The sequence below is a fragment of the Mustela erminea genome, chromosome 2, assembly GCF_009829155.1.
Source record: "Mustela erminea isolate mMusErm1 chromosome 2, mMusErm1.Pri, whole genome shotgun sequence".
In the NCBI taxonomy this organism is placed as follows: domain Eukaryota; kingdom Metazoa; phylum Chordata; class Mammalia; order Carnivora; family Mustelidae; genus Mustela; species Mustela erminea.
Window position 1 is genome coordinate 106,182,065 of NC_045615.1, and position 144,179 is coordinate 106,326,243.

Sequence of the window (144,179 nt, forward strand, 5' to 3'; positions counted from 1 at the left end):
TTCACATTCAAAATTTATCAGGATAAAGTAATAGCTAATAACTATATTTAATTACCATACATTTTAGGTATGCATTTAATGGTATATTTAAATTTAGCTTAGAATAACCTTTCTGGAAGATGGATTCAGAATGTATATCAAGATCTCTTAGGAAGTTTATACCATACAATGGTATAAATTTGTTTAATATTAATTTATCATAGAGAAGATCAATTATGCATTTAATTTTTGTTTACAAAGATATGAGAAATGTCCATTATACCTTTTCTATATATCTGAAAAAATAAAACAACCTTATTAGTTGAAGTATATCATTATTTAAATATATCATGGTGTATCTATATGATACTACAGTCAGCCATTAAAGATAATGATTTCTGTACACCTGCAACTAATATTACACTGTATGTTAACTAACTGGAATTAAAATAAAAACTTAAAAAAAGTGATTAAAAATGATTCCCAAGATATATTTAATTTTGAAAAAGATGCTTATGATATGTGAAGTGATAAACACAGAAAACTAAATGTATATATAATATTACACCGTTCTTTCTCTGTCTCTCTTGTCTGTTAAACTATCTATCATCTATCTGTCTATCAACTGATCTGTGTATCTGAGACAAAACTGAAAAGAAAAAGAAACAAATCAAAAAGTTAATTTTAATTGTTCAGTGTGGTAGGATTTTGGTATTTTTCTTTATATTCTCTTTATTTTCAAATTATCTGTAACAAATATAAAATTGAAACCTTGGAGAGAAAACCATGTTTATTGTTATCACACAGTTATATTATTATCGCACTCCGTTTAAAACTGAGAGAGAGTGGAAGAGAGGGAAAATGAAAGTGAAAGAGGAGGAGGAAGGAGGAAGGAAGGTAGTAGGGACACCGGATGTTCTCTATCCTGACATTTTCCATTTTTTGACATATAAACACAAAACTGAACATCGCTAATCAAGAAGGACCTGGTGTTGATCACTGCAGGCACTTAAAACTCATCAGCTCAGAGTCTGCTAACATTTAGGAAAGCAAACATCCAACCGGGGGTTCCAAATAAAAGCACAGGCCAGAAGTCAGCAAAGATCATTATGGCAATCTTCAAAGGCCAGCTCAGACCACACATTTGGGTGGCAGCTCACATGGTCACCATTCAAGAATTCAGAGAGGGAGTAAAAAAGGGCCTGCACCGAAGCAGGGAGGGCGGAAGAGCAGTCCCCTGTGCCAAAACCCTGCAAGCTATAAAGAAGATACATGATGTCACATTGGAAAGAGACTGAAGTAAACATTCTGAATTACCATGAACTGCCAGTAGATTTCTGGTATTTGGAATGAGTCATGTCTCTTCCCCATCAGCTTGAAAAGTTATCTGCACACAGTCCTAGGCAACAGATTTTGATTGCCAGCAGGAAGATGTGTTCAGATAGCATAAGTGAAGCCTGCTTTACCATGAAGACACCACAGAGCCATCTCACAGGTCCAAACCAATGTCCATGTGCCAGGGCCTATACCCTTACTCCTCTTGCCTCTCTCCTAGTTCTCAGCTCTCCTGCTTGGTCTGCAGCTGGCTTTCTCTGTTGCATGCACAGCTTCTCTTCCCCCAAGGCCCTCTCTGCGGCTTTAATTTGGTGTACTGCCAACCCTGCATGCACTCTACATGACTTCTTAGTGCAAACGTCGCCATTCCCATCCACTCATTCTCTCAGTGTCACTATCCTTCCTTGTTTAGGGAAAATTCCACGGATGTCATTGGCCAGGTTGGGCCAGTGTGACCCACAGCACAATCACCAGCAGTATTAAGTTGCATGTGTATTATAGGGAGTCCTCTCCCAAGCCTCTTAACTGTCTACTAAAGTTTGGAATTGGCACACCTGCAGTGCATACTTCTTGCAGAAGAAGAGCTATACTAGCTTGACAAAATACTAGTGTTTGACCATAAGGTATCAAACACAAGGAAGGATTAGGGAGGGACTCGTTATTGAAAACCAGAAATTACATACATGACAGTTCACTTAATTATGTGAGATCCTGGCTTTTTAACACCAATTAACAGTTGCCAAGCATTTCCAACAGAGAACCAGATCTTTTCCTACATGTTGTGTCATTTCATCCTCATACAAATGTTTCATAGTTGACATCATTGCCTATGTCACAAATTCAGGAGTCAGTGAAGGTTCTAGTCACCAATTCTGATTCATGCAAGTGGGAGAGGTTTTCCCCATACCACAGGTCGATTATCAGACACCAGCTAGGAGTCCTACAATTCAACTCAATTTGGACATTCTCTACTTGGAGATAACATCACCCCTCACAGAAGAAGGGCTCCATCCCACAAGACAACCACCATTGCCCTTGTCCCTTCAGATGCAGTTGCAAACTCAGGTTACCACCTGTGCTTCTGACAGACCTGCTATAGATTGAACTCATCCTTGGGTTCATTAATTTGCTACAGAGACTCACAGAACTCAGACAAATAGTTTACCTACTAGATCACTGGTTTATTATAAAAGATATAGCATAGGAACAACCTGATGGCAGACATGTTCAGGGCAAGGGCTGGGGAAAGGGTGCAGGACTACTCTCCCCAAATCATTATTTGATTCCACCTGGAAGCTTTCTATGGGTTTTTATAGAGGCTCCCTTACATAGGAATGATTGATCAAATCACTGACCATTAGCAAACAATTCAACCGCCAGCCTCACCCTTCCCCCCTACCTGGATATGGGGTTTAGAGGCCAGCCCCATCCTTAGCAGCTTTCCTAAAGCCCCCTCATTAACATAACAAAAGAGACACTTACTGCTCTCACACACATTTAAGGAAATTCCAAGGGATTTAGGGAGCTCTCTGGCAGAAAGAATGAAGACCAAATATATATTTCTTGTTTTAAATCACATTAAAGTTAATCTTTGGGATTTTTAACAATTTGTCCAAGTTACATAATTGGAATGAAGTTTCAAAAAAAAAAATAATAAAAACATACACACACCTGTCAGAGGGCATTAGGTAATGCTTCTCTTAAAACCTCAGTTTAGCCTAGAGTCGATCACTGATTCACTGTGCGATCTGGCATAACTCACACAACTCAAGGCTCATATTTCTCATCTCTGAAGTAAAAGGATTCTACATGATATATTGAGGGTCCATCTTAGTTTGAACTTCTATGAAGCTCATGTTTTACTTACTATTTGGTTTGATTATACTTGCCCTCTTTTGGTGTTTGTAGTAATTCTGAGTATGAGCTGTAGAAATATTTATAATAGAAGAAAAGGTGATTTTAATTAAATACTAAAAAGGCAGTTATTTGACATTAATAATTCCATTTTAGATGTATTATATCAAAATTCAGAACATATCACAGATTATGTCAGTAACATTTATCAGATATAAATTAAGTGCCTTCTTTCTTCATGGTCGGCCACTGAAAAAGACACTAAGAATTAGCTGCAGAATGTTCTGTGGAGCAAGTACTTCATGGCTTAGGAACACCAGCAGATGAAGGGATGGAACTCTAGAAAGTGCAAACAATGAGATCACTTCGGAGTTGGGGGAGTTGGAGAATGCTTCCTGAAAGAAGTAGCATTTGAGATGAGTATTGAGCATACCTGCCAAGAATAATTATTAACCCGAATCAATAATAATCACCACAATTTTTAAACAAAACTAGCTGAACCTTTTAACTTGATTTGAAATAACGTGGTTTTCCTTTTTACATTTTTTCCATCAGCACAAGTTCCTGAAGACAGCGGAGTACGTATAAACATCAGCACCGAGAGACGAGAGGTATAGAATTCTGACTCCCGGAGCCAAACCAAGCCAGCTCCTTGGGGGCGAACACCATTCAGAATCTGAGTGCAGCTGTAAGGCTTTTTCCCTTGACTTGTGTGGCACGGAGCTCAGTGTAAAGGATGGGAAGTGATGTGGAACCGGAATTCAGAATGATGCAGGTCCCACTGCAGTAAAAGCCTGCCTGAGAAGCAGCTGAGTACATAAAAGCCCATAAAGAAAACCAAAACAATGATAGCTCCCATTGTGACTGTTTAGTCTTTCTGTAGAGACTCGTGGGGTCCTGGTTATTATCTATTTTTAATATCACTTGACCTGAAAATTTATGCTACCATCTGGAAAAAGAGAGACATTTTTTCCCTCATGTAAAGATGAGTGAAGGAAAAAATGAGGAAAAAGTCACAGAATGTGTCAGTCTCTTAAACCAGATGTCAGTCATTCATTTCTCGACATTGTACAGATAACAACACACATCAGACATTCCGACCAACTGATCAATCAGTTTTTGTGTATCCACTTTAGTCCTTTTTGGGTGCCTCTGAGTTCTCAAATGGGTAAGTACGAAATCAAGATTTCTTTTCATAGATATGATCTTTTATTTCCCCTTTAAAATAAGAAAGGCAGCTGCTCTTTGAAGAGATGTTCGTAATTGTTTCCTCCATTTTCTTAAAACTTATTGTCACTCCCACATCTCTAGTTTGAACGAATCAAACAATTGTGTGCTTCCTCTGGGACTGAACTAAAGATCTCATTGAATTCAACACAATCTTTTCAACTCAATCATTTGATCAAAAGTGCAGTGTAGGGGTCTGATACATGCAGGCTGGATGCCTGGCAGACAGACATAGATAGGCTCTTACCTCTTATCAATACATAAGGGGTCTCAGAGCCTGAAAACCAAAGAAGAATTTAGAATGCAGAGCCATGCATATTCAGGGTACAGAGCACACACCTGGTTCAAGGGTAATTTAGAGCAGTGGGAGAGGAAGTGTCATTGGGCCAGGACAGGACTTAGGGTGAACAATATACAGTGATCACAGTTCCCTTGGAGGAAATAATATTTGTGCAGGAGTTGTAAATATGGACAGTAATTTGCCAAGTGAACAGGGGAGAAAGGTCATGACAACTGAAATTACCAAAACTGACATTTCCTTCTTATGTTTTAATTAAATTGACCATTTACACTCTATTATAGAAGTTAGGATATGACGTGAAAGACTTGATTATCCAGTTGCCAGACAGCAATTAAAAATACCACAAAGCCAGCTTTCACTGAGGATGGTTAGGCCCTCTTCCTCCCCCTGTATTGGGTTGGAAGGAGTCAACTCCTCTTCCGATAATCCCTTCATGTGGAAGGGGTTACCTAGGAACCACCCTCCTGTGCTCTCTAACATGGAGGAAGAGGGAGTGACTGACTACCTATATGGTGATTGCGGAGTGAAAACCTAGGTGTATGTGGCTTACTCCCTCCTACATGCTGCTTTGGAGACCTCTGTCCACTGTCCATCCTCAGAGCATGAGTTCCTATCAGGCCTTCTGCTGGTGGACAGTGAACCTACCTGAAGTGGGGGTTTAGCATGGCAGACTAATTTGCCCACAGAGAGGTCATTTTCTCTTAGATGACCTTTATTATGTATGGAAGTGATATTTCAACAAATGTCCACCTGATTCCTTTCTATTACTTTCCAACAGATTCAGAATGTGTATTTTTTTTTTTTCCCGAACTGGCATAGTTCTGGTCATTTTCCTGTAAAGATAACAAAACAAAAAGAAAAATGTAGTATGTCCTTGGATCTTGAGTCAAATAATGCTGGTGTGAGTTTTTCTTTTACCACCTCTGGTCCAGTACATTTGGAAAGTGGTCCAATATCTTAGAACCTCAGCCTTGTGTTTGATATGGAGATTTAGAAAATGATAAACTCGCCCCTCTTTTAACCAAGAGGACTTCTAACAAAAATCTTCAGTGTTTCTTAACATTCCTGAATTGCTTCAGCCTTACTTTTGTTGGCACAGGACAGTGGTTAAGAGCATGAAGAGATGCTCTTACAGACAGGTCGGGCAGGAGTCCTGGCTCTGTCGTTTACTTAGAGTTATGACGTGGATCAGTTTTCAGACTTCTCTGGATTTACATCACCTCATCTGTAACTTTGAGATAATAAGAATATCTATATCTGAGATTAGTTGGAAGAAAGGGTAAGTTAATAATCATCCCTCCTATATCAAATACATCACACATATTCTGTGTATCTTAGTTAGTGGCCATGACTGCTAGAGGCACAACAAGGAACACTGGTGTAAACTCTGCACTTAAGGAATTCAGTATATGTAAAAATTAAAACATATTAGGTAGGTATTCATTCTTCTCTTCACCTGAGAAGGCAGTTTCTTCAAGATACTCTTGCTCAGCCTTGTCTCCTCATCATCATCAACTACAACTTTGAGATCTCCACTCCAACTCTGTTGTTTGATCAAAGTCTTTCCTTTAGTAATTTATTTAATGGTATGAATAGGTGGTAGGCTCTGATTCTTTTAACAGCTGTAAATATCTTTCCTTTATCAGTGAGTTACAAATATATGAATAACAGTATTATCTCCTCTCTCAACAGTGCTTGTAGATACAATTCCACCATCTTCTGTTTTGCACTTGTTCACCTCAGCTGTCCATTTATCACACAGTTTTCCTCTGTCGCTAAATTTTATGTCTGGTATTTATTCTTTATCCTTGAAATCAGTAAATTTAGTAGGGTATGTCTAGGTATGCATCTTTTTAAAGAAAACATCTCTTCCATTCTGCACATTCTTCCAACTCAAGAAATTTTTTTCATATCATGTATGTGATTATTTCCCGTTCCCCATGTGTTTATTAGATGCCGCATAGAAATCCTATTATTTGCCACTTAGATCCTTCATACCTCTTATCATTTCCTTTTATGACTTCCATATCTTTGGACACTTTTGCCATGTAAGAATCCTGAAATGCTATTCTTGGGTTATTCAAGTTTGGGGCTATTTGCAGATGTTCTTTCTTGTCCTGTTCCTGAACTCCTGGACCAGAGGTTCCTCTCTCTGATAGTTGGATCCCCCCCAAAAGGTGTAATTTTCCTTTGCAGAATTTATTGGGATTTGTTATTGATTCTAAGTATTAGTAATGAAAGGTTCCCATGGCTGGAGTGAGTAGCAGCAGACTAGTCTCCTACTAGGATTCCAAAAGGAAGTCTCCCTGTTCCTCGGGATTCTTCAACTGCCCCAGCCTCAATATAAAGAGGTTCAGCCCACCTAAATAAGCTTCTTCTCCATATCACGAATGACGAAGTATGCTAGCATGAGGCAGATGTTTATTTATTTCATAACATTCCTTGGATCTCTGTGGACCTGGCTCTTCCCAGGATTTTCAGCATTCAAGTCTTGCTCTAGGGCCTTCTACTGCTCCTTGGGCTATATCTACTCTAAGTTTAAAATGTTTTGCTCTGGCTCTCCCCACCAGACTGCCAGCAAACCAAATAATTTACTCATTCCTAGTTACCCCTCGATTCCTTGACTCAGGACAGGCATATAGGTAGGTCGGAATCACAGAAAGTGAAAATCTATTCAGTTCATCATCTTCCAAGGGTCCTTTTTTTCTTAATATTTTATTTATTTATTTGACAGACAGAGATCACAAGTAGGTGGAGAGGCAGGCCGGGGTGGGGGGTGGCGAAGCAGGCTCCCCACTGAGCAGAAAGCCTGATGCAGGGTTCGATCCCAGGACCCTGGGATCATGACCCGAGCCAAAGGCAGAGGCTTTTACCCACTGAGCCACCCAGGTGCTCCCAAGCGTGCTTTTAAAGGTTACATTATACAGAAGGTAATGCCAGGGATGACTTGCTTCTTTCCCACTGTTCCTTTCAGCAACCCAGTTCTAGAAATAGGCACATATTTATGTTTATTACCTGATTTCTCACTCAAGAATGTAAACCCCATGAAGACAGAGGCTTGGCCATCCCCAAACCTGCTCTATCTATAGTTTTTCTCATCTAAGTTGTTGGCAACACTTTATTTTTCAGTTGCTCAGGTTAAAAAAAAACAAAAACAAAAACAAACAGAAAAGCATGATGTCATTGTTAACGACTATCTTTCTCCTTCACTTTTCAACCAGATTTCCATCAGGACATCTATAATGTCTATCTCCAAAAGATATCCATAATCTTGCTACTTCCTCCCCCATTTATATGTGCCCTGTGGTGCTAGACACTATCATTGCCCTTCTTTTTTTTTTTTTTTTTTAAATTTGACTTATTTATTTTTCTGAGAGAAAGAGAGAGAGAGAGGAAGAGCACAAGCAGGGGGAGGGACAAGCAGGGGAGAAGCGGGCTTCCTGCTGAGTAAGGAGACCCATGTGGGACTCGATGCCAAGACCTGGGGACCATGACCTGAGCTGAAGGCAGACTCTTAACTGACTGAGCCACCCAAGTGTCCCTCATCTCCCTTCTAAATTAATAAGTTTGTGTTCTTACTGAACACCAAGATTCAACTCTCAGCCCGCTACACCATTTTCAGAACAACACCTAGCTAGATCTGTCCTTTTATAATATAAGCTAACTTTTCAAGAGAGAAAGGAAGGAAGATAAATCTACTCACAGTGTGATTATTTTATTCAGAATAAGAGCCAACATCATTAGAACAAACTCCTCAAGGTCTCTAACAGATTGTCTGAGCCCCATGACTTTTTTTTAATCTCATCCCCTATTCTCTATTTTTGCTCGCTCCGTTTAGACTCCTTTCCATTCTTCAAGCTCGCCAGACATGTTCCCAACCTCGTGTTTTGCTCTTACTGTTCTCTTTGCCTGGAATGTTCGTCCTCCAGATATTCAAGTAATGAATTCTTTCATTCCACCAGTATGTTGCTCAAATGGCGTCTTCTCAATGAAATCTAGTCTGACTCATTTTGTTTTGTTTTGTTTTCCTGACAGCTTTACAGAGGTCTAACTGACACGTTATAAACTGCATATATTCAAAGTGTACAATTAATGGTCTGAAATATGAATGGGCCTGGTAAGTCATCACTAGAAACAAAATAGCATATCCACCAACCCCTACACTTCCTCATGCCCTTTTCTAACCTCACCCTTGGCTCCTCCCACTCCTCCTTGATCTTCCTTTCTATCTGCAGGCAATGGATTGCTTTAACAATAAATTGATTTGCATTTTCTGGAATTTTATATAAACAAATAATACATTACGTACTCTTTTTTTCTTTAAAGATTTTTTTTTTTTTTAATTTGACAGAGAGAGAGAGAGAGAGATCACAAGCAGGAAGAGCAGTAGGCAGAGAGAAAGGGGGAAGCAGGCTCCCCGCCAAGCAGAGAGCCCGATGCGGGGCTCAATCCCAAGACCATGAGATCATGACCTGAGCCAAGGGCAGAGGCTTAATCCACTGAGCCACCCAGGTGCCCCTCATTATGTACCTTTACTGACTTAATTATTTTGAGATTCTTCCATGTTATTGTCTACCAATCTCCTTATATCGCTGTGGATTATTCCACTCTGTTACTATGCCACAACTTGTTTACCCATTGACCTGTTGATGGACATTTGTGTTCTTTCTAGTTTTCGGCTATTATGAACACAAAAACAAAAACACAAAAAAACTTCTATAAACATTTGTGTGCAAGTCTTTTTTGGACATATGCTTACTTTCCTTTTAGACAAATATCTAGGAGTAGAATGGTAAGTCATATGGAATATGGATGTTTACCTTTTTAAGAAACTGCTAAATTGTTCTTCAAAGTGGTTGTACCATTTCACATTCTAGCATTACCAGAAGTGTATGAGTTCTGGGGCACCTGGGTGGCTCAGTGGGTTAAAGCCTCTGCCTTTGGCTCAGGTCATGATTCCAGGGTCCTGGGATCCAGCCCCACATCTGGATCCCTGCTCAGCAGGGAGCCTGCTTCCTCCTCTTTCTCTCTCTCTCTTTCTCTCTTTCTCTGCCTGCCTCTCTGCCTACTTGTCATCTCTGTCAAATAAATAAATAAAATCTTAAAAAAAATGAAGTATATGAATTCTGTCTTTCCTACATCTTTATCAACATTTGGTATCATTAATCATTTTAATTTTAGCCCTTCTAATAGGTGTATACTATTATCTTATTTTGGGTTTTGTGCACATTTCTCTAATGACTAATGATGCTGAGTATTTTTTCATGTGCTTTTATGTTATTCACATGTCTTTTGTGGTAAAATATTTGGGTTATTTAATATCTTATTATTGAATTTTAAGATTTCATTGTATATTTTGCCTACTAGATATATGAGTTGCAAAATCTTCTCCCAGTCTTGTCTTTTCATTCTCTTTGCAGTTTCTTTTGAAAGATACATTTAAAAAATTTTTTTTGATGAAATCTAATTTATCAGTTTGTTCTTTTTTGGGTTATGCTCTTGATATCATATGTAAGAAATCTTTATTAACTTCAAAGTAACAATCATTTTCTCTTCTTTTGTTAGATAAGGTTTTTATGTTTGTTTGTTTTAAGTTTAGATTTAAGCATATGATGCATTCTAAGGGTTTTTTTTTCCTGAATATGATACAAATACAGATTTTTTTGCACAGAGATAACTAATTCCTCCATCACGATTGGTTGAAAAGATCATCTTTTCTCCATGAAGAGGTCTTTGCATCTATATCAAGAATCAGATGTCCATTTATGTGTGTATATATTTCTGGATCCCATTCCATTATGTATTGTCTATCTTTGTGTCAATACCACATTAACCTGATTACTGTAGCTGTGTGTCTTCAAATCAGGGTGCATTTGTTCATCTTATTTTTCATGGCCACCTTTTTAAATTCATAATCTTAACCACACTCCTTCCTGATCTATTTTTCTTTTATACATTGCACCTACTACTTTTTACATTCTAAATGATTTATACTTACGTGTATTTAATATGTAAAGCCCCCCAAAATATCAGCTTAACGAAAGAAGGGACTTTGTGATTTTTTTTTTTTTAAGAGTTTATTTATTTGAGAGAGCAGACAGAAAGAGGAGAGCAAGCACAAGCAGGGGCAGGTGCTGGGGGAGAGGAAAAAGCAGACTACTCTCTGAGCTGGGAACCTGATGCGGGGCTCAATCCCAAGACCCTGACATCATGACCTGAGCCAAAGACAGACGCTTAACCAACTGGGCCACCCAGGTGCCCCAAGGGACTTTACGAATCTTGTTAGAGTCACTGATAAATCCCAAGTGCTTAGAACTGTACTTAGTACACAAATTTTTAATATCTATTTGTTGAGTGAGTGAATATAGAATCAGACCATTTCATCTATTCTCCATGTAATTATAAATGCATAGAAACAGAGGACTGGAAATTTAAAGTTAGTGCTCACCCATCTACTTGATCAGGGAGTCCTTATCTGATCCCTACAGCTTCCTCTCCAACCCTTACCATTTCTATTCTGGCCTGGCCAAGGTGTCCTCCATCTCATGTCTCTGCATTTTCTCACATGCTGATACTTTATTTGAGAGGCTCTTTCCTTTCCCCCTTTTTTTGTCAACACAAACATCACGTCTACTGGGAGGACTTCCCACACCCCCAAAATCTGCTTTAGATTCTCTACCTCTCAGCCCCAGTGTTCCCAAGTTCAGAGTGTGACCCATAGGTTTACTTATTTTCTATATATAATAATGCTGCCGAGAGTCATGTCTTACATAACTGATTATTCACAATGCCTGGCATAATTCTTAGCATACAGTACATTCAGTTGAATTAATAAATTTCTGTAAGTTTGTCATCTGACTTCCAGGGAGTGATTGAAATCTATCCCTATCCCACACCATATTTATAAGCTAGTCTAATCATTTTGTGTTTATTTGTGTGAATACATGTGTGTTCTTGTCATTGTTGTTGAATTATTTCAAGTTTTATCTAGACTGTTAGATGGTTTCAACATAAATGAAACTGATTTCTCAATATATTTTATTTGTTTTCTTTACCTAACAAATAGCCAACACATGTAAACAATGTCAAGCGTACTCACAGACTTCATGTAGTTACTCATAAAGGTCACATTTACTTTTTAAAAACTGTTTTGAAATATTTTCGTTATCGGAATTAAAATGCAAAATAACCAAATTCAATGTCTAATTTTTCAAAGTTATATTGCACAGGTTGACACAGGATATTTGAAATTATGTTACTTTTTTTTTACATTGAAACTGACTTTTAGAATAACATAAAAGTGCTTTGAGCCCTAACAGTGCACAGGCTCCAGGCAAAACCATCTATCAATTCAGACATCCAGCCCCAGGCAGGTAGTTCATCAGTCAACCAGAATAATAACAGGGCAAGTCCTTGACAAATTCATTAAGAAAGCCATAAAACACCTAGTATTGTAGATTGTCAACCTGACTTTGCATATCAGAGTTCTTAGTCCAGAAATAATTCCTTATCTGTTAGTCATGAAAAAGCTTCCCAATTTTTCCATAAAGTAAAAAAGACATGGAATAATACTGAGGAGCAGTGAAATCCCAATACCACTACCTGCCTGCAAGACCTCAACCAAATTAATTTCTCTGTTCCTCCCTGATTCACTGAACTGAGACGAGATAACAAATAATTTTGTAGGTAAGAATTAGCACAGGTTTTGACTCCTAGATGACATTGAATAACTGTTAGTTCCCTTCTTGCTTCTAGGCTTAAACCAATGTTAACAATGCACAGCAAATGTTCATTCTGACTCCAATCTGTTTCCCTGGTTTAGAATTCGATCCCATTAAAACCTATTGCAACCCTATCATTCTTCTTAAAGCTTTCCTGGATAGCACCATGACCCACTGATAAGCATTTGTGTAATGGATCAAATATATCTAACACCTGGGTCTAAATTAAGAACGTGCAGTCCATAAATCACCACATTAGGGAAACCTGGAGACCTTACTAAAAACTGCAACCCTTAAGCCCCAGCAAAATCCTAGTGAATTCAAGTTTCTGGAGTTAAGACTCAGGGTTATGGATTTTTGAGTTTTCAAGGTATTTCTTAACACACATCATAGTTTATTTTTTTTTATTTTTATTTTTTTTAAAGATTTTATTTATTTATTTGATAGATAGAGATCACAAGTAGGCTGAGAGGCAGGCAGTGAGAGAGAGAAGGAAGCAGGCTCCCTGCTGAGCAGACAGCCCGATGTGGGGCTCGATCCCAGGACCTTGGGATCATGACCGGAGCCGAAGGCAGAGGCTTTAACCCACTGACCCACCCCGGTGCCCCCACACATCATAGTTTAAACAACACTGTTACTTCAGTTAACTTTGATGAGTATTTTTATGACAATATGAATACAGATTTTCATTGAGTTATAATGGGGTTACATCCTGATTAACGCATCATAGTTGAAAATATAATTAATTGAAAATGCACTGCATATCCCCAACCAAACACTATTGTTTTTTATTTTTGTTTTTTTTTAAAGATTTTATTTATTTATTTGACAGAGAGAGATCACAAGTAGGAAGAGAGGCAGGCAGAGAGAGAGAGAGGAGGAAGCAGGCTCCCTGCCGAGCAGAAAGCCCGTTGCGGGACTCGATCCCAGGACCCTGAGATCATGACCTGAGCCGAAGGCAGCAGCCTAACCCACTGAGCCACCCAGGCGCCCCCCAAACACTATTGTTTATCCTAGGATATATTAAATGTGCTCAGAACTCTTACATTAGCCAAAAGTTGGGCAAAATCATCTATCACAAAGCCTATTTTATAATAAAGTGTTGAATATCTCAGGTAATTCATTGAATATTGTACTGAAAGTGAAAAGCAGGATTTTTTTTTTCTTGCTTTAAGTTACGGTTTTAAATTTAAATTCCAGTTAGTTGGGGCACCTGGGTGGCTCAGTGGGTTAAAGCCTCTGCCTTCGGCTCAGGTCATGATCCCAGGGTCCTGGGATCAAGTCCTGCATCGGCTCTCTGCTCGGCCTGCCTCTCTGTCTGCCTGCCTCTCTGACTACTTGTGATCTCTGTCTATCAAATAAATAAATAAAATCTTTAAAAAAATAAATTCCAGTTAGTTAACATACAGTGTACTATTAGTTTCAGGTGTACAATTTAGTGATTCAAAACAAGATGGTTGTGTGGGTGCAGAATCATTGTAAATGTATCCGTTGTTTAACCTTGTGATCACATGGCTGATTGGGAGTTACAGCTCTCTGCTGCTGCCCAGCATCATGAAAAAGGATCATACCGCAGGTCACTATTTTGGGAAAAGATCAAGATTCAAAATTTCAAGTACGGTTTCTAATGAAGGGCTTTACTTTTATACCATCATAATGTTAAAAAATCATAAATCAAACTATCATATTGGGGGCTATTTATGTAAAGCATAGACCCTAACATATAGAAGTTGAGAGTATATTGAAGGAGTGGGTAAGAATGGACAAAATGAAATATGATAGTAAAATCTATAATAGTAAAATGAATCAGGATCTTTCAAAAATCTAGAGGGGCCCAAGGTCATATCTGTGTTGTCTTTGGGGTTATCAATACACTAAAAACTAAAGAAGCTAAATAAAAATCCCCCCAAAAAAAGTAAAGTCACATAACTGTAATATTTATAAAATAAATCCAAGATTTATTAATGTAAATGTAAACATGTAAAGCTAATAATAATCAGTTTGTACTGGAATTGAAATACAATGATAATCTAATGTGATTAATGTCGTTTTTCAATCTTATTGGAGTATTTCTATGATAATATAAAGATATTCATTTAAAGATCATGTCACAAGTCTAAATTTAAACCCGAAGACAAGTGACCCTATAGTCAACACTATACCCCCCCCCAACACATGAGTTAGATTCTTGGATAAACAAAGAAAGATCACAGAACAATTAACCACTGCCATCATTGAAACTGCAGCAGTGCTTCCCAATATATAGAGGAATGTTGGCTGAGAAAAGAATGTTTTACAGAAGAGCACTGGTAGCAAGGAAAGTTTTGAAGCTGCTGCCGTGCTCCCTACCTGCTCCCCACGACTTGCCTCTCTGTTGCCCCTTTACCATAAGACGAAAACAAGGGACAGGGATTCCTACTCAACTATGGTAGATCTCTATGCCAATGGTCCTTGTGGCATCATCTTCAATTCCCTTGGCTCTTCTACCTCACATGGCTTGGAGGGACAGAATAGTGCCCTTCAAAGCAATCCTCTGCTACCTGTATTTTTCTGCTTTTGAATTTTCAATCACTCTATTCCATTTGCACATAACAATTGCATCAGAGTCTTGTCAATAGCTCAATTGACATTTTAGCAACAGATAACAAATCCTGATATGAATATGTACCTGTAGTAAAACTGTATTACAAGTTTCTACCCAGAATGAATTATTTATTAGTCATTTGATTCCATTTTCCAGTGACAACAGAATGATAAAATGTTCTGTGATACAGCCTAAATAATTTCAAAAGATTTTTTTCAATGAAATACAGTTTCATGAGTTTCCTTTATTTGTTTTTTGGTCAACTGAATCTAATAATAAATCGAATGACAGTCAAAAACATTGTCATTAAATGAGAATATTTTAATATAATGAATATATATCACACCTCATTTAAGAAATGGCATTAAGTGGTTCACAAAAATATAAAGCATTTGGTGGGAGGAAAAATAGTTTAAGTGAAATTAAGAAAATTTAAGAGTTAAATGGAAAAATGAGGCAAAAGAGAGCATGAACCGAGATACCTACCCAAAGTTTTTAAAGTTCTTCATAAAAATAAACCGCTGGCTGAAATGATATCCCAGAGCTTCCTCACATCCACATAAGAAGGGCAATGACTGTGCATTATAAAATGCCCATTTTCCATAATATAGAAGTAAGCCAGTTTTGCTTAGAACTACAACTTTTCTAGTTACCAAAGCTGAAAATCTCTAATTTGGAAATTATGGATAATATCATGGATCAGACTCTTGCGTGACGTTGTCACAGTAAACACAGACTTGGGTAGATATTTCTTGCCACAGGTCTCCATGAAAGCAGAAGAAATGGTCCTAATTTGCCAGCACCCTTCCTGGATAGTCCTCCACGTCTTCTTAACATGTGTACTAACTTCCTTGACCCTTAAAACTTGGGAGTCCCCTGGATTTGTCTCCCTTCCTTTGTCCTTCAACCTCCTTCCCTGGAAGATCACAGGCTTTCCAAAGCCCTCCTTATTACCCTAATCTCCATCTTCTATCCAGACCCTGTGCCTGAGCTCCAAAACCCTTTCACCAACAGTTTCCAGTGGCATTTCTGTATGAATTTTTCACCATCCCCTTAAAGTCATTACTTCAAAACCTAGCCATCAATGCCCTTCTAAAGCACTTTGCCATACAGTGCAACATAGCTCAGTAAAGAATCATCCCTCCTGAAAAGCACTCCATTGCTCCACATAGACACATGAGATGCAGTCTTGTCTTTTTTTTCCCCCTCTTTCTTGCTCTCATAGCTAATCAACTGTCAAGTCCTACCAAAGTTACCTCCTGTTAAGAATACAGGTGTGTCTCTCCAGCTTCTCAACTGCTACCTGAGCAACAGCCAGTGACAACCCTTGCCCGGATTATGACGACAGCTCCCACCTGATTTTTCCATTTATGCTTTGACATGGCCACAATCTATTTTCACCCAGTATAGCAAAGCACATCTTAGGGTGCAAATCTGATCATGTCTTCCCCTTACCCCACTGACTTAATATCTCCCACAATAGTTTCCTGTTATATGGTGAATGCGAGATGCATGTTTTTTAGTGCCATTGCTTATGAGGCTTTGGAGACCCTGGACTCCACCTCCTTCCTCAGCTACATCACAAACTCCTACTACCTCTCTGGATTCCAGTGTTGCATTTTAATACTCTAAAGGGTCAAGTGCTTTCTTCATAGAGATGCACGTTTTGCCTAGGTCTTGTTTTCCCCAACCAGACCTCCTTATCCTTAAACCTCTTATACCATTGCTCATCATACCAATTTTGACTCTAATCCATCAAGGGAGAGGTCCCAAAGAAGGTTAGTTTTCCCGGATTGCGCTCCCCTAACACCATGCCCTCTCCCAGCATGGATCTTTCCCACTAGACTTTAAACGTCATTTGAGTAGAGACATAGAGAATTTCTTCACCCCTGTAACTCCCAAGCTTGCCACACTGCCTGGCGTTTTTTTAGGGCTCAAATCCTTGCTTGTTAAATGATGAATGAATAAGTAACTGAGTGAACAAATGAATGGCTATAAGTCTTATTTCAAAAGTCAGAAACGTTAAAGTGATTAGGACTTTTGTTAAAGGAACACTTTGAGGAATTAGAAACTCCAGCTATAAGGAAAGGACACGAAGACCTTCTCTTGCTGGCATTCCCTTCACGTTTCTTCCTTGGTGGTCCACTTGGACTGCAGCCATCCGAGTCCCCGGTGCCAATTTGTCTCACGTTATGAACTGATGTGCTCCATAAACTACCCATAATGTGCTAGAATGTGGCTCCCGGGCTTTCATGTTCGCTGTGAGAACCGCCTGCGCTGCTTACATAGCATCTTTATTATTTACTTACGGTCATGGAGCCCCACAGCAGCAGCAAAAGTTACAAGTTTGCTCTTTAGAGCCAAGTATTTGACTCTATCACTCTTACGTGTCTTTTCTACTTGAGGTATCAGTTTGCCACTGGATTTCTTATCTGAAACCACTAGCAGAGAACTTCCCCTAAATCAATTCAGCAAATATTTATTGAGTGATTCATGTAGACTCAGACTTCTGTAGGCCTATGGAGACTGTTTAGTCAGACTTCCTTATTTTACCAGGAAAATAGCAGAACCCTGGTGGACTCCTGATCTCAAATCCATTAAGCAATTATCTATGCACAAAGGAATATAAAAATGTGTAAGACTCTCTTCCTGTCCTCAAGAGGCTAACATCTTTAGGGGGTGACAAGATCAAATAAGTGAACAGTAAAAATACATTTGGCTATTTAACATAGTGCTTAATATATAGCAAACATACTTTAATTTCTTTTTAAATAAAAGAGTCAATTTTAATTTCCTTTTACTTATTTTTTTAAGATTTTATTTATTTTTTTTTGACACAGAGAGAGCAATCACAAGTAGGCAGAGAGTCAGGCAGAGAGAGAGGGGAAGCAGTCTCCCTGCTGAGCAGAAAGCCCGATGTCAGGCTAAATCCCAGGACCCTGAGATCATGACCTGAGCTGAGGTAGAGGCTTAATACACTGAGCCACCCAGGTGCCCCTTAATTTCCTTTAAATGAAAGATAATTACATGAATTAATAAATTGATCAATTAAGGAATTTAATATAATATGGTACTTCTAAGAGTTATTCTTTATATTTATGTGACTGTTCATTAATAGCAACTACCCTCCAGATATTGTATTGCTAGTGAGAAGGGACAGTTTCTGTTATTTGCTTACTATTGGATCTCCAATGCCTCACACAATACTTGGAAGAGAAAACAGTTGGTTCTTATTATTCACAGATTCTTCATTTGCAAATTTTCCAATTCACTAAAACTAAATCAATATTAATTCTATTTTCCTAATCAGTAATGGACATGCACAAAGCAGCAAAAAAGTGTGAGCACCTGACACACATGTTCCCAGCTAAGTTCAAACAAGGTGACACCCCCAACCCCGCCTTCTCTCCATAGGGTAACTCTTATACTGTTCCAGCTTTCATACAAGTATCCTTTTCACAGTCTTACCTAATGCTGCATGTTTCCCCATTTTGCATGTTTTACCGATGAATTTCACTCTTTAAATGGCCCCTGAGTGTAGTGCTAAAATGCTGTCTAAAGTTTGTAAGTTTAAGAAGTCTGTGATGTGCTTTACAGAGAATATGCACATATTAGATAAGCTTCATTCAGACATGAGCTGTAGTGCTGTTGGCTCTGAGTTCAATACTAATGCATCAACAATGTATATTAAATAAGATGGCTTTAAATGAAAATGCACATAAAACAAGATTATGTATTGATTGGTTGGTGAAGATGTTATGGCCAGAGGTTGAGGGAAGTTAAATCTGTATTTCCCCTGGGATCAATGGCTCAGTACTGGCTAATTTAGTGTTCATGGTGACTATAGAACATAGCTACTGTGAATATTGAGAATTGACTATATATACAGTGTGGATATTCCTTAAGAAATTAAAAATAGAGCTACTTTATGACCCTGCAATTGCATTACTTGGTATTTACCCCAAAGATACAGATGTAGTGAATAGAAGGGCTACCTGTACCCCAATGTTCATAGCATCACTGGCTGCAGTCACCAAATTGTGGAGAGAACCAAGATGCCCTTCAACAGACGAATGGATGAAGAAGATATGGTCCATTTATACAATGGAGTATTATGCCTTCATCAGAAAGGATGAAGACCCAAGTTTTGTATCAACATGGACAGGACTGGAGGAGATTATGCTGAGTGAAATAAGTCAAGCAGAAAGAGTCAATTATCATACGGTTTAACTTACTTGTGGAGGTTAAGGAATAACACAGAGAACATTAGGAGAAGGAAAGGAAAAGTGAATTGGGGTAAATCATAGGGGGAGATGAACCATGAGAGACTGTCGACTCTGAGAAACAAACTGAGGGTTTTGGAAGGGAAGGGGGTGAAGGGATGGGTGAGTCTGGTGGTGGGTATTAAGGAGGGCAGGTATTGCATGGAGCACTGGGTGGGGTGCATAAACAATGAATCTTAGAACACTGAAAAAATAAAATTAAATTAAAAAAAAAAGAGAGAAAAGTGAAGGTGTTGGAAACATCATAACAACCTTCTGACCAATATCCACCTTTTAGTTACTGCAGAGGTCCAAAACCAAAGCACTGCCCCTAAGAATACAATGTGAAGGTGGAAGCACTGTCCTTGCAGGGGACACACAGGCTGTTAGTCAAACTACCTACTAGCCAACTTCAAAAACAGGCTTTTCCAGAATCTAGCTGTGTGGATTTGGGGGAAACTAGTTAAAGCTCTCCTTGCCCCCTTTTATGTAGAATGGGAATCATTAGAGTGCTTATCCCTCAGGGCTACAGAGAATCTTAAATAATGAAGTAATAAACATAAAACATGCCAAGGACTGGCAGAAAATTAGCATGTAGTAAATATTAGTTATTTCTAATTTTCTTTTATTTGAGTTGATAAAAAAAAAATCAGTGATTGATTATATATTGTAGCTGAAAAATATTTCCCTAAGGGACATTTCCAATTCATCAAATTCGTTCTATATACTAATCCACTTTAGTTTTACAGTATTCCATGAAGCTTTTTTCAAATGTCAACAAGCAGGGGAGCAGCAGGCAGAGGAAGAAGCAGGCTCCCTGCTGAGCAAGGAGCCAGATATGGGGCTTGATCCCAGGACCCTGGGATCTTGACCTGCACCAAAGACAGATGCTTAACTGACTAAGCCACCCAGGTGCCCCATAAAAGTGTGTGTGTGTGTGTGTGTGTGTGTGTTCATTCAAGATTATATTTAAATTTAACATATAGTATGTTACATATAGTTAACATATAGTAAGGTTTTAGTTTCGGGGTAGAGTTTAGTGATACATAAGTTGCATACAACACCCAGTGCTCATTACTTCCAGTGCCTTCCTTAATGCCCATCACTCAGTTAACCCATCCCACCACCTGCCTCACCTCTAGCAATCCTCAGTTTGTTTCCTATAGTTAAGATTCTCTTATGGCTTGCTTCCTTCTCTATTTAATCTTATTTTTCCTTTCCTTCCCCTATGTTCATCTGTTTTGTTTCTTAGATTCCACATACGAGTGAAGTCATATGGTGTTTGTCTTTCTCTGACTAACTTATTTCACTTAGTGTAAAACCTTCTAGTTCCATCCATGTCATTGCAGATGGCAATATTTCAATTTTTTGATGGCTGAGTAATATTCCATTATATATATATATATATATATATATATATATATATATATATATATATATTACATCACCATTTTAAAAACTACTCTCCCGAGGTTTCACAACCACATATAATTTGATATTCAGCTCCCCAAAATATTGGTGGTATATGGCTTCTCTTGATCCTTCTGCTCTTGGAAGACAAGGCCAATTTTAGTGACCATCCTCTTGTGATGACAAGTGGTTCTGCATGGCCAGCAACCATCCCAGAACTTCCTGCCATTTTACTTCAGCCTTGGACTAATGCCTCCACACTATTCATACTGCCTTGACATTATGGAAGTTGTATCCAGTTATTTACAGTCCTATAGAAACCAGATTTTTCTCCAGAGTCAGGGACTTTCAGTCACTGCTACTTTCCCACCTAAAAGCTAGTTCTGATTTCCTGCCTAGTATTCATGACAAACCACATGTTGGACCCAAGATAACTGGGCTTATGTGACAAAAATATCCCATGTTGGGGGACTCTGTACATATCTTGCCCATAGCAGATATTTTTACTTCATGTGGGTTATATCTCTTGAAGCACTGCACATAATCTAGTTTTAGATAATGCATTACTTCTAATTTAAGTAACAATCACTGAGATTATTTCCTTTGTTTCAAACAAGCTCTACTAGAGGATAAGTCAACCACCACTGTTTGGAGGGACACAAATGTATCAAATACTAAGAACTGAACTGCATCACTGAGGATTTAGTTTGCATGTAAGCGTATCTTAAATAAAAGTTAAGGGTTTTGTTGTTGTTGTTGTTGTTTTTAGAAAAAGTAAGTTTAGAAACAGCAAAGACTGGTGCTGATGGCACAACAAAGATAGCATCAGAGACCCAAGCAACTTCTCCCATTTTTCACCATCCTCACCATCCTTAACAAGTGACTTCCATTCTCACCAGTGCTTCATAGTCACAGAATAACCACTGCAACTCCATCTGCTATGTCTGCATTCCAGGCAGCAAGAAGGGGAAAGTATCTCTTGGACAGGGGTCAGTTCCCAGCTAATTCAGTCCTCCTTAAACAACTTGGCCAGAGGTTCTCAATGTATTTTATACATTATCTAACATACCTGGGTATGGTGAATGTGTAGACACAATGTGCTAGCATCACTCAAGGTCAAGCTTTCCTATTACTTTTTCTACCTACACTACTACGAAGCAATCTGCCACTGCACAGGCAGATGGGACATCCCTTTGGAGTCCTCTAGACTCATTGTTAATGTGTTAAAAAGAAGTGCAGCACATACCTGCTTTATTCCATCTCATATCCTATTTCCTCTTTCACCTTCCTTTTTCATAGCAATCAGCTGTGGACAGGTGTGATATGACCACACCTTGCTTCTGTTTTCCTACGTAAGTCTTGTTCCAGAACTGCTAAGCAGCTTTGGCTGACCCCAGAAATAAAATCAGCTGTCCTGATACATCCATCACCTTGGGAGCCTGGAGAACCATCTCCTTGGGAAATTCATCATATAAGCGATTGAGAGCTGGGGATAATGTTAATCAGAGTCCCCAGTGGGATTAGCCCTGTTGCCCAACTGTAATCAATCTGACAACCCACCTTCAAATGGGCTTTTCCCCTCTGTTCTGTACTTCCCAGATTCTTACTCCTTTCCTGGATTTTCTTTATAAGAATAATCCTCTGTATAAAGCTCTTATCTCAATACTTTTTTTTTTTTTTGATAACTCAGGCTAAGATCAGAACCTAGAGAAACATAATAATTTTCTTTTCTCTTTTTAAAAAATATATTATTTATTTGTCAGAGAGAGAGAGAGAACACAAGCAGGGGGAATGACAGGCACTGGGAGAGCAGACTTTCCACTGAGCAGGGAGTACAATATGGGAGTGGATCCCAGGACCCTGGGTTCATGACCTGAGCTAAAGGCAGATGCTTAACCAACTGAGTCAACAAAACATCCAGTAATTTTATTTTCAAGAAAATAACCTAACTGAAAATGTTGGTTTTCTACATAATTCAATTTTTAACATTAGATTATTATTTCACCATTTCTGTTAACATTTCTTTTATAATAGATAAGTCCACGAAAGACAGTGTACCATACAGTAAAGAATATGGACCCCAAATCCAGACAACATGTTGCAGTTCTGGCTCTAATCTAAGCTCACTTAACCTCTCCAAGCTTCAGTTTCTCCATTTGTGAAATGGGAAAATAAACAACATATATCACATTTCAATCAGTTCTAAGACTTACCTTCTAACCAGGGTAATGAAAATACAAGTAAATTGTTCAAGGTCCCAGAAGATTTCAGATCTCCTGACTCCCAATCCAGTCATGTTTCTGCTCCAGCCTAGCAGACATGAAAGAGAGAAGATGAAAAGTCTCCTGTGAACTCCTGTTCAATTCATACCTTGTTAGGAATTCCCCTAAAAAACATGCTAAAGTGAAAATCCTGGGGTAAAAATGGCAATATGAAGGAGGCATTTCCTTTCAAACTAGGCATATGATTATTTCCTCTGTAGTAGTTTGTAATTCTTTAGGGTTTACATTTAGGCATTTTGATACCCATCATCTCATTTCATCAACATATAAACCATGAGAGGAACATAGATGAGGGTTTCTACCTCGATTTAGTAGATTCATCCATTCATCCACTGATTTATTCACTTGCTCCTCTGTTAACTCAGTGTGTGCCCACTGTGTGTCTATCTAATTTTGTGAAGGGCACTGGGAATATATGGATGAACCAATCATAACCCCTGCCCTGAATGTCTTCACAGTGTAGTGGGGAAAATGGGCATGCAATCAAAATGCAACACTTTTGGTCACAAGCAGTTATGAGATGTCCTAAGACACAAAGAATGAAGTAATCTCACATGAGGCTGGGGTAAGCAGGAAAACCTTAAAAGACCTAATGCTTGCTTGGTCATGGGAGGTGAGAGCTTTGTACTATGTAGGTTCTGATGAAGGACACTCTTCATCAAAGTCATAGAGATATGGGAAATCTATTACATGGGAATGGAAAATACTGGGGTATTCCTAAATCATCATGCTTGAGGCAAGGAGGGGGAAAGAGAGGTGGAGGAGAAATTGAAGAGGTGAATAAGAACAGCTCATACTGCTTACTATAATTAGTTAAAAGGAGGCTCTAATATGAATAGAACAGGATTGAGCACTCGACTCTTGACCTACACTGAGGTTTCATTCTCAGAGCCCTGAGTTCAAGCCCCACGTTGGGCTCCATAGTAAACACAGAACTTATTAGTTAATTAATTAATTTAAAAAAAAACCAGAAAAATGCCATGATCTGATTTTCATTTTACAGAGTTCACTGTGGCTGCAATAGGAAAGATGGGCTTTCTGAGGACAATTGGAGGTGAGCAGGCCAGTGAGGAGGCTACCTCTCTGTTGCCCATTACACGTAGAGACTGAGCCAGAAGTGGAGCCTACGGTAACTCCATGCTTAAATCTTGAATGATTGAATGCATGGTATTTGCTTTATACTGGGACTTTAAGATAAGTAACATAATGGAACAAAGATAATAGTAAAAACACAGACATCAGAAGCTTGGATTGTCCATGGAAATGTGCATTCACTATTTTTGAGTTGGTCTATCATTTGGGAGAGTTAAAAACTTGGGTTAGAAATCCAAATTGGTGGTTCATCAGAAAAGACTTTGGATTTTAGACCAGAGTTGAATCTGGAACAAACTGATATATTAGGGTTGTTGGGATGGAATGAATGTATTTTGCATGTGAGCATGACATTAACTTTGGGAGAGAAGGGAAGAATGCTATAGACTAAATATGATCCCCTCTAAAATTTTCATATGTTGAAACTCAAACCCCCAATGTGATGGTATTAGGAGGTGGAGCCTCTGGGAAGTGGTTAGATCCACAGGTCATAGCTGTTGTGAATGAGACTAATACTCTTATGACAGAAACCCTTGGAGAGATCTCTAGGCCCTTCTGCCATGTAAGTACACAGTAAAAGGCTGGCTGTCTATCTATGAACAAGGAAGCAGCCCCTTGCCAGTCATCTAACCTGCCAGTGCCTTGATCTTGGACTTCAGCCTCCAGAACTGTGAAAAATACATCCCTGTTGTTTATAAGCCTCCTAGTGTACAGTATTCTAAGACAAATAAAATAGTTTCTGCACAAAAATTGTGTAATTACACATTTTTATCATTGAGAAAGTGAGTGGTCATTTTGTATAAAAAATCCCAAGATATATCTTGTTGATATTTATGTAACAGTAATTATTATTGTATTCATATTAATAGCAGCTAATATTACTGAACATCTTATATGTGGCAGATGCTGCCTAAGCACTTACATGCATTTTTTAAATTTATGCATTGCAATAACCCTACGTGGGAAATTCATTATTATCCCCATCTTTCAGATGAGAAAATCATGACAGAGATAGATTATAAACAGTACATCATTAATAAGCTGGTACATAGCAGAATCAATTTGAACTCAGAGTTTCCCCTTTTAATCTAATCTTTTAACTTCTTTCTAGAGCAACCCAGGGGCGAAACTGACCACTCCTGAGAGTGAAGAGTTACTATGCACTTGCTCATTGCCAGGTTCATGATCTCAGAATCTTTACTGACATGCTGGTGTTATTATTACTCCTATTGTGTGGATGACACAACTTGTTCAAAAACTTATCTTAGATAAAGAAAAAAAGTAAAAGAGATGGGACACCTGGGTGACTCAGTCAACTGAGCATCCAAATCTTGATTTTGGCTCTGTTCATGATATCAGGGTCATGAGCTTTGGGCTCTGAACTGGATGTGGAGCCTGCTTAAGATTCTCTGTCTCCCTCTCCCCTTTCTCCTCCTCCCACTCTAAAAAAAAAAAAAAAAGACAGTAAAATAGATTTGCCCTACTTCTGTCTTTCAGCTACCCCCCTCCCACTCCATATCAAAAATTATGTGTGTGGAACCTGCAAAAATGGTGCCCCTAAACTTGCCATCACCCTATTACCTACTTCTAGGACATATAGGACAATGTACAGAGGAAGAATTCAAGATGATGGCGGTGAAGAAGAAGAAGCAAGAGAATGAGAGAGAGAGGGAAAGAGAGAGGGAGAAAGAGAGAAGGAGGAAGGAAGAAGAATTCAAGATAAAGACTGCATTAGTAATAGGACCCTCTAGGAGAGTGCTATTCCTGGAGGTAATGTTTTTCTTCTTTCTCTAAGGGGTAAAGTGTGTCTCCCTACTAACATGTCTAGCCTAAAATCTAAATCAAATAAGGGAAGCTTCAGAAAGCCATTTGGGCAACTCAGCATATGCCCTGAGTGACCAAAAGACTGGTATCGGGATCAAGGCTAAAGAAAAACAACATAGCACTCTGAAACAGAAGGTGACTAGATATGCAGGCCTCATAACAGCAGAAGAAAGAGAGAGGTCTCCATTAGATCAGATTTTGTATCATTTTCTAGGTGTGCTTTCCTGTGGGCAGAATTGTTGGCAGAATTCATTTGTTCACATTTGTAGGACAGAGGGACCCAGTCCATTGTGGGCTGTCAACTGTAAAGCACCCTTACCTTCTTGTGATATAGGACTCCCAATTTTGCTCTTTATTTCTCCAAAGTCATCTGCAGAGAAAGTCTCAAGAGTAAGTCTACTAGCAATGAAGGTCTCATATAATGTAACAGTCACAGAAGTGACATTCCATCGCCTTCACTATATTCCACTCATTATAAACAAATCACAGATCCTGTTCACACTCAAGGGGAGAGGTTGATACAAACATGTATAAAAGTCTATAAAGCCAGGAGTCCAACAGATGCTTCATTCTTTCTCCTTCACCTCTTGTCCTTTGAATCTGTTTTCATTACTGTGAGCAAGGACTTCCTGATCAGTAAGTAGGAATTCCTGAAAGATTCCACTAGTGGGTCAGATGTCATAAGTCAGTGTTAATAAGCTCGAAAAAGAGAAGGAAAGAAATAAAGGGAGGGAAGGAGAGAGAAAAGGAGAGAGGGTGGAGGAAAGAAGAGAAGGAGAGGGAAGCAGGAAAGAAGGAAAGAAGGATGCAGGAAGGAAGGAAGGAAGGAAGAAAGAGAAAGAAAGAAAGAAAGAAAGAACAAAAGAAAGACAGACTGAAAGGAAAGAAGAAAGAAAGGAAGGAAGAAAGAAATAGAGAAAGGAAGGAAGGAAGGGGGAGAGAGGGATGGAGGAAGGGAGGATGGAAGATCTCCATGGCAGGAGAGAAAATCTCTTAATTCATTTGTTCTGGTTGCATTTTGGGGAGGCGGGTTCTACTTGCTCTGGACAATGGAGACCCCATCCTGTTGCCTTTAAACAAAGCTTCTGAGGAGCCCTAAAGTATCAACCACCGCCGAGTTGTTTATCTGAAGGCTTAGGTGGGGGCTGAGAAAATAAACACTTGGGATGTGTTTGGTGTTGGGGGGGAAGACGCCGGGTCCCTCTCTTTCGACTTGTGGAGTCCCTGCCACCACCTCGAAGCCTCCGGTATCTTAGAAGGCCTGAACTTAGACCCTGAGTGGATGAGGAAAGTGTGTGGTGTTTGCACAGCTGAAAACAAGATGAAAAACCCCAGGCCCCCTCTCACACCCCATTAGGCCCCGAAGTCCACGGAGTGTTGCACTCAACACATAAACACTCTGCTTGGGGAAGCAGTGGTCAGGGTGTGAGAGGGAGGGACACCGTCTCAGGGAGGAACAATGGCATCTCTGTGAGGAGGCAGGCATCCCCAGTCCTGCGGGTCCTTGGCCGGGGATGCATTAATCATTACTTCCACCTTATGCATTTCATTAAGCCCCAAGGCCTTTTGGGATTGACGATGGGACAGTAGGTAAGAGGATACTCAGTCAGAAGAGAAACACTGCTGGAGCAGGGATCAGCATCCCTCTTTCCTTTCTAGGGTGGCAGAGTGGGAGAAAACAGGAATTTTGAGTCAACAATGTAGGGTCTTCTCACAGCTAGCTGTGGCACCGTGGGCAGTTGATTAAGTTCTCTGGCCTTTCTGCAGCCCTTCACCTTCACCCACACTCCTATATCTACCTGGAACGTTCTCCAAACACACCTGCCTTCTCTGGGGCATTCTTCTATTCATCTCATAGAGGTCCCATGCCTGCTCCTCAGAGAAGCATTCTTATCTCCCAGTCTATGCCTACCTACCCACTCCTTCTGCTGTGCACTCACAACCTGCCATGATCAGCATTGGATAAGTGTTTTTCAAGGTGTATTGGAATTTACAGGCCAGCATTTCCCTTCTGCCTCTCACATGACAGATGCCTCTCAATTTTCTGAGGTAATATGGACTATGAGGCATGAATCCCCCTGGTTTCCTGCCTTCATTTCTGCAGTGGGAGCTCTACACTTGAACCCATTGTGTTTGTTGCTGTTGTAGGTTGAATTATGTCTACCAGAAAGATATGCTGGAATTTTAACTCCTGACTATGACCTTTTTAGATCAGGGGTCTTTGCAGATACAATCAAATTGAGATCAGGTTGTACTAGCTTAGGATAGGCTCTAAATGTTATCCTTTTAAAAAAAATATATTTTTATTTGTTTATTTGACAGACAGAGACCACAAGTAGGCAGAGAGGCAGGCAGAGAGAGAGAGGAGGAAGCAGGCTTCCCACTGAGCAGAGAGCCCAATGCGGGACCCAATCCCAGGACCCCAGGATCATGACCCAAGCAGAAGGCAGAGACCTTAACCCACTGAGCCACCCAGGTGCCCCTAAATTTTATCCTTATAAGGAGAGGGAGATTTGGTGACTCTTATGGACTGAATTGCCCCCTCTCTGACATTCATATGATGAAACTCTAATTTCCAGTGTGATAGTATTTGGAGAGGGGGACTTTGGAAGGTACTTAAGTCATGAGAGTAGGGTTTTCAGGATGAGATCAGTACCCTTACTATACAAGACACCAGAAAGCTTGCTCTGTCTCTCTTCTTATCACACAGAGAACAGAACACATGAGCACACAGCCAAATGGTTGTCACCTACAAGCCCAAGAACCACCTTAATGAAACCTCCCTTGTTGGCATCTTGATCTTAGACTTCCTAGACTCCAGACTGTAAAAGAAAATTTCTATAGCTTAAGCCATTCAGTCTATAGTATTTTGTTATGACAGCTCAGACTACTTACTACAAAATCACAGAGACATACACAGAAGGAAGAAAGTCAGAGGAGGATTGTAGCAGAAATTGGAAAACATTGCCAGCACCACCAGAAGCTAGAAAGAAACAATGAAGGATTATTTTCTAGGGCCTTTAGAAGGAGTATGGCCTTCCCAAGCACACTGATTTTAGTCTTCTAGCCTCCAGAATTCTGAGAGAGTAGTTTTTGTTTTGTTTTGTTTTATTTTGTTTTCTGTTGTTTTAACCAATGCAACTTATGACATTGTTTTAACCAATTCAACTTATGGCAATCATAGGAAACCAACACCAGAGTGAATCCTGCTCCTTTCCTGTTGATTGGGCCAACTTTTCCACCCTTCCTATCTCTCCTCAGATATAGGACTAGAACCTGACTTCACATTTCCCTTTCTATTAGCCCCCTCCCTATGGTCAGTATAATTTCTGGCATCTCACATATTTGAAACAACAGCAGCAATGTCCTTCGAGACTGTCCATCACTGTCTAGATTAAGGAATGACTCCCTCTTTTCCTTCACAGCTCAGTTCCACAGTGTAAGAGTCTACTCTTGCAATCTCCAGTCCTCAAATCCTATTCACTCTTTATCCTACTCCAATTAGGATTTGTCCCCATTTCTACACTGAAGTCACTCTGTAAAAGCATTGAATTGCCAAATTCTATAGTCTTCCCCCCTTTCTCCCTCTCTCTCCCTCTCTCTCTTTTTAGTTTTTACCTTCCATGCCTCACTGGGTAAAATCTACCCGCCTCTATTTTTTGTCTTCTTCTGCTTGGACTGCTAGACCAAAATGTCACAGCCTGAGTGGCTGGCTTATAAACAAATTTATTTCTCACAGTTCTGGAGCTTGGAAGTCTGAGGTCAGGGTGCCAGCATGATTAGGCAAGGGTCCTCTTTAATGTCACAGACTTCTTCTTGTGTCCTCTCATGGGGGAAGTGTTAGGACACTCTGAGTTTTCCTTTATAAGGACACTATGGGGGCTTCACTGTCATGATTTAAGCACTTGCCAAAGGCCCCACCTGTTAATGTCGTCACCATTGGGGGTTAAGATTTCAACGTATGAATTTGGGAGGAAACACAAATACTCAAACAATACCATTTTTTCTTGTATTTTGTGACACCACTTTTACCCCACCTTCTTCTGTGCTCATTTCTCCTTAGTCTCTTCGTGGGCTCTGTTTCTTTTACTTTGCCCACGTTTATTTATGACAGAGCATTCTGACATTAGTTCTCCACACTTTTTACTTTAAATGATTTTCTTAATTAATTTCATCTATCCAATGTCTTCAATGACCTGTTGACTAATCTCCTTAAGAAATGGTCATTTGACCGTTCCTAGACAGGCTTTCTGATTCTTTTCAATATAGATAAGCTGAAACTATTGCACATCTTTCAGCTCTGTTTTCCTTTTGATTAACAACTCCATCTTTAAATCATTTCTCTCTCCTTACACTTTCTATAAACAGGAAGAATCAGACTGCTCCTTCAACACTTGACTCAGATATTTCCTCTGCCAAATATTCAACTTTAGAGTTCTTTAATTTTACCTTCCACAAAATACTGGGACAAGAATTCAGTTCAGCTATGTTCTTGCCACCTTATAACAAGGATTGTCTTTCTTTCATTGTCCAACAACATGTCCCTTGTTTCTGTCTGAGATCTAATCAGAAAGGCATTTTTCTTCCATATTTCTACAACAGTTTGTTCAGGATGAGTTAAGGATTCTCTGAAAAGAGTGAGAATTTCTCTACAGATCTCTTCTTTTCTTCTTAGGTCTTCACCAGAATTATCCTTAACAGTGAATTGACAGCAATGTAGGCTTTTCTATCATGTACCCCCAAAGTCTTAAAACCTCTAGTTTCAAAGCCAAGTGAACATTTTTGGATATCTGTTACAGCAGCATCTCACTGCTTGACATCAATTTCTGTTCAGGCTATGATTTAAAAAATACCCTAAAATGAGTAGCTTATGAGAAACAAAAATTGATTTCTTACAGTTCTATAGTCTGGGAAGACTATAATCAGGAAACCAGCAGATCAGATGTTTGGGTCAGGCCAGCTTTTTTTTTTCTTTTTTTTTTTTTTTTTTTTTTCTCCCCTCTCTCATAAGTAACAGTATTTTCTTGTGCCCTTGAATGCCCAAAGGGACAAAATATCTCTCTGGAATATATTTTTAAATGGGCACTAATTTTATTCATGAAGGTTGAGCTCTCATAAACTGAGTTACCTCCCAGAGACCTCCACTTTCTAATACAATCACATTGAGGGTTAGAATTTCAACATATGAATGGGAGTCCAAAATACCAAAAATATTTTAAGCTCTGTTTGGGAACTATTAAGTGCCTGGAATATAAATACATTAATGACTATTTGGTATTACACAATCTACTGGGGAAAACCAACTCAAGAAGAAAGATCAGTATACTGCAATAAATATTATATAAAATAAAAGCACAGAGAAAAAAGCTATGAGGTGAAAAATAGAAACAAGTACAAAGATGCCTCTATTGCTTATGGATACAATATTCAGTTCTTACATTTGCATCTATTAGCTAAATAGTATCACAGTGGATCATAATACCACATGGTCTTCTAATGGACCATGACTTTGGTCATTATCCATTCCAGTCTTCTCCTCTAGAAGAGAAAAACAACTTGATCTGGAGTAGGCTTGGAAAAGTATCATAGAGGAATTCAAGCTGAGTGACAACCTGATATATGTCTCAGATCAAAATGCACTCCAAGGTGGAAAAAGTAGAAAAATTTCACTCATCAAGAGTTTAAATTCAATAAATAACCCCTACTGTCACTTTATATTTAGTCATATGATTTTTGTAAAGAAAAGCAGATTATAAAACTAAGTCTGGCAATATTAACCAGCATTTTGGGCATTTACCACATGCCCTGGCTGGCATTTTCAAACGTCATCTAGCTTTATTTTGTTTTGTTCTGTTTTGTTTTGTTTTTTAACATTCTTAATATCATAGTACATTAAAATGTGTCAGTATTATAAAACTACATCTACACTACATCAGTAAAAATTATTAAACAAAATGGAAAATGATCAGCTTTATTAGACTTTCAAAAATATGTACTGATTCCCACTAGTAATAAAAATTTGTTTCTAGAATAAGTGGAAACACTGGCAGTTAGATATTTCACTGGGAACAGTAATGTGGATTTCAGTGTTAGCAAGACTGGCACCTTGTGAAGGAGTTCTTCACAGAAAATGAGAACAATTTACCATTGTCCAAAACAATCACTGCCTGAGCTCAAGGGAACTGCCTTCTCTTTGATCACCTCAATAGGAAGATGTTATTCTTTCCTGTCTATATAAGACCAACCTCCTAGATCACAGCATTTCAGCAAACCACTCCAGATCATACAGATGTACTCCTTATCCATAGTATCATCTTCAGTTCATGAGGACCATCCACTAGCCATAGTCAGACTATCACACCCAGTCTCTTCCATTCTAAAAGACAAAAGGCAAACCACTCTAAGCCCAAACCAACTGTGATATCACAGTACCAGACAGGATATTTGAATGGTAATTTCGTTGGTCATGCCAACTCCTTCAATTATACTGGAGGCTTCTTGGAGAACTCTGTGTATCTTCCTACATGTGTTGGAAAGATAAGATCGTATTTCCTTTTAGATCTCTCACAAAAGAACATAATTTTTATAAGGAGATGCTTCAGACATTCATCCAGCACAACTTTGAAATTATTTGACTCAAATATTAGTTTATATTTTGGAGATTGAAGTTCCCATAACTTACAATTATTGTCAGTTATATTCGTTATTTCCTTCCTGGAAAATAATAAAAAAGAGAAAATTAATGCAATTTGGTAATTTGTTTTTGAAACAGTGTATTTTAAAATAGATAACCTTTTTACTCCATAAGGAACAACTGAGACCTGAACAAGGACATTGTGTTGAATATGTCTCTTAATTTTGAACCCATGTGAATTTCCAAGAAAATTCGATCCCTATGTTTCAGAATAATTTTCTCTTCAGTCTACATATTTTGTGAGTATTGTCTTATGTCCAGAAATTTTTCCCACTTAAAAACAAAACAAAACAAAACAAAAATCTTTTGTCTTTGGATCAAAAATTATGCCACTTAAGCACTGTTGAAATGGAATCCAATCTGGTTAAGTTTCTCATGAGCTATGTTGAAGTGTATTATAAACTTGAAAAAAACACATTATCATTTCTGTTAACCAAAACATCAAGAGTACCAGAGTGTGTTCAAAGCTGATTTGAAGGGACGTAAAATAGTCTTTTTAAAAATATTATCTAGGTTGCAGAAAAATAAAACTCTTGCAACAAAACTCTTGAAAGCACACTTGTGTTTAACTGATACCAACAAAAAGGAAGATCATATACAATCTACATGACAGTCCAAACTCAATTGCTTCAATATTTGAAACTAGTTCTTCTTTCAAATAAAGACTCAAGGACATTGAAATGTCCATTTTTTAGGTTTTTTATTTCAATTCCAGTTAGTTAACATACAGTATTCTGTTAGCTTCAGGTGTACAATATAGTAACTCAAACTTTCCATATCACCCTGCACTCATTAAAAAGTGCAGTTCTCAATCCCCATCATGTATTTTATCAATACCCCCTCTCCTCCCTTCCAGTAGCTAGCAGTTCATTCTCTGTACTCAAGAGTCCATTTCTTGTTTTGTCCCTCTCTCTTATTTTTTTTTCCATTTGCTTCTTAGTTTTGTTTGTTATATTCCACATATGAGTACAATCCTATAGAATTCATCATTCTCTGACTGTTTAGCATTATGATCTCTAGCTCCATCCATGGATGGATGCAAATGGCAAGATATTATTCTTCTTGTAGCTGAATAATATTCCATTGTATTGGTTCTTAGTTTTCGTCTCTAGAACATTACTTTTAGCACCCAGCAGGGGTGGATTTAGAAAATCCAGTGACACAAATAGTTGGGGGTCCTGAGCTGGGCGTTCCATTGCAAGGGTAAAGCCAAGCATACCTGAATCCAGCAAATAGGCTTTAGCTTTTCGAAGGAAGTCTTCTGGAGCAAAACGCTACTCTTCTGATATCCTTTCCACTCTAGCTGATTAGTCTAAGCCCTCTTATTCATAACTCACTTAGGGTTAAGACAGTCTAAGCCACTATAGGCAGATGAGCAGAGAAGCTTGTTTGGGGCTTCCGAGAGAGATGCTTTCTGGCTTTTATAAACATAAGCCAGGTTTATTTATTCTCTCCTCCAAGTCATGAATGAGAAAACTGCATCCTGAGCTACTGGCAGGTGTATAATAATCATGGCAGAACTTCCCTTAGGACAGAACTAACAGCTGACCTAACTAATATTGTTAACTGCTGGGCTGATCAGTCGTGAAGCCCACCCACCTCTGAATTCTTTCACATCTGAACTCACATGTTTTCATAATGTTCACATCCATTTGAGTTTAAATTTCTATTACTCACTGCCAAAAGCATCCTAATAGACATACTTTCTGTTCTTCTTACTTTATTTTTACACCAAACCATAAAATGGGAAATGCTGACAAGATTTCAGCCTTCTCAGGAAAATATGGACAAGAATTCTATGCTATTCTCTCCCTGCTTTTGTTCTTCTGTTCTTCGATTATCAAGGTGGATAGTTAGCACCAGTGAGCATCAGGCTTGGAGAGTTCTAGCTCTCTTCTGCAGTGAGAGCGGGAAAAGGAGGCCTCCATTTCCCATGCTGCTGTATGATACTGCTGGGCTGGTGTCTGCTTTTCCCACAGGCAGCTCCCAAGTGCCTGACTGAAGAGTAGATAGAAAAAAGTAGAGCTTTCCAGCTCTACATTCTCCTACTAGCTGACAAATCTTCTCTAGTAATAAAGCTGATACTATAGGTTACAATGTACTCTATGTATGTGAGTCCAGCCACAACTGATTCATATTCTAAGGATATTAATGAACACCTTCAAAACAAGAGTGTTTGTATCTGAGCACTGTGGAGGGGGAGGGCGACTTTGTTGGGTAACTTTTATATAACTGACTGTTCTGAGTACTTTATACCTATTATCTCTAACCTTTGCAAAAATACTAAAACTTTTTTTTTTTAAAGGAAGTAACTTGTTGACAAATCTCAAAGTTCAGATAGAGTCAAAGTTCATCAAATTCTAAGACCATATTTTTTCTTACTCTGATGAAGAAGGTGATTTATCCCTTACTCTTACAGGTTTGCAACCCTTATTTTGTATAGAACAAAACCAAAACAAACTACAATACCTTTTGAGGGTTGGATCTTAATTTATACTAACTTATTCAAAATCCATATACTTTAAGATGGCGCACTGTCTTTGAGACAGGGGCTGTGTAGCTATTTCATGTTCCTTAGACGTTTCCTTCCAATAAAACTTCAATTTTCCTAATACTGAGTAAGCTTATCCCACACAAGGGAGGGAAATTGCCCTGGCAAAGTTTCTGGAAGCTTATCATAAAGGGTGTGATAAAGTCTGTGTATTGAAGGCCTAAGATAAAGGTCTTCCATTCCCTAGTAGACAAGAGTAATCCTCATAGGCAGTAGTGCTGTTGGAATATGTTTCTGTGGATTTCCACATTTTTCATGCAGCCCACGAACTTATCACTGATGTGGTTTGTGTGGTTCAGGATTTGTAGTCAAAACGTTAATGACTGACCTTCTAATCTACCACCAATGGGTGAGCCACTAATCTACCACTAGGGAGAGCCACATATCTTTTTAAATTTCTTCCTCTAAAATACTGATTATGTGAGGTAACAGTCCTAGTTGAAAGGACTGTGGTGAAGATTCTTTAAAATAATGGGTTGCTGGAGGGGAAAGGGATTGGGGGATGGGGTAACTGGGTGATGAACATTAGGGAGGGTATGTGTTAGAATGAGCCCTAGGGGTTATATAAGACTGATGAATCACAGACCTGGACCCCTGAAACAGATAATAAAAATAAATTTAAAAAAAATAATAAAAGAGAGAGAGAGAGACAGGAAAGAAATGGAAGATGAAAAAGAAGGTTCAGCCCAGATGGGCCCCAAGGTAAGATTTATGAAGTAGACAAACAAAAAGAGATAAAAAGACTGATACAAGTATATGACAAGAGAAAAAAATATATATATGCAAATAAAGAAAGAACCTCGTCAAAAAGAACCCCAAGTGTAAAATTTATATGCTATCAGGACAAACACAAAAAATACAGAAACACTGGTGGAAGAAGATGGGAGAGTTCTTATATATTCTCAGTGTGTGCGAGGAAGGTTGTTTTGATTCTTCCTGGATGTATCTTGATATCTTTGTTAAAGGACTCAACTTTCCTAAGATAAAGGGGATTAAAAATTGGTTTACCTATAGGGGTAGTATTGATTGGGGAAAGGGGATTACTTTGAAGTTTAACTCTATATGAATATTAGAGGATAAAAATCAAAAGGAATAAACTAGACTAAACTAAACTAAAATTTAAAAAAAGGAATTCGGGGGCGCCTGGGTGGCTCAGTGGGTTAAGCCGCTGCCTTCGGCTCAGGTCATGATCTCAGGGTCCTGGGATCGAGTCCCGCATCGGGCTCTCTGCTCAGCAGGGAGCCTGCTTCCCCTTCTCTCTCTGCCTCCCTCTCTGCCGACTTGTGATCTCTCTCTCTCTCTGTAAAATAAATAAAATTTTAAAAAAATAAAAAAAATAAAAAATAAAAAAAGGAATTCAAAAAATAAAAATGCAGAAGAAAAACATAGGTGTATGTATCCAAAAGTTCCTATGACCCTGCAATTGCACTACTGGGTATTTACCCCAAAGATACAGATGTAGTGAAAAGAAGGGCCATCTGTACCCCAATGTTTATAGCAGCAATGGCCACGGTCGCCAAACAATGGAAAGAACCAAGATGCCCTTCAACGGACGAATTGATAAGGAAGATGTGGTCCATATACACTATGGAGTATTATGCCTCCCTCAGAAAGGATGAATACCCAACTTTTGTAGCAACATGGACTGGACTGGAAGAGATTATGCTGAGTGAAATAAGTCAAGCAGAGAGAGTCAATTATCATATGGTTTCACTTATTTGTGGAGCATAACAAATATCATGAAGGACAAGGGGTGTTAGAGAGGAGAAGGGAGTTGGGGGAAATTGGAAGGGGAAGTGAATCATGAAAGACTATGGACTCTGAAAAACCATCTGAGGGGTTTGAAGTGGCGGAGGTGTGGGAGGTTGGGGTACCAGGTGGTGGGTATTATAGAGGGCACGGATTGCATGGAGCACTGGGTGTGGTGAAAAAATAATGAATACTGTTTTTCTGAAAATAAATAAATTTAAAAAATTTTTAAAAAAGAATATTGATGTATAAAAAAAAACTTTATGCTAAGAAAAAAAGATAAATAAATAAAACATATGTATAAAATCAAGTGCAATACCTGACTTACAGTAATATGCATTAAGATTTTTCCCTCTATAAAAGGTCTGTATGGCGTGTATTTATAACATATGATATAATAAAAATTTTTATTGACTGCCATCTTTCACATCTTATGAAAAAGTGACTCAAAGGAGTTCTAATCCCAGTTGATTCACTTAAGAATGTATCTCATCTATTTAATAAGCTCCGAGGAAATACACAGGAATAAACAAAGTAGACAGTCACATAAATAACTCTAAAGCAATGTATTAAGTGTAAATCATAAATTCGTAAACAATTATAAAATGAGATATTTATCATCTCTGCAACATTCATAATCCTAAAACATTTGAAATAATGGAAGAGATTAAAATGGAAAGGAATAATATGATTGTTTATGTAAAAATAATATATTCACAGCAAGAACAAAACAAAAGTAAAATGAAAAGTCATAAGAGTATTAGGAAAATGTTTATATCAAAAATACAAAAAGGTTACTCTTTATGGCCTTAACCTGACATGTTTGAAATCTTCAGAAAATAAATATTAATTGACTTGAACAGAGATTTCATAGTGAAAGATTTATAAGTGGAAAGAGACAGCTGGGTGCTTAGTTATAATTCCAGTATTATAGGGGGAGAGAAAGTGGATTTTGACAGTCATCTTCACTCATAGTCTTAAGAGACAACAACAAATGTAAAAAAAAAAAAAAAGAAGAAGAAGTATTTTCTGATAAAACCTTTGTAAAATTATATAAAATCTACATGCATATGTATATATAAAATCCAGATAATATAAGCATATATGCATATGTAAATGTGTGCATATATAGATTATATGTGTATATATACAAATATACATACATATAGAAACAATATATTCATAGACCTAGATCTATAGAGAGAATAGATATGTGAATTTAAGATACATGAATTCATCACTAGATGGTAAATAGAAGAACGGATAGACAGACAGAAAGCTACAGGCTTAGCTCCTTTTCTCCTGTTCTCTCTCTCCCCCACACAGATCCCTCACAGGACAATTTGACTGAATTGTAATTACTTGTTATGCTTTCTCCAGATCCATCAGGTTTCAGTCCAAGACCCTAACACATAGGAATTATTCAATAAATAATTTTCAGTAAAAGTTAATTTTTTTAATTTAAATTTATTTTTATTTTTTAATTGAGCTAAATTTTTCAAAATTGAGATTTAGGGTGGATTTTGTACAAATGACAAAAACAAAATTGGTGACACACGAATGCAAACTGACCTAGAAAAATAGAGGTATGAGAACTAGAAAATATTCACCCAGTGACGGGAAAGTAACATGAAAAAAATTTAGAACTAAAAAGAAACATTCTCTGGACTCTCCTGATTTTCATTTTGCCAGCTCCTAGTACTCTTGATTTCAAAAATCCCATGATGATGTCATATCTGTAGTTTGATGCAGATGTAGTCCTTGTTAGCAAAATTCTAATTTATGTATTTGTGTCTTCCTTCTTAGCCTCATACATTCTTAGCCCTCCTTTTTTGATGGCTAACATAAAATCCCTAAATAAAGAAATGTACTAGAAACACATCTTAGAATGGTTAGCCCCTGCCTAATAATTTCAGACAAGAATGTGGAGACAGGTGGTAAGCAATTTCCCATGGAGAATGCTTTCATAGCTAAGCTTTTCTCCAGACAGGTGTGGTATATAGGAATACATTAATTTAATACTGCTTCAATATTGTTGTTATCATGAATTTTACACTCCCTAATGCAAGGAAAGGATTGGTACGGGTACAGATATTGCAGTTCTGGGAATATCAGCTCGTACCTGCTGTTGTTATATTCATATTCAGTTATAAAGACATGTTCACTGGTGTGTGCACTGCTGCTGATTATAGTCTGACTTTAGCTTCTGTCTCCAGTACAATATTTGCCACACCTTTCATCTTGTCATGTAATAAAATGATTAAGTTAAAATCTACTACCTATTAGGAGATACTGGGGAAGAAATGTAATATGCCAATATTACTTTTTAAATAAAGATTTCTTCTATTTATTAATTCAGTAAAATAAACATTTATAAAGGTCATCAGACCAATGTTACTGAAATGCTACTAAGGGTCAGGCATTTTGATGCATTTGTAGATAAGTAATATGATGGGTAAATGATAGCCTTGCAGAGGAAACAGATTGCTACACTCTCATTGAAACACATAGAAACATGTGATTTCATAGAAGTGTGTGCAAAAACTGGAAGGATACAAGGAGTGTTTTTTTTTTTTTCCTTCTTTTTCCCCCTATAGCTTTGTCTCCTTTTTCTTGCTAGAGTGGAAGCATCAACTTATTTGAGGAAATCTGTCTGATTCAACTTTGTATCTCTGTATAACAAAGTATTCAACTTTTTTGAAGTGACAAGCAGTGCATGTGCTTGGATATACATGGGAAGGGTGACACAGGAAGCAAAGTGTCATACATTGGTATTAATTTCCTTGTGTATTCAGGTGTATGTAGAGAAAAGTGGAAAATGAGATAGTGGGGCAAAGAGGGAGGAAATAGGGATGTGCTGTAGTTACTCTCACAAGGAGGTAGTGTGACATCAAACAAAACGCCAGGATGAGTAAGAAATCCAAGATTCTTGTCCCAGTGTAAGCAAGCGCTTTGCCTCTTAGAGTCTCAGTTCTATTACCTAAACAACCATTGCCCTGCCTATGTCCCATATTACACTTAGTAAGAGGATTAAATAGTGTATATCCTTATACTATATACCCACACATACATATATATACACCTAAGTGTGTATGTATCTGTATATCTACATATATATCTACATATATATCAATATGTGAGAAAGTGGAACAAAATGCTTATAAACTAGGAGAATTGGAGAACTTTGACCCGTCTAACCCATTTGAAGTGATCATTGGTCTATGAACCACTGCATTATAAACCATAATTGACAGTTTAAAGGAGAGTATCTAAAAAGACAAAACAAGCAACAGACTTTTTTTTTTTTTTTAGGACACTTTACAGTTCATCAAAGATTTCCATATGTGGCCTTATTTGATTATCATATGAATCCCATGAGCAGAATTTAGCTGGGATAACATTTGTTGGCCTGAGCCTGGCAGCATCTCTATCTAATCTGTCAGCAATCTTGTACTCCATCAATTAACTGTTTGTTTTGCTTGCTTTCCTGTTGTTGCTTGCTGCCATGAAAAAATTATAAATATATTATAAAGATGTCCTTTCAGAGTTTACACAAAAGAAGGAAAGACCTATAAAATTATCTCCTCCATAGTTTTGTTCTAGTTTCTAAAAACGAATCTTTGCTTTATTTTTTCATCCATAAACTTCTTTGAACACTAAGAATATCTTCAGGAACAAAACAAAGCTTTGCCCACACCTCTAAGCCAACAGAATCAGCATCATTTCCATTCCAAACTGCCATCACCAAGCCTTCAAGCACTTACCAAAAATGGTCTTCAGTGTGAAATCTTGCATCAAATCATGGTGAGGTAATTTTTTTTTAAAGATTTTATTTATTTATTTGACAGAGAGAGAGATCACAAATAGGCAGAGAGACAGACAGAGAGAGAGATGAGGAGAAGCAGGCTCCCTGCTGAGCAGAGAGCCCCATGCGGGACTCGATCCCAGGCCCCTGGGATCATTACCTGAGCCGAAGGCAGAGGCTTAACCCACTGAGCCACCCAGGCGCCCCTATGGTGAGGTAATTTATCCTTAACTAGATACATATCAACACAACACATACCCACTAAGCATGCACTCTGGGTAAGGCCTGGGTTTAGGCAAGCTAGATTAGAACTAAGGATTATTTTGGCAATTTCTTTCTATAATGAAAATGGAAATCACAGATATAAAACTATGTTTTAATTTTCCTGTTTTCCCCCTCTCTATTATAACATCTCTATTAAGATATAGTTCACACATCACGGAATTCACCCATGTGAAGTGTACAGCTCAGCACTTTCTAGTATATTTGCAGAGTTGTATAATCACTGGCACAGTCTAATTTTAGAACATTTACATCAGCTCCCAAAGAAACCTCTTTCCTCTTAGCTGGCATTCCCTAGCCTCCCTCTACTCTCCCCCCTCCAGCTCAGGGCAAAAACCAGTATATTCTATTTCTTATGGATCTGATATATTTTCTATTTTCTTGGTTATGTACCTAAGAGTGGAATTGCTGGGTCATATAGGAACATTTTAAAGAACTGCCAAGCTTTTTACCAGAAAAGTTACACCATTCTTACAACTCTGTCAACAATGTATACTTGTTCTTAATTTAGTGTTATAAGTTAAATTATAAAGTTTAATTTTTCCTTATTTCATAATGAAAATAAATTTGTTAACTGGTTTTCAATCATACTGACAAAACTTCAATTACTCTGATATTGGTTTAAAAATATAATGTCCTGTTTATTATTTTCAATTTTTTTAAAAAGTGGGTCTTTACTGCAGAAGCTTTTGATTTTGATGAAGTCCCAAAAGGTTATTTTCACTTTTGTTTCCTTTGCCTTTGGAGACATATCTTGAAAGAAGTTGTTGTGGCTGATATCGAAGAGATTACTGCCTATGTTCTCCTCTAGGATTCTGATGGATTCCTGTCTCATGTTGAGGTCTTTTATCCATTTTGAGTTTATCTTTGTGTACGGTGCAAGAGAATGGTTGAGTTTCATTCTTCTACTTATAGCTGTCCAGTTTTCCCAGCACAATTTATTGAAGAGACTGTCTTTTTTCCACTGTATATTTTTTCCTGTTTTGTTGAAGATTAATTGGCCATAGAGTTGAGAGTCCATATCTGGGCTCTCTACTCTGTTCCACTGGTCTATGTGTCTGTTTTTATGCCAGTACCATGCTGTCTTGGTGATCACAGCTTTGCAATAAAGCTTGAAATCAAGTAACGTGATGCCCCCAGTTTTATTTTTGTTTTTCAACATTTCCTTAGTGATTCGGGGTCTCTTCTGATTCCATACAAATTTTTGGATTATTTGCTCCAGCTCTTTGAAGAATACTGGTGGAATTTTGATAGGAATGGCATTAAAAGTATAGACTGCTCTAGGCAGTATAGACATTTTAACAATGTTTATTCTTCTGATCCAAGAGCATGGAATGGTCTTCCATCTTTTTGTGTCTTCTTCAATTTCTTTCATGAGTGTTCTGTAGTTCCTCAAGTACAGATCCTTTACCTCTCTTGTTAGATTTATTCCCAGGTATCTTATGGTTCTTGGTGCTATAGTAAATGGAATCGATTCTCTAATTTCCCTTTCTGTATTTTCATTGTTAGTGTATAAGAAATTCACTGATTTCTGCACATTGACTTTGTATCCTGCCACATTGCTGAATTGCTGTATGAGTTCTAGTCATTGGGAGGTGGAGTCTTTTGGGTTTTCTATATAAAGAATCATCTCATCTGCGAAGAGAGAGAGTTTGACTTCTTCATTGCCAATTTGGATACCTTTTATTTCTCTTTGTTGTCTGATTGCTGTTGCTAGGACTTCTGATACTATGTTGAACAAGAGTGGTGAAACTGGGCATCCTTGTCTTGTTCCTGATCTCAACAGGAAGACTGCAAGCTTTTTCCCATTGAGGATGATATTTGCTGTGGGTCTTTCATAGATAGATTTGATGAGGTTCAGGAATGTTCCCTCCATCCCTATACTTTGAAGCGTTTTAATCAGGAATGGATGCTGGATTTTGTCAAAAGCTTCTGCACAGCAAAGGAAACAGTCAAAAAAACAAAGAGGCAACCCACGAAATGTGAGAAGATATTTCCAAATGACAGTACAGACAAAAGGTTGATATCCAGGATCTATAATGAACTCCTCAAACACATGAAACAGGCAAACATATCAAAAAATGGGCAGAAGATATGAACAGACACTTCTCCAATGAAGACATACAAATGGCTATCAGACACATGAAAAAATGTTCATCATCACTAGCCCTCAGGGAGATTCAAATTAAAACCACATTGAGATATCACCTTACACCAGTTAGAATGGCCAAAATTAACAAAACAGAAAACAACATGTGTTGGAGAGGATGTGGAGAAAGGGGAACTCTCTTACTGTGTTGGTGGGAATGCAAGTTGACGCAGCCTCTTTGGAGAACAGTGTGGAGATTCCTCAAGATATTAAAAATAGAGCTTCCTTATGACCCTGCCATTGCACTCCTGGGTATTTACCTCAAAGATAGAGATGTCTGAAAAGAAGGGCCATCTGTACCCCAATGTTTATAGCAGCAATGGCCACGGTCACCAAACTATGGAAAGAACCAAGATGCCCTTCAGCAGACGAATGGATAAGGAAGATGTGGTCCATATACACTATGGAGTATTATGCCTCCATCAGAAAGGATGAATACCCAACTTTTGTAGCAACATGGACTGGACTGGAAGAGATTATGCTGAGTGAAATAAGTCAAGCAGAGAGAGTCAACTATCATATGGTTTCACTTATTTGTGGAGCATAACAAATATCATAGAGGAGAAGGGAGTTGGGGTAAATTGGAAGGGGAGGTGAATCATGAGAGACTATGGACTCTGAAAAACAATCTGAGGGTTTGAAGTGGCGGGGGGTGGGAGGTTGGGGTACCAGGTGGTGGGTATTATAGAGGGCACGGATTGCATGGAGCACTGGGTGTGGTGAAAAATAATGAATACTGTTTTTCTGAAAATAAATAAATAAATTTAATTTTTAAAAAAGTGGGTTTTTTAGTTACCCCCATGATCCAACTTTTTTTAAAGACTTATTTATTTATTATTCATTTATTTATTTGAGAAAGCGAGAGAGATGAGGAGGAGGAGCAGAGAGAGAGAGAGGGAGAGAAGGAGAGAAACTCAAGCAAACTCCACCTGATGCAGGACTCAATCCCACCGCCTGATTCATGACCCAAGCCAAAACAAGTCAGGTGCCCAGCTAATTGCACCACCCAGGAACCCATCAACTTTCATTTTTGAGATTAATCATATCTTCTAGATGTTAATTGTTCAGGAACTAAGCATATTAGTTAATAGTCAAAGTGGCTCATATTTTCCACACTTTGAATGTATTGATATTTTGTTTTGGTCAACATTTACAAATAATCAAGGCAGTGCATTTTTGAAAAGTGGATGTAATTCTTCATAAGAAGATCCAGTTTCTTAAAAAATGATTAGTCCCATACGATTAATAGTATTATTTCTTCTCCCACTCTTCATATTTAGTATTAATCTCACTGATCTAGGGCTTGGGGAAAAAAGACTGGCATATAGAAACAATTCAGTTTCATTAGCTATGTTTACCCACTTATGCTGAGGCAGAAATCTCCTTTTACAATTGTGACCCTGTCAATTTCTTCTCAGGTTCCTCAAATTGTTTGCTCATGCATTTGGATTTTGTGCTATTTAACTTCTATTTACTTATTTCAAAGCTTTATAATGGAATATCTTTTATTATACTTTAATGACACTATTTATAATAATATTAAATTAATTCTAAACTATCTGACTCTAATATTGGCACTTTTACTTTCCCTTTGTTTTAAGCTGGAGTGAAAATCGAGTTTTGTTCATTATTTTTTTGTTTTTTTTTAAATCACCTTGATCATACATGTATTTCCAAGCAAATATTGTTTGATGTAATTTGTTAATCCATTCTTGAAATTAAGGCCTGCTGACCGAATAATTTAGGTCAGTAATATTTATTATTGTAATTTTTCCTTGTCATCTACAATATCATTCTGTTATTTCTGTTTCCTTGATCATCCTTTATATTATGTACCTTATAAAGAAAAGTTAAATTTTTCACGTGACTTGGAATTTTATTTTATTGTGTGAGTTGAAACAAATTTTAAAAAGGCAAACAAACAAGCAAAAATTTTTTTCATCTTTTTAAAATTTATAATCTCCTAAAAATTTACTGAGTGTAGTAGCAGCTACTGGGGACATGCATCAAATATATTTATTGTGAACTGCTAGCCAGTTGGAAATGAAGGAAAATAATCAGAATTTCCCATGAAAATGCTGACACACACTCTTAAAAGAGTCATTTTCATGGAAATTTTGTATGATAACTGTCACATCATAATTAGCTGTGGGATTGACTCTTTTTTGACAGTTTTCACAGAGGTTTGTGGGGGTGTCAACTCCCTGGCTTCCAGTGACACTTCAGTTCTTGGTTCATAGGTAGAATTAGCTATGATAATTCTCTATGAGTTTGGACTTCAAGAACTCCGCAGTAAAGAAAATAGCATAAACAAATTAGGTGATTCAACTACAGTTGAACAGTCAGTGTGCTTGTGTTCTTAGAACAATGGTTGCTGCTTCTAGAACACAAGAAAAACAATGTTTCTTCCAGGTAGACTTACTAAAAATGATATGAGGTCATTTAATAAATATGTATAACTTTTATATAAAATACTTCTGAAGTAAGGACAATAAAAAGAGACTAGTGAAGAGAAACTGTCAATTGTCAACAATATTCCTTTCTATTTCTTCCATGAACATGGAGCAGTTTTAGCCCCACAGGGTCTGGAATGGAAGTTACATTTGTAGGTTACCCTGTGGCTGAGCATGGCTGTGTGAAAAAAGTCAGCAGATGTTGCAATTTAAATTACTTGCCTGTATCCTATCAATTACTTGTCCTTAACCTGGTGTTCATCTCCGGCTCTATACTGCTTCCTGGAATGTGGAGACCATGCTGCACATTGAAAATAAGGGCCACTTGGGGCGCCTGGGTGGCTCAGTGGGTTAAGCCGCTGCCTTCGGCTCAGGTCATGATCTTAGGGTCCTGGGATTGAGTCCCACATTGGGCTCTCTGCTCAGCTGGGAGCCTGCTTCCTCCTCTCTCTGTCTGCCTGCCTCTCTGCCTACTTGTGATCTCTCTCTGTCAAATAAATAAATAAAATCTTTAAAAAAAAAAAAAAGAAAAGAAAAGAAAAGAAGGGCCACTCCTAAAGGAACCTTGGGGGTTCCATCTTCACCCATGATGGTCTGCCTCCAGGCATTGGGTGGGAGAGAGAAGGGCATGTCCTCTGGAGCTGGAAAGCCTGTGTTCAATCTCCGGAAAGGGTGTTTCTCTGTGTCTCACTTTCCTCATTTGTAAAATGGAGATAATAAGATCCTGTAGGGTTTTGGGAGAATGAAAAGAATCAGCAAATGGGAAGCAGTCAGAACAATGTCTGGTATATAGCAAATGCTAAAAATGATCAGCCCATCTTGCCCATTTGAGAGAATAAACTTCTATCTTGTTAAACACGTTACCATTTAATTTTTTTTTTCCTGTTAGTCACTGCTAGATTTACCCTTAACTAAAACAACATGCAGACATCAATTATAAGGATAATAAAATCTAGGTTTTCAAAAATTTATTTCTAAACTAAGTGCATAGTCTTTCCAGCTTCTCCAAGGATACCATGAGATAAATATTGGGAAAGGGAAAAAAAAGAGAGCATGTTTAGTGTTTATATATTTGTGTTGCTACACAAATAAATAAAAACTTGGCATGCCAAGTTTCCTTCTCCATTTATCCTAAGAGCCAAAGCCATTGTGAAGTAGTATACCTCAGTTATTTATATTATTTACACACACATATATGTATATACATACAAACACATGCATGTACATGTGTCCATATATACACACATATATGTGACCTGGTTGTGGATATTGTTAAGGCATTGTTTTGCCTTTGACATTTATAGTTTAAAAAAAGAGAAAAAAACTGAAATCATAACTTCCATTTTGTGAAAATTTGGGGGTCTATGCTCTTAGAATGCAAAGACTGTAGCTAACAAAAAATTATTTAACTAAAACCCCAATAGCATATTTGTTTTAAATTTGTGGTTTTGTTTTTATAGCAGAAATACAATGAGCACTAAACATATTTTTCTGTAACTGTTTATTTAATTGGCTCCATCCCTGGGTCCAAGACTGGGAACTCTTACAGAAATTTTGTCTGGTTTCTTTGTCTCCCATGAGTGGTGTTGTACCTGACACATAGCTGGTTTATAATAATTACTGATAGAATGAATAAATAAATGGGTTTCCTAGACTCCCAGAGCTGGTAGTGACTCCATTATACAGAAAAGAAAATTAAGTTTCTAAGAAACACTTTGAGTCTCACTTGATAACCTATAGATATTTTGGGGTAGAAACAAGTCAAGAGTTCAGGTCCCTTGTTTCTCAATCCCATAGAAACTGTTTAACCCCCACCATATGACTGAAATTTTAGGAGTGAGAGCTTTAATTTTTTTCTCCCACTTTTTGTAAGTGGTGCTGAATGATGAAAAAGGAAAAAAAAAAAAAAAGGATACAATTCAACCCGCCAGTGATGAAAATAAATTAGTAGGAGGGATCTTGAAAGTCCAGGAACTAATACCCATGCATGGCAGCAGGCATGTGTTTTTCCTGGCACACTTTGACTCCAAATGTAAGCAAGCACAGAAGTTGGTGTTTCATTACTTTAAGCATTTGTATTATGGCATTTGTATATGTCAGTGGTGTGTAGGAAGAAAGATTAAAAAGAAATTTCTTGTTCTAACATATTGTGAAATGTTCTATATTTCTACAGCTCAGTTTATTTTTCATTCCCGTTGTCAGCATGCAATTCTGACAATTTGGAGATAGAAAAACCTCTGAACAGACAAATCCTTGGACACAGATTCTTAAGTTCATAGGCTATCTGACAACATGGGCTGCCTACATTTGAGTCCTGGCTTCATTGCATGACTGTGTGACTTTGGCATGTGAAATAACATTTGGGACCCATTTTTTTTTCTCATGTGAAAATGCACTGTTGAAATTTTAAAAAGCAATTATGGTATATACCTCATCAGGATATTTTGAATACACACACACACACACACACATATACAATATAGATAGTCACCATACAATACATCATTAGATTCATTGTTTACCTTTACGTATAATACCCAGTGCTCCATGTATGGTGGCTCACATAACACAATAAAAATGTAAAAAAAAAAAAAGGCAATATATAAAAAGCATCTAGCACAGTGCCTGACACTTTTTTTTTAAAGATTTTATTTATTTATTTGACAGAGAAAGAGAGAGAGAGAAAGCACAAGTAGACAGAGCAGCAGGCAGAGAGGGAGGGGGAAGCAGGCTCCCTGCTGAGCAGAGAGCCCAATGCGGGGCTCGATCCCAGAACCCTGAGACCATGACCTGAGCCAAAGGCAGAGGCTTAACCCACTGAGCCACCCAGGTGCCCCTGCCTGACACTTTTAAATAGTCTATCAGTTAGCTATTTCAAACTACCTGAAAACCCAGTGGCTTAAAACAATAGACATTTATTAATAAATACAGTTTATAGATCCATGGGGTGATAGTACTGGCTGACTTGGGCTCAGCTGGGCAATTCAGCTGATCTTCACTGCCATCATAAAAGCATCTGAAGATTGGATGGGGCACCCTGCTTTAACTTTGACTTGGGCTGGGGCAACTTAACTGAGGAAATAGCACTGTTCTCATGTTTGTCATCCGCCTCTCAGTATTAGCCAGCTAATCCCAGCATGATCTTCTGAAAGAAATGGTGGAAACAAAGGAGCAAGCCAGTCTAACAGGCATACACTTTTCATAATTTTGCTTGATTCGTTTCTGCAAACGTCTGCGTGACCAAAGCAAGTCTCGTGCCAAGACTGGGTATAGAAATGTATCCCTCCAGCCCACATCTCTTGGTGTGAATGTACTGTGGAGGTAAAGGAAAAAAAGGGGAAAAGTGACAAGTTGGTGCCAATAACATAATCTATTATAGACACTCAATTGTATAACACCAAGTAATGCTAGTCCTATCATTTATTTCCTGAATCTTTACACATAAAATGTCTTATTTCTTCCCAATATATTGAGTGGCACAGAGTACTTGTTCAAACTTTTTCTAATATAAGTAGGCTGAGGTTTAGCAATTAGTATATATGGCATCCAACAGCTTAGAACATTTATGCCCTTCCCAACCCATTAGGAATGGGAAATTTTACAGTAAATTTCCTATTCTCTCTCACTCTCAGGTGCCTTCGTTTAAGCTCATTTGTTTTTCAAACACAATGCTTGGCATTGTTTGTATGAGTATAGCATTGAGTACACTCAAATTCTTTAGCCTTTGTTTTTCCTCTCTGTTCTTCCGGTTGATTAATTTCTATTGATCTATCTTTAACTGAACTTTCTTCTGTTGAATCCACTTAGTGAATTTATCCTAAGAGCCAAAGCTCTTCATTCTGTTTTTGTACTTTTAGCTGAAGAGTTTCCATTTAATTATTCCTAAACGTTCAGCTTTTCTTTTGAGATTCTCTCATTCATTCTTAAGACCATTCTTTCCTTTAATCCTTTGAGCATATTTTTATCTTTATTTTTTGAATGGATTCATAATATATACATTGAAGTCTTTATCTGCTAAATATAACATATGCACATGTTTAATGTCCTTTCTATTGATTATCTTTTTTTTTGAGTATGGATCACACTTTATGATTTCTATGTATGTCTTCCAATTTTATATTTAAAACTAGATTGTTCAGATATTATATAGACACTTTGCATTCTGTTATATTGTTTTGATTATTTTTATTTTTTTCTAGTAAGTACACAGTTGACTTGTTTGAACTCAAACTACAGTGTTTGCCTCTTCTGTGGTACGTATCAGCTGAAATCACTGCACACTTCATATAGCTTCAGGTTGCTACTACTTTTGCCCAGTCTCTTCTGGATGTCCCTTTTATGATTATAATTTTGTCATCAATGAAGATTTGGGCAGCGTTTCTACTCAGATTTGTGGATTTATTTTCTCTTAGTTCTCTTGATTCTGGAAATTCCTGCTCTAATCATTCTGTTTGCCTCAGTCTCTGTCCTTTGATCTCAAACCAGTATGATTCAGCTTTTTGCCATGTGAGCTATATATTTAGAAAGGGCATTCAATAATAATAATTATTTTTAAAAAACAGCACACTCATGGATCTCATCTAGTGCAATTCTGTTTTTTAAGGAGAGAGTCTCATAGTTCTCTGCTTGGATTTTCATCAAGTCCCTTCAGTCTAACCACTAGTATGAATGATCAACCAAGGATTTTCACATAGCAATGGTCAGATACTGGGCCCAGTTCTCTTTCAGAATGAAATTCTGTTTTTTGACACCTTGAGCTAATAAGTTTTTGAATTTCTACTGCCAACTCATGGGGAGTGCCCTACAGCAACTAAGCCACAAACTTGCAATCATTACCATTTACAGTTAGAGTTTTTTTTGTTGTTGTTGTTTTGTTTTGTTTTTTGAGAATAATCTCTCTGACTTCTCTGACTGTGGATATATTCCAGTGCCTTTAAATGGTTGTTTTGTTGGGGGTTTTGGTTGTTGTTTTTATTGTTTTTAATACTATGTCTACACTATACAAGTGATTTGCAAGAGGATTCCTGTGAGCACTTTACTGCCATAGCATAAATTCTCCGTCTTGTTGGACAGCGGCAACAAGCTGACTCACCTCCACACTAAGGTGTTTTTTAAAAAAAGGTAACAGCAGGATTTGAAGAGAACATGGGACCATACCCCAAAGTGTCAGTCAATCAAAGGAAGCTTTCAAAGGTTGATAGATGAAAACCGTCATGGCAAAATGGCTCTAAGAAGCTGACATTTTACAAAGAAGACCAGGAAATAATGCTGAGGAACAGCTCTCAGGATCAGGAAGGACACAAAACCAAACTTTAACTCATGAGGAAGAATGAGGATTCTTAGGGGGCCACAGATAAGATGTCTTCATAAATGACTTCGATGAAATGCAATAAGCAAAGAACACATTCCAGAAAGAGAATGAAAGGTAGCAGGAATGCTAACCATAAAAATTGTTGAAGATCTAGAAACAGTCCTGAGTAATGGGTTTTGGTATCTGAAACCCTCCTCTATCCGGACTCTATCACTCATGAGCTGTCAACTATGTATGAGTTCTTAAACTTGCTGACATTCATTTATGAGCACACAGTAGAAATTCAGTAACTAATAGTTGTTATGATACTGTTAGAGCAGGAAGTCAGAGGCCAGAGGGCAAATTTTGATGGAGAGGGAAAATGAGGGGATGTGTGATCAGGCACTTTTCCAAGGTTTCAGAAATTAGGAAGATTACATAATCTGCACTGTAAAATTATAGTAGTGCAACCCTAAAGAAGTGAAGGGTAACCTGGGTTTAATTCTGACACATATTTATGAAGAAATTATATAAAAATTACGGATGATTCCCAGGCCTCATGGAGCAATAGAAATTTAGTGGGTAAACACCCCCACTTCCTTTCCCCGTCCTTGAAGAGAGGCTTAGATAGTCAAGTACATCCACCCATAGGGGACACAGGGAGGAGACAATGATCAACATTTATTCTTAAAGACTTACCTAATTCCTCTAACTTGAGTGAAGGTCAATGCCTGGGTTTATGGGGCTATCAGGTTAAGAGAACTATGCAAGACCACAGAAACAAAAAACAAGGAATTACACATTACTGATGTCTAACTGTAGTCTTAAATTCTGGGAGAGAAAATAATGAGGTTCCTAGGATTTCCACACACTATCCATCCCAGATCTTCAGAGAAAGAGGAAAGAAGTTATTTGGAGATTTAAAATCTAAGAAGTAGCCAATTCGAGTTTTATTTTGGACTGAACAGGTTGATATATAAATTAAGAGTGTTATAGAGAACTAAGGTCTCTCCATAGCATTAGTATTTTAGAATGTGAAGAGAGCCTGAAGGTAGAAAAGAAAGACAGTGGTATTCTTTATATGGAGCAAGACCTTTAAGCCTGGAACTGGCATTTAGCTGTTGAGAGAACTGTATGTTGGAATGGCTAAAAGCATGGACTCAGGAGCTCAGATCCCAGGTTTGTAATCTCAACTTTGCCATTTAAAAATTACTTTAACTTGTTCATATTACTTAAACTCCTTATGTCTCAGTGTCTTCATCTATAAAATGTAGATAATGATCATTACAAACTTTTTGTGAGAATTAAATAAATTTATATATATATATAAATGTATAGAACATTAAATGGCATATTGATATATATACTAGTTATTACATGTTTTATTAAAAAACACTGTGAAAAAAATTATAAAATAAATAAATAAAATAAATTATAAAATCTAATTAGTTCCATGTGGAAAGATGACCAGAATCATAAAGCACAGGTTTGACTATTAGCCCTTCCACATGCCAGCTGTATGATCAAATATCACATCCTTTCTGTAAATATGTTTCTCTATTCACAAGATGGATAACTTACTTCTCACCTATCTCATGAGGTTGCTGTGAAGATCAAATCACATGAGTTTGAAAAATCTTGAAAAATCTGAAAAATGCTGGACAAATATAGGTGTATTGATAGGAAAAATGTTTGGCTTTAAAAAATGAATCTCTACTTTTCCAGAAGAATTTACTTTGTGGGGTCACACCACATTTTTCTCTTAACTGAAAATTTGCTTGTAGATTTGTTTTATTATTCAAAACACTTGCTCTGTTTTTTTGTGCTAATTCCAAGATGCCACACAGTAGTTGCCTGACTTTCATTTCTGGATTATGTGAATCCTTAAAATAAATAATGTTAGGTCTGATGTTTTAACTGGGTATTTGAAAACATAGAATGGTTTAAGATTACATGAAATTTACCAGAAAATAAGAGAAGGAAAAATGAATTCATAAAAATTCAGTAAAAATATTTTTGTCTTAACAGATGACCACATCCTGGTACAAAATTGCATTCCTAATATTCAGGCAGCAGGGGTCCTTTTACAAAAATGTTGAAGTGTTTCTTGAAAATCTCTCCATAGGATAGATGCAATACAGGCATCAAACAGTGGGTTCTTAAGATTCAGTTTTTATAAAGTGTTTGGAATGCCCACAACATTTTAAAGCTAGGAGATGGAGGTAGACAAAATGCCTTTCTATTTTCCTAAAAATTCTAACCAATTCTTGTGGTTATGAAGCCAGGCACATTAATAAAAAAACAGATCCTTTTCCACAGGAAATCTAACATAATGTTTATCTGATGTTACCCTAAGTTAAGCTTTTCTGGAGTGATGGTTCACATCTTGTCACCAGCTCCTTTGTGGAAGTCATTTTTGTTGTTGCTATTGTTGTCTGTGTCTGTTAGGAGTGCCTCCAGCTGCAAGTAACAATATCTAACTACAAATAGCCTAAACTCAGTTATTTATTATTCTCCAATAACAGAAAGTCTAGAGACATATAACTGCTGTTGATGTTGGCTTAGTGGCAAGTGTATTAGGGCTATGCATTAGCATCTCTAAGATCATTTGATCTCATGACTACCCAATGGCTGTAACTGCCCCAAGTATCACATCCAATTCAGGTACATTCAGAGGCAAGATTGTTGAGGTGTGTGTGGGTGGGGGGCAGAAATGGCAAGTAAATCACAGGACTGGGAGTTTTGCTTTTTGGGTTTTTGTTTGTTTGTTTGTTTGTTTGTTTTTTCCCACAGAGCTTCCTGTTTTCATGGAGGAGATTTCCCCAAAAGCTTTCCAGCGTATGTTCAGTATTTTATATTTCATTAGCCAGAATTGGGTTATATATCTACTAGATGAAGTAGTTGGGGTCACCTTTTCTGCCTTCTGAACAAAACCACAATTGAAGTAGTGTGGAGTTAGGCAAATACCAGTCTTTACCATCTTGGTTTTTCTCTTCTTTTTCTTTTTTTTTCCCCTCTAATTTTACTTTATGTAATGAAGAATTCAAACCAAAATAATAGTTTCAATTATAATACAAGGGATTATCTAGATTCTGCAACAGTTAATATTTTGTTATTTTTTTATTCTCTTTGTCTTCCATCTTACATGTACACATATTGCTTTTCTTATGAAGTAGTTGAGATTAATTTGTAGACATGAACCCCTATAATTTAAATTCTACACTATGTATTTTATTAAAACAAAGGAAAAAAGAAAAACCTTCTACATAACCTCATTATACTGTTCAGAGTCAAGGAATTAACAATAATACTATACTTCCTAATAATTAGACCTCGATTATGCATTTTGGGGCAACAAAATCACAGAATGATAATGTCTTCCCCATATTTTGATAGGTGGTATATTGTACTGATTTGCCACAGTATTCGCAAACACAGGCAGTCTGGTATCTGCTAGGTTTTTCTACACTGTAGGAATCATGTCCTTTTTTGTAATTAGAAAGTACTTTTTAAAGTACTTTAAGTTTAAAAGTACTCAAAGCAAATACTTTGAGACTATGAAAATACCCTACTTCTCATTAAACATTCACAGATTAATTTTAACATCTGTTGATGATTCTTACTCTGATCAGTTACTCTGAGGGTTATCAAATGGTTATTTTATGATTTTATAATTCCATCTACAGTGATTAGTTGGCATTCTACTATTAGGAAGAGGATTTTTTTCTTTCTATTTATTTATTTAATCAGTATGGATTCATAGATCCCTACTTTATTTAGTGGATTAAAATCCAATAATATTATTTTGATGATAAATTTATCACATATTTGGCTAGTGGTAGCCCCTCCAAATTGACCTCTGTATGCTTGTGATGAGTTATCATTATGCTTCAAATACTGTTTTACTTTCTATCAAAATAAACTGTTCTATGTTCAACATGTACTTTTGTTGTGTCAAACTCAGAATCATCTGTTTCTCTAAGAAATCCTCATTCTTTTTGGTGGAGAGTGTCATTAGTAATTGTTATTTGTAAACCAGCTTCTGGGCTCTACATATATTCATTGCAACATAGATCTCATTGCTTTCAGTCCCTCTTAGTAAATAGAACTAAGAAATATGTATGCATATACTTACATACATACATATTTACTTTTATATCTGTTTATGTATCTATCTATTGAAAACAATTGGTTTACTCTAGTACTTCCATTTCTAATCTAAATTTTAGGATGATTTGGCTTTTTCCCTTTCCAATTTCTAACTCCCTTCTCCAGTAGAAACATAGCTCCTATTATCCTTGATATGTTACTTTATTTGTTTATGTCTTCTCTATGTAACAAATCTTCCAGCAAGACTGATTCTTTACCATAGCATCACTTCTCTCTGGTTCAATGATGACTATACTATAGCATTCGTGTTTACCTTTCTCTACCCCAGGCATTGGCCACTCTCTTGGTCAGCTTTTTTCTTGCTTCAATCCTGGTCACTTCATCAGCATTTTCACTCAGCTCCACATTAAACTCTTTTTCTCTTCATTTGGCATCTAAATATTTTGGTCCAGTGTATTATAGTCAGGTATTTAGAACTACTTTGGCACAAGTCCATAGAAATAAATTGATTGACCCATTCAGTGGGAATAGTCACAAGCTCATGTAACAATGAAGAGCACATAGATTCATGAATAGAGAAATAAAACCACGTGTAATGTATCAAAATATTTGCTCAAATCTCACTATTTCTTTCAGCAATGAAACTCTGTTCAACATTTCACCATAGACATTTTTCCAAACCTATATTTGAAACCTGCATCATTTTTTATGCTGCTAGAACTCATTGTGCCTACTTTTGTCCAGGTACATGATAACTTCCGTAAAACTTTCTGTTTGATAGTCTCCAGCTAACTTTGGAGCTCTTTGAAGGTAAGGACGGCCATTTATTTCTATATCCCCAGAGTTTAGTCTAGTGGCTACCATACTGGTGTTTGATAAACATTTGCTGAATCACTGAATTATCCAATACCTAAATAATGCCACCATTAGTTAAAAAGAATAAATGCAACCAGTAACTGAATGATCTATTTTTTTGTGTTTTTTTTTTCTTTTTGAGAATATCTTTATTGTTTTCTTCTTTTTTTTAATGGATCTTCAATACATTTTGATGAAACTTATTGGATATCTATGCATCAGGCCCTGTGCTTATAACTGCTACCTGAATCCACTTATCTCATAACAATCGTTCTTTACATACTCATGTTCAAGACACTTGACTCAAAATGATTTTAATCTATCTCCAACATCCTAGTTTGAACTAGACTAAGAAAGATCAAATTTTACAGACTATACAAGCCACAATATTCATGGATTTTCCAGAGTTGTCCAAATTCTGCTCATCCAGTATCCTGAAAATTCAGATTTCTTTAACTGCAGACACCAAAAAAGCAGTTCTTGGTGTTTATCATTTTCCCCCCTCTTATAAATCAAGTTTTCTAGACACTACTCTAAACTATTTAGGTCAAGCTTAGGATTAAAATTTTAGAGATCTTAAATTTCTTAAAATTGGAAATTAGAGGCTTCTGAGCACCTGTCTGAAAGAGAGAAAATAAAATGTAAAAGATATTAAAATAATTTTTTGAAATTCTGAAGAAATTGTATGAGACAGCACATTGCCATCTAGTAAAAGAATAATAATAATGCTCTCAGCAAGAGAAGATTCTTAAGGTGATCTCAGCTCTCACCATAGCCACCACAGCACTTGGAGCAGGCATTCTAGCTCCCTATTCAATATGATATTTATCTGCTATCCAATATGGTAGCGACCAGGCACATATGATCATTGAATTTGAATTATAGTTGGTTCGAATTGAGATGTGCTGTGAATAAAATATACAACAGATTCTGAACACTTGTTCAATTAAAAATATAAATTGTCTCACTGATTTTTCAAGTTGGTTGTATATTATGATGTATATGATGAGATTTTGGATAGATGGGCTTCTGTCACTGTTTCTTTCCTCTGTTCTTTTTAAGAAAAATTCTTGATATCTATGAGGTCCATCTTGTCCAATGTGTCATTCAAAGCTCTTGTTACTTTATTCATTTTCTGCTTAAATGATCTGTCTATGCTGAGAGTGGCATGTTAAGATTCCCTACAATTAATATGTTCATATCAATAGGACTCTTTATTTTGATAACCAGTTGGCTTATGTAGTTGGCCATGTTGGGGGCATAAATATTTGCAATTATTAGATCTTCTCAATGGATAGACCCTTTAAGAATGATGCAGTGTCTTTCTGTATCTCTGACTACAGTCTTGAGCTTCAAATCCAATTTATCTGATCTGAGAGTCACTAACCCAGCTTTCTTTTGAGGCCCATTGGCATGAAAGATGCTTCTCCATCCATTCACTTTTAGTCTGGGTGTATCCTTAGGTTCAAAATTGGTCTCTTGTAGACAGCATGTGGACAGTCCTGTTGTTTTATCCAGTCTGCAACCCTGTGCCATTTTATGGGAGCATTTAGGCTGTTCATGTTGAGTGATTATTGAGAGATAAGTTTTTATTGACATCATGTTGCCTGTGAAGTCCTCATTTCTATAGATTTCTATAGATTGTCTCTGTAAATTTCTGTTCTATATCCCTCTTGGGTTCTTTCTTCTGTTATAGAACCCCCCCCTTAATATTTTTTTGTAGTGCTGGCTTCGTGGTTACATAATATTTTAAACCTTATGGGTCTTAGAAGCTCTTTAACTCTCCAACCATTTTGAATCTCACCCTTGCTGGATAAAGTATTCTTGGCTACATGTTCTTCTCATTTAGTGCCCTGAATATGTCTTGCCAACCCTTTCTGGCTTGCCAGGTTTCTGTGAACAGGTCTGACTTATTCTGATGGTCCTCTCTCTGTACATAAGGGATCTCTTCCCTCTAGCTGCCCTTAAGACATTTTATCTGAAATCATGATTCATGAATTTCAGAATTATGTGCCTGGATGTGTTTCTAGCCTCATTGATCTTGGAGGGTGGTGTCCTCTTTGCCTCTAGAACATGAACACTCACTCCATTCCCCAGCATTTATAGCAGCAATGTTCACAATTGCCAAACTATGAAAAAAGCTAAGATATCCTTCAATAGATGAATGGATAAAGAAGATATGGTCCATGCATACAATGGAATATTATGTCTTCATCAGAAAAGATGAATACCTAACTTTTGCATCAACATAAACAGGACTGGAGGAGATTGTGCTGAGTGAAATAAGTCAAGCAGAGAGTCAATTATCATATGGTTTCACTTACTTGTGGAGCATAAAGAATAACATGGAGGACATTAGGAGAAGGAAAAGAAGAGTAAATTGGGGTAAATTGTAGGGGGAGACAAAGCATGAAAGATTATGGACTCCGAGAAACAAACTGAGGGTTTTTTTTGGGGGGGAGATGAGTTAGCCTGGTGGTGGGTATTAAGGAGGGCATGTATTGCGTGGAGCACTGGATGTGGTGCATAAACAATGAATCTTGGAACACTGAAAAACTAAAATTAAAAAAAGAAAGAAAGAAAAAAAAAAAGAAAAATTCGTGAAAGTATTTCCTATTGTTGTCTCTTCCACTTATTCACCTTAAACTCTCTTTTGTAGGGCCTTCAGTCAATTTCCTTAGCAGAAATACACCAAGACCTCAAAAACAAGATTTCAAATGACCTCTATCTTTCAAAATTCTATAATCATGATTACATTTTTATTGGTTTTGATCTCAGTATTATTGGACAGTGTTGATGACTCCATACTTTCTGAAATTCTCTTTTCCCTTGAGTGACACCATGTGCTTCTGGTTTCTCCCATTACCTCACTGGAGCTCTTCTTTGCTGACTCTTTGCCCTCTGAATATTGGAGTGACCTTAGATTCAGTCCAGTGATTTAACTTCTCCTCAACATTTACTCTCTCATTCACCCAGTGTTTTAGTTTTAAACACAACTGGCATAAAAAAAAAAGTTTCTTCCTGCCCTGAATTATTTCCCAAATTCACATATACAACTACTATTTGATATCTTTACCTGGTTGCTTAATATCCACCTCAAACAACTCTATTTTCTCTTGATTTTCCCTAAGATCCTCACTTTTTGTGCATCCACCAATCTTCCTATTTATAGTAGATGGTTCTACCACCTGACTCACAGCTCAAATTCAACATCTAATATCTATTCTCTCTTTCTGTTATATCTAATCTGTCCGTGTATCTGAGTGACTCTACTTCTAAAGCATATCCCCAAACTGACTTCTCTACACCCTTCCTGGCTGCTCCCTGGTACATATTACATTTTTTTTTTTTAACCACCTCAACTGCTATAATAGTCTACCAACTACTTTTCCTGTCTTCTCTCTTACCCTGTTATAATATGTTCTCCATATCTTGGGCAGAGCCACTCCTTGTATTATATACCAGATTATGCCATACTCCTACTTTAAAGTTTTTACCTTAGATGTTTTCTATTGCTTTATGATAAATTCAAACTCCTAACTCTGGCTAGTCACACTTTCCTTCTTCAATATCTAAGGCTATTTTCTAACTTTTAAACTATACCCCAGACAAGATCTCCTTTATAAAATTCCTTGAACACAACAAAAATGTTCTTCCGGGCTGCTCCTCCTGTTTATGGTGCTTTCCCTTAATTTCGTCAAGGCTGACTCCCTCTTGCCATTTAGATCTCAGCTGAAATATTGTCTTACCAGAAACATCTTCCAAGCTACCTCATCTCAAGTCACAGCCTCTATTTTGCAGCCTCTATGGTGCAACTGAAATATTCAGCTGAAATATTGTCTTACCAGAAACATCTTCCAAGCTACCTCATCTCGTCACAGCCAGTCACTCTTTAAAACAGCAGCATATTTTCATTTCTTACTATCCCTAATCAATAACACATAATATTTTCTTGTTCATTTTTCCTTTAATTGCTTGACTCTGCTTGGTGTGTCAGGAATTCATCTATATTTTTCACTAGTGTACTCCCAGTGCCCAGAATGGTACACATACTGTCCATTCAAATATTTATTGATTGAATGAATACTTCATCATGTAATTTCATTCACTAGCACACTGCAAAAGAATTTCAACGTGAGTGCTACTGGAGAAAGTTATCAGGTTTCACAATAAACGTAATGTTGCATTTTAAGCCTGTTTCCTTTAATAGATAGATATCCCCTTGGGCCTGCCTACCTGTTTTTCCTCTAGACCACTGCTATGACAAATAACTCTCAGTGATGTGCAATACATGAGTACTTGAAATGTAACTAGTGCAACTGAGGAACTGAATATATTATTACATTTAAATTTAAATAGCCACTTGTGGCTAGTGGCCATCATTCTGGATAGATAGCTCTAGTGGGAATGTTCCTCCATCAGAGGCAGTTTCTCTGTCTTAGTTTATCTCTACATCTTGAGTACTGAGAGTTTTCACTGCAACACAGGTGCTTATTAGGTCGACTGAAATTTTTGGATCAAAAGGGACACTTTTGAGGGCAGGCTAGTGAGTCTTGTTGGAAAGAGGGGGGCAGGGAATTTAAGTGACACCTCAGTGGCCCTCCATATGGTGTCTCTTCTTCAGTGTAGTCATGCAAATAGTATAGGTCTTAGGGTTTGGAGATAGAAACTCAAGATGCTCACCTGTCATTTACAAGCTGTGTGACCTCAAGAAAGCCACATAGCTACTTCTGGGCTTCTTTATCTTCACCTGTAAAATGGTAATGTAAAAGAACGCAGCCTCTAACTCACTGGATTTTTACAGGAATCTATCGAGGCCAAGAATAGGAAAACCAAGCTGTAAATTGTGAAGTGGTCTGTAAGTATATGGTTTTGTTATTAGTCCCACAGATTGGTCCTGTTGGCAGATAAATATTAGGAGTCAGTTATCAAACATCACATCATGTAGACAGTCTTGGCCCTAGAAATGTTGGCATCTGCTCATTTTACTCCATGACGGAAGAAGAATAAATAAATCATAAATGATTAATTTAGACTTCCCTCCATGCCTCCCGTTAACAGCTCAAAGCCCCCACCACACAGCAGGCTTGGTGATGAACTGCTGTGGTAGAACCTTCAAGACGGCGGCTAACCCCTTCTCCAAGTACAACCAGCTGTGAAAACAAATTTAGCTCCACCAACATTGCAAAGGAGCAAAGCCTTTTCATAGGTTAGAGATATAATGTTCACCCCATTCAGAGGAACCCAAACCAAACACCAATGACTTGTGGAGTAAGAGGATATTAAGCATAGTAGACAGATTATCTGCTAGTTTACTGAGGATGAAGGAAGAGACGTTTGTCATAGTTTTCCTAGAGAATGAGACTTTATCAAAGGGAGAGAGGGTGAAAGGTCACCAGTTCTATTGGTACGATTATTATCTTTACATAGCTGGAGTGGCAAAAGAAATGATCCCAAACAGAGCAAAACAAAACAGACCTCACCGAAGCACTTCAAGATGAGCCCCCAAGAAGCCATCACACCAGACCCACTGGCTTCATCTTAATTTATCATCTCAGGTCTTGTTGACAAGAGTTGTTTGGGTTTTCCATCTACCCAAGCTGCAGCAGGTTTCATCATGACAAACCACTTGGTGGACTTTGGGGATGATTATTATCTAGGAAACAATCACTATAGTAAAAATGATACTACTGTTTTTGAGCCCCTACGACATCTCTGAAACTGTGCTTCCTATTTATTATCTCAACTGACAATCCATAAAATAAGTTACTATTACCACTTTGCAAATGAACAACTTAAGCAAATGTGCTTAAGCAAATTGACCCATCATAGCTGGTTTCAAGAAAACTTTTGCTTTTAGTGCTAATAATTACAGAAATGAACATTATATCAGGAGCAGCCATTTATATAAAGTCTCAAAAATGTATGCATAAGAGACTTGATAAGCAATGTCTGTTTCTACCAACATGTTTTACTCACATTTCTATATAGTTTCTTATGTTGGAAAGCTTGGAAATCTCAAGAAACTCTACTTCTGGTAGAGCTAGTGTGCATTTGTTCCTCTCTTATCTGTTCTGAGTATTCTACTCTTACTGGTTAATCGCACAGACCCCACCCCAGCATCTCGATGCATCTACCCTGTCTGGCCTCTAACATTTAGCAAGTGCCCCAGATGATCTGTATGGTTTTTGTTTTACCTTCCTCCACAAACATAGCTTTTTAGAATTTCCCATTTCTTCCGAAGAGAGAGAGAGGGAGAGAGAGAGACTTTTCCACATATCATTCTCAGAGCCAAGAGTAAACCCAGACCTGCTAGTTCCCATGACATTTTCCACCACACTGAGATACCTCATATTTTAATGAAAACATCTATGACTTAACAAACACTAATGTTGCAATGTAAATCGAAACTTTAAAAAATGATTGCAGTTAAAATTTACTGTTTTATATAGTAGGTAGTTTACCAAGCCTTCACACACAGCATCACATTTAATCTTTTTTATTTTAATTCATTTAGCCAACTTATAGTACCTCATTAGTCACAGATGTAGTGCATCACACTTAATCTTTAAAGAACATAAGAAATGGGAATCATGATCATTTTCACTTAACAAATGAGTAAATTCAGGCAGAGAGAGATCAAGAGACTTGTCTGGGGCCACAGAGGGGCCAAAGAGAAAACCAGTCCGACTCCAAACTTGTATTCTTACATGATCTAGAATGCTAGCACATTAAAAAATGCATAGACTTTGAAGCCAGAGACTTGACTCAGACCATCTCTACCACTTTCTTTGCACCAAACTCTCCACCCCAAGCAAATCATTCAACATTTCTGTGTGGTGGTTATGGGCATGATCTCTAGAGCAGGCCTACCTGAGTTGGCTCCCCCACTTGTGCTCACCAGTTACTGAAACCTTGGACAATTGAAATGGCCATTCTCTGTGTCAGCTTCCTCATCTATAAAGGAAGAATAATGATGTCATCTATTCCCACAGAAGATTAAATGTGTTAATACAGACAGAGTGTTTGTAATGGTGCCTGGCCCAGAGTAAACAGTTAAAAAAGGATTGTCATTATAGTTGAGAATCAGTGTCCTGTTAAACAAGGAGAATATTTGAGCCACCTGATCAGAATGATGGGAATGGGTCAATCAAAACCATCCATAGGGGTACCTGGGTGGCACAATTGGTTAAATGTCTGCCTTCAGCTCAGGTCATGATCCTGGAGTCCTGGGATTGAGCCCCATGTTGGACTCCCTGCTTTGTGGAGAGTCTGTTTGTCCCTCCCCTGTTCCTTCTCTCTCTCTCTCTCTCTCTCAAATAAATAAATAAAATGACAGTACAGACAAAGGGCTGATATCCAAGATCTGTAAAGAACTCCTCAAACTCAACACATACAAAACAGATAATCATGTCAGATACATGAACAGATACTTCTCCAAAGAAGATATACAAATGGCTAACAGACACATGAAAAAATGCTCATCATCACTAGCCACCAAGGAGATTCAAATAAAAACCACACTGAGATACCACCTTACACCAGTTAGAATAGCCAAAACTAACAAGACAATAAACAACATGTGTTGGAGAGGATGTGGAGAAAGGGGAACCCTCTTATACTATTGATGAGAATGCAAGTTTGTGCAGCGACTTTGGAAAACAGTGTAAAGATTCCTTAAGAAATTAAAATAGAGCTTCCCTATGACCCTGCAATTGCACTACTGGGTATTTATCCCAAAGATACAGATGTAGTCTAAAGAAGGGCCACCTGTACCCCAATGTTCATAGCAGCAATGGCCACAATCACCAAACTGTGGAGAAAACCTAGATGCCCTTCAACAGACGAATGGATAAAGAAGATATGGTCCATATCTACTACAAAGTATTATGCCTCCATCAGAAAGGATGAATACCCAACTTTTGTATCAACATGGACGAGACTGGAAGAGATTATGCTGAGTGAAATAAGTCAAGCAGAAAAAGTCAATTATCATATGGTTTCACTTATTTGTGGAGCATAAGAAATAACATGGAGGACATGGGGAGATGGAGAGAAATGAGTTGGGGGAAATTGGAGAGGGAGATGAACCATGAGAGACTGTGGATTCTGAGAAACAAACAGGATTTTGGGGAGGAGGGAGGTGGGAGGCTGGATGAGCCTAGTGGTGGGTATTATGGAGGGCACGTATTGCATGGAGCACTGGGTGTAGTGGATAAACAATGAAATCTGGAACACTGAAAAAATTTAAAAAAAATACAATTTTTTTTAAAGAAAATAAATAAATAAATAAAATCTTAAAAAAAAAAAAAAAAGCCTTCTACAGTAGGCCTTATTACCCTTTTGTTTTGGTAGATACTTTGGACAAACCGCCGACCTCTGCTGCAATTTTCAGAGAATGATTGGATAGAGACATTGTTCTAGGTTCCAGGAGCTGCATCTGTATCATTTTTTTTTCTCTGTGTGTTATTTACTTACTTAGTTCACTCACAGCCTGTTCACACAGGACAAGCTTTCAGAGCTAGGGTGACAGGAGGGCCTGTAGAACCAACCATCAGAAACATGAGTCAGACAGCCCTGACTTCAAACTCTGCCTCCTACACTCAGCAAGCTGGTCTTGAGCAGACCACTCACAACCTCTGAGCCTGGTCCAACATCTGTAAAATAAGGGAAATGGCACCAGTCTCATGTGCTATCATGTCATCTTAAAAGTAACTTATGTAACTTATGTAAGAGAACTGTTTTCCATGCAGCTTTATTTCACCAAACCATCAGGGTCATGGGCGACTCTATGATCTCCAGATGTCAGTTAAAGGGACACAGAGCTGGGGCTTTCCATTGAAAAAATAGAAAAATTAGCCAAACTGTGAATAATTTAAGTATATGAGAATTGTTGCATTGATTCAGTTTAAGTAGACTTCTGTGCTTAGGTTGAGGATTGATTTCGTTTAAGTAGCATATAAACAAGTATTCAGTATAAAGAACATTTATTTTATTATTTTTTTTTTTTTACTGACAAATGTTTTCTTTAATTTAAATGTCCATGTATTGTTTCTTTTTTTTTTTTATTTCCAGCATAACAGTATTCATTATTTTTGCACCACACCCCGTGCTCCATGCAATCCGTGCCCTCTATAATACCCACCACCTGGTACCCCAACCTCCCACCCCCCGTCCCTTCAAAACCCTCAGATTGTTTTTCAGAGTCCATAGTCTCTCATGGTTCACCTCCCCTTCCAATTTCCCCCAACTCCCTTCTCCACTCTAAGTCCCCATGTCCTCCATGCTATTTGTTATGCTCCACAAATAAGTGAAACCATATGATAATTGACTCTCTCTGCTTGACTTATTTCACTCAGCATAATCTCTTCCAGTCCCGTCCAAAAGTTGGGTATTCATCCTTTCTGATGGAGGCATAATACTCTATCCCCAGGGGTACTGGTCTGTGAATCACCAGGTTTACACACTTCACAGCACTCACCAAAGCACATACCCTCCCCAATGTCCATAATCGCACCCCCTTCTCCCAAACCGCCTCCCCCCAGCAACCCTCAGTTTGTTTTGTGAGATTAAAAGTCACTTATGGTTTGTCTCCCTCCCAATCCCATCTTGTTTCATTTATTCTTCTCCTACCCACTTAAGCCCCCATGTTGCATCACCACTTCCTCATATCAGGGAGATCATATTATAAAGAACATTTAAAGATAATAGTATGGTTTCTGTGTAAGGAAGTGAAATACTGGTTCAGTTTAAGCAAATGGACGCAGTTCAAGTAGAAGCTAAAATGTAACATGAAGGTGAAATACAAAGATGAACCCCTGTCACAGCAGGAGAAATAAAGGATGTCAGTGGTCAGAGGAGGGAAAGGTGTCATCTGGCTCTTGGATTGTGCCCCTACTCTTCACCAGTCCCTCCCACCTCCACCTTCAAGGCTACCACTATGTACCAACAAGATCCCGAGCTCTTGAAAAATGTTAAAGATATGTAATCAAATACTCATGAGTGTCATTTATTCTTTTTTTTTTTTCTTAAAAGATTTCATTTATTTATTTGAGAAAGAGAGAGAGGGAGAGAGAGAAGGGAGGGGTAGAGGAAGAAGGAGAAAGAATCTGAAGCAGAGAGAGCAAAGCCTAACATGAGGCTTGATCCCATGCTGCTAGATCATGACCTGAGTTAAAACTGAGTCAGGAGCTTAACTGACTGAACTACCCAGGTGTCCCACCAGTGTCATTCACTCTAAGAACATTTAATAAGTGCCTACAGTATTCCAGGTCCCGGAATGTAAGTGCCCAGGGCATAGGTGTGGCTCATCCACTTTCCCACCATTTTCTCACTTGATCTTTCTAGGGTAAAACCCGTTTTGTGTACCACTTTGAAGAGGTATAGGAATGTATAACAGGCACCAAAGCTGCAGAATGTCATGGCAGAAGCATCTTAATGGTTTCAGCAGCCCATACATCTCAGCCCAGCATCAGGAGACAGGACCACTGTGCCTCCACAGATCCTTCTGTTTCCATGAAACAACTGGGTTAGACAATATTGCAGAATCCATCAGCCCTACTATTGCTCAATTCTGTAAATTCTCCAATACAATCTGGTCAGAGAAAAGATGTCTTCCTTTCTGGCCTTCCACAATCCCTTTAGATTCTTACAACCCCTTGTCTCTACACAGTCTTGTTTGCCTTTCTCACACCTGAAAATGCACATTGATGTTCTGTGCTGAAGACACAAAATAATGAATTTCTGCTTCCAAATATTCCTTGATGCCCAGAAATCCTGTTATAGGAAAAATCTATTTCAGTAGAAAACAAAGATGGTTTGTCTGTTTACAGAGCTTGCTCTTACAGGCTCTGGTTCTAGCTCATCCTAGTCTTCAAGCTCTTTGCAATTCTATAAATTGTAGATAACCTTTAAAATGTAAACTAATTATTGTCTATAGACATGCAAATTCAGTCTTGTCACTAGAGGTAGAATCCACTCTGCTCCTCACCCTGTGAGTAAATATTATTATATTCCATAATTTCTGATCTATAAATGTGTCTGCTCCTCACAATTCTCTTTTGAACTAAGAATGCACTCTAAGACCAAGCCTTAACCCTGTGGCCCTCAGCCTTCTCATCACGAAATTGGAAGCTCTGGTTGGATCTTCTGTGGCTTCACATTGTACTTTACACTTATACTTTTCTTTTACTTTTTTTCTTTTACTTTTTCTTTTACTCAGTTAAAAAAATATTTTGAGGTAGACATATTAGTTTGCTAGGGGTGCCATGGTAAAATACTGTGGACTGGGTGGTTTAAACAATAGAAGTTTATTTTCTCATAGTTCTGGAGGCCAGGAGTCCTGGATCCAGGTGCTGGTTCCTTCTGAGGGCTGTAAGAGAAAGGTCTGATCAAGTACTATCTGCATGGCTTATTGATAACTGTTATCTATCAAGGTCATTTTCCCTGTGTCCAAATCTTCTCTTCCTCTATGACACCATCATGTTGGAAAAGGGCCCACCCTGATAAGCACAATTCAAGTGCTTCTTTAAATACCGTATGTCAATATATAGTCCAGTCTTATTCTGAAGCTTAGCATTTAAAATTTCACATATGAACATTCAGGGTGACACAATTCATCCCATAACTATAGGACTGAACAAAAATGAGTATCTCACTTTGCTTTGGATTGTGGATGGTCTTAGTGACTATCTAGGCAAAAAAGTTGAAAGAGATGAGTGCACTTCACTATATCCTCTGCTAGGAGAGGTTAAGGGGTTTTTTCACTGTAAGGACTCACAACCTAACACTCTTTAAACTGTTAACAAGACTCCTCTGACTGTTTCTCCAGGATCCTTATGTCTCCTGCCCAATGTGCCAGGTTGGCTATGCTATATACGGTTCCCTATATATATAAAAGTTCTCCAGCTGAGGGCCGACCAATTTACCAAATAAAATATAAAACACCCAATTACATTTATTTTTTGCATTACAGAATTACAGACAAACAGTGAACTTTTTTTTTTACCATAAATATATCATATGCCATATTTGGAACATGTTTATACTAAAATTTAAGTTATTTCTTGTTAATCTGAAATCCAAATTTAACTGGATGCCCTGTGTTTTATCTAACAATGCTATTCTAACCCCTCAATGATATGCAGATGCTATTATGTCTAGAGTTCTCATTGGTCACTTCCATGCACTCTAAATAGATAAATCCTCATCACCTCTTGTTATGGCCTGAATGTCTGTGTCCCTGCCCAAATTCATATGTTGAAACCTCAGTACCCAGTGGGGCTGTACTTGGAGATGGGCCTCTAAGGAAATAATTAAGGTTAAATAAGGTCAGAAGAGTAGGGTACTCATCAGATAAGATTAGTGTCCTTATAAAAAGAGACACCAGAGAGATCTCCCTTTCCCCTTGTCTCCACGCACACCTAGAGGTCATGTGAGCACACAGTGAGATGGCCCACACGGCAACAGAAGAAAGTTCAGAATGAAACCTACCTTTCCAGCACCTTGATCTTGGACTTTTCAGGCTCTTGAACTATGAGAAAATAAATTTCTGAGAAAAAAAAGCCTCTCAGTCTATAAAATTTTGATATGGAAGCCCTAGCAAACCAATACACTTCTTAAGACAGTTCGCTAAAAGTTAGCACAAAGAGTGTGGCACAGAGTTACGTGCTCATTACTTGTTGAATGAAAGTTAACTAGTCTCTGCTGGAATCTATCTCAATACATCACCCCATATTGCCAGTGCTTGTTCATTTGCTGACTTATCCTGGAAGACAGGGACTATGTGTCATTCATTCATTGTTATGCCTCCAAACTTAAGCAAATTCCCTCCCACAATGAATGCTCACAATTTCCATTGACACATACTCAAGGAAAAAAAAATATTAAAAAGGTTGACATATAATGAAATGTGATATTAGTAGTCAAAAAGCTTGGGACTTGGGATTTTGATAGTTCTAGGGGGCTGAAGTCTGTTTCCAAACACCCTCTTCAAATCCCCCCAATTAAAATATTCTCCAACCACTGTGTTTAGAGATGATCTACATATCTGAGTCCATATGTCTGGGCACTGCTGGAATGAGATCAAATGTTTCTTGTCGGAGCTGGGTCTCAACAGCCCTTGGGGGGCTCTCAGTGACCCCTAGAGCCGGTGTGAAAGTGGACCAGCAGCCAGATGGCTTCACATTTCCACATTCCTTCAGCTTGTTTTCTTACTGTGGCAGATACCCAAGAGCATCCCAAATCCTCAAGAGAGATGGGATTTCAGGAAGATCCTTATTACTTTTAGAAAACAGGAGATATGAATTCTTAAGCCCAATAGAAAAAAAGAAAATTTACAGCCTACACCAATAGTTTTTAAACTATCTGCAATGTTAGAAGAAAAATATCCAGATGAATAGTGTTTTGTTTTGTTTTGTTTTTTCAACATTCACTTCCACCTGGGGACAAAAGTGCCATACATATATCCACTACTGAAGATTAAGACAGGTCAGGGATCACAGAGTTGTGACCACACAAACAGATTATCCTGTTTCCTGAGACATCATTTATGTTGCAGCTGCCTCCTTGGAGAAAGATCATGAATCACATTGTTCCTCTCTCTTCCATTTGATCCGACACCATATAAATAAGCAATGTTGAATGGGAAAGAAAACATTTCAGGCAAATGATTTCAATACTGCTTACCTTATATAAGCAATCTGCTTGTTTAGTAACAAGCTCTAGAAAGAGTCGGTCTTTCTAGATACTAGACACAGGCAGTCTTGGGGGTGAATAGTTTAGATAAATGAATAAGAAACAATTATTTATTACCAATTAAGTGACAGGGGTTATTGAGTTTTATCTTTCCCCATGTGGGTTTTTCACCCAGCTACTCTGGGGTGGAAGCCGGTGATAATAGTTCTACTACTTATAAATTATGATAAGAAAACTTGCCCCAAATAATTTAATAAAGAGGCAAAGTCAACATTTGATCCCTTGTCTTTCTGACTCTAAGTAATTAATTTATTAACTTGGTGAACGTTTAATTGTAATTAGCTGTGCAAATGATTACTAGTTATTAAATAAAAGAATGAATTATTCTATTTGATCTTATTTTTATCTATTTTGACTTAATTAAACTGAAATACGAAGAGGTTGAAGAATTTACCTATTTTCACAAGGTTCAAAAAACAGAGTTTTGACTTTTTCTCTCTTGTGAAGGAACTGAAAGATGAGAAAAGTCAATTTTTAAGATATAAGAATCTATGAGAGGATAAAATATCAATAAGATACTACAACGTGCTATTGTTTGGGATAAGTTGGTTTGGAATAAGCTGTCTCTTAATGTTTTCACAAATGACTCTCCTACAAAAGTTTCACTCCTGTGTCAACAGGACAAAAAGGCAAAAAGTAGAGATCAAGATACTGAGAAAAATACCCTTAAACAACTGGCCACCAAAATGAATGAAAAATTTGGTTTGGATTAAACAGTGTGAGGAAGTTGGAAAAATTGCAATAATATGGCACACCTTAAATATGTGTGATATTTTCTTCAGGGTGCTTCATGTAAAATTTCTCAATTTGGGGGAAAGTTTGGGAGATATAATTCAGCAATAGAGACCCTGAGTTCCAGGGTAGGTCTGCCTGAGTTTGTATCCCAACTCTGCCAAATACCATGTATAGACTTTAAGAGACCCACCTACCTTTTTGAGGTCCAGGGAATGGGTATAATAATTATAACTACTTCATTTCACATTATGATGATTGATGAGATAATCTTCCTAAAGTACATAGAAAATATCTGACACATATTATACCTAGAAAAGATAAAATGAAATTATTGAATGAAAGCAAACTTTAAAAAATAATAGATATATGTCATGACATAAATGGCCTTATTTCATTTACTAATACATCACAATTGTGGTTGGACAATTTTTAAAATTTTTATTTCTTTCCAGCGTAACAGTATTCATTGTTTTTGCATCACACCCAGTGCTCCATGCAATCTGTGCCCTCTCTAATGTCCACCACCTGGTTCCCCCAACCTCCCACCCCCCCCCCGCCCCTTCAACAATTTTTGATGTTAAAAATAGGATTATATCACCATGTTTTCTAATTTTTTTTTAATATTTTTGTTTGTTTATTTCAGAGAGAGAGATATCATGAGTCGAGGGGGAGACAGAGGCAAAAAGAGAAGCAGACTCCCCTGCTGAACAGGAAGCCCGATGCAGGGCTGGATCCCTGGACCTTGCAATCATGACCTGAGCTGAAAGCTAATGCTCAACGAACTGAGCCACCCAACCACCCCATCATGCCTTTTTTGATCTGTTTTCCTTATTAATGACCTACTTCTAACTTTGCTTGGAACATTGTTATTAATCCAAGTAATCAGAAAATCAATAAATGTCCAATCACATAGATATCAGTCATAATTCTAAATCAGCACTATGGCATTTGTAGAGGGAGAGGAGCTAATACTAACCAATAGTGGAACAGTGGAGTATTATGGGAAAAACATTGAATTAATAATTAGCATAACTTTAGACAAAGTTTTGCTCAAGTTATATTGTGTCTCTGGATCTTAGATTCCTCATCTGGACACAAGAGGCTTGAACAAAATTATATGTATAGTTGCTTCCATCTCTCAAATGGAAGTTATTACCAATTTAAAGTTGCTTTAGTAATATACTTGTATCAGTAACAATTATTATTATAAATAATTTGAATTCTTCTTCTTCTTGAATCACTACTTCAGTCATTAAATCCAATTACCTCATTATCTAAATTCACATGGGTTAGAACCCTGAAAGGCATGTACAAGAATGGCTTTGAAGAAACCAATGTGTCACCTCATGCAATCATAAAATAATCAAAAGTGTTGAGGCCATATGGTAAAAGGCCCAAGGTTTGCTGCCTCCTCTCCCCAATCACTCCTTTGACTTCCATTTCCATTCCACATTTTAGAGTATTTATTTACGTTAAGCTTAGAGGAGACCCAGCAGTCCCTGAAGGGGATGTGCAGAGATTCAGTTCTAAAGAGGGACTTGGGAGAAACCCATATTTCATGCCCATTGGCATTTGGAAGGCCGTCCAACTATCTGTTGGGAAGTTTCTTGCAAAGAGTATAAACAGAGAGTTAGAGGGTGGCCGAGCATTGGACTTCCCATCTGACTTGAAGCTCTCAGCACCTCCAGCTCACCATCTGCAAGATAGATCATCAGAATGTAACAGACCATTTATTCTGATGACCTTGTTTTACTGAAGTAGAAATTCGGGCCCTGAGAGTGAAGCAATGTGCCCAAGGTCACAGAATGAGTTAGCCTTGTTCTCAATCAGAGACCACACTCTAGGTGATCTCTTTCCTTCTTTTAAGTCAAGCATGAGTTTGTGACAAGAAAGAATTTGGATAATTGTAAATAACTGGGCACTATTTAGTCACCTTTCCATGCTTCAGCCACACAATGAATGTAATTTGCTGGAGTGGAGAAACTATGAACTTCACTTGCAAGAAACCTTAGCTGAATCTTTATTTTTTATGCACATGCCATGAGTTTCTTTAGCCTATGGGTTACCCTCTGTTTCCTTCTTTGTAAAACAAGGATAATAACATCTCTTCATGGAATCACTGCTGCATTAAAATGAAACGTGAAAACATTTGTTAGGAGTGGAGCACAGTGCCTGACGCATGGTGGGGAATCTAAAATATGCTTTTCTCCTCCTATGACTCCAAGGAGCTGTGAGCATCACACTGCAGCCTCAGACAGTCAAGCATTTTTCATAGAACACCCAGAGAAATTTCATGCAACTGCTGCCATTCAAATATTTCCTTTTTTTCTTTTCTTTTTAGTCACACTGTAAAAGGATTCCTACTAAACATGTTTTGCCGGAGAATGAGAGAGAAATTCTAAAAAAAAAAAATAATAATCGTTATGAGACTTCCAGTTAAAAGACGAAGATAGAACACATACACCCACAAACACACACTATACATGCAATGCATACTCCATCTCCCTTCCCAACCTACTCCCCCACTTGAAAAAATAAAAACACTAAAAGAACAGGTAAATTATTTTCAAAGGCATAAATTTGTTAAGACAAAGAGGAGAGAATTAGCAAAACAATTTTAGAAGCTGGAAAGCAGATGCCTGAGTTGTAGTAACTAACTTAGCAGACCCACAAAAATAGATTCTTAAGATGGTAGTAAAGGAATTCTAGAAGCAACTTGATTCCTACCACAGAACTCCTGAAAGGCTCAGAAATTGGCAGCATCACATACCTCTGAGGATGGGAGAGAAAATGGGGCAAAATCCAAGAAGAAGAGGTTGAAACGCTGTTGAAAACCAATCAGATCGTTAAATCTCTACCCCTTGTTTATATAGCATTCCACCCACCTGGTAGAAAAGGGGAGATTTATTCCTTTAAAAAAAAAAAAAAAAAACAAAAAAAAAAAAACAAAGATAAAACAAAGAGACAGATACCAGCATACCAGCCATAGTTGGGCAAGAAAATGGAAGTACTGTAGTAAAAACAGGAAACACAAGTACAAGTTTACATACTCAGTGTTGAGAGACCTCCCTGATGTCTCCCAACACAGCTTTCAGAGTGCTGGCAGCCACTTACATCCTGAAGATCATAAGAGTCCTCTCAAGAGAACTGGACTAATTCAAGAGAACAGAACTAAAAGTACTGGCTTCAGGAGTTTCTGATGAAGATAGTCAGCTAAGGGGCGCCTGGGTGGCTCAGTGAGTTAAAGCGTCTGCCTTCGGCTCAGGTCATGATCCCAGGGCCCTGAGATGGAGCCCCACATTGTGCTCTCTGCTCCGCAGGGAGCCTGCTTCCTCCCACACCCCTGCCTCTCTGCCTGCTTGTGATCTCTGTCTGTCAAATAAATAAAAATTTTAAAAAATAGCCAGCTAAGTCTCCCTATGGTAAAAAAGCCAACTGACACAGATGAAAGTTCTAATCAGATATCAGTGCCCATCCTTATAAATCATCAATGAGCTAAGGTCACCTGACGTTGAAAAGGACCATCTAATATAAAATGCAGAGATAAGTGAGAGAGAGAAATTGAAAGAAAGAAGAACCACACAGAAAGAAGAGAACTTAATAAAAATATAATCCTTGGTATCTTCCAAGAGATAAGAGAATATATTTAATCTACAAAACAAAAACAGAAAGCTATGAAATAGAAACTCCTAAAGAACAACAAAATTATGAGAAATATGAATTGAATATAGAGAAACTGCAAAAATAAGGGAGAAGAAATGAAACCAACAGAAAGTTTTCAGAATAAAATTCAATAAATGTCATAGAAAATAGAGCAAAATAATAGAGATACAAAATGAATGGAACAGAAAGAAAATGTGCAATAACCAAGAGGTGCAATATCCAAATATTAGGAATTGCTGCCAGAAAACTCAGAAAATTTGAAAGTAAAGCATTCACCAGAGAAATAACTAAATAATCTCCCAACTAAACAGTCTGAAGCCCATAAATTTCTGTTTCAAAGGGCTTAGCATAGGCATGGAAACAATCCCACATCAAGACACACCATTAGAAAGTTTCAGAATATTGGATGGGGGGAAAACAAAAACCAACAACATTCCATGAGCTTTCACACAAGGGGCCAGGTATCACAGGGGAGGGAGTAAGTTTTACATTCAGGATCAAGAATCAATATAACACTATACTTCTCCACAACAACATAGGAAGCTAGAAAGCAAAGGGGAAAAGCATTAAAAATGTTGGGGGGGGTGGTTTGTGCCCTAAGAACTCCCTGTGCAATGTATTGATTTCATAAGAAGGTACAATAAGGATATTCTTATAAAGCCCAAGTCTCAAAGTTTCCAGTCATGTATTCTTCCTAAGAAACCATCTGAGAGATTTGATTTGCTTTCTCTGAAAAAGGGCATAAACCAGGATGAGAGAGGAAACAATGGAATCCAAGATCCAAATAAGTGACCTGATACAAAGGAGAGACAAAATAGATCCCCAGAGTGAAGGGAAATAATGGGGGTGATCTGTGCAGTGGTCCAGGAAAGGGCAGGCAAGAAGGGCTTACTCTCGGAAGATGACATTTTACATGCTTAAGGTATTTGTGTATTTGTGTGTATTCAAAAGAGGTTTGCACAACTGGGGAAGAGTTTGGGATTGAGTTAATCAAATATAGGCAAATAAAACTCATTGACTTCATGTTTTGTAGGAAAGTAAAGACAATCACATTACATTATATGGGTCAACTAAGGGTAGCATATGCATAGTAATAATAAAGTAGTACTGAATATTGAACTAAACAAAATTGCTAGATAAGCATAGGATGCTTATATATGCATAGGATGGGACAATAGGAAATATGCGGACAAGTGAGAGAGATAAAGATGGGGTAGTTGTAGGGGATGGTCAATAAAAGAAAGTAATATCCCATCTTCTGTATTAGAAAGACAATGTGTAATGTCTAAAACAGAAAGATCTAGAAATACAACCATACCTTTTGAAAGTATGGATGCAAATACCAAAGAGTTAGTTAACAAATTTACAAGCAGTTACCTCCAGGAACAAGATGGTACCTAGGGTAGGGCATAACTGCTATTTTTGTTAACAAGTTTTGTGTAATTATTTGATGCTTTTCAAACACATGCATATTTCCCTTGATAAAACCAAAATTAAATTAAAACTATTATTTTCTAAGCTTCCTTTGTATGACTTTTATCATCTCTATTTACTGAAAGCTGAAATATATTACTTAACCTTTTTTAATTTGCCTCATTTCTTTACATTTTAAGAACAAATAATATCCATGCAATCACTAAAATCGATGCACTCTTTCATCCGAAGAGTGAAAATATGTGTTAAATTTAAATTATCTATACTAAAATTAAGAAATGCTTATTCTAGTCTACCAACTAGAATCATTCTATTGGGTTGTCCACCTATATACATATTTCACGTTGAAAGCACCTCAACAGAATCCTTCATGCAAGGCAGGTCACTGCTCCAAACTCACCACTAGAGGGAAATGTTGGTCTTTTTACTAAGTACTCCACTTGATGCAATTGGTAAGAATTACAGAGCCGTTGCCTGCATATTTCCCCCTTCCTGGAGTGTAAAACACTGGAGTTTAAGGGAACCTCGGTGTCCATCTGGGTCAAGCTTCTGACCTCTCTTTTTCTACGTTTATAGAAATCAAGACCCAGAGGTGAGCAGTGCTTTCTTAATTAACAGAATGAAGACAGGAGAAAGTCACTGCTAAAGCCAGTTTCCTTATTTACCTAAACTGGGCAAATCTGGAATTTAACGAGAGAGTGGTTCCAAAGAAGATGCTTTTTAATGCAAGGTCATTGACCTGGAGAACACTCGTTGAATGTTTGCTGTGCCAGGCGTGTGTTGTCTACCATGTACCTATATTTGACATTCTCTGTTTTTTATCCTGAGTTTTGTGCAATAGGAACAAACATTGTCCCCTTTGTACAGATGTGGAAACTAAGGCACAGAGAGGTTAAGTTACCTACCCAAAATCACACAGGGAGTGATTAGTAGAACAGGGATTCAAATCCAGACTGTATAGCTCTGGTGTTCATCACCATAACCACCATGCTTATTGACTACCTAGGGAATACAAGGAATGTATCTGTTATCACACAACAACCTATCTCTTCTCTGTGGGGATGTGATCCCACTTCATTTTTTGCTGAGATGGAATGATTTGTTCCTCTGGTCCCTGAGATCCTCAAAGATTCTAGTCTGGTAGGCTGAGGTGCTTCATGGTCCAATTTCCTTCTGTTCCCCATGTCTATCACACTACCACCTAGCTCAGGGGACCAGCTCATTACATGACAGGTGAGTAAATAAATACAATGTTAATTACCTCAGAAAACATACTCACATCATATCTTACAATTCATATGGCTTAAGAAAACTCCACACAAAAACTATCATTGTCCACTTGGTCTCTCTTAAGACTGTGGAGTTGATCCAACCAAACGTCTAATTCTTCCTGACCTCCCCTGCCCCACACAGTTTGCAATGCTGTTTTTCAGTCCATAAAACACAATCATGTCACCGTGTGCATGGGCAGGCTCCGAGGACCACTGCGTTGTATCTTTCACTAACTGGCGTGTCACTGCTTTAGAAAACACCTGGAATCTGTATCGTTTATTGCTCTGAGCCCAGCCAAGTTCTCGTCCTCCCTGTTCATACAACTTTGAGCTGGTTTAACTCACCATTGCTCAGAAAGCTGGGACTAGGGGAAGTAGAGGGACAAGTTCCTGGGCAAAGATGAAAATCATGTTCAAGAAGGAAGGCTGCCTAATGGAGTTTACAGCCAGAGAAATTTCCTCCCAGAGACGGCATGTTTCTGCACAGAAGGAAAGCACGTTCCATGAAGAGTCCCTACAGATTTTCCAACTCCCTGCTAAAAGATTTGAAGTCATTCAATGCAATGCTAGAAGTCTGGAGGGTTAAAATGTCCTGTCTTGCTCCCTTTTAATCCATCTTCAACATATTTTTTTCTGTAGTCTTAACTTTTAGTATACTGTGCTGTGAGTTGTAATAGTTGTATAAATTCTTATAACCACCGCCACAATAAACTGTCTATAGTTCCTTCTTTTTTACTGAGGTAATCTATCCCATTATATGAATATATTGCAGTTTGTTTGTTTTTTTTTATAATTCAGCCATTGAAAGATATTTGAGTTTCCAGTCTGGGGCAATTTTAAATAGAGCTTGTATAAGCATTTATATGTAGGTGTTTTGTGTGAACATAAGGTTTCATGAATCTTGGATAAATGTCTAGAAATAGGATTGCTGTGTCATATAAGTGTATGTTTAACTTTATTAACAAAATGCCTATATATATATATATTTTTTTTTTTTTTCTTCCACAGCCGCTCTACCACGTTGCATTCCCACCAATAAAGTATGAGCATTCTAGTTGTTCTGCATCTGGTCCAAAGCTTCATATCGTCAGTATGTTTTAGGTATTCTAATCATTAACTTCTGTTTCTTAGTGGCTTATGACATTGACATCTTTCAATGTACTTACTTGTCTTTTGTATACCTCCTTGGTTAAGAGCCTGTGCAGATACTTTGCCTATTTTTTTAAAACGGGTTTTTGGGGTGCCTGGGTGGCTCAGTGGGTTAAGCCGCTGCCTTCGGCTCAGGTCATGATCCCAGGGTCCTGGGATCGAGTCCTGTATTGGGCTCTCTGCTCAGCAGGGAGCCTGCTTCCCTCTCTCTCTCTCTGCCTGCCTCTCTATCTACTTGTGATCTCTCTCTGTCAAATAAATAAATAAAATCTTTAAAAAAAATAATAAAATGGGTTTTTGTTTTCTCACTGTTGACTTTGGAGAATTTTAAATATATTCTGTACAAGTCATTTGTCAGATATGTGATTTTTAAATATTTTCCCCATAGACATGGCTTGTCTTTTCATTCTATTAAAAGGATCTTTCAAAGAGTAATTTAAAAAAAAAAAATGGGTTGCCTGCATGGTGCAGTCAGTTAAGCCTCGAGCTCTTAGTTTCAGCTCAGGTTGTTATCTTAGGATCCTGGAATCGAGCCCTGCACTCGGTATGGAGTCTGCCTAAGATTCTCTCTCCCTCTTCTCTGCCCCTCCAGCTTATACTCTTTCTTTCTTTCAAATAAGTATTTGGTTTCACTTATTTGTGGAGCACAAGGAATATCACAAAGGACATGGGAAGATGGAGAGAAGGGAGTTGGGGGAAATTGGAGGGGGAGACAAACCATGAGAGACTGTGGACTCTGAGGAACTAACTGAGGGTTTTGGAGGAGTTGGGGTGGGAGGCTTGGGTGAGCCTGGTGGTAGGTATTGTGGAGGGCACATACTGCATAGAGCACTGGGTGTGGTGCATAAACAATGAATTCTGGAACACTGATAAGAAATTTTTAAAAAAATAAAAATTAAAAAATAGGTAAATAAAATTTTAAAAATAATTTTTAAACCCAGTTTATCATTTTTGAAAAATGTTGTGGGTTATGCTTCAAGGAGGACAATATCTACTAACTTCTTGCTTAACCTTAGGTCACAAAACTTTTTCAAAAGTTTACTGCTTAATGTTTACATTTAGGTCTGTAATCCATTTTGAATTATTACTTTGTAAGGTATGAGATTTATGTTATGGTTCCTTATCTTGCATGTGGACATTTATTTTTTTTTTTTCCAAACTAGTTTATTGAAAAGTCTATCCTTTTTCTATTGAATTGCTTTTGCTTCTTTGTTAAAAACCAATTGGCTATGTATGTGTGGGTCTATTTATAGATTCTCTTCTGTTCCATTAATTTATGCACAAATCCCTTCAATACCACAATGCTATCCATGTTCAGTGCAGCTTTGTATATAGTAAGTCTTAAAATCAGGTAATGTGAGTATTCCAAATTTATTCTATAATTGGACAATTCTAGTTCATTTCCCTTTCTATAATAATTTTAGGAAGATTAAGAATGATGTTAGCTCTTGGGTTTTTTGTAGATGTTCTTTACAGACTTAAGGAACTTACCATCTATTCTCAGTTGACTGAGAATTTTTATTACGATTGATACTATATCATTGTCAAATGTTTCTTCTGCATGTATTGATGTGATTGGACACTTTTTTTTTTCTTTTTTAGGCTGTTCATATAGAGAATTACCTTGACAAATTTCCAAATATTGAATCAGCCATGAACTCTGGAAAAATTCCATTTGATAATAATGTATTATATAGATTGACTAATATTTATTGATTTTCGTGTTCATGTATGTGAGGGATTTTTGTTTGTTGATTTCTTTTTGTTGTTCTATATTTGTCTGGTTTTGATATTCTCTTGACAAAATAAGAAATGTTTGCCCCTCTATTTTCTAGAAGAGATTGTCTTGAGTTGGTATTAGTTTTTCTTCATGTGTATGGTAAAATTTGCCAATGTATCTATCTGGACCCAAATACTTCTTTTGTGGAAATATTTTTATAAATAAATTCAATTTATTAATAATTGTGGCACTGTTTGAGGTATCATTCTTGATCAGTAAGTGTTGTCTTATATCTCTTTTTCCTTTTTCAGTCTTGACAGAGATATACCATTGTTGCAGTCCATTATCAAAGGAACGAGACTGAGACAAAGTGAAAGTTATGCAAAGCTTTATTCTATGCCAAGCATTAGAAATCAGACTGACCGGCCAAAGCTGCCTCTGAAGAGAGCGACCCCCTCCCGATCTCACAGGCTGGTTTTATAGGGCATAATCGCAGACCCAAGGTACGTGGCTTCTATTGTTAAGCCGTTTACTCCTGGAATCGTTACCCGGAACCGATACCAGGAAGTACTGGGGCGTTCATTCCCAGAATGAAGTCTGTGGGTGTAAACAACAATATGGCTACCTAGGCAATATGGAGTCGCTCTGGCTAAGCAGGCCCTAGTAGTTAAACAGTTTAACATTAAATTGGCCCTAATAACCATCTCTACTGATTTTTTTAAACTTTTTTTTGGTTTATTATATTTACAGTTTTGTTTAAAATTTCATGTCGTTCTGCCTTTTATTATTATTATTTTTTTTTCTTTCTTACTTGTTTGGGTGCCTTTTGCTTTTCTTTTTCTGGTTTCTTAAAGTATGAATTTAGATTATTGTTTTGAGATCTTTTTAATATAAATATTTAATGGCATGATTGCTTTTTTCTCTATGAGTTACTTTAACTGCATTCCACAAATTTTGATGCATTATATTTTCATTTTTGTTTAGTTTGAAATAGTATCTTATTTGCCTTGAGACTTTTGTTTGACCATGGATTATTTAGAATTATTTAATTTTCAAGTGTTTGAAGAGTCTCCTGTAATCTTTGCTGTTAATTTCAGCTTAATCTATTATGGTAAAAGATTAAATTCTGTATTATTTGAAGTACTTTGAATTTTTCTCTTTGTTTTATAACCCAAAACTTTCTCTGCCTTGATGAATATTCTATGTCTGCTTGAAAATAATGCGTATTCTTTTGTATTGGTTGGAGTATTCTATGCATTAAAAAAAATCCAGTTGATTGATAGTGATAGTGTCATTCATTTTTTCTATATCCTTATAGACTTCCTGTCCACTAATTCATTGATTACCCAGAACAGCAGTTGAATTATTGAGAGCAGAGGTTATATACCTAAATGTATAATTGTGGATGTGTATACTACTCCTTTCATTTTTGTAAAAAATGTCTCATATATTTTGAAGTTCTATTATGATGACTTATTTTACACATTAATTTTCACATTTTCTCTTTTTTATGATTTTTTTTTGATGAATTGAGTTTATTATTATTGTTTCATTTGACAGTTTATCCCTGGTAATATTCTTTGCTCCAAAATCTACTTTGATTTGATTAATGTTCTTTTGATGAATGTTCACATGGTAGGTCTTTTCCCATCCTTCCACTTTATTTTAACTTTAATATTGTATTTGAAATGAGTTTCATATAGACAGAATATAGTTGTTTGTATTCTGTCTCAAAATTTTTCTCTACAGATTATTTTAGAGTAGGTCTGCTGGCAACAAATTTTTACTTCTCCTTCATCAGAGGTTGACTTTATTTTGTCATTATTTCTACAGGAACTTTTCACTTAATAAAGAATTTTGGATTGACTGTTCTTTTCTTTCAGCCCTTTAAAAATGGTTCACTTCCTTCTGGCCTCCTTGCTTTCCAGTGAGAAAGTCACAGCCATTGAAATTGCTGTTTCCTAAAGTAATGCATCATTTTCCTCAGTCTTTTTTCTTTGTTTTTAGTTTCCACAAATTTAGCTATAGTGTGTTTGGGTGCACATTTCCTCATTTGTTTGTTTCCGCCTTGGGGTTTGCTTAGTTTTTTGTTTGTTTGTTTGTTTGTTTGTTTCAATTTGTAAGTTTATGGTTTTAGCCAAATTTGGGAGGTTTTCTACCATCATTCAACTTTTTTTTTCCCCCCTGTAGACTGTTTCTCATCTCCTTCTGAGACTTCCATGTCATAAAATGCCAAATATTTTGGTACTATATCACAAGTCCCTGTTCATTTTTCCCTTAATCTTTCTTCTGTGTGTTTCTCAGACTGGATAATTTCTATTGATCTCATTCATGTGTATAGACTCTTCTTCTTATCTTCTCTATTCTGTTGTTGAGCCCATTCTATACTTCTATTTTAACTGTGTTTTTGTCTTAAATTTCTATTTGGTTCTTCTTTATTCCTTCTGATTCTTTGCTGACACTTTCTATCCTCCCACTTGTTTCAAGAATATTCACCTTAACTTATTGAAGTATTTTCAAAATAGCTGCTTTAAAGTCTGTCAGACAATTCCAACATTTACTCTAGCATCTATTGATTTTCTCTTCCCCTGTAGTTGATATTTTTCTGCTTCTTTATACATTGGATAATTATTTTATTGTATTCCGTGTATTTTGAATATTGTATCATGAGATGCTAGGTCTTGTTTAAGTCATATGGACATTTTTAATATTTTAGTTTCAATGTATCCCTGCATACACAGCTAGGGTGTGACTAGGAATTCAAAAACAAGTTTTAGGGTCATTTTCTGAAACTGTTCCCTCTCTGAATTCTTCTCATAGCCTCTTTATTTTCTAGAACTCCTGTTTTTAGTCCTCCAACTTGAAAGGCTTTATTTTATCCATTGCTTTCTTGTGACAGAACACGTGTGTGGAGTCAAGCTGTGGAAGACACAAAGAGAAAAAAATGTAACTGGGGTTGTCTCATCCTTCTTTGAACAGCATCTTCTCTAATCAGAGAGGAAATCTCCACTACCTCAGAATTTTAGGTATTTGTGGGCATCTATAGGCTGCAATAGGAGAGAGTTTATTTATTTTTTATTGGGGTGTTTACTCCATTCTCTCTGGCCATTATAAAATTAATTCTTATGAGCTGAGCCAGAACTAGAGTGCTTCTCCTGGAGTTCTCTCTGCCCACACCAGTCCCCACCTCCAGATTCTGGGCTCTTTGGCATCTGAGCTCAGGGATACTGAGTGAAAGAGAATGAAAAACTCACTGATAGGGACACCTGGGTGTCTCAGTTGGTTTAGCTACTGCCTTTGGCTCAGGTCATGATCCTGGAGTCCCAGGATTGAGTCCCGTTTTGGGGTCCCTGCCCAGCAGGGAGACTGCTTCTCTCTCTGACCCTCCCCACCTCATATTTTCTCTCTCTCTCTCTCTATCTCTCTCATTCTCTCTCTCAGATAAATAAGTAAAATCTTAAAAAAATAAAAAAAAGCAACTCACTGATAGTTCGATGGTACTTTGTATTCCAGTCATCTTCCTCAACTCTTCTGCTACCATTTATTTCTTAGAATCTGAAAAACAAGCAAACAAAATAAAACTTCTTTTATTTCTTAGAATCTGAAAAAAAAAACAAGAAAACAAAAACTTCTTCATGCATTCTGTCTAGGTTTTATAGCTTCATTCTGTGGGATAGCAAATGTGGAGTGGGCTTACTCCATCTTACCCATATCTGAAACTCCTGCATTGTTCCAATTTAAAAAAAAAAAATTCTTTAAGACCTTCCAAAATGTCCTTCTATGTCTAACCTTTGCCTACTTGTCTAGCCCATATATATATATATATATATATATATATTAAGATTTGTTCATTTTAGTGAGAAAGAGCATGAACAGGAGGGAGAAAGAGAGAGAATATCAGGCAGACTTAGCACTGATCACAGAGCCCAGTGTGGGGCTCTATCTCCTCATGATCCTGATGATCATGACTGAGTGGAAACCAAGCACAAGATTGAGTGCTACCCAATCCCTGTCATTATCAAACTCCACTAAAATCAAATTTCTTGCTGTTTTCCACATCACTACTACAATGCACAAATCCAGAGTCAAAGAGAATAAAATGTTAAAGAGACTTTAGAGGTCATTCAATTCCATTAGTTTCTGACGCCCTTCCTCCCTCATTTGTGTTTGTCTGGTTAACTTTAAGATGCAGATCAAGTGTTGGCTTGAGGTTGAGTTATCTGTTAGCTGTTCATCTTTTGTTTATCCTTCCAGTGTTCTGGAATGACTGCTGAAGAATTCTTATATGACTAGCTGTGACTTCTTTCAAGGATTGTGTCTTTTTCATCTGTGAAACTTCAATGTCTAGAAGAAAGCGAATATTTCATAAAAGGTTGTTGAATGAAGGAGGAAAGAAAGAAATTAAAATTTATTTAGTTTTCACTTTATAAATATTTTTCTTATGTAATCTGCACAAGCTTAAAAGAACATAATTGTATAAGACATGTTTTGCAAGTGACTATCCTTCACACTTCCTGTTCATAAACCTTGCTAAAGGTGAATTGCCCTAACCCATGGTCCCTGCTGTCACAAACAATTGGATCACGGTGGGCATTTACTCAAGTTCAGCTGATGCAAACACTGACTACCATCCTACCACTGGAAAGAAAAATAGGAGTTAAGTCAGTCATCATAAGCTTTTAGGAACTTTAGAATTAGGAAACTAAGAAGATAATGTAGCCAGCTGGAGCCAGAAAGCCACATACAATTGGGACCTGGGTGACAACAACCAACCTAATATAAATTAAAAAAAAAATTTATAAGGAGGAGATAATGAATACATACAGATAAATAAGATGCTTTGGGAGCTTGGGAGAGAGGCCATGATGGGAGAGAGAGAGAGGAAGGGTGAGAGAAAGAGAGAGGCAAAGAGGGAAAGAGAGAAATAGATTATTTCTTACCTGCTTGCCATTTATAGCTCCAAATAACTGACTACACATACAAGAATTCTTAAACTTAGATTCTCTTGGAACCCAGAGCATACTTCTTAAGAAGAGCTTTCTTAAACTTCCTTGAGGTCATCTCTATTGCTCACAATCTCCTAGTCAAAGGAGACATCATAACATAAAACCATTAGCTTCCCTTCTTTTCTAGCAAAATCTAGATTTGTTCTGATTATTTTATCCTCCTCCATGTAGTCATGCCCTTCAGAGAAGGTCAGTAGTATCACCAGCTCCAAGGGGGTGGATTTTATTTGCTTTGAGCAAAATACCATAGATTCCTCACTTTGCCAATGATTGGATTATGGAGGGAAAATGTTGTAATTCTGGCCAATAAGATGTGAGAGGTATTCAACTGAGGGGGCTTCTAGGAAAAGGCTTTCTTTAAAACCAGGAGAGACAACTGAAATAGAATGATATTCCACTTCTCTACTTCTTCCACTAGACATTGCTTTTTCTGCACATTGTGTTTACAAATGTGACAGCCATCTTAAGATCATGACAGGGGCTAAAAGAACAAACTGAGACTATCAAAATAGAAAAATGGAAATTGATGATCTTAATGATGCTGTTTGCTGGCTTCATTTTACCAAATTGGATTTGTCCTACACTACATTGCCTCTGTATTATTTAAACCAGCTGAAGATCATTTTCCTATTACTTGCAGACAAATTGTCCTACTTAAAACACTAGTCTACAGATAAAAATGATTGAGAGAAAGGTTATGGTGACTTTTCTAGTTTTTTCGGCCCTAACCAAGACTCAAACCCAAATCTGTCTAGCTCAACCCAGGAGAGGAATGTTAAGAACCCCTTATTTACAGTGCTCTGTTATATACTATTATTATAGTGTGTTGATATTTCTTTTTCCATAACCACACACATCCTTCATTAAAAATAAGAATAACGCTTGTCAGCAGTAACTGATTAGTAGAGAGTGAATTCCAAACTCTCCAGCATGACACTGGATCCCCCTGGGGATCATATATTTATGTTGAATCCCAGCTCTTTCCATTCCTTTCCAATCACCTGGTGGTGAGAAGTAACGTTTGTCCAATCCAATCTCCCTGCATCTTTTGAATCCATTTCTGTGTTTCTCCTTATTCCATCTTTTACTAATAGCTACGGGGTGAAAGAGTGGGACAACCAAGATCCCTGATCTCATACTGGAACAAATCTGAGGTATAACCTGCACTCCAGAATCACCCATCAGGATCATCCAATACTAAGTGGGAATTTTACCCAAGATTTCTTTTTTTTTTTTTTTTAATATTTTATTTATTTATTTGACAGAGAGAGATCGCAAGTAGGCAGAGAGGCAGGCAGAGAGAGAGGAGGAAGCAGGCTCCCTGCCAAGCAGAGAGCCCGATACGGGGCTCTATCCTAGGACCATGAGATCATGACCTGAGCCGAAGGCAGAGGCTTAACCCACTGAGCCACCCTGGTACCCTTTACCCAAGATTTCATCTTTACTTGGCTTTATTTCCTTCCTGTCTTGTTTCTTCTTAAAAAAAAAAAAAATCACTTAAACACAATTTCTCAGCTCAGAGTCTGTTTTTAGGGAACACGCAGATGTATCCTATGTTCCAGTCACTCTGGACTAAACTTATTGCTCAGGCAACTTTATCCTTCTTTGCCTGTGCTGATGCTGTTTCTCTTGACTGGGAAGCCTCTGCTCCTCATGTCTGTGTGGCCATACTCTGTAACTGCAGAGTACTCAAGAATTCAGCCTTTGTTGCCAGACTCATGATTTGATTGGGTTCAAATCATATACTTTTTCCACTTCGAACCTGTGTGACCTTGGGCAACTTACCTAAGCTCTCTGTGCCTCACACTATGCACAGATGGATAATACTTACCTCTCAGTATTGTTAAAGGATTCAATGAGAGAGGGAATATAAATATAAAATGCTCACCAAAATGTGCTCTTCTACATCACTCTTTCTCCTCATTGTTCAAATTCATCTTCCTCCTCCTGTATTATTAATAATATTGTTATCGGTATTATTTTTAAAATTATCTGCCCAAATTTTAACTCCCCTTTGATGTCTTCTGTATTCGTTTCTACGTATGCTGAGACAATTACTGACTATGCTCTATACTTTAGTCCATAATCTTATAAATAATGTGTACACACATTCATTAATTTATTCAACAAAATTCACCATGAAGGCTACAAGCCTACCCAATCTTTATTGATATACCCTGCTTGTTTTTCTCCCATTGTATATACAGCTGCTCCTTTCTAAGCCTGCATGCACACTCCACTCTTATTGCCAAAGTGAAGACTTTGTACTTGAAAATTTCCTTTGTTTCTCTCTCTTTACAGTAAGTTTCATCAGCTGACACTCATGCTTTTTTATATCTTATATTAAAATAACCCTTTCTTAGTGTCATATTCCTCTGTAGCTCTGATTCCAACTGTCTGCTCCCTACCCAAGTAGGAATCTTCAAAAAGTTGGATGACACTGCTATTACAATATTATTCCCACATTTCCCTAGAAATGACTCTCATGAAGATCAACAATGACTTCAATGTTCTGCTACCAAAGTTCACCACCGTTTCACTCCTTTCTTTGTAGAAATAGTTTCCTCCCCTTTTTTCCCCACCTTATGACATTAATCTGGTTCTTCTCCCACCTAACCTGCCACACCTTTTTTGTTTATTCCTTGTGGGTTTCTCCTTCTTTTCAGCATGTTCTTTAAAAGAAGGAATGCCTCTGGGCTGAGATGCTAAGCCCCTTTCTCTTCCATGTCCACACAATCTCCCAAGGCAATGGCAACAGTCACACAAATTTAAATACCCTCCAGAGGCACCTTCCATTTATTATAATAATGTTTCTCCTTCCAGAAAACCAGAAACAATGATGTTAACTAGAAGCTATTATCCATTTCTTTAAATAGAAAAAATTATAATGTGTTATGTATCAATCTCAAACTCACAATTTTCTAAAACATAATAAAATGATTATATGCAAGTAATAAACTATTATACTAAAATAAAAAGTGTTTTAATAGTTCCTCCTGGTCAGCAAACCATTAAAATGATGTTAACAGGTACCAAAATTTCTCCACTATCTGAGTAACACATGATCCAAATTCTGTACCAGTTGTTAACACTCAGAAAATTCCAGAATATTTGCCTATGTACATGTCTTCTTCCTTGCACTGTCCCTGTATGTCTGACATCTTCCTACACTCGACTTAAATATATGGCCCCTCATGCTCTTGTTCTCACGGCCTTGTTATCCTACACACACACACACACACACACACACACACACACACCCCTACTTCCTTCCCTCCTATTCTTCCCAGATTTAATCAAAGTCATCATCCACCAAAATGTTTAGCAAAAAGCAAAAGTCTAAAGATCCCTCTATTTCTCCTTCTGCCAATCAGTAAATCCATCAGTAAATCCTGTCTATTGTATTTACAAAGCATACCTTATATTAATCTCCTTGCCCACCTCCACTAGAGGTGGAGTGGCATATTCCATGAGGTCCAAACAGTGATTTTTACTAGTCAATGTCACCGAAAAAGACTTCAGACTCACCTCCTTGTGTTGACTCATGCTTCTCTGACACATTTTCCATTCATCAGCCAGAGAGCATAATTTACTCAGAATATTCCAAAGACTTCCCATTTCTCATGGGATAAAATACAAATTCCAAAGTCCACGTTGTGTAAGGGAGAAGGGTCCTAAAGCCTGTTCCCTCTATACTAGTATTCACCCCAACTCAAAGCTCCCAGAGTTGCTGAAACTTTCCACAACTCCAAGGCTCCACAGAACATACTGTGAAAATTCCTCATTTTCAATATGTAATTAAAGTGTAAAAAAATCATTCAAATGCTCAAAAATTATGGTAAGGAACAATATTATAAATTAACATTTACAATATAAAAGATGTAAAATTTGGAATAAATCTAACAAAACTGTGTCTAAGGTGTCTGAGACCTTTACCAGACTATTGTTAAATTTATACAAATAAAAAAAAAAACCTTCGATGGAGAGAGACATGACCACGTTAAAAGATTAAATACCATTAAAGTATCATGTATATGTGTGTGTGTGTGTGTGTGTGTGTGTGTGCAGGTATATTTTAAATGCAATTATAATAAAAGTATCAATGGAAATTTTAAGAAAGCTGAAAAAATTGATCCTAAAATTCATAGGGAAATTTAAATCCAAGATAACCAAGAATATTTTCAAAATGAAGAAGGAGGGGGACTTAGTAACCAGATAATAATATTTTTATAAAGGCATAGCTATTAAAATATGAGATAAGACTGAATGGCTAAATAGATCAGCATCCCATAGCCAGGTGATAGGCCTGGATATATGGTGTAGATGTGCATATGTATAATTTGGGGATATAACATGTAGCTGAATATTGATGTGTAACAGATCGTCGAATATATTTTTGTTTACTTACTTACTAATGGACTAACTGAACACATGAAAGGGAAGATTATAATTCTGTTCATTTTAGCCTATCTAGGCAACTCCAATTAAGTGGCTGTCCTACTTTAAAATTCCTTCTTTAGCAGAAAGGGGACAAAAAAACATCTAAACAAGAGTAGAGCAAGTAGAAAAGCGAAAGAGAAAAGACTCACTAGAAGAAATGTGTGGATTTAGATTGGCAGGCAAGGTGAATAGCTTACAAACCTGCAAGCTGACTGTGGGGTGACTCTAACTTCTGTACATACAACTAAACGGGGTGATTTTGTCACAACTAGTATAGAGAGTACATCATCACATAACTGAAGATCACATGCAGTCATGGAAACAACCAGAGTTTGCAGTCAGACAGAGCCAAGTTCAAATTGCCAGGATGTGACTTGTGACCAGTCACTGAAACTCTTTGAAACCTGATTTTATTATCATTAAATTCAGGAGCCTAAGAGGCAGCAGAACATAGCAATAAGGAGTGTGGCTTCTAAATCCAATGCCCTGTATTCAGATCCACTTTGCAGCTGTGTGAACTTGAGTGAATTCTTTAACCCTTCTGAGAACCACTTTCATCCACCATAGAATCGAGAAATAAGTGTACCTACTCCACAGGCTCTTTAGAAAGGTTAAATGACTTAATGTATCTAGAGCACAAAGAAGAGAGTCCAGTCCATAGGGCGCTTTGGGTGTGGTAATTATTAACAATAACAATAGCTAACAATAGCAAGTAGAACTTAAACTCCATGTGTTATGATGAGGGGCAAATAAAAGGACATATATCAAGTTTCAGGCACAGTGCCTAAAACATCCAAAAGGGCCTATAAATGCTATGTCCTGCCTTTCCCTTACACTGTCCTCAACAGGACCAGATGCTACTCCAGGGGTGGTGAGTTCCCCATCAACAGAAGTGTTCCAGCAGAAGCTGGTTAGCCACATCTCCTGTATGTTACAGTGAAGCATTTGAAACTTGGTAGAGACTACGATTAGGCAATCCCTGAGCTCCCCTTCAAATTAAAGATTCCATGATTAAGTTGGAAACTTTGGAAAGTCTGTCAAAGGGGAATTGTGGGTAACCAAAACTTTCCTGAAATTTCCAGCTTGTTTTCCAGGGTAAATGCAGTCCCCATCTCCCTACACAGAACACCAAATAGTAACACACACACACACACACACACACACACACACGCATGTACACAGAGGCATCATTCATATGTCATAACATAAATCTTTTCACCACAATGACCACGGTTGTCAGTGAAAGAAATACTCTTGTTCAGTCCAATGCACTTGGGTAGCCCAAATAAACAATAGTATAATACCCAGCATTTATTCAGCACCCTTTGGGGCAAAGGCTCACACTTTATACATATTTCTCGTTTATCATGGCCACATTCCTGGGAGACAGGCTGCCCTTCAGAGAGGCAATGGCATTGGGCTTTTTGATTTCAAGCCTGGCTGGTGGAGAGCCGTTGTTGCCTGCATGTAAGAACGTGCAGTACTTAAACATCCTCCAGCCTTCTTGGGCCCAGCTAAGTGGCCCTTCGTGACAGACTTCTGATGCCCCATTGGGACCCAAAGTGCCTCTGGCCTCAGATGTTTCTTGTCACCACCTGGGCTCCTATCCTTGTGGGTTAAAAACCACCACCAGGCTCTAAGGAAAATCTTTGGGCTGTGTTTCAGCAACAGTGCCTTCTTGAGGATGCTACAGCACTTGCCTCCAGTTAGGGAGCAAGCTCAGGAGCTTTGGAGGTCAAAATGAATCTCACTTGACCCAGGCCATTTACTAGCTCTGTGACCTTTGGGAAAATTACTTAACTTCACTTAGCTCTTTGACCTAGAAAACAGGCCCTCTAAGACATAATTTTCTATCTGTTAGGACACTAATGTGAAATCAAGCGTGCTAATACCCCTGCATGTAGTAGAGTTTGAATAAAAGTATCTATTATTTTAGAGACACCATTTTACCTCCAGGCCCCTGATCTTACTGTTTCTATACATCCTGTGGTATGAGTTGAATTGTGTGCTCCCCACCAAAAATCATTCATGAGTTGAAGTCCTAACGCACAGTACCTCAGAATGTGACTGTTTTTGGAGAGGGGGTCTTTAAAGAGGTAACATTAAAATGAGGTTATTAGAGCAGATGGAGTCCTTGTAAGAAAGACCCAATATGGCTGGAGTCCTTATAAGAGATGTTAGAGCAGATACACAGAGGGAAGACCATGTGAAGACACTGGGAAAACATAGCTATCTCCTGTCCAAAAGTAGAGGTTTCCAAAAAACTAAGACTCACACTTCCAGCCTCCAGAATTGTGAGACAATAGGTTTCTATTGTTTAAGTGACCCAGTCTGTGGTACCTTGTCATGCAGCACTGGTAGGCTTCAGCTGAAGTCTACAACCATAATCCCCAAAACTCAGATCAGGAGATCCCTTGAAAGACAAAGTGAATCATGTGCCAAGGTTCAGGAGAACACTTAAGGAATCCTTAAGAACGCTTAAGGAACAGTTGTGACTCACAGAAAGATAGTTGGATAAGCCTCTTGGTGAGAAAACAAAATCGAAGCCATTTTGTCTGTTGGAGGATGAATCGGAAAGTTCACCAACTTTGCATCAGAGGTCAGAGAGTGAATCTCACTTCTACCAGCATCCAGCTGTGGGAAACTTGATAACCATTTATCTCTACATGCTTTGATTTTACTCTAGTAAATACACTTATCTTCTGCACCAGACCCTCCTTACAAGTTAACAATCCTTCAATATTCAAGGCATAGCCTAGTTACCCACTGATAATAGACAAATTTTAAGTGTTCCTTAGTTGTGTGGAACTCAAAGATTCTATTTGGAGTTATTCTCAAACCTTCATTTCAGATTAGGCAAAAAGACAAATCCACTTTTCAATAAATATTGTTATTAATACAGAAGAGATGGGGTTAGAATCACAGCAAAAGGAGCATTTGTCTCTGCATTTTCTATGCAAATGTCTACATAGGGGTAGACAATAAATAATGTTTTAATAAATAGCCAGATCTCATCCTATGTGTTTTATAAGGCTAGTATAAAATCAATGTTGAACTGAATCACGTACACATTTCTTGAACTAGATATTCAGAAAAACAATATTTCTGGAGACAAGACGATGTTTTTTGAGGATCAATATTTACCACACCAAACATAGCACAAAACCTGTTGCTACCCTATAGACATTCATCTATGACAGGAAACCTTAAAACTTCTCAAATTTTGTCTCTGCCCACTTTGCTTTAATAAATACCCTCCCCTCTAATTTAGGAAATACATAGGGATCCTTATGCTTTTCCTAAGACAACTCTCTGACATTTTATGTGTTGCCATGTTCTTGTTATAAGAATAATTCAATCTTCGGGGCGCCTGGGTGGCTCAGTGGGTTAGGCCGCTTCCTTCGGCTCAGGTCGTGATCTCGGGGTCCTGGGATGGAGCCCCGCATCGGGCTTCCCTCTCTCTCTCTGCCTGCCTCTCCATCTACTTGTGATTTCTCTCTGTCAAATAAATAAATAAAATCTTTAAAAAAAAAGAATAATTCAATCTTCTCTCAAAATAATTTTCTACTAACCTTGTGAGTTTTGAGAATTAATTAACATATTTTAAGTTCTATAGTTTTCTAAAAGGAAATTTCCATAAAAATTCCATGTTGTTATTATGTCCTGATTCAATAAAAATTGTCAGAAACATGGGACACCTGGCTGGCTCAGTTGGTTAAGTGTCTGACTATTGATTTCAGCTCAGGTCATGATCTCAGTGTCGTGAGATTGAGCCCCAAGTCTGGCTCCATGCTGGGCATGGAGTCTGCTTAAGATTCTGTCTCTGTCTCTCCCTTTATGCCTCCTTGCTCATTCTCTCTCTCTCTTTCAAAAAACAAAATATGATGAATAAAGAAGTGTCTTTACCTCTAAAGACAATTGTAATGTTCCAAGGCAATTGCATGCCTCTGGGACTTCATCACAAAGGCAGACTAACTCCTGTCTCACATTTACTCAGGTGTGCTGAAGAATCTCACAAACCAACCTCAAATAGGGGAAAAATCTTGAGTTTGGCGCTCAAAGAGCTCCACATCCATTTCTAAGCTAGTTACTTGCTAATTTTGGCATCTCAGACCCATTCTTAACTGGTAAGATGGAAATAGCAGTAAAATCAACCTTACAGGACCACTGTGAAAATAAACCAATGGCTGACAGGTACTGAGTTCCAGGTGTACATGGCAGGTTAGAGTGTGTGACCCCCTCCCCATTTAAGAGCAGATCCGTTTAGCAAAAAGCTAGAAACTTCAGTTATTAATCATTATTCTCCCCTCTAGATACCAGAGTGGTGACTATCTGATTAAATCCCTGGATATATATGAAGCTCTCACTAAACACTACACATAGTGACTGTGTTTAGAATCTCCTAAATTAGCCAAAAGGGAAGCGTAGCCACCAGGTGGTACCTTCAAAAATATGCCAACTGTTTTTAGGCAAAGAATTCCAAACAGCAAATAAAAATAGAGGGGCACCTGCGTGGCTCAGTGGGTTAAATCTCTGCCTTCAGCTCAGGTCATGATCTCAGGGTCCTGGGATCAAGCCCCACATCGGGCTCTCTGCTCAGCAGGGAGCCTGCTTCCCTCTCTCTCTCTGCCTGCCTCTCTTGTCTACTTGTGATCTCTGTCAAACACATCAATAAAGTCTTAAAAAAAATAGAAACACACATATACACATGCACACACACACAAATGCATGAAACCTAACCTAATAAAGATTACAGCTCAGTGGGGAAGACAGACATACACAGGGTAAGTGCATAGATAACATGTTGAGGAGTGATCAGTGATAAACACAGAAAGTGAACAGTGTCAGGTGTGGGTTACAGGTTGCAATTCCAGCTGGAGCAGCCAGAGGTGCCTCACAGGGAAGACTTGTATTTACATAAGTATGTGAGATAGTGAGGTCTTCAATCACGTGTCCCATCTTCTCTGCAACAAGCAGCAAGTGCCATAAGACACTGCCAACCGCATAAAGCCATAGTAGAGAGCTGGATGTGGGAATGTGTATCCTTCACCATGTCCAGGTTACGTCCACCCACTCTCACCTGGAAAATGGTCACAGCCCTTTCTGAACTGTTCTCTGTGCTCATCCAGTGGCCAGTGTCCTTGAGAGCTAATAATGCTAAAGATCTTTGAAGACTATGCTCATTTCATGGCCAAAGGAGCTGTACCTAAAACATTTTAAAAGCAAGAGATTACGGTGAATGTTGAAAATATCAGATTAATCTGTTACATTTTTGCAATCTTTGGTTTTTCAAACACATTTGCACATGACCTGCTGAGATCAGGAGCATAGAGGGTACTGATGGCCAGGTGAACGGTCCTGATGAAATGAGCCCAGGGCACACTGCCAAAGACCCATAGAAAATAAGTGCTCCCAAGCAAAGCACTAGTTTTCTCCAGTTTTTCTCTGGAAAAATGCGTGTGGCTCAGACATCCTATCCCAGGTTAGACTCAGCCCTGGAGGATAAAACACAAGACGTGAGGGATTTCAGTTTCTCATTCCTTCGGCAGAGCCCAAATCTGCAGTCTGGTTAGCTGTCTCACCTGGGCCTGGAGGAGGGGTGAGAAAGAACCGGTTATAAGAAATTTCCCCTCAGGGTTGGGTGGCCTGTGCAAGCTGGGGTTTCTGTGCAGCACGATTGTGGTTTCTGCTAGCTCTGAAGATTGCCAGAACGTTTGCAGGGATTAAAAACAGGAAATCCAATGATCCACATAAATGATATTTTCCTAATGGTAATATTCCGCGCATTTAAAGGACACAAACCCTAGAATTGTGCAGGGAAATGGGACCCCTCCTGGTCTTCCTTTCATGTCAATAGCTTCACTATGTGAGTCCTATGTCATTTTTTTACACCCACTCAACCTGTGACTGTCAACTTCAGCAAGATGGGTGCTCAGAGTGTTGCCTTTACCGCTTGTCCCAAACTTGTGGGGTCATTCTTTGTGTGACCAGCCACTCCCAGCAGCTGCACACTGGAGTCATTACAAAGATTTGGAGTTATGCTGCAAACTCATTGCAATATCAAGTACCCTACTCTAAAAATTCTGTGTCTGATTCCACATGCGGGTAGTTAAGTAGGAATCATAGGCAGACATCATGTGGTGGGTTCTGGGGGCCAAGTAAAGCATGCAGTTTGAGTCAAGATACATAATTCTCTGATAAGAATAAAAACCAGAAGGAAATTTTTGGGGGCTGATTTGTACAAATGACCAAGAGCTTTTAAAAATGTTCTTACTCTTTAAATGAGCTAATAATCTACTGTTAGAAATCCACCCTGCAGAAATTAACAGAGATTAATGTATAAAGCAATGCACTGTACTATTATTCATATTACAGGAAAAAAATAGGAATATTCAGTTACAGACAATAATGGATAAGTCTTAATATATCGATAAAATGGGTGATTACATAGCACTAATGGTAATGTTTTTAAAGAATACATAACACCAAAAATTATGTTATAAATAATGTGATGTAAAAAAACATTATTAGGGGAGGTGGGTGGGAGGCTGGCCCAACTGGGCATGGGCATTAAGGAAGGTATGTGATAGAATAAGCAGTGGGTACCATAAACAACTGAAGAATCACCAAATTCTACCTCTGAGACTAATAATACACAACATGCTAACCAAATTGAATTTAAATTTAAATTTCTTCAAAAGGAAAAAAAAAGAAAAACATTAGCATACAAAATTTTACATACATAGTAAGATTTCGATTTTCTGTCATTGGGCAAAGAATTTGTATGCACATGTGTACACATCTGGATGGGTGGTGCCATCAATGATATTCATCCTATTCTTGAATAGAGATGTCCTTTTTCATCATATTACATCACATGATGCCGTATTAGTTCACAGTGGTGTAAGTCAGCAGTCAGCACATTCTGGCTCACAGGTCACATCCAGTCCACTGTCTATTTCTGTAAATATAGTTTTATTAGCTCACAAACAAGCTCATTTGTTTACATATTGACTACACGTGTTTTTGCACCACAATGAGAGCTGAGTAACAAAGGCAGAGGCCATAGGAGTCTCAAAGCCTAGAACATTTACTATATGGCCCTTGGGGGGGGGGGGGAAACTTGCTTATTCCTCGTACAAATGCAAATCAATGATTCTTAATAGAGGGTATTTTACCCCCATAAGAGCCATTTGACAATGTCTGAAAATATTTCTGGTTGTCATCGTGAGAATGCTGGGGGTGGCACTGGTATTTACTGGGGTTAAGATCAGCCATGTTGTTAAATAGCCTACAATTCACAGGACAGCTCCCACAGAAAAGAACTGTCCAGCCCAGAAGGTCAATAGGGTTGAGTCTGAGGGACCCTGATGTAGATGAATAATTAAACCAGTCTAATATGCCCACCAGATGACCAGATGTGACCAACCCAAGCCTTTGGAGATCCCTTCATGAGAAGAACTTTTCACTGGAACTCCAAAATTTAAGCACCTTGCCAGGGTTTACACAGCTAGTAAGGGCTGAAGGCAACATGCCACCATGTTACTGTAGAAAACTGTAAAGACATGCTGACAGTTTCAGAAGGTTTCGGGGTGAATCTAGATGAAAATCCATGGCAGATTGCTAAAGGAATCTTCAGGTCCTTCTTTAGTTCTTATGTTTGCCAACTCAGTCCTATGTATACACACCTCCCTGAGAGCTCCTGTCAGAGACAAAATGATGGCCTGGGCCCATGGCCATCCCAACCCAGCATGGCAGTTCTTATATTCTTAAAATCTGCCCTGAGTTAAAATGATTTCACTCTACATGCCTTGTCCTCATTTCAAAGGCTTCCAAGGCCCCCCTTTTCAGGTTACAAAAACAGTCCTAAAAACCAACTTCTGCCAAATCACAAGTAATTGACTAAATTATGTTTCCTAATCACCCATCTTTCTTTGCCTCTCAGCCGTCAGACCCCTTCTCCTGATGCGTTGTGGGGCCCCCAGCCTTCCAGCCTCTTCTCTGGTGTCATTCTAATTGGCACTAATAGCTTCACTAAAATTCAGGCATCAAAAAGGTCCCACCAATCAGTTTATCCTTTGACCCTGAGTGCTGGCTCCTCCGTCAAGTTCAGGCATTACTAATCCACCTAGTGGTTAGTCCCGACAGCTTGTTTTGTCTGCAGCTTTTCTTCTTCCACTAGAGCTGAAATGACGGCCAGCTGCAGTCATTAAAGTGTCCCTTCCCCTCGCTGACCCATAAACCCACCATGTGGGGCGGTGTCTGTGACGCCTCATGGCCCTTGCAAGTTGTCTTCCCTGGGGTGACCTATAAGGTGAGGCGTATTCCTGTGATCCCTCCCCTCATACTAGCCCTTTCTTCCTTACACCTGGGAGGTGAAAAGCCAGACTCCTTTGCTGAGCCCTCATTTTCATCACCTTTGTTTCTGTCCTAGGGTGAAAGATTAGACAGGTGATAAGAGCAAGGTCACCACCAGTGCTGTCAGAAAGTAGAAAACAAGGGGCCTTGGAGGGGATGGGGCTTACGAGGATTTTTTGTGTGTGCTCTGCCTGCCCAAGCTAATCCTCCTAAAGCCACATCATAAACAAAATGTCCTTCTTCTTGGAGAAAGTAATGCACTGACACCTGAAGAAGGAAATTTATGGCTCCACTATTCTCCTCCTTAGAGTAGTCAGCCCGCTCACACACAGGGGAGCATCCTTGTCTTTTCCCCCAAACTCAGAGAGATTCAGTTCTTTGCTGAGTTCTTTCCACTAGTGCACACTATCATTACAATCCCTAACATCGTCTGTGAAAAATGTTGCATGGCAGAATGTTTGAAAACATTATATTGCCTTTGTAGTAATCCTTTGGGGCAAGTGGTGTTTTGACTTCTGACAAAGAGTTACTGACATCCCATGCACTGGAAAAACGATGATGGGAATCAGGGTCTGAGTTGGAACCCAGGTGGCAGCACTGCCAATTTATCTAATGTAATCATAGAAGCAATATTTCTGCTGACTCTTTAAGAAGGGAAAACATTTAGTTTGATGAAACAGGTAAAAGTCGTGAAGAAAGGCGTTCAGGGAAAAGTAAGATCATGAGTGATAGTAAGGAAATTCCTAAAGGTCTTCCTTGCTCACTGCCCACCACCCCAATCTCTCAAAAGAAGGACTATCAGGAAGGTTGGAACTACATGGACTTTAGACTCAGAAGGGACTGGCTTCTCAGCCTTTATTACTAACTTGGATGAATTGCCAGACTGTTCTGGATGATTTCTTCACTGCCCAGAGGGTATCGACACCCTCCAAACAGTGGCACCAAGAGCTGTTTGAGACAGGTTTTATTTCATTTTTTTATTTGAGGTAAGGTTTTATTTCATTTATTTCTCCCAGCAGCCCTAAAGTTAAGAACTGTTGTAATCATCCCTGTATTATCCACGATATAATTGAATTATAAAGAAGCTGAAAAATGTAGCTAGCAAATGGTGGAGAAAGATTTGGACCTTTGTAAATAGATCCCAGCACTCAAATCCCCACTGTCCCTTCTTCCTGCCTCCCAGCCTCAGAAAGAGCCTCCTCCTCTTTCACCATATTTTCTTCTGCCTTTTTCAGCCCTTCTAATCCTAGCAAGAGTCTTCCCAACAAAACTTCTTACAAAAAGCTTTACTCTGAAATGGAGTTCAGCGGATCACTGGTAGGCTGATATCTGCTGTGGATTCCATTGTCTTTCCTCCTTGAAAGAGTTCTGCTTTCATAGATGGGAGTGGAGATAGAGACACAATTATGCAGAGTTTGGTTAAAAATCAATCTAATTAGAGTTAATTAATTAATCGATTAGATACCCAAACATATCTTGAGAATGAACAAAATTCTAAGCATGACTCTGAAAGACAAGAAACATACAAGCCAATAGGGGGCATGAGGCATATACAGAAAGACCCACACACCGTGCACGCACATGCATGTGCACGCCTACATCCAGATGAAAGAGATCAGCATGGAGAACAGAGAAGTGATAGGAGAGGCTGAAGCAGCAGGGAGGCATAAGGAGAGGTTTTTACTATAAACCAGGAAAGAGGTAGTGATATCAGTGAGGGTGGAGTGAGGCAGAGTGATTTGAGAAACAGTAAGTATATGGACGTCTGGGCCAAGGGGGAGTGGGAGAAGGATGATGAATGCCACAAGGCTCTGCTTTAGGAACCTGGGTGGATTCACTGAGAGAAGGGCTTAGTTGGAGCCACATTCAGGACAAAATTGAGGGAAGAGGTAATATGGACAGAAAATGATGAGCTTCATTTTTGACATCTTAAGTGTGACACAAATCTGATCGCCCATGGTGGGCATGTCCTTCAGCAATTAGATGCCTTACTCTGGAGATCAGATGGGAGGTGGGGCTAAATTTAGAAATATGGGACCCATCAACTAACAAAGAGAAGACTAATGGCTTGAGCCTTATGAACCCTGTTCTTTGGCACTTTCTAGGAATTAGCTGTCTGCTGTGTGTACAGATTAGCTCCAAGGAATGGTTAACATGAGTGGCTGTCAAACAAAGTGCTTCGCAAAATGAAAACGCTGTAAGAAAGCCAGCAGATCATCTCCTGGATGACAGGGACAGTTATATACGCCTCTATGCTCGAGAGCCACTGCGCCGACTCTGCTTTTTTCTACTTAAGCCTGAATCCTCTGAGAACTTCCCAAATAAGGCACATCATCCTGTTTCATATTCTACCAAAGGCTTTTAAAAAATATCAAAGAAATTGCCAAATTGATCTGGGACAGCCTCATTGACTTTGATAGATTCTTGCTTTCTTTTCCTGCCAAATTTTCTTTTCCAAAATCTTAGCTTTATAAAAATAGTAAATATGGAACATTAATAATAGTGATACCTAATATCTGTTCTTTTCATGTTCTAAGGTCTGTGCTAAGCACTTGACATGAATTATTTGATTTAATCATCATAAAAATCAAATGATTTTGAAGTATCAGCTATTACCACCACAATGTTGTGTAACAAATCACCTCAAACTCAGTGGTTTAAACTCCCCATCATTTATCATCTCAGGTCAGTGGATTGGCTAGGTTGTGTCTATTGCTAGGCTGAGCTTTTCTGGGAAATTCACCTTATTACAACAGGTCTAGAGTCAGTGTGAGCGGTTCTGTTGTGTATCTCTCCAGATTGCAATCCAGACCATAGGGAGAGGAGGAACAGGTATCCAGAAGTTTTATTTCATTTATTTCTGCTAGGCTTGAAACTAACACCACTTTTCTTTCACTCACATGCCATTGGCCAAAGCAAGTCACATGCCCAAGCTTCTGCCTGCAATGGTACAGAAGGAAAGAGTTAAAAAAATAAAATGGGATCTTGGGGCCCCTGGGTGGCTCAGTGGGTTAAGGCCTCTGCCTTCGGCTCAGCTCATGATCCCAGGGTCCTGGGATCGAGGCCTGCATCAGGCTCTCTGCTCAGCAGGGAGTCTGCTTTCTCCTCTCTCTCTCTGCCTGCCTCTCTGACTACTTGTGATCTCTGTTAAGTAAATAAATAAAATCTTTTTTAAAAAATGGGATCAATTGATTCATCTATCACAATTGACTATTTTTATCATTCCCATTTTAGATATAGGATTCTGCATAGAGAAATGTTAAGGGTCATGTTTCATCCTTTCATTTCTTCATCCGTTTACTTACTTTTACTTCTCCTAAAAACTATACTTTTCCAGCTCTTATTACCAAACCTGCTGAAACAGACATTCCCGACACAATCCCCATCTTAGAGGATCCCACAGTGTGTATTGTAGGAAGGGCTGCTTTACAGACATATCACTGCCCCATGGGACAGCAGCTTCTAAAGAAGTGTCCATAACAAATAGCATGGAGGACATGGGGACTTAGAGTGGAGAAGGGAGTTGGGGGAAATTGGAAGGGGAGGTGAACCATGAGAGACTATGGACTCTGAAAAACAATCTGAGGGTTTTGAAGGGACGGGGGGTGGGAGGTTGGGGTACCAGGTGGTGGGTATTATAGAGGGCACGGATTGCATGGAGCACGGGGTGTGGTGCAAAAATAATGAATACTGTTATGCTGGAAATAAAAAAAAAAAATAAGATAAAAAAAAAAAAGAAGTGTCCACAAGATGCTAGAGAAGGAAAGGGTTAACTTGCTCTGTGTGGAACAGTTGGGAAAACTCTGTAGGTGGAGGAGATGATGGAAGAAGTGGATCTTTGAGAAAGAGGACATATTTTTATAAAAGAAGGGAGATAAATAAATTATAAATAGAGTCTTATGATAAGGTGTGTCTAAACAAATGAGAATACATGAAAGGATGGGCAGAGAAATGACATTCTCATTGCAATGTAGAGTTTGAATAGCAGGAAGAGATATGCAAGAAAGAGGGAGACATCTATCAAAACCATTGAGTTCTGAATGAGAACACCAATTTTAGCATGTGGGCATGCACAAGTGTAAACACACACACAGACACATAAAGACACACATTTACATACATGTACACATACCGACATGCACACATGTACATACACAGAGAGACATGTATAGATGCACACATTCATATATACATACCTATGTATATAAACATATAAACAGACACACACACACACACGCACATCAACAATCATAGATATTTTTAGAAGAAAGAACTAAAAAACCAACATGGAAGCAATTTTAAGCACTTTCTCTAATTGCTCACCTGCTGGCCCTGTGGGATAGTATTTCAGCCAGGGCATCACAGAGAGTGAAATTCAACCCCTGACCCTAGCCACTTCTCACTCTTTTTCAGGTATGCTTCAGTCTCACAGAAGTCCCCCTTACCTTCATCTTTGAGTTCAGATTGACACCTCTGTTTATAACTGTGTCAAAGTGGCTATGTCATAACGTCAGGCAGACTTAAAAGGCTAAAGTGTCACCATATAATGCCCCTTCAGAATGCTAGGGACCAACACTGGTGGAGCTATGGCACTGGACAGGAGAGACAATAACAATACATAAATTTGCTGAGTGTGTTTTATGTGCCAAGTGTGGTACGAAATACTTTATATATATTTCCCCAAATATTCCTCACAGTCTTAGAAAATAGGAAAAAAATCCAAAAAACAACACAAAGTTTCATTTTTTTTCCCCAAGAAATACCTACTGTTTATTAAGTACTCAATTGTGTCTGATTTCACAGCTGAAAAATCTTTCATTAGACCAGACCAACTTCCAAGAACACATTGGTTTTGATCCTGAGTGTTTTAGTAAGCAAGGGAGAGGGTTTAATAGAAAGTTGAGGGTGGTGCAAAGCCCAGCTTTGAACCCCAACTCATCCACACCCCCTGAGCAACACTGGGCATATCCCCTAACTTCTCTGAGCTTCCTTTTTCTGATATCTGAAGTACATACCATTAAAACTACTTTGGAGGTTACTGTGGGAACTAAATGAAATGATATACGGAAAATGTCATTAGATTTAAGCAGCACAACTTGATTTGGGATTTGTGTACACTGTGATTTTCTCCTGAAGCTCGTCTTGAAAGAACTGGGAGAGGCGGGAGAGCCGCAGGACAGAGAAGGAGATGGAACTATGAAAGAATGTGACCCAAGTGAATGTGCAAAGTCAGCCCAAATCCCAGGGGAGCTTTGGAATTTCTAGTCTGCCTTGAGATAAAAAGACAAGGCTTTGGTACTCCTGCTCCAGCCAGTCAGTGTCCATTAGATGGTAGAAAAGAAGGGCTTAAAACCCAGACTCTTTGGACTTTCATCACTGATGGGTAATCTCCCACAGAAGTTGCAGGTGTGAGCTATTAGCTGAAACGCCCACAGAACCTGAACCATGAGAGCACTAACCAAACTAGGTAACGGGACTCCGAGGTACCTGATTGGCGCCAACAGCATCGGTACAACTCACACTTTGCATCATTCAGATTTATTTTAATACTAACATTGGGTTTATTATTATCATGTTGCAGTGAACTGCAAAATTTTGTGGGTCACCATATCAGGTGGTCTGTTTCCTCACAATGAACCATACGGGAGAAAGAGGAGAGAGCATAATGGAGTGATGATAGATGTTAGAGTGGTTCTGAAGACCAGTGTCTCTAGTTTCAGATACTTGGCCTCGAGGTTTGATTTTCTCTTTTACTTGCTACAAAATCTCTGAGATCTAGTTAAGCAGGTTTTGTTTCTTCATCTATGGAATGAGGACATTAATTGTACTGAGTAGAATAGTGGGTCAACCAAATATGTGTTCACCTGAAACTTAAGATTATGTGACCTTATTTGGGATAAGCATCTTTCAGATGTAGTTAAGATAAGGATATCTGAGTGAGATCATCCCAGACTAAGGTGTCAGCACTAAACCCAGTGATGGAATGATAACCGTCCTTTAATAAAGATGCAGAAAAGGAGACAACAGAAACACAGAAGGAAAGCCCATTGTGAGGACAGAGACAGAAATGGGAGTGCAGCCACTAGCCAAGGAGTGCTAGGATTGCTGGCAAACATCAGAAACTAGGACAGAGGCACGGGGTAGAGTCCCCATCTGAGTCTCTACAGGAGCCAGAACTGCTGACACCTTGATTTTAGACTTCTGGACTCCACAACTGTGCAAAAATAGATTTCTCTTGTTTTAAGGTAACCAGTTTGTGACAATTTGTATTAGGAAATTCATACAATAGCCATCTGAGATTGTGGTGAGCATCAAATTAGTTAACACAAGTAAAATACGTCAGACAGAGGCTGGAGCATTCTAAGAACTCTTAAAATGTTCGTTTTTATTGTAATCATTAGAATTGTATAAACACAAATGCACCCAGAGCTCATTGAATATTGTTGATTGTTGACTGTGTAAATCTATTACGCAACTGGAATCAAAGTATCAATTTGAGATCCCACACACAATTCCAAGTAGAAGAATGTCACACATAGATTTGGACTTTTCAAGAATATTTCACTCTTACTAAATCTTACAATAGATCAGGCATAATGCTTTGCTCTTAGCAATTGTTCACTAAATATGGAGCCTTTCAAATGGAATTCTACTTGCCCTCTCTTTCTTTAAATACAACTCCTTGAAAATAGATGCAAGTTTCTTGAGGGTTTGGGATGTCTTTATGGATATAACCTGAACTGCAGTGGGTTTTAAGCATCTTGCCCTTTCTAAGAGTGAATGTCTGCATGTAGTGCATGGATAATACCAAGCAAAAACATGTTAACAAGCCAACATTTCCGTGGTTCCATATTCTATTCCTTGCATGCTGGATTTTTATGGAGATGAGGGGTTGAAGTGGAAGGAATTCTGAAAAAGTTCAAGGAAAAAAAGGTTTCCTTAGAAAACTGTCTCTGCTCTTTTTTTTCTTTCTTTCTTTCTTTCTTCTTCTTCTTTTTTTTAATCTGCCCAATAGTAGCTGCCTTACCCTCTTTCCAAAGTGGTAGAGATTATTTAGGTAAACTCAGTTATTAGTAGTAATGAAGGTCTCAATTCAAAACCCTCTTTTGGGTAAAGTGATTCAGCATGAGAAGTGTTATGTTTGATTTCTTCTCACTGTAAAATCCAGATTTTGCATGGCTATAATGTTCCCTTTACAGGAAGGCTGGCAGGGCCAACAGTTAAGTCTAGTGCAACCATGCCTAATGCTATATCCTGTCATTTTAATGCCCTCCTCCCATTTCTTCCTTTGCCTGCCTTTCTTCCATTACACTTTGCCTTTTAAGATAAATTGAAGGATCATTCTTACTCTAGGATTTAGAGTTTCTTAGCTTTGTTTTTGGATATGAACAGAGACACTAAGGCTATTTTAATTATTTTATTTTATTTTATTTTAATTTATTTTATTTTATTTTATTTTATGTTTATCAAACCTGTATCATGTACTTCATTAGGCAGTGGGCTCCTCTGTGCTCTTTCCAGAAAATTAAAAACATAAATTAAGCATAAATGGCCAAAGCCACAGAACAAGCAAGGCCTTCTTAGTGTCCACAGAGAGGAGTTCTATTACCACCATTTGCTTTAGAGAAGGAGGAAGTTACCTGTAATTCTTGTTCTCTTGAAGGTGTGTGTTTTATAATAGGTCCCCATTCACCACCCTGCCTTCCCCAAGGAGTTCTTAGCTGCTTGATTTTTTTGGCTGCATGAGAACTGTCAGTGAGGGGCTAGCACATTCTTATGACCCCTGGGGTAGATACATTGCAGTTCTAGCAGGAGTTTATACTCTCTTTGTGTTTCTGGATTTTAATTTTGCCTCGAGATGTATGTTAAAAGAAGTCCTGTCTGATGAGAATAAATCTGCACTTAAGGGGACAAAGCTTCCCTTAGATGCCATGTCTTTATCAATACAAATCCCCCTCTTAAAATACACAAGATATGTGGAGAAAATGTGAAAACTTTTTTAAGATCCCAAGCTTCCCCGAGCTTCTTTCCTATTACCATGAAACTGAACCATGCAGACTAATATACTATATGTAAGGCAACATCTTGGTCTCTCTCCCTTCCCAGTACTAAAACCTTCTCGAAACAGGAGTGAGTGCCAATTCATTTCAACCACCTCAACATCTCCTACTGATGGATAGTGGCTGCCTGTTAAGGAGCAGTTGAGGCCAGGTGCAGACTCAGCAGGAAGCAGTGTGGTGATTGATCACTGCCTCAGGGAAGGAGGAGGAAGTGGCAGCACGTATGCCATATATTTGCCATTCCTGGTTAAGGACTGTCTTATTCATCTTTGTATCCCCGTGCCTAGCATGGTGCCTGGCACAGAAGGGTGCTCCGTAAATATTTGTTGTACTGAACTGAACTAATGTTTCCATCCAAATCCTTTTTTCTGAGTTAGAAGGAATAGTGGCTGTAAGGTCTTCATCTATTGGTGGGAAGTAATGGTGGTAGGGGCATGTCCCTCCCAGAGTAGAGTTTTTATGGAGCCAGTAGGTCCAAAGACCCTATAATCTGTTAAATTAACTCTGTCATGGACCCAATATCCTGCTACTGTATAAGACTTTTGTGACCATCAGATCTTTGCTATTTCCCTGTTTACCTTTCCAAAGAACTAAACTATGGTTTTTGTGTGCCTAGCTGTCAGATGGTGTCTTGCTGGCACACATCTCTCAGTATCCCAACATGGTTCTGTCTCAGTACTGACAATCAGGAAGATTTTGCATTTGTAATCTATCTGCTGGGTTAGACCCCTACACTCACTGCACCACTTCTGATCTTGGGGCAGGCTTTGGACCCTGGCTTAAAACTAACTTCAGGGATGTGCTGCAGAAAGACCCACTTTCTGAATCCATCCAACAACACTTTGTTCTGCTACCTTGTATGTCTCCCATCCCCATTGCCATTTACCATCATGCTTCCTTAACTTATCATTTCGTGTATCTGATATCCCCAAAATGGCACAATCCTCATTGCAGTTGATTCAGCAATGAAGTGAATTGTTTACTCAGAGTTGAGACGTACTTGTTCAAGTATCCCTCCACTTAGTTTTATTGAGAAATAATCCACACACATCACCGTATACCTTTAAGGAGCACAGAGTGGTACTCTGATTTACCTGGATTTTGAAATGATTGCCACAATAGGTTAGTTGACGCCCATCATCTCATATTCATATGATAAAAAGAAAAGAAAAATAATTCTCCTTGTGATGAGAACTCTTAGGATCTACTCTTTTACTTCCCAACATATCATCCAGCAGTGTCAGCTATAGTCATCATGCTGCCCATTCCATTCGTAGTACTTACTCATCTTATGCCTGAAAGTTTGTACATTTTAACAACCTTCCTCTAATTCTCACTCTCTGTCCCCCACTGGATTAAGTCTTATGTCTTTAATCTAGTATCCTTGTGACCCAAGATAAGTTACAGATCTACTCTGTGGCTTTTTTTTTTCTCCTCTTCTCTTTAATGAAAAAAATAAACACAGATAACAATAGTACCCATCCCGAAAGTCTGCTGGGACGATTAGTAATGATGCAAGAATTTTGTCTAGTATCTGATAGAAATTCAATAAATAAGAGCAATTATTATTATTATGATCTCATCCCAAGATCCACTAGATCTAGTGGATCTTGGGATGAGAATTAGGGGAGCAGATGTACCCTCAAAAGGCATACAAAAGAACATAAGAACATAAGAACAGACATCTAGTTTATCATAACAAAAATATCTGAGACCATATTTGTAAAACAGCAATGACCATCAAAAGACAATCTTATTCTCTAGCATAAAGCCAGTGTGGACTATTTACTAATAGAGCAAAATAGAGTAATTAAAGGGACATTTGAAAAGTATTAATATCCTTAATTTATGTCACCCTTCATTCTTTCTATTCCTTACTTAATCCTCACCACAATGTTCCTATTTGATAGCTGAGGCTATTCAAGTGAAAGGTATTAACCATCGTTCCCATGATTAGATTAGTCCACTAGTTATGGACCACAATCCTGTTCCTGATCTCCTACCCAGTCCTCATTCCAACACACCATGTCTCCTTACAGAGATGTCAGAAAGGAAGGCGTTAGATTTGGGCCCTTCCATGTTAGTTGGGAAAAGCCTAAGAGGGCAAAGCTTGTCGCTTGCACTGAGGATGTTCTCTGCTGCTGCACTAGATGTGACAGTCTTGGGTGTAGATCCCCCACCCACAAGCTCATCCTTTCCACACAGAGCTCCTGGCCTGAGGGCCCTGACAATTGAGGGAGCTTGGTGTCATCACATCATCAGGTCACAGCCAGGCTCAGAGTGTTGGCCTCTGCAAAAACACACCTGAACAAGCATCAGGGGATAGAGAACACCTCTCCCCACCCTGGTGTGAAGTGTTTGATGGAAGAAAAATAACAAATGTGTCTGCCATGAGGAGGCAAACTTCAGCTGTACCTATTAGAGCAACACTGGCCTTTTTTAAAAGCACCAATAGCCTAACACTTGGGTTTTTCAGCAGCTCCTCAAAAATGCGTTTGAAGAGAGATGACTTCTGAGAGGCAGTGTCTGGAAGCAAGTTGCCAGCCTTCCAATGAAGGGAGGTTACTTACCAGCTCTTTTCGACAAGCTGATAACCCTGTGCTTACTCTATGAGTAAGATGTATGATGGTTGCCCTGCCTCTCGTGGTTTCAGATCAGAGATCAAAGGACAGAGATCTCTTGTTCGCCATGTAAAAAACAAACAAAAACAAAAACAAAAAGCAAAAAATAAAAACAAAAAACCACTTGAACTAGTTTCAATTCATAGGGGTGGGGAGGTTGTTGGGATAACTGGAACAGTAACAACAATATCTTATTGAAAATAAGGGTGGAGAATGTAACTGTGCCTCATAAGCTACTGAGGGTGATAAAGGGAATGTTTTCAGGATCAGTTGAGATCTATATCTCTACCTCCCTCATTCTGCCACCATCCGGTTTGTTTTTGTTGTTTTATTTTTTCTTATCTCTGTTTTTTGATCAATTCATCTTTCTTTGTATGTGGCTAACAAATATGAAAATGGGCACCTAGCCTACACATCCCACCAGTTAAAGATACTCCACAGAGATTGACTAGAGCCTTTGTGACCCACATAATACTTATGGGTGAAATAAATTGATGAACCCAGCATTATATTCCCTGAACCAGGTATCCTCCCCTATAGAGAAAAGGAATCAAAGAACACAAACACAGCTGCAGGAGTCATCCCTGTGACTCAGAAGTAGACTGTTGTCAGAGCTGGATCATAGGCTTGTAGACATCCCAAAGATGTTCATGAAGAGCATAACACAACTTAAGAACAGAAACAGACTTTGGGAGCATGTCAGTCACCAGTAGTGTCTCAAACACAATGGCTTTGAAAACTGAGTATCTTTCCAGTAGGCTGAGAAAAATAATCCTGAGAAAATGAGAGGTTAACTTGTTCAACAGTACACTTCTGTAGCAAAAGTCATGAAAATCAAACCCACCTCCTTTATTTCAGAATCCTTCACAGATAATGGGCTACCTGGGTAGGTTTACTACTGCCCAAGTTCTAGCCCTCAACTTGCAGGTCTAGAATCATGACTTGCAAACACACAGAAGGTAAATCCATCTCTTTGGATAGACACCCTTATGAGCTCACAGGAATTGTTGAAACATAATATGCTTATCTACTCAAAGACAAGGAGATGATCCACCTTAATTCATATGAAAATCATGGAAACAGACATAAGAATTTTTGTAAGGAGGCAAGTATATGGAATCAGAATATGGGTATTTCCTACATAATTCATATAGTTCAACTTACATGAGATAGTACCCTGATATGACCATCTAAATAATTATGATGGACTAACTCCTAGGTCCTGATAGGTTATGTCTCAGGGTCTGGACATGTTCTATGCAGTGTACCTCAGCAATGTTGGTCTTTATGGCTCTCCTTTTCTTTATTTTCTGCTAATAGCAAATTAGCAGAAAAATTTTCTGATTAGCAAATCCTTTTTCTGGATAGGTTAACCTATTTAATCGCTGCTTGTAACTGCCTGAGATCTAATCTACCTTTTCAAAGCAATTTTTTCATATCTCTCCTCTGACCCAGTTGTCTATCCATTTTAAAGCTTAAATCTCTGAGAGAAGTCCAGTTCTTGGGGTGTCCTTCATTCTTGCCTCGTTCTCTTGGGGTGTCCTTCATTCTTACCACCAATGCCCAGATCTACATATTTAAAATGCAACTGAAAATTAAAGCCATTACAGAAGCTTTCCAAATGGGCAAATATTTGCCTCAATTATTCTATTTACAATTCCAAAAATATTTCTTCTGTTGAAGTCTGTGTACAAGAAGTGGCTCCAAAACCATTTTTAAGGGAGTTTTGACATCAATGAAACGTTATGCTGGCAGGGTGAGTGAAGTGCTTGATTAATAAAGAGTCTCAGTGTTTTCAAACACATATTCCAAGCAGCCTCATTTGAAGAAAACCACAAACGGAGAATGCTTTGCTGCTCACAGTCACAAGGGGGTTGTGTATTTCATTCCTGCTTACACAGTCCGCTTACTTTGGAGCTTGGGTAGGAAAGAAACATGGCCAGCAGAAATAAGGCTACATTCAGTGACCCTACCCTTCCACCCATTGGCCTGATGGGAGAACTTTTTTACCCCTTTTTGCTACTGTTTTCTTAGTTTTTAACCTTTTAATACTTAATAATTCCCTAAAAGACCATCTTGACAGAAAATACGGGGATACCTGAGGACCCCATTGTGTTAGCAATGGGGGATTCTGAGGTTCCTAATTTCAGAATTTCCAGGCCGTGGTGTTGGCGTCCTATACAGAAACGTAATTGAGCATGTTCATGTTAATTACTTTGAAGTGCTTTCCTCTTTTCCAGTGCTTTACAAAAACACAGCAATTTAAACTGGGTCATTATTTCATATGTCTAAGATTCTACTCAGCTACTTAAGGTAACCCTGGAAATGTAGTCAGAAGAATTAATTAAAAATAGGTTCTTTTTCTTGCTAATAAAGGGGAAAAGTCTAATTAAAAGGTAAAAGGGTGAAATGAAAAGAATGCACTTGGCAGTGTAATTAATAAAAAGAGCCTTATAGTAATAATTTAGGCATCACAAAATATCATTTTTAAATCCCTGTTTCACTCTACTAACATATTTTAGGTGCCAGCAATGTGCCAGGCATCTCCAGTTTCATTTATCAATGCATTTCATTGTATGCTCTCAACAATCCCACAAAGCACAGAATTACCATGTCAATGAGCTACAGAGAAGTTAAGTGACTTATCTAAAGTCACATAGTTAGTGAGAAAGCAGATGTATGGACTCAGATCTAAATCCTTCCACCAATGCTCCCATAGTGCATATGTTTCCCAGGAGCTAGATATAATTTAGACATTAATAGCCCACAAATCCAGCTACTATATTTATTTTCACCATAAATTTTAATCTACTCCTACTAAAACATTTACAAGAATAATTACTACTCTTAAGCAGCAAATGTGAGTGTACTTGTGTGCACATTTGTGCTTAACTTTTTTTTTTTTAATTCTCAGCCATTAGAAGATACTTAAATGGATAGAAAAAAGATAAAACAAATTTCATTCATTTGTTTGTTCAACTGTACAAGTCACCTACTATCTCCCAGGCATGATGTGCTATTAAAAATCCAGAGATAGTCAAGAGCCTGGTTACATTCTCACAAGCAAGAACTAGGTTCATTTAGTTCATCTCTCCAGTTGCCCCAGTTCAGGACTTCATCACCTAACATTGGGCTATGACAATGAAATGTTCTATTTCCCTACCTTCGTTCTCTCCCCTTGTAATGACTGAACCAGATTGTATTCAGATTAAGGAGCTGTTTTTTTTCTTTTTTTTTTTTTCACATGGTGTATCATTTATCTATTTCTGCATAACAAAACTCTAAACTTAATGGCTTAAATCAAAAGCTATTTTATTTGTTCACCACTCTGGGTCAGGAATTCAATCAAAGCTCAGCAAGCAGGGTCATCCTTTCTTCATGATAGCTGGGGCTTTAGCTGGAATGAAAGACTTGGGACTGACCTGAAAAACTTGATCTTTCTCTTCTCAAGGTGTCACCTGGAGTAACTTGACTGGGGCTGGAATACCCGAGATAGCTGTCCTTACATCTATCATTTTGGTTCTAGATGTTGGCAGAAATGCCTTGGTTCCTTACCTCCTGGTCTAGCTCTTTCTTGTGGTTTATCTCCCCAGCAGGATATTTTGAACCATTTTTTCACAGCACATGGGTCTCCCTCCCAGCAAAACTGAAGACTATAAGTCCTCTGAAAATGTATGCTTGGAAGACCCAGAACTTCATTTCTACCATATTATATGAATTAGAGCAAATCATAAGGTCAGATAAATTCAGATGGTGGGGAGGTAGACTCTACCTTTTCATGAGAGGAGCAGCATGCATATACTGGAATGGGAGGAATTATTGGTGGCCAACTTTCTAGATAGATATTACATAACATATTTGCCTATTCAAATATCTTCAATGGTGTTTGATTGCTTAAATAATAATACCAAACATCTTTGCCAGGAAATTTAAGAAATTCTATGATAGGGCTTAATTTCCTAGTTGTGAATTATTTTATGAATTACTATGTCCCAGTCAAACCCTCAACTAATCAATTTACAGAATATCCCTGATGTTTTCTCTATTCCATCTATATTATTTCCATTTATATATGAATATAAAATTATACATTAAAAAAAAGTTAGAATTATTTGGGGAGAAATACTTATCTTTTGGGGAGACTCATCTCTTTCATTATTTATTCTTAGAGTTAGTCCTTTTCCCACTTCAGTGTTATCATGGGAACCAGGCCTGGCCAAGCAGAATATACCCATCTTCCTGGCCATAGCATTAATGCAGGGATGATAATATGACTAAGCAGATCAAAATCTCCTTGAGAATTTTGTACAACAGTCTGTAGAAGGCATAGCCACTGTCTCTGATATATTACACAGACACAAAGTTCCAAGAAAGCCTGGAACTTCTAGAGTTATCTTTAACATTGCATAGAGCTGGCCTGCCTGAAATGGGAGCCAAGAGAATTAAAAGCATAGACAAGAAATGAAAAGGAAGAAACAGGTTTTATCTTAGCCAGATAGTCTTAACCCTTGTATAGCTTTGAGTCACATGAGCCAATCCATTTTCTTTGACTAACTTGGCAGGCTTGTGTTTTTTGTTTGTTTTCTTTTTCTTTTTGTTTTGTTTTGTTTTAATCAAAAGATCCATGACTAATATATTTCTCTGTGTTCTTCTGAAGCACAAGACATTGAAATATTCCTCTGGAAACTTCTCAGCATCCAGAATTTTGGTTCTTGATCACCTGTCATTCTGCCCATCACACCAGGACCTATTCTTCTTTTCTTGAATTCTGTCTTCTTGATTGCATTTAATGCTGATGTTCAACCTCCTACTTCTTGGCTTTATTCTTAGTGTTTCTCATTTACTATTATTTTTATTCTATTGTCAGATCCTAACATAGCTCTATTACTTTCCTCTGCCTGCTTTCATCCAGGTCTTGCCAGTCTCATTCAAACACTACAGATTCACACACATGTGAATGTGTACATTCACACACATGTACACACACACGCACAAATTTTATACATTTTCAAGTTTCTTCTTAAATGTTCTCCCTATTTTATATCCAGATGAGTCTATGCTAATAGTTTGATACATCTTGGTAAAATACATTCCCTGAAAGAATTGTAAATTATCAAAACTTACACAAGAAGATTTAGAAAGCCTAATATGCCCAACAACCATGGAATAAGAGGGGGAAAAGTGTAAAACAAATTGCTGCTCAAATGACTCAAATTTCATATAATTTTATGCCCCTGTGCTTTCAAGTTGAAGTTATAGATTATCTATTTAATCATTTAAACTGGTTCAGATAAAATAAAGAAAAGTACTGCTAAATATATCAGGCTAAATCTGAATAATGTGGGATATGAAACATAACAAAGTAAGACTATAATTAAAAATGAAAAAACATCTAAGTATAGATATAGTCACTTAATGAATGTCATTCCAGTTCCTTTCTAAAATTCTAGCAAATTTAGCTCACAGTATGGTAAACAAGAATACAACATTGTCCAAAAAAAAAAAAAATTGTCAAATATATATTTGGCAGTATTTTATGGCCATTTCAGAAAACAACTTTAGTAAACTAAGAATAAATGGATGTTTCCTTAATATAATTTACCCCAACCAATAGATGATTTTTTTCCCAAAAAGGAGCAAGAAGCAAACTACTTAGTGCTATTATTATGTGCATTTGTTTTTAATGATCTATACAGTGAGAACTTAAGTAATTTTCACACATCTTGATTCCAAAACCTGAGCTTTCTAAATGATTTTTATCTCTCAGAAGTGTATACCCTTCGTTTTCAACTAGTCAGCATATACCCTTTGTTTTCAACTAGTCAGCATTCTGCCCTGCTTCTAATAGTAACATTTCAAGCTTCCTTTAAGCAACTACTTTTATCTATTGCATGCAGTGTTGATAGGTATATTAGCCAAGTTGTCTTGCCTTCTTCCTGGTCAAAGAGTAGGCATGCAACCACCCAGTCTAACTCCCTTCCACTTCTCCCCTAATTCTATGGAACTTGGATTTGTTTTAGGATTTATTTATTTATTTATTTATTTGAGAAAGAGAGAACAGTGAGGGAAGGGCAGTGGTAGAGAGAAAGAGAAAAATCTCAAACAGACTCCCTGCTGAGTGGGTAACCTGATGTGGGGCTCAATCTCATGACCCATGAGATCATGACCTGAGCTGAAATTATGAGTAAATCACTTTACTGACTGATCTACCCAGATGCCCCTTGAATTCAGGTCTTTAATGGAATGATCAAGTGTGTTAAATGGTTCAAATTGAGCCATCCTGAAGAATGTGATCTCAGTAAGCCGTGCTTTTATTCCTAGAGTCTGTTCATTCCTGTCCTTTCTAAGTCCTTGTCTTTAATGTGTCTTTTCAATCTATTAGTCATCTTTAAATCCTTTAAATAAATATTTTATTAAAAAATACATTTTGTTAAAGTGAGTCAGTGTACATCTTGTCACTTGCAAAGAAACTTAGCTGGTATATCTGTATCAACTAAGCTAGAACTCTGAACTCTTTCTTCTTTCCTTAACCCACATAACCAATCAGTTGCCACATCCTGTGAGTTTTAGTTTTGCAGTATGCTGGGTCCTCATTCCCTTGTCTCTCCTTTTCTTATCGTTCCCATGGTGTAAGTCATCATTACCTCCTGCCTGAATTATAATAGTTTCCTAAACTGTCTCATTGCCAGTAGTCTCTTCCCGTCTAAACCATTCCACCAACAGTTGTCAGATTTTTATTGCAGTAAGAATATCTTTGATGAAGTGACTCATCTGCCACTCCACATTTCAAACAAAATGAAGTTCAAAGTCCAAAAGATGACCTGACAATCCTGAACCTACACACCTAAACTTAATTCTCCCTTCTTTCCTTCCTGACACTTTACTTAAGTCAAATGAAGTCACTTGTTCTATATTTTCTTGCCCTTCAATCTAGCCAAAATATCTTTTCCTTTCTGCATATCTTATAATCCTTAAGTAGCCAAATCTTACTTATATTTATGGACCAACCATAACTACCATTTCCTTTTTAAACCTACCCATAGAACTGAAAATCCTATCCACTTTTTTCTTACCCCATCATTTCCCTTCACCTCTACCTATCTTGGCACTCTTAAAGTTTTTTACCTGTGTTTTATTTAAATATGAACTTGTTTTACCTTCATTCTAGACATAAGCCAAGACATGCATCCTATTTTTCAGGACAATTAGCATAGGAAAATTGAACGCTTAAGCAGAGATGAAAGGCTAGAGCCAGACCAAGATATTTCCTAAACTCTTAGGTTTAACTTCATTAAACCTAAGAAGATAGATAGGGTGTGGTCACTGAGAATATTTCTGAGAAGGCCCTGTGTGTATGAAGACTTCTTTGAGCTTCTAACTCCATCTGTGAATTGTGTGGTCACAGCCCAGTGACCAATGCGGTCAGCTGAAAGCACACCCATGGCCTCACACATGTAACAGACTGCCAAGAATGAATGAGAGCAGCTTCATTGTTGAAAGAAGCTAAATAAAAAATTTTCATCATTCTTAAGTCTCACACTTGTAAGGCTTCTTTATTTTCTTAGTGCATGACATCTCTCAAACCTCTAAAGGCCCTGCTAACAAAGCTCATGGAGCAGAGTAGATTAGGCACAAGGAAAACTCAGACTTCAGAATCAGACTAACTTCAGTTTCACTACTTGTCTACCACGTGTTAGTTATATGATTCACTGTTCTTTATCTTTAACCATGGAATGGGTATAATAATATAACCAAGAAGTGCCATTCTGATGATCAAATGAGTTCATTCACATCTGATGTCTCATACAATGCATAGCCACAGTGATTAGCAATTTTATGTGTTTGTGTCAATAGTTGTTATTGACTTCTTTTTTAAAAATGTTGTGAGGTGAAAAAAAATGAAAAAAATTGTATGCATTGATGATGGATTTGGTTATAAAATTGGCTGAATAATTGTCCCAAAGACATCAGGAAACTTCAGATGTTACCTTATATGGGAAAAGCATCTTTGCAGACATGATTAGATTAAGGATCTTGAGATGGGGAGATTATCTTGGATTATCTGGGTGGGCCCTAAATGCAATAATATGTGATCTTATAAGAAGGAGGTAGAGAGATATGACACACAAAGAAGAGGATAAGGCAATCTGATCATGGAAACAAAACTGGAATGAAGGAGCTGCAAGCCAAGGAATGATGGTAGCCACCAGATGATGAGAGTCATAGGACAGAGTCTTCCCTCATACTTGTGGAAGGGTGCAGCCTTAAGGACGGATTTATTTTGGTTCACCTCTTGTGGATTTCTTACTTCTGACCTCCAGAATCCTAATAAATTTTTATCGTTTTAAGCCATCAATTTCTTAGAGCAGTCACAACAATCTAATACAGATTTTGGTGCAAAAGAGTGTGGTGCTGTTACAGCAAATCCCCCAAAATGCGGAATTGGTGTTGGAATTGCAAATAAGTAGAGACTGTAAGATGCTTGAGATGTATAATAGGAGGAAAAAAAAAAAAAACCCAACCTAGATTGCCCTAGATTGCCTTAAACATACTATTGGTAGAAATATGAAGAATGAAGGCACTGATGATGAGGCCTCAGAAGACAATGTGGAATGTGTTACTGGAATCTGGATAAAAGGCACTCCCTGTTACACAGAGAAGAAAACTTCATGGAATTGTGTCCTACAGCTGTGTGGGACACAGAACATGTAAGCAATGAACGGATGAACATGGGTATTTAGCTGAGGGGATTTCTAAGCGGCATATTGAAGGTGTGGCCCAGTTTTTCCTGCTGCTTACAGTGAAGTGAAAGAGAAAAAAGATAAACTGAGGGAGGAACTGATAAGCAAAAAGGAAACAAGATTTGATTTGGGAAATTCTGAGTCGATCATATTGCAAAAGATACTAAAATTAAGACACTCACTATTGGGAAAGTCAATCATATTGCAAAAGATACTAAAATTAGTATTGTACTAATTTTAGATACTATAATTAGTATTACTATTGGGCAAGCATGTTATGGAGAAAAAGATAGCTTGTAGCAGGATAAACATGGAAGATGGAAGTTATCATGCAGCAAAACAGCATCACAAAAAAAGCCCTGAGACTGGAGTCAGTGTCAAAAGATTTAAACTTAGATAGAACTTTAAAAAAATTATTCACATGGAATTAAGTTAAAAGGGATGCATAAAAATTAGAGAAGTTGTCTGTTATAAGGAAAGCAAACTGAATTACTTTCCATCTGATTGTCTGTGTTTTCTCTGAAAAATCGAGGGAGGGGAGCGAGGAGAGCTTTACCAGCTAAAAGCAAGAAACTGTGCAGCCGGGAAGAAAACTCCAGAAATGAAATCAGGGTTTGAATTAGCCTCACTGGGGTAATGATGATGACAATGGTAAAAGGGTAAATAAATACCGATTGTTGCCACTAATATTTGTTATGCATTTACCATGTGTCAGACAAAATACTGAGAATTTTTGGGGTCACCATCACATTTAACTATCACATAAGCCCTAGGAAGTAGATCTCATTATTATTTTCAACTTTTATTATTATTTAATATTATAATATATATATATAAAACACAATACAGCATATGACATCATATGATATATATAACATAATAAATGTATAATGCATGGACATATATTATATCACATATAATTAATATGTTATAGATATAATGTTTATTTTTGTTTTGTTATTATTATTTTATGGACAAGTGAATAAGCTCAGAGAGGTTAGGTAAACTGACTAAGCACACATACCTAGTAGATAGCAGACCATGGAATCAAATCATGGTTTGTTTATTCCAAAATCTGTTGTCTTTTTGGGGGGGGGGGGTTGGGCAATATTCTTTTTTTTTTTTTTTTTTTTCTTCTCAGGGTAACAGTATTCATTGTTTTTGCACCACACCCAGTGCTCCATGCAATCCTTGCCCTCCCTAATACCCACCATCTGATTCCCCCAACCTCCCACCCCCCACCCCTTCAAACCCCTCAGATTGTTTTTCAGAGTCCATAGTCTCTCATGGTTCACCTCCCCTTCCAATTTCCCTCATCTCCCTTCTCCTCTCCATCTCCCCTTGTCCTTCATGTTATTTGTTATGCTCCACAGATATGTGAAACCATATGATAATTGACTCTCTCTGCTTGACTTATTTCACTCATCATAACCTCTTCCAGTCCAGTCCATGTTGCTACAAAAGTTGGGTATTCATCCTTTCTGATGGAGGCATAATACTCCATAGTGTATATGGACCACATATTCCTTATCCATTCGTCCGTTGAAGGGCATCTTGGTTCTTTCCACAGTTTGGTGACCGTGGCCATTGCTGCTATAAACATTGGGGTACAGATGGCCCTTCTTTTCACTACATCTGTATCTTTGGGGTAAATACCCAGTAGTGCAATGGCAGGATCATAGGGAAGTTCTATTTTTAATTTCTTGAGGAATCTCCACACTGTTCTCCAAAGTGGCTGCACCAACTTGCATTCCCACCAACAGTATAAGAGGACTTCCCTTTCTCCACATCCTCTGCAACACATGTTGTTTCCTGTCTTGCTGATTTTGGCCATTCTAACTGGTGTAAGGTGGTATCTCAATGTGGTTTTAACTTGAATCTCCCTGATGGCTAGTGATGATGAACATTTTTTCATGTGTCTGATAGCCATTTGTATGTCTTCATTGGAGAAGTGTCTGTTCATATCTTCTGCCCATTTTTTGATATGATTGTCTGTTTTGTGTGTGTTGAGTTTGAGGAGTTCTTTATAGATCCTGGATATCAATCTTTTGTCTGTACTGTCATTTGCAAATATCTTCTCCCATTTTGTGGGTTGCCTCTTTGTTTTGTTGACTGTTTCCTTTCTTTCAAGATATGTCTCCAAAATCTGTTGTCTTAACCATTATATTTTATTACATCACCATCTTAAAATGTTTTCTCAAAAAGCCCTCTCAGAAGTCTGCATAACTTTCCATTAGTACTCCTTATTTTCTCAAATCAATATCATCCATCCATGTCTCCATTGCTCCACAAGAAGTGCTCCTTACCCCGTCATGAGATCCTCCACTTCCAACTCCACTGGTCACATCCATTTTTGTTTTCCTCAGCATTAGATGCCATACACCTCTCTTCTCCATGCACCTTTTTGCTCCATTGCCTGCAGTGACACCACACCTCTAAATATTTGTTTTGGTGGAGCCAGGTGTATCATATTTTCACAAACCCAGTCTGAAAGTTGCACTGAAATGAATATCAGCCAGGAAGACTGCAGAGCTGATCCTCATTCTCACTCCACCACTAAAACTCTGAGTAGCCGTGGTCACTCTCCTCATTTCCTCTACACCTCAATTTGTTCACTTTCAAATAAGGGAGATGATCCAGAGAGTCTAAATCAGCTCCCACAGTCTATAATTTCAAGTTCATAAAAAGGACATTGAGAGGGAGAAATTTTGGCTGTCTGCCTCAGGGAAAAAATAATTAAGATATCACTTTGCAAAAGGAGTAAGTGAATTTCAACAGCATCATGCCTGTCTCTGCCTGGAGTTGGCTGCCTCTCCATGCCTGGCCTCCCTTTTGGACACTATAAATTATCCAAGGACACAGGCTAATTGACACAGTTGAGAGGAGAGGGACACAAATAGTCCCAGGCTTGGAGAGAGAGACCTCTGTGGGGAAGTTAATAGAACTGGAACAGCTCAGGCTGGAGGAACAGCCGCTGAAGGGAGCCATCATTCTGCCGACACATTCATAAAAAGATATTGTGAGAAGGGCAGGGATCAGTCTTCATATTAATCAACAAGGGCAGAATGAGAATTAACAAGCTGTAAGCTGCAATGAGGAATATCAAAGCTAAATATCAGGGAAAATGTTAGACCACTGGGAGCAGTTAGGCAATGGAACACGCTGCTAAGAGAAGCCATGAAGTCACTCTAATTGGGGACATTCAAGACAGAGAGCAGATACACATCTATCAAAGGGGAGGGAATTCCAGAGGGAAAGTGAGGGCTTACTCTAACAGACCTCAGTGACCTCAATGTAACCAGCCCTCAAATTCAGTAGTGGAGCACAGTCTAGGGTCTAGTGTGAAGGCCAAGTGAGTGACATTGGTGGTGGTATGGCGGAGATTAAACATAGGGTCTGGACAGTATCGTTGTTGAGACCACAGTTTTAGGAGGTTTCGTGAACTGGATTCAAACCCTAACTCTGTCACCTATCAACTTGCACAGTTTCCTTTTGAGATTCAGTTCCTGGCTAAGAAATGGAGACCATGATGAAACCCGTACAAAGGCTGCTGTAAGAATGAAATAAGGTCATGCCTATGAATCACTTAGCATGGCATCTGGAACATGAAAATTTCTAGGCAGATGATGATTATGATGAAAGCAGAAGCTCTTTGGTGGCAGGAGTTGAGGCAAAGGGAAGGTTCCAGACCCCAACTCACTCCAAGGGGCTTGAGAAGGACAGGGGCTCATTGTCCAGAACTGGTGATATTCAACCACTGATTGTGTCTCCCTTGCAGGAACCAACAGTATTAGAAGAAAGACAGTTTAAGATTTGATGAGGTCACATGTCAGATGGAATGCTTTTCTGAACTGTCCATTAGGAAGTACCAGAGGCCAGAAACTAGAAACAGAATTTGGTAGCATCTGAAGGGTAAGAATTTCTGCCTGTAGCAGATGTACTTTGTGTTTCACAGGACACTCCTTCAGCCCACTTCTGAGTTCACACACAGTGCTGGACAATCCTACATGAGCTCACACTCAAATGATGACAAAGCCCATGCCAGGCTTGCCACTTTCTGCCTTGGAAGATAGACTTTTCTGAAGTGTGGGAGTCAGAGAGACCTCAGCAAAAGTGTAGCCCAGAAGACCAGATTCATTAATGCCCCAGAAACAACTCTCAACCAACACAAGATAGGAGCCAATGGATATACTACCCCAGCATCCCTTCCTTTGGGCAGAAATTCTGGGATGTATGGACTCTCCAGAGGCTTCCCCAAACCAAACTCATCTCCCTACAGCAGAAATAACCCTCCTATCAGCTTTCATTCCTGCTGATTTAGTTTTCCCACATCCTCATTCTGACTCCCTGGGATTACTTTCCAAATAAACTACCTGCAAACAAATTCCTGGATCAGGTTCTGCTTGCAGGGAAACAAACTCAGTGTCTGAAAGGACAAAAACTCTGAAGGTCAGAAATTAGAGGAACCCTTCAACAGAGAAGCTTTGTATATTAAGACTCACCATGATGAGTACTTTAGAAGAAGTATGCATCGTCAATCTTTAGTTTTGAACATATGTGGCCATCTGTTTTTTAATTAAGCATTGTCCCTTCTGGTATGCCTCCATCCTCTTCACAGAGGTGAAAGCAAAATTTTAAGTGTTTTGAGTTCCTCTTATCCTTCTCTCTTCTCAAACTCTCATGGCTAAGATTCCATCCAGGTCCTTTAATTAGTGTTTTTCTGTTCATTCTACTGAGATATTTGCCTTCTAAGATTTACAGAGCATTTTGAACTCAGAATTAATTTCCATGAAATCCCCCACTGCTTCAGGGTATATGTGTGTGTTATCTTCCTAAAGAATAGGAATGGATGGAGGTCATGGACACACCTAACAGAATATAGATCTCATTTTATTGGAAGATTTTTGTGTAATAGCTTCTCATAGCTGCAAGGGAGGCAGGAAATTGAGTTTTTCTTTCTAGAGTTGAGATGAGCATGAAAAAAGGAGTAATTAATGAGCACTTATCCAGTGGAAAAGATTTTCCATAACTTTCTTTGGCAGATGAAAATGTTAATCCCCGTTTTTTGTGTAGAGTAAAGGAATTATTGAGTTTTGCTCAAGAAAACAGTGACCTGTTAGAGATAATTTAAAACTCCCACAAATATATAGGTGCAGAAATAATAATCGCTATTTGTTCCATAAATTATGCTGGTACAAGGGATATAAAAGAAATAGTGCTGCATCTACCCTCATGAGTCTCCCCACATATAAGATACGCAAGGAGCTTGTAGGCTGTTGGGAATACATTGCAGTGCAGTGTGGAAAGGGCAGTGAGTGTGATGTGCATACAAAATTGTGGAATCGGGGACTTGGGGAGGGGATACCTGACCCAGCTCTCTTGAAGGCATTCAGAGAAGTCTTCCTGGGAAAGCTATGAAGGGGCTTAACAGGAAACTTTGGATTATAGGTGATTTATTTTGCTTGGTGTGAAAAGGAACCATTTGGAGTTTTAAGCAGGAGAACAAGGTCATCTGATGTACCTTTATAAAGAGAATTCTGTTATGTGGAGAGTGGAAGTAGGGAGACTGGTTTCAGCTCTCTGAAGTTAGTTAGCTAGGAGAGAGAAAGGTAGCTTGCTTTGAGGCTAGAGCTTTGGAGATGCTAAGGAGTAAGAAAATTCAGAGTATATTTTAAAGGAACTCCATGCCATTGAATCAAATGTAAAATAGAAGGGAAAGAAAAAAATTACACCTGATTAGTTGTAAACATAGTTGGAAGTAGTTGGAAACGTGTAGGTTTTATTTACTATGATGGAGAAGACTGAAAGTTTATGTGGGAAAGGGGCAAAAGTCTCTTGGGTTTGTGTTAAGTTTGAGTTGCCCATCAGTTAATGAAATGGAGATGTCAAGTAAACTGACTAGTACTTGGAGAAAATAAAGCCCAAGCATGATCACTTCCTTTATGAGAAATTCCATGATACCTTACCCCTAAATCTGATTTTTAAGTGTGCCTCAATGGGCTTCTTTAGAACCTCCAATGTAACTCTTATCCAACTCTGCCCTGATTCTTTTTATCCACATTTCTTCCTGCCTATAACCTTGTTGAGTTCAGACCCTACACTTTATTTATCTTTGCTTTCCTCTCACAAGATCCAGCATATGATAATGGTATCACATGGATCTTCTGGTGGCAATGGTATTTTGTCCTCAAGAAATTAAAAATAGAACTTCCCTATGACCCTGCCATTGCACTCCTGGGTATTTACCCCAAAGATACAGATGTAGTGAAAAGAAGGGCCATCTGTACCCCAATGTTTATAGCAGCAATGGCCATGGTCGCCAAACTGTGGAAAGAACCAAGATGTCCTTCAACGGACAAATGGATAAGGAAGATGTGGTCCATATACACTATGGAGTATTATGTCTCCATCAGAAAAGATGAATACCCAACTTTTGTAGCAACATGGGTGGGACTGGAAGAGATTATGCTGAGTGAAATAAGTCAAGCAGAGAGAGTCAATTATCATATGGTTTCACTTATTTGTGGAGCGATAACAAAAAGCATGGAGGACATGGGGAGTTAGAAGGGGGTTGGGGTAAATTGGAAGGGGAGGTGAATCATGAGAGACTATGGACTCTGAAAAACAATCTGAGGGGTTTAAAGTGGCGGGGGGGTGGGAGGTCGGGGTACCAGGTGGTAGGTATTATAGAGGGCACGGATTGCATGGAGCACTGGGTGTGGTGAAAAAGTAATGATACTGTTATGCTGAAAATAAATAAATGAAAAAAAAAGAATAAATGAGCATCCCTGTCAAGTAGAAAAACCATAAATGACCATAATCATCTTCTCATCATCTACATTTTACAGGTACTGAATATGACATGTTAGGGACTCTCAGCCCATCTTCTAATTTTAAATCTCTAATTCTTGCCACTATACCATACAGAATTGGGTCTTTAATAATACAGAATTCACTAAATTGAATCATCTCCATGGAGTCCAAAAAGAAATGTCTCACTTTTTCAATGGATTTTTCAGAGAGGATAGACCTCCAGTGGAATACCCACTCCTTATCTAAGTGTTGCTTACACACATTAATGGTAAGTTTCATTAATATTTGATTAAATTGGGTCATTGAAGAAAAATGTGTCTGCCCTGGTATATATTACCAATAATAGTCCCTATATACAGCATTTCTATTTCAATTATCATTTTTATTCATTGATTTTTTTAAGGTAAAAGCATTAATTTCTCACAGTAAGTCCTTGTGCATAATTTAAAAATGAAGTTGGAGTTTGGGTCACAAAATTTGGTATACATTTCCCTATAACTTATCTGGAATAGAAAACAAAAAAGTCCATGTTGAAAGTATTATGAAATATGTTATTTAATTGTACAAACTTGATTCAACGTGGAGCAATACATTCAGATAACAAAGATTTTCAACACATAAATTAGGTGTTTATTTTGCTTTCCTTTTCTTCAATTCATATGTACTCTTAAAGATTTACTGATTATGAGTGTGTTGTGATTATGACTGCTAAATTGTTATTTGCTTGGGCTTTTCAAAGTTGTAACTTTGCAGTCAACATCAATCTGTAGCTTGTTCCAGTTACACTCATTTGCAGTGATTAATTAACCTTGTGGAAAAGTTGACACTTCTCCTGGGGATCATTCTTTGTTATTTTTTACCATGACTTTTTTTTTTTTTTTTTGCATTAAACTACTTATGTTTATATCTCCTGAGGCCATATAATTTAATACTTGGTGATTTCAGATAGATTTAATTGGTGGAAAACCTTACATACAATGGCTAATGTAAGAGAAAGGCTTAGGGAATGTCACATTGAGTTTAGAAATTATCATGCCAGTCTGTTTAGCAATACCTATTATAATCATCTGCATTTTTTAGATTATTTCCCCCAAAATAAAATATAAATAAGTTCTATGAAGAAAAAAGTGGTTTTTTTTTTGCTCTTTTAAAATCAAATTTAATTAATTATTCCTTAAAAGCAAAATTATCTTTCCATGGGACCTGAACAAATTATAACACTTAGTATATGGTGACAGTGATATTTATACATATACCATTTTAAAGTTTTCATTTGCTTCTCATCCCGCACTTTGAGGATGGTAGAACATGTGTGAATATCTTTATTAATACATAGGGGACTGAATCTCAGGAAGATTGTGGGCCACACACCCAATATGCACTGCAGCTGATGTTTGAGCATGTTACTCTGAGGTCAGTGTCTTTTCCATGACACATCTGAAACAACAAGTTAACATTGCTTCTTGCAGCCAACTCTCAATTTTCAGAATGTTTTCTAGAAAAAGTGATTTTTGTGCCCTTCACGTGGAACAATGTCTGCCACATAGAACATATGCAATAAATTTTTTTGAATGAGTGGCTCATTTAGTTATAAGCTAGTTTTTACTGTTGGGAAGCTATTGGGATGATCTGGCTTCTCTTGAAAGTATCACTGGTTGATCATTAAGTGACATAGAAATAATACCCAGTTACATTTGTACAGCACTTTAAAATTAGTAATGTAATTTGTAATTCTCAAAGTGATTTCACATTCAAGACAGAAACCTCATGAAGCAAAGAGTTTTTGCATTTTAACTGTGTAGTGGAGCAAACCGAGGCTCGAATAAAAGGAGGGACCTGGACTCAACATAGGTCTGAATCTGAATCTATGTTCTTTCAATTGCACCACATTTAGGGATTAGAGGACATCATGATATCAGCCTCTAGAAGGCTAATGTTCTTCAAGGTGAGGTTACTAAACCCCGCTGTGTCTGGATGGAATCTTGTGAAGTAGAGTGCCCACCATGTGAAAGAGGTGATACTCTAGCAGACTGCTAAAAATGAACAAAACTGGGGAATGGGGACGGGGAGGACGGGAGCTCTGTGCACAGAACTCTAATTTGCACTCCCTCCTCTACCATCCTCTCCTCTCCACCCTGCTTGTTTCTCGTTGTAGCTCTTATCACTCACCTGATAGTACTGTTTCCATTCAGGTCTTCATTGTCCACCTCCCTCACTCTAATGCAAAGAGGCAAGGATTCTGTGCAATTTATACACCTCTGTTTCCCCAACCCTTGGAAGAGACAGAGCACATTCTATGCACTTCATACATATCTATGGGGTTAATGAATGCTGAAGGAACCATATGTGCAGATGCAGGTACCTGACACAGCAGTGGTCCTTTTGGAAAATTACAAGCCCTTCCATCTTCCTAATAGGTTGAACATTATCAAATTCTACTCTTGACTGCTCTTAATCATATTTACGTGCAGACTTTGTATAGTTCATCTTAATAGAAGAGAGAGAAAATCGGGAAGAGAAGAACACTTAAGGTTGGAAACAAAGGAAATGGCCAAGTTTGGGATGACTTTGGCATATTTAAATGTTGGATAGATCTTATGAAAAATTGGTTGCCATTGAGAGGTTTTAAGTACAGGATTGACATGACCAGATAGATTTCTCGGATAATTTGTAACAAGGGATTCAGAGGGAGAAGAATAGAGATTGGAAGATAGGACAGAAGTCATTGCAGCATTAGGCAAGAGATGGTAAGTGCCAAAACCTACTGGTTGGTGAGGTTCTGACTCAGTCCCACTCAGGCTCACTTTTCAGTCTCTCTCTCTCTCTCTCTCTTTGAATTCCTTCTACATGACTGGACTTATCTGGCCCCCTGAGCAGATACCAGCTCTCCTTTTTCACTCTTGCCTCAAGCATGAAATGACTCAAATATATTTTCTCACAGCTGAGATAAATGGGATTTCCTTAAAAACTGAGGAAACATGAAATGTAAGGAAAAAGCAAAAAGCACTGAGTGCAGCCATTTCACTCATCACAAGATTTCCAAGATCCCAATTCCTCAAACTTTTGAATTCGTAGGGCCTTTGACCATCCTCTCCCTTGACTAATCTGCTTTGTACAATTAAGACACCTTTAAGAGGAAAAAGATGCACTATTTATAATAAGGATACACCAAGGCTTCCCACGGCATACTGGGCATAAGTCACCCTGGATATAACTAAAAATGCAACATTCAGGCAGTCATTTGATTTCTCTCCCAGGGCATAGGTTTTGAAACTAGCTTGTTTGTGATACTTCACCAGGATAGTGCAGTGTTTAAAGTCTAAGTGTTTTTTAGTATGACTGGTTATATCTTATTTAAACGTTTCTGTGTTAAAATTATTTGTGCTTATTCCTTCCAGCTTTCAGATGTCTACTTGATGTCTTCTGAATGTCATAAGAATCCTATGATGGAGACAGGAATCTGGGTTAATATGTATATTTAATAGGTAAAGAAACTGGGGTCAGAGATATTAGATCTAAAAAGCAATGATATAAAGGAGAAGGAAGACTAACCCTAGGGTCACAGAATAAGTTCTTGACCCCTGGCCCATCAACACTCTATTTACAGTAATACTACTTAAAGTGTGGGCCACAGATGCTTTCACCCAAGTGCAATGAGAGTAATTATAACAACTTTTATCACAATTTGACAGGATGGCTTTATGTCTATTGAATCTAATTTTAAAAAATCAAGTTTGTATTTTATAAGCTTTCTTTTTTATTGTATTTTTCTCATAATTCATGTTTATTTCATTTTCCAGAAGCATCAGTCCATGACAAAGTGAAAATTTTTAAATATAAATCCTTTATTCTAGCTCATTTGAGAAATACAGGGCTCCAGGAGATCAGGCAATTACTTAAGCATGCTGGGTTTTAGCTTCCTCACTTTTAAAAACTGAAAACAATATCATTCCACCTCACAGGGCTGAGGAAACAATAAAAAAATAAAGTAATAACTAACAGTTATATAGGTCTTAATGGTAGTGATTTCTAAAATATGCTCTGTAGTAGCCCCAAGAATTGACAGGACTTTAGCTAGTTGAGACGGGGTTGGTGAATGATTTCAGCAACATTCCTGCCCTACTTCTTATTCCCTCTTCCAGTTAAACTGGGTTTGCTTTCACCTCTTTCAAATATTAAGTTTCTGCTCTAAGATTGCCATTAAAGAAGGGTTTCCATTAAAAACAAAGTTCCAACTCTTCTCTATAGTTTACAAAGTGCTTTATACTCATTATCTCATTTAATCCTCACAAAAACCATACGATGTCTGCATTATTAATTCACAGATGAAAGAAAACAAGGCAAGCTTACAAAGCAGACAACATCTTGGCTGGTAACTAATGGATCCTGACACAAGCCTGGGCCTTAGGATTCTGTGCCCTGGTCTCTTCCTGGCAGCCTGGCAAGTATAAAGAAGAGTCTATAATTTCTAGTACTTTTTTTTTTCTTTTCTTTTACTTCTACATTTCCTTGCAAAGTCTTGGCTTACAAAAAGAACCTCCGAAGAAAGAGTTTAAAGATCACCAGAAGTACAAATTGTACTTAAGAAAATTAAATTTGTATTTCCTAAAGAATAAATTCAGAAATATCTCCCTACCGAGGCTTAACTCTGTGTGTGTGTGTGAGATAGAATGAATTGTGTTCCTCAAAATTCATAAGGCCCAGAATGAAATTGTATTTAGAGAGGATCTGTCAAGAGATAAAATTAAATTAAAATGAGGTCTTAATAGTGGGCCCTAATCCAATACAGCCAATATCCTTATAAGAAAAGGAAATAGAGGCACAGAAACAGCAGAGAGAAAATGATGTAAAGACACAGAGAACACAGAGGCAAATAAGCCAGGGAAGGAGGCTTGGAACAAATCCTTCCTCATGGCCCCCAGAAGGAAGCAAAGATGCCAACACCTTGATCTGGGGCTTCTGGTCTCCAGAATTGTGAGAAAATAAATTTTTGTTATTTGAGCCACTTGATCTGTGATACCTTGTTATGGCAGCCCCCTTAAAATAATAATAGTGTGGGATGCCTAGGTGGCTCAGTAAGTTACACATCCAATTATTGATTTCAGCTCAGGTCGTGATCTCAGGGTCATGAGATTGAGCCCTGTATCAGGTTCTGTCCTCTGCATGGAGTCGGCTTGAGAGTCTCTCTCTCCCTCTACACCTTCCCCTACTCCTGCACACTGGCAATATAAATAAATAAAATCTAAAAAGAAAAATAATACATACTGAGTGAATGATATTTATAACAATGTATGGAATCACTTGTTACTTTTTATGTGCCAGGTAACAGAAACACATCATATTATTGTCATTCCCATAGATTCAGGAAATACTGTGTTTACATTCCACAACAAGTAAGTCAAAATTTTGAGCTTCTTCTCTCTCTCTTTCTCTCTCTTTTTTGTTTTCTTTTAAAATTCTGCATTTTCAGAGGAGTGTTAAAGCCCATAAATGAGTATTTTGTTAATAGGAACTTAACTGTTCTTTGGAGCTAGGAACCCAAATTTCCATAGAGATCCTATTGCCACCTGAAAGGTCATTAAGAAGTCATCCGTCATTCTTAAACTTAATTTTTCACCTGCAAAAGGGAGGATTGGAGAAGATTATCTCTAAGGCAATATGCTAGATTAAAAGGTTCCTGAACTTGGAGCAGAATTGTCTGAATCCAAGTCCTGATTTTATCACTGTCTAGCTATGTGATGTCAGGCAGGTCTCTTAGTTCCTTGGAGATTGTATTTATTATTTATAAAAATGTGGATAACATACTTAAATCGCATAGTCACAATGTGACTATGAGGACATGGTAAGATAATAAATGTGAAAATACCTGGAACACTGAAGAATCCAAACAAAAGTTGATTTTACTTTCCTTTCAGTCCTAAAATGCTAGGTCTGTGAGCACTTTGATTGGATTGGGTAGTATCTCAAAACATAATTTAAAGTAATTTATAAATACCTAGGAAGATTGCATATGTAGAAAAAGCAGTTCAATTATTCTGCATTCTTATTTCCTACCAAGGTATTTTAAAAGGGAAGTTATTTTGCCCCATCCAATTTGCCAATAAGAAGCCTCTCCTTATTTTTAGCCAACAAAAATCCATTCTTGTTTAAAGGCTGAAATTTAAAATTCTGTTTGCCTGACTATAATACAAACTCAAAAAACTACCCGAAGTGTCTGCTACTGCATGTGAAGGCAGGTGCCTTTAATTTTAAATGAGCAAATTGAAGGTACTACAGATTCTCAATGAAATTATAATATCCAAGTGGATTCTTAATACTCACAGCCAAACCTTTAAGGCTGTCTTATACAGTCTAAAGAGTATATCAGCAAAGACCATAGTTCTACAGGTCCCTGGAGTGGAGATGGAGGTGGATGGGAGTTAAAAACTCAGAGAGATGAAGGACGAAATGGTACTGAATAATTCTTCCTTTCACTTGACAGATCTTTATTAAATATCTATTATATGCTTATCACTGTACACATAGAAAGGGAGAAAGTAACTTGGCTTTTATTTTTTGACCAGATTCAACAAACATGTTGATAGTCTAGGGTGTAATCTTCTAGGAATAAAGATAAAGAGAGGGTCTTCCCTTCAAGAGCACATAGAGGAGGCATGCAAAAGTCATTTATTATACATACAAAGGCCAACAGCAAAACTGATGTCAAGCTGCTACTTTAGTAATAGCAAAGTCAGCAACTGACAAACTGACAACTCATTACAGAACCTGGTTGAAGGGTCCTTAGGAGCCTGTGGCTGAAGCACAAGGCTGAAGCCAGACCTCTGACCACCCAGCCCCCATGAGATCTAAGCCTTGGGATTTTACCATCTTTGGCCAACAGCAAAGAGAGAAGAATTTGTAGACGCTCCAGAGCTCATTCCCTTGGTTTTGAAAAAGGAGAGAAAGTGAGACAGTGAGACAAGAGAAACAGTAAAAGAGAGTGGCAGAGGAATTTGAGGGGTATGAGAGGAATCCAGAAAGAATTTCTGCTAATTTGACCAATCATATTAATGATTTCCCTTCCTTTATCTGGAAATTAAAAGAGATCAGTGACATGAAAATGTAAGGTTTTCCTTCTTTTAGGTGTTAGAGGGAAGAAGCTAGAGACAGGGAAATGAGTTAGAAAGCTTTTGTAATTGGCCAGGGATAAGGTCCTCCAAAAGACACTGGTGCAACAAATGATGAGGGTATATCTAAGAGATTTGTATGAGGGGAAAAAAGGCTATAAGAACAAGAAGCTATAAGAACAAGAACAACAACAGCAGAGCCACAAAAAGATGCCATATTTTTGAAGCCTAGTCAGCTAAGGTAATGACTACAAATTTACTCAACATTTAAAAACACCTACTAGGTACATTCACTCCACTAAATTTGTTTGTTCATAGATAAAGAGTTAACCTCTTAACTTCAAATATCTTACATTTTCAGGCCAGCTCTATCCATAAACACCACACAACCAGAATATAACATGATTGTCACCATAAAGGATGAACATACCAGAAACCAGGAAAATGCGGAAGGAATGTCTTGTTATGCCCCAAGATGTGGACGAAGACCCTGTAGAGAGAGTTCATATGAACTAAGTCTTTGAAGCCAGAGAAAGGGTGACATTCTGAGCAAGGTGACTATATGGAAAGGGAATGTTGACTGAATGGCCAAAGGAAAGGAAGCATGGCTGAACACACTGTGTGTTGAGAACCATTTAGTTATGTCTGCTGATCTCCTGCCCTAGAGAAAGATACCAGAGTGCGTTGTAGAGAAAGTCCCTGCTCTTAGGAAGACTCCACTATGGTTATGCAGAAGGAATGTAGACAATAAACAAAAAAATGATAAATTTATTATTAGAAACCACCAAGAGCAAGAGCAACTTAGAAAATAAAAGGGACTAATGAGATAGCTCCAGGAGACCTATTTTATCTGGAGAGGAGGGTCAAGGAAAGTGTCTTTTGACCCTGACCGTCGAACTCAAATGTTCAGAGGGATTCAGCCATGTTAAGATGAGGGAGAACACTCTAGAAAAATGGGGTAATGAGAGCAAATGCCCAGAGACCAGAAAATACTTGGAAAACTCAAGGAAGAGTTCGAATGTCCACACAGCTGGAGATCGTGAGTAAAGAATCAAAGAAACAGGAAGTGGACGGACCATGTGAGACATAGGGATATTTGACATGGTGGGGACATAGAGTGGGGAAGCAGACAACAAGGCTAGATCATGAAGAACTGAAGGTGCTGCACTATGGAATCAGGATTTCCCCATTGTCTCAGCTCAATTTTGCTGCTATATTAAAAAAAAATGCAATTCCTTGGGTGGCTTATAAGCACAGGAAATTTGTTTTTTCACAGTTGTGGAGGCTTAGAAGTCTGAGAGCAATATGCTGACAGATTTGGTGTCTGGTGAGAGCCCACTTCCTCATAGACAGCAGTCTTCTCTCTGTGTCCTCACATGGTAGAGGGGATGAGGGAGATTTCTGGGGTTTCTCTTGCAAGGACACTAACCTTATTCATGAGGACTCCACTCTCATGACCTAATTGCTTTCCAAAGGTTTAAATTGGCCCTGCTCCTAATGCCATCATACTCAGGGTTAGAATTTCAAAATGCGAATTTAAGGAGGATACAAGAATTCAGTCTATTGTATTCGTATAATTGGAAACTAGTGAAAAAGAACAAGATTGGGGGAAAGTTCTAATTTCAGTTTTGTTAGCCAGCTGAGTAGTTGAGACACCCTCACCCAGACACCATCCAGCCTCTGGATACATTAACAATAGTCCATAAAGGGATGATCACAGCAGGCAAGACTTGGGGATTAAGTATTAATAAATTGTCTATGTGAACCTGGAATGCAGGCTCAACAGTCATCCAGAGAGAGGCAAATTCACAAGATTTTTTTTTTTCTCTCTTCTTTCACAAGTCCCTTGGACACAGAATGTCCTCTGTGAACTAGCCAGGAGAAAGCAATCTGGCTTTACAGTGCATGTAATCTGGAAAGCAGGGAAAGAAACATTTAAGCTGTTATTCAAACAAGTTTCATTCCAATTACTACTTTCCTCTCTGTCAAAACCAATTATTCTCTCTTCTGACATGGCCATTGCTTGCTGAGGCGATGGAGGCATCTGGCTCCATATTTTTCTCTCCATGTTTTCTTTTTTGGTTGCTCTCGGTTGTGGGTTGTTCTATAGTGTTGTTGTTGATTTTCACACAGCAGTCAGCGCCACAGACTTGCTTTTACATGGCCATAAAATGAAATGAACGTACACAGGAAAGGGAGCCTTGCTCCACGTCAAGTACTGGGCAGCTTTGCTTCACATGGTCTCAGTTTCACAGGCAGAGACCTGTTTGCTCTCACTGCTTAAAGACGCAGTGACCCTTTGCTTTGTGACATCCCCCACATCAGCACTGGACTCCAGCCAGACCGGGACAAACAGGCCAGCTCATTTTTGCCTTGTGACCCTGGGAGAAACGCGAATCCTGGACAACTTTGATGGGCTAATTGTAGCAGCACACTGAGTTAATCACACCACGGTTGGGCGCCTGTCAGCACCTCCATGATGCTATCAGCTGAGGCTTCATGACACAGAGAAAAGGGAAGTGAACATAGAGAGCTTGAGTATTTCCTAATATGTGGCTATTTAATTGAATTTGACCAGTGTTCATGCAATCAAGTTGGATCCTTTTTTGTTATGTCATCTTGAGTCACCTTGCGTTATTCTTTGCCCTGTCTTCAAAAAGTCAGGCATGAGGGGCGCCTGGGTGGCTCAGTGGTTTAAGCCTCTGCCTTCGGCTCAGGTCATGATCTCAGGGTCCTGGGATCGACCCCACATCGGGCTCTCTGCTCGGCGGGGAGCCTGCTTCCCCCTCTCTCTCTGCCTGCCTTCTGTCTACTTGTGATCTCTCTCTGTCTATCAAATAAATAAATAAAAATCTTTAAAAAAAAAAAAAAAAGAAAGTCTATTCTCTTAAAAAAAAAAAAAAAAAGTCAGGCATGAATTTCAAAATGAAGGCCAGCATGCATGTTTTCAGTGCCTACATTTTTATTAAAATTTTTATATCAAAATTGTTTTAAAATTTATTCAGCTGTAAAAAAAATTTTTTTTCAGCTGTAGTTTTAAAACATCTCTTAAATTATATATGTTTTCCCGTCTGTACTCTGATGGAGTCTCAGAAATCCAATCTAAAAGCCAGTGGGATGATGGGAAGGGAGATGTGGGAAGGTTCAGAGGTACCTAAACTTTGTTTTTGTTACAGCCCTATTGAATTTATTTATTTATTTTTTTTTTTTCAATTCTAATTTTTTTTTTTATTAAATTTATTTATTTATTTTTTTTTTATTTCCAGCATAACAGTATTCATTATTTTTGCACCACACCCCGTGCTCCATGCAATCCGTGCCCTCTATAATACCCACCACCTGGTACCCCAACCTCCCACCCCCCGTCCCTTCAAAACCCTCAGATTGTTTTTCAGAGTCCATAGTCTCTCATGGTTCACCTCCCCTTCCAATTCCCCCCAACTCCCTTCTCCACTCTAAGTCCCCATGTCCTCCATGCTATTTGTTATGCTCCACAAATAAGTGAAACCATATGATAATTGACTCTCTCTGCTTGACTTATTTCACTCAGCATAATCTCTTCGAGTCCCGTCCATGTTGCTACAAAAGTTGGGTATTCATCCTTTCTGATGGAGGCATAATACTCTATCCCCAGGGGTACAGGTCTGTGAATCACCAGGTTTACACACTTCACAGCACTCACCAAAGCACATACCCTCCCCAATGTCCATAATCCCACCCCCTTCTCCCAAATCCCCTCCCCCCAGCAACCCTCAGTTTGTTTTGTGAGATTAAAAGTCACTTATGGTTTGTCTCCCTCCCAATCCCATCTTGTTTCATTTATTCTTCTCCTACCCACTTAAGCCCCCATGTTGCATCACCACTTCCTCATATCAGGGAGATCATATGATAGTTGTCTTTCTCTGCTTGACTTATTTCGCTAAGCATGATACGCTCTAGTTCCATCCATGTTGTCGCAAATGGCAAGATTTCATTTCTTTTGATGGCTGCATAGTATTCCATTGTGTATATATACCACATCTTCTTGATCCATTCATCTGTTGATGGACATCTAGGTTCTTTCCATAGTTTGGCTATTGTGGACATTGCTGCTATAAACATTCGGGTGCATGTGCCCCTTTGGATCACTACGTTTGTATCCTTAGGGTAAATACCCAATAGTGCAATTGCTGGGTCATAGGGCAGTTCTATTTTCAACATTTTGAGGAACCTCCATGCTGTTTTCCAGAGTGGCTGCACCAGCTTGCATTCCCACCAACAGTGTAGGAGGGTTCCCCTTTCTCCGCATCCTCGCCAGCATCTGTCATTTCCTGACTTGTTGATTTTAGCCATTCTGACTGGTGTGAGGTGATATCTCATTGTGGTTTTGATTTGTATTTCCCTGATGCCGAGTGATATGGAGCACTTTTTCATGTGTCTGTTGGCCATCTGGATGTCTTCTTTGCAGAAATGTCTGTTCATGTCCTCTGCCCATTTCTTGATTGGATTATTTGTTCTTTGGGTGTTGAGTTTGCTAAGTTCTTTATAGATTCTGGACACTAGTCCTTTATCTGATATGTCATTTGCAAATATCTTCTCCCATTCTGTCAGTTGTCTTTTGATTTTGTTAACTGTTTCCTTTGCTGTGCAAAAGCTTTTGATCTTGATGAAATCCCAATAGTTCATTTTTGCCCTTGCTTCCCTTGCCTTTTGCGTTGTTCCTAGGAAGATGTTGCTGCGGTTGAGGTCAAAGAGGTTGCTGCCTGTGTTCTCCTCAAGGATTTTGATGGATTCCTTTCGCACATTGAGGTCCTTCATCCATTTTGAGTCTATTTTTGTGTGTGGTGTAAGGAAATGGTCCAATTTCATTTTTCTGCATGTGGCTGTCCAATTTTCCCAGCACCATTTATTGAAGAGGCTGTCTTTTTGCCATTGGACATTCTTTCCTGCTTTGTCGAAGATTAGTTGACCATAGAGTTGAGGGTCTATTTCTGGGCTCTCTATTCTGTTCCATTGATCTATGTGTCTGTTTTTGTGCCAGTACCATGCTGTCTTGATGACGACAGCTTTGTAATAGAGCTTGAAGTCCGGAATTGTGATGCCACCAACGTTGGCTTTCTTTTTCAATATCCCTTTGGCTATTCGAGGTCTTTTCTGGTTCCATATAAATTTTAGCATTATTTGTCAATCCCATTTACAATTGCACCCAAAACCATAAGATACCTAGGAATAAACCTAACCAAAGAGACACAGAATCTATACTCAGAAAACTATAAAGTACTCATGAAAGAAATTGAGGAAGACACAAAGAAATGGAAAAATGTTCCATGCTCCTGGATTGGAAGAATAAATATTGTGAAAATGTCTATGCTACCTAAAGCAATCTACACATTTAATGCAATTCCTATCAAAGTACCATCCATCTTTTTCAAAGAAATTGAATTTATTTTTGTCCTTTGCTTATTTCCTGCTTTTTTTAAATCTCATTCAAGATTTTGTTCATAATGTTCTTATGGACTTGCCTTGGTCAGTTCTAGCTGCTATAATAAATTATCATAGAGGGGCGCCTGGGTGGCTCAGTGGGTTAAGCCTCTGCCTCCAGCTCAGGTCATGATCCCAGGGTCCTGGGATTGAGCCCCATATCAGGCTCTCTGCTCAGCGGGGAGCCTGCTTCCCCTTTCTCTCTGCCTACTTGTGCTCTGTCTCTCTCACTCTGTAAAATAAATAAATAAAATAAAATAAAATAAAATAAATTATCATAGACTAGGTGGCTTAAACAACAATTTATTTCTCATGGTTCTAGAGGTTTCTCCTTGTACCTACAGGTGACACAGCGAGAGTGAGGATGTCTATCCTATACCTACCCCATTATTGTATTTTGGGTGCACGTAACTCACTTGGTTTCCCCCAGGTTCACAGCTAGAAAGGAATTTTACCTCAGGATGAATCCTAACATTCACTCTCACCCATATCTGATTTATATGAGTCTCACGCATATCTGATTTATATGATACTTGGAATTTAGGTGAGACTTGGGACTTTAAAGTCGATGCTAGAATGAGTTAAGACTTTTGGGCTGTTGGGATAGAAGAAATGTATTTTACATACAATAATGACATGAATTTTAGAGGTCAAGGGGAAGAATGCTGTTGACTGACTGTTCGTGTCCCTGCACCAAAATTCATAAATGGAAACCCTAATGCCAAATGTGAAGGTATTGGGAAATGGGACCTTGAGAGGTGATTAAGTCATGTTGGTAGAGCCCTCCTAAATGGTATTAGCTGCTTCTTCAAAACTTTGCTTAGAAATCTCTTCAGTTAAATATCCAATTTCAATGGTCTCAAGATCTACCTTCCACAAAACAGTAAAACACAAACAATTCAGTGAGGTTATTTCTTGCTTTATGACAAAGACTGTTTTTTTTTTTTTTTTCCATCATCCAGTAACATGCCCCTCGTTTCCATCTAAGACCTCACCAGAATGGCCTTGATCATCTGTATTTCTATCAACATTCTGTTTGTAATAATTCATGCATTCTCTCAGGAGATGAACATTTTCTTGCAGCTCTTCTCTTTCCTTGATAAGTTCCCACGAGAATCTTTACACAGCTCCTCATGATGACCTGGCTTTCTCTATCATGCTCCACAAAATTCTTCCAGCTGCTACCTCTTACCCAGTTCCAAAGCTATCTTCACAATTTTAGCTATTTGTTACAGCAGCACCCCACTCTCCATACCAATTATTGCCTTGGGTTATCTCAGGCTGCTATGACAAATACCATAGATCATAGTACTAAAGGCTAGAAAGTCTGAAATTGGGGTGTCAGCAAATTTAGTGTCTGAGGAAAACTCTTCCTGGTTTGTAGATGGTCACCTTCTCTCTGTATTGTTACATGGGTGAAAAAGAGAAATCATCTCTCTCTTCTCTTTTTATGAGACCACCACCCTCATGACCTAAACACCCCTAAAGGCCCAAATTCTAAATTACATCACATTGGGAATTAGGGGTTAAATACATGAATTAGTCAATCCATAGCAGAAGACTTAAAAGAAGTGACTGATCTCCACAGTTTGGTTGATATTTATTGTTCTCTAAAGAGGTTTCTTCCTATATACACACTTACATACACATGTATATACATATTAATATGGAAATACATCTAAAATTATGAATTTTCTTATTTATTTATTTATAAGTTTATTAATTTATTTATATTTATTTTATTTTTTACCAAATGTGATAGTTGATATTATGAGCTATAGTAGTAGTGGCAAACTTGGAGATGTACGGAAAATTATTTATTTCACATGAACATCAAGATTTTACTATGTTAAATAAACTATTTTCTGACACTCTTTATTTGCCAGATTTGCTTGCATATTCATGAGTTAACTATATTTAAAACAGCCACCAGAGATATCATTGCTGTATCCCAAATTCAATAATTTTTTAATTCTTCCAAAAGAATATCTGACATTCACAGTAACTCAAGGAGGCAAGAAGTGGAGAACTTTTCTTGTCTGTTGTATACACAAAGAAAGTCATGTGGGGCGCCTGGGTGGCTCAGTGGGTTAAGCTGCTGCCTTCAGCTTGGGTCATGATCCCAGGGTTCTGGGATCGAGCCCCACATTGGGCTCTCTGCTCAGTGGGGAGTGTGCTTCTCTCTCTCTCTCTCTGCCTGCCTCTCAGCCTACTTGTGATCTCTATCAAATAAATAAATAAAATCTTAAAAAGAAAAAAAAAGAAAGTCATGTAAAGATAAAGTGCATCTTTGGAGGAAGCGATATTGACTGTCATGTTCAACTCTCATCTCTCCATCTAGTACCAGTATATAATAACTGCTTAATTATTAAATAATTAATTTAGCAATTTAATTTTGGAAGATAGGTCATCCTTTACTGTCACAACTGCTCCTACAGTTTCTGGTCTCTAAACATAAAACCCTGTGCTAAGTGAACTTAGGAACATCCAATAATGCATTGCTTTGGTCACAAGCAAACAATGTATGAATACTATTATTTAAAGATTTTGAAAGTGCTTAAAAAGCATAAGAATCATTATCATTAGAAAAATAAGTTTATTCGTTGTTTTCAAAGTTATCATATGACTTTGGGTTATTTATTAATTATATATGGGAGGAAGTTAATGGAGCCCCATAGTGCTTTGGTCCTTGTGACCCCTTCTTACTCTAGCTAACATTCCAGTTTCTTTTTCCATCAGCTCCTGCTTCCTTTACTCTTTGAATTGGAGTGTTTGGGCTTTTTTTGCCATCAAAGGACTTAATCTGGACTCCAGTGATGCCTACCAAGAGAAGCTTTCATAGCCTGGAAAATCTTTGTAATGACAACAACTAGCAAGCTACCTCTAAGATACCCACTTAGAAACCCAGAAGCTAGATGTAGTCTGGTCTCAAGTAAGAGGTAGACCCTTATCCCAGAAGTGTTTATTTTTCCTTTAATCAATTAGTGAGGCAATACAGACATTACAGAAATGCTGAGGGCCCTTTCCCAAAACACCAGCAGGATGAAGTTAGAGAAGTCTGGAGGATCCCCTTGTGAGTCTGGGCAAAGTTTGAGACAGCCTTGGGATTTTTCAATTCTAAGCTCAAAACACAACAGCTCACCCTAAGACCTTTCCAGTGAATTTTGTCCCATTGATAGAGGGGATTACAGAAAAGTTAATGGCCATCTTATATCCCTCTGTGGCCTGGGGAAGATAGGTATGTGTGTGAACTGCTGTCTACCAAAAGTTGCAAGGACAATGAGCCACTGTGCTAGATGGTCTCAGAATAGACTCACAGAATGCAAGAGATAAAATGGCAAATGAACCATCTCTATGTTCTCTTTCACTGATTTTTTCTTTTTCTTTTTTTTTTTTTGTCCACTGCTAAACAACTCCTGTGATGGGATCTTTCCACTTTCTAATGTTATAAAGATAAAATCAAATCATTTTAATTGCTAGATATGCCTACTAAAATATAACCCTAAGTGGCCTTGCATTATTCACTACTTTGCTCTGTGGAGGCAAAATAAATGTGAAATTTTCCCTACTTTCTATAAGAAGTCTTCAAATATTTGAGGACAGGAGGCTTACAGCCATAATTATTCTTCTATCTGGGCTAAATAACTCCATTCCTCATCCTACTTCAGCCTGGTTTCTACCTTCACTGAAATTTCTCACCATAGCTACCAATGAACTTAAAAATAATGAATCCTGTGAACAGATTTCAGTTACTACCTTATTGAACTTCTTGGATACATCTGACAGACATAATTACTTTCTCCTTGGAATATTTCTCTTGACACATCTTTCCCAGTTTGCCAGCTTCACTGCATGGCAAGTATTCTCAGTCACCCTTCTGCACTGGTCTTCTCTGCTTTAATGTTTAATGCCCTTAATAAATGCATCCACACCTGTGTCTCAACTCTCATCTAAACATTGATGATATCCAAATTGCACTTCCTGTTTGAGCATCACATGACTATATTCAGCTTGTCCAAAAAGTACTCCATCAGGATCATCAAAACTTAGTAAGTGCAAAGCTGTGATAATTGCCTTCCTCACAAGAATGAGTTCCTCCTCTTCTGTGTCCTTGCTTTCCTCCTCTTAGGCTCCCTAACTTAATAAATTGCCCCATCTATCTCCTCAATGACACTGTGAAAAAACCTGTAAGTTATCTTTGGCCTAAGCATTTATCTACAATTTTCCAACAAGAGGAATCAAAGATGGAATTTAAATCCAAGACTCATGCCTTCTTGATTTGAATGAAAAAGGTTTTTCTTCATATATTTATTTTTGTACCTATCTTGTAATATATCTTTACTTAGGTAAATAGATGAAAATACAACTTCTCAAAGAATATTTACTATTATGTGATGAAATTAATTTCAATGACATTATAGACTATATTATAGACTGTATAATTCCAGGGTATCTGGAAGTGGCTCAGCCAATTAGGTGGCCAGCTCTTGATCTCCAGGGTCCTGGGATTGAGCCCCACAATGGGCTCCACATTCAGCAGGGTTTCTGCTCGAGATTCTTTCTCTCCGTCTTCCTCTTTTACCCCACTTTTCACGTGCTCTTTCTCTCTCTTTAAAATAAATATTAAATATGTAAAGATATATATATTTCCATTCCATTTCATATCATCTTGCTATGAATATAAATCTTTGATACATCCTATCATTGGTTATGAAGTCTATTTCTGTCAAGGAGAGGTGAGGCAACAAGGCAAAGTTCACAGCTAAGGCCAGGCACATTTAACCAACAGTTAACTTCAACAAGGAGAACTTTGACACTCGCAATAAGAGGAAACCTTTCCATGAATTGCTGCTTTATTAAAACCTTGCCCAGCAGAAGCAGTTTAAGTGGAAAGGGAATTTCTGCTGCCGTTTACAGGACTGTGGGGTCAGATGTCAACCAGGGTCTTCTCAAGCTGAACTGGAAGATCTTGTCTCTTCCATGTCTGCCTCTATATTTTAATTGATGGCAAATACTTAAGAATTAAGTACTTTAATTAAGGAATGCATGATGCCTTCCACAACCTACACACCTAAGGGTTACCATGAATGTGAACTTCAGTGTTTCCACACCATTTCTAAATATTTTCAGAGTACCATTTCCTGCTTCGAAAGTTACAAAAGTCTGGAGATTAAACATTTTAGGGCCAGTCAATTATTTCAGAAGAGTTGTACTTTGTCGAAAGCGGCACTCAAATATTCTCCAGCAACACTGGTGCTTGGCAAGCTTGCTGAATCTAGGAAGTTCAAAATAAAGGCTGTATGCTCCCTTCTGTTCTCCATTCAGGTCAGACAGCACAGTGGACCATTACATAGGAGGCCATTATCTTGAAAGCAAGTGGTGAAAATTGGGCATGAAATCCTCTATTTAGGAGAACACAGCTTTGTATTATTCTAAAATATGCATGATTAGGTGAACACGTACAGATAGAATAACATATCCTCCCCAACCCACCCTCTTAACCTTCAGTCGTCTCACAAATGATTTCATTATTCAGATTATAAAATTTAACTTATGTGCCCGCTCTTGCTGCCAAAAGTTTGCAAACTGTTGCTGGTATCCACTAGACATTCTGAGGATGAATCATCCAGTGTCTCACTTTTGCATGTAATAGCAAATATATTCACTTTGCAGAAGAAAATAGTAGCCACCATTTATTAAATGTCAGCCACATGCCATATTCTATATGATGCTTTTTGATGACCTTATCTTTTTAAATTTTTGTAAGTGCTCTTTGAGGCAGGAATTATTTTAAATATGCATATACTCTGCTTTAATTCTAAAATAATTCACGACAAAGAAAATGATATGCAGGGTCCACCACACCATTAACAGGCACTATAATGACTAGCAAAGTGACTGGTGGTCCACATTAGAACTGAGTGTGGAAGGGCAAAGCATGAGATGGAAGAAGCAACTTTTAGATGGAAAAAGGCAGAACCAGGAGTGAACAAAACCTTTTTTCAAAAAAATATCTATTGAGGGGTGCCTGGTTGGCTCAGTGGGTTAAAGCCTCTGCCTTCGGCTCTGGTCGTGGTCCCAGGGTCCTAGGATTGAATCCCGCATCAGGCTCTCAGCTCAGTGGGCAGCCTGTTTCCCTTCCTGTGTCTCTGCTTGCCTCTCTGCCTACTTGTGATCTCTGTCTGTCAAATAAATAAATAAAATTTAAATATATATAGATAGATATAGATATAGACATACAGATATATATATATATATATATAGAGAGAGAGAGAGAGGACTATAGGAATTTTGGATGGGATAGTTATTTCTTAAGCAGAACTGTCCCCACATTGCAGGATGGTGTCAATGCTCTCTCCAAATACTTAATGCCAGTAGCATCCCTTGTCACTGAGACAAACAAAAACACCCTTTGCATTTTTCCAAATGCCCTTTAAGGGGGTTGTGCTGCTCCCAAGTAAGAAACACTGCTTAGAGGAAGGGAGAACTATAATCCTAATAATTATAGATACTATTATTCTCATTTTTCCAGAAGTGGGAATTCTAAATTCTAGTTCATAACTTTGGAATGGAACCTATCACTAAATGGTGCTAAATGTTATCTTTTAATCCAATGATACCTCTGCCATAATGGCCTTGATATTTCTTTTCTTGAAAAGGGCATAATCTTTTACCTAAAGAGTCATTTTGTAGACACATAGACAGATAATTTGATTCCCAAAGCAGGACATAGGTCTTCTACAATCTCCATAATGTTCTTCTTATGACAGATACCTGAATAATCCACTTAACTTAATTTTCTACTTCATTGGTTAAAGACAAGATCCTAATAAAGGCAAATAAACTCTTTTTTTTTTTAATTCCAGTGTGGTTAACAGAGAGTGTTATATTAGTTTCACATGTAAAATATAATGATTCAATGCTTCCATTCATCATACAATACTTATCAAGACAAGTGCACCCTTAATCCCCATCACCTAAATCACCATCCCCCCAGCCCCCTCCCCTCTGGTAACCATCAGTTTGTTCTCTATATTTAAGAGTATGCTTCTTGGTTTGTCTCTCTTTCTCTCATTTTCCTTCCCTTTGTTGATTTGTTTTTGTTCCTTAAATTCTACCTATGAATGAAATTATATCGTATTTGTTTTTCTCTGACTTTTACTTAGGATTATACTCTCTAGCTCCAATCATGTCTTTGCAAATGGCATGATTTTATTGATTTCCATGGGTTAATAATATTCCATTCTGTATATATACCACATCTTCTTTATCCATTCATCTATCAACAGGTACTTGGGCTGCTTCTGTAATTTGACTATTGTAAATAAAGTAATGAACATGGGGTGCTTTTATATCTTTGCATTAGTATTTTTGTATTTTGGGGGGTAAATACCCAGTGGTGAGATTACTGTATCATAGTATAGTTCTATTTTTAACTTTCTGAGGAGCCTCCATACTGTTTTCAACAGTGACTGCACCAGAAGGCAAAACAACTTTTGATCCATTTTTGCTTGGGAGTCTGAACAGAAAAGGCTTCATGGAATAGGTGGTAATCTGATGAACTGTAATTCAACATGCAATATTAAGTTAATATTTATTTAAGATTTAAATGGTGTTTGTAACTAGAAAAAGACATTGTGATTGAGAACACAGAAAAGTCTATGATATGGGAAAGCATTCAAAATGCCATCACACTTAGGTGGACTAGAGGGTTCAGGTTATTTCCAAGTAGGAGAGTAATTTACGGTTTCTGCAGAGCATCTGGGTTTCACTGAGCAATGGCAGACATCTCTCTCTAACCGTGTAGCCCTCCCCTTTGTCCATTTTTGCCCTCGTCCATGAGTGGCAGAAAATGACTGTGTCCTAGCTCCAAAATCTCTACAAGAGCATAGGTTTCTAGTGAGCACCCAAGAAAGCAGGAAATCCCAGTGAACACAGCACGAAAACACTCACTCAAAATGCAGACTTCTCAGAGCAAGTCAGGTTTCATTAAGGCAAAGAAAGGAATGCTTACAGCCTCTCTACAACATTTAGTACA